The sequence below is a fragment of the Haematobia irritans genome, chromosome 2 (assembly GCF_050003625.1).
Source record: "Haematobia irritans isolate KBUSLIRL chromosome 2, ASM5000362v1, whole genome shotgun sequence".
NCBI lineage: Eukaryota > Metazoa > Arthropoda > Insecta > Diptera > Muscidae > Haematobia > Haematobia irritans.
Window position 1 is genome coordinate 117,445,848 of NC_134398.1, and position 144,179 is coordinate 117,590,026.

The 144,179-nt window shown below is 32.3% G+C and overlaps 1 protein-coding gene across 1 annotated transcript; it reads right to left on the reverse strand.

The window, feature by feature from the left end:
- Positions 1–13,754: 13,754 nt before the first annotated feature.
- tup (LIM1_Isl and LIM2_Isl domain-containing protein tup) lies at positions 13,755–88,863 on the reverse strand. Its single transcript, XM_075295944.1, has 9 exons — positions 87,855–88,863; positions 26,695–26,884; positions 23,484–23,614; positions 23,130–23,324; positions 17,792–17,912; positions 17,396–17,558; positions 16,007–16,222; positions 15,212–15,392; positions 13,755–15,139 (listed from the first exon to the last, which is right to left on the reverse strand). Exons 1-9 carry the CDS (start codon positions 87,985–87,987, stop codon positions 14,823–14,825), a joined length of 1,647 nt encoding a protein of 548 aa, XP_075152059.1. The 5' UTR covers positions 87,988–88,863; the 3' UTR covers positions 13,755–14,822.
- Positions 88,864–144,179: the final 55,316 nt, after the last annotated feature.

A 144,179-nucleotide genomic window follows, 5' to 3' on the forward strand; every position in this document is an offset into this window, starting at 1 on the left:
TAGAATATTTTGCAGAATTTTATTTACTACACAAAAATTTTTCTAATTTTTTTTTTTATTTATTTTGTTTGCTACACAATTTTTTTTAATTGTATTTCTATTGATAATTTTTTCAAACTTTTATTTCTATAAAAAATTTTGCCAAATTTTATTTCTATAAAAATTTTATTCAAAATTTTATTTCTATATATTTGGTCAAAATTTGATTGCTATCGAAAATTTTGTCAAAATTTTATTTCTATAGAAAATTTGGTCAAAATTTTGTTTCTGTAGAAAATTTTGCAAAATTTTATTTCTATATAAAATTTTGCAAAATTTTATTTATTAGACAAACATTTTTCCAAAATTGTATGCTCACTGATACTTACTGCTAAGTCGAAAACTTGTAGAAATTACTCAAATTTTCAAATTTTTCAATGAATGAATCATACACGCTCACAAAAAATCGCTTCTGTAACATATACTCCCAAACATATTTTGCTTCAAGCATATATATTTTTGGGTATTGCCCAAACATTTATATGTTTGATCTCTTCCAATATATAATATGTTTGAAAGCATATTGGTCTAAACAATATATGTTTGGGTAGTCTAAGTTCCAAACATTTTGTATTTTTGCATCCAAATTCAATAATGTTGTCTTCCAAAAAACAATATGTTATTATGTGACCATATAATATGTTTGGAAGCATTTTGCGCCCAAAAATATTATATGCTTAAAAAAAATTCTCCCAAACAATATTGTGCTCAAAATTTTATTTATTTATTTATATATTTACAATCATAATGAATTATGAAAATAAACAGGTAATATAGGTGCTAACAACATAGGTTTTCGACCTGAATGCTCAAAATTTTGTTTCTGCCCAATTGTATATTCCCCCACATCTTTCTCACTTCCACGAGATTTTTTAGTTCTTAGCACCTTTTTCTGTAATACAAACATTGTAGAAGAAATTATTCAATTGTATGATTTTGATTTTTAATTTTACCTTTTGCCGGACGGGGATTCGAACAGCGGACCAGACAGCCCAAGGAAAAATAAAATGTTAATTTTGTAATAACAAGCAACAACCACCAACTTAATTCAATATCGCTCCCTGTTAAATAGCGCTCCAAGCTACTAAACACATATATGTTTATAGGCTATTTCTAAATTAATATATGTTTGCATCCAAGCATATTATATTTACAAACATTTTATGTCCTAAACATAATATGTTCTAACATATTAACATATATGTCCCAAACATGTTATGCTAGTTTATGAACATTATATGCTTGCACTCAAAAATATTGTGTTTAAAAATTTGTGTTCCAAACATATAATGTTTATAGCCATATGAAAACATATGAAAAACAGTCTTTTTCATCCGTGTAAATGCATTTTTGCGATATTGTCTAAACAATTATAAATATTTCCCAAATATTGCTTGAGATTTTGTAGAAGTCTGATTTGAGATTTTATCAAAATGTAGATCTAAATACAAAGTATTGCAGAGTATATTATAATCGGCCCGCCTGACTTTAGACTTTCCTTGCATTTTTATTTATTGTTAAAATTGTGTTACGTCCCATAACGTTAGATTTAAATTTTAAGTACATAGATTTTGTAGAAGTATATACAATTTTGTCTAAATCGATTCAGATTCAAATTCATGCATATGGGAATATAAACCTTTATATAGCTCGCAACAAATTTAAAGGATTTGAGATAGTATCAATCATTTTGGTCCACAAATACATAACATATACTGTTGGTATCTTCTCATATTATGATGGGTATTTATATCATTATATTTATATCATTTATTAAACATTGCCCTAAATTTGAAATATAGAGTTCAATTGGCATCTAATGTGAAATTAAGACCTTTCTTTGCACACATAAATAAATACGATACTTTATATCGATCCACTTACGGTACCCCCACAATAGAACTACAAATTAGTGGTATTAAAATGAGATTTAGTTATATTACCCGGAGTCGACTCCGGTGTCGGAGTCGAGCTGATGAAAAATGCTGGAGTCGGAGTCGAGCAAAATTGGTTCGACTCCACAGCCCGGGTTCTAGGTATTGGGGTCGATACCGCCGCCGAATATATCGACACAAATTTAGTAGCCAGTTAATCAAAAATATCGATTTAATCAGAAATATGTATTAATAATTGTCGTATTTTTTAAAAATTTTGAACATTCCACGTACAATCAATCAATTTCAAGCTGCTATAATAATTTTCCAAAAAAAATAGCTCAGAAAATTTGAAGCCAATGTAAATTTGATTCTAAGATTGGTTGTACAACTAGTCTCATTACCATTCAAATAACATTAAATTGATTTTATAATGGATAATGGTCCGCCGCCGAATGACCAAATGTATACCAGCTTAGCTTCAAGCCGCCGCCACTGGAGGCAAAAAGAATGAAAAATTTCGATAAAAGTACGAAATTTGTCATTGAAACTTTTCATTAAAAGTACGAAATATTTCGTACTTTTTACGAAAAATTGTAAGAAAAAAATTCGTACTTTTTATGAAAAATCTTGGTACTCTTTATGAAACAATTTCGTTCTTTTTATGGAAATGTTTCGTACTTTTTATGAAAAACTTTCGTCGTTTTTATGGAAAATTTTCTTACTTTTCACGAAACAATTTCGTTCTTTTTATGAAAAATGTTCGTACTTTTTAAGAAAAATTTTTGTACTTTTGTTTCAAAAATGTTCGAACTTTAAAAAAAAAATTAAAGTCGAAAGTGCATTTGGTTGTAGTAACATGTGTGAAAAATGTCATCACTACTTTACATCTTAAGTTTTTGAATAATTTTTAGTTTTATTGATTCACTTTTATTCATAGCGCGCTATCACCTAAATGAGAAGTAGCATAGACATGCATAAAAAAAAATAAAATAAAGGAATACACTCAAGCACATTATCAGAGGCAACGGAAATTTTACAACTTCAATGAAACTTCTTCATTATTTTAAAGAACATACAATGGTGATCTAGATTGACCACACCAAAGGGCAGAGAACTACATCGTGCAGTCATGAATATGAACAATATAATGACACACCATTCCACAACTATGTGTCCAATCTAAGTCCCAACAAAAACTCCGACTATTCCCTCTGGAAGGCAGCAAAATTAAAAAACAAACCAATCGCAATACTAAAAGGCAACGGACAATGGACCAAAAGCAGTATCGAAAAAGCGACCGAATTTGCAAATAATCTCCACTTGATGGTCTCCTTCTAAAGACAGAACTGGCAAAAACTATATATATATATATATATATATATATATATATATATATATATATATATATATATATATATATATATATATATATATATATATATATATATATATATATATATATATATATATATATATATATATATATATATATATATATATATATATATATATATATATATATATCTATATATATATATATATCTATATATATATATATATATATATATATATATATATATATATATATATATATATATATATATATATATATATATATATATATATATATATATATATATATATATATATATATATATATATATATATATATATATATATATATATATATATTTATTTATATTTATTTATATTTATATAAATATAATCTGGACTATTTGGTAGGAAATACCATTTTAGAAATACGATTTGAAATTCCACGTCATAAACGGCGCTTTTTTGTCTACAATCACGAAATTATCTAATTGAATTAGTTCTTAATTTTAATTTCATCAATCACTGAAATGGTACTGCTAATTACAAACCAATGATACTGCTAATTACCAACCAAAATTAAATTATTGAATCAATTAAAATTTTAATTGATAATCTTTTTAAAAGAAAGTTTTAATTTAAATTGAAAAGTGCTAGCGATATTTTTTCTGCGTGCCCTCCAATGAACTAAACTATAGTAAAATTGACCTTACGATTTTTTTTTGCGTGTCTAGTTTATAATTCTTTTAAATTGTAGGTCATCTATAATATTGTATTTTAGTTCAATTTTACAACACCATAAGATTTATATACCCCTACCAAGTTAAAAAGACAGTATTATTTTGGTTTACTTGATTATTTTTTGGGAAACCCGATAATAAAAATTGGTTAACACTCTCTTTAAAATGTCGACGACTAAACTATTTGTAAATCAATCATTCCACAGTACAGAGAAATTAAATAATTAAAGGAACAACAAACCGTTTTACTATTATGAAAATTTTCATACATTAAAAGTAAACTTTAGTTATTTAAGCAAAAGTACTTTATTAAACAAACTTATGATGAAAGTTCTTAATACAATGTTTTTTGTGAATAAAATTATGACCATGTGGAACAATAAAGTAGTTCATTTGAATTCGCTGTAATAATAAAATAAATATTCTAGTTGAAAGAAAGCCAAAATGTTAATATAAAACTTACCAATTCTCTATTAAATTGTACGCTGAGGGGAAATATAAATTTAATTGGAGGTTACTCTGAAATTACATATTTATTTTTTACATTAAATAAAAACATTAAATTGGTTTCCAAAAAAAATCTAATTAATAATAATAATATGCATAAAAAACAAATATTCTGGTTAAGAGAAAGTTAAAGAAACCTTACTAATTCACTATTAAATTACAAGCAGAGGAGTAATAAAAATATTTCCAATTTTCTAAAGGGTTTTTCTGAAATTAAATATTTGTTTTTTGCATTAAAAATATTAAATTGGTTTCCAAAAAATTTGATTAAAGAAATACTAAAATAAGGTATTAGAAACATGTAATTTTGATGATAAAAAGCTCATAAAACGTAAATATTCTAGTGGAAAGAAAGCCATTTTTGAAAAGAAAACTCATCAATTCTCTATTAAAAATTTGTTCGAATCCATCTGAAGTTGCTTTGAAATTAAATAATTTTTTTTACAACAAAGAAAAACATTAAACTGGTTTCAAAAAAAAAAAAAATAACAATAATAAATAAATGACAAATAATAATATACGTAAAAATATTCTTTTTAAAAGAAAACCACATTAAAAAAATACTTACCAATTTATGACTAAACTATACGCTGAGATATAACAAAAAATTTTCCAAATGCATCTGCGGTTACTCTGAAATTGTATATTAATTTTTTACATGGAATAATAAAAATTAAATTAGATTTCTATAAAACAATTTCAATATACTTTGCATTTCAGCATTTGTTTTGCTAAATATTCTTAATAAATTTTTTTCTAAGCTACCGATCATCACTTCGCCATCGTACATCTCATCGCTAAAATATTAATAACTTTCATTTAAGAGGTCTAATAATATATGTCTCAAAAAAACCAAAATATTCCACACCTCATATTCCCTTGTTGCATACCTGCTAAAAAGATGCAACAGCCCACGACAACGCCAACTATACAACTGAAGCATGCCAAACAAAACCAAACAAAAAAAAACAGAACATTCCTACAACAACAAAAACACATGTGCCTTCATTGAAAACAACACCTCATCCAGACAAATAAACCATCCGCGAATAACAAACACTCGCACACAAACCACTGAAAGAACAAAAATAAAAACAACCCCTCGTTCAGATATGCACAACATACCCAGCACTCGGTACCATTTCTCATTGCTCTCAATGCATGCTCTCACTCTCAAACAAAATTCAAGTAACATCATCTTTCCATTAATCAGCAGTGTTGCCAATTTGGTGCTTTTAGCACCAAATTTACTGCTTTTTGATTTCTAAAAAGCACCAAATTGCCTTTTTGGTGCCTTTTCAAAAAAAGCACCAACTTGGTGCTTTCTGGCATTTTCATTTAGTGCTTTTGGTGCTTTTTTTATTTTGAACAGTATTAAGTTTAATTGATACAAAAATTTTGATTAGACTTTCAAGAGCCGAAGAAACTCAAATTTATTGCCAAATATAGAATTTGTTTGTTTTGAAGTTGGTATTGATTATTTTTTAATTAATATTGTTATTTAGGGTATTCTGTAGGAAAGTCGAGCGATGAGTGTCGAATTTTCGAATTTGGTAAAGATGTCATTAAAAACGTTTGTATCAAATTCACAAAAGCACGCACAACTGAAATAGGACTCCTTCCATATATTAATATAGACTCCTTCCATATATTAATATTTTGAAAGTTGAAAAACATCACTGATCAAAATGAATTGGACGAAAGCATTAAAACCAGTGTTGCCAATTTGGTGCTTTTAGCACCAAATTTAGTGCTTTTTGATTTCTAAAAAGCACCAAATTGCCTTTTTGGTGCCTTTTCACAAAAAGCACCAACTTGGTGCTTTCTGGCATTTTCATTTAGTGCTTTTGGTGCTTTTTTTATTTTGAACAGTATTAAGTTTAATTGATACAAAAATTTTGATTAGACTTTCAAGAGCCGAAGAAACTCAAATTTATTGCCAAATATAGAATTTGTTTGTTTTGAAGTTGGTATTGATTATTTTTTAATTAATATTGTTATTTAGGGTATTCTGTAGGAAAGTCGAGCGATGAGTGTCGAATTTTCGAATTTGGTAAAGATGTCATTAAAAACGTTTGTATTAAATTCACAAAAGCACGCACAACTGAAATAAGACTCCTTCCATATATTAATATAGACTCCTTCCATATATTAATATTTTGAAAGTTGAAAAACATCACTGATCAAAACGAATTGGACGAAAGCATTCAAACTGATCAAAGTGTATACTTGAATAGCGGTTCATAATGGTGAGTACTAAGTTCGAGTTTTGCCGCTAAAGTGAAAACTATATCTGTAAAAAAGGCATAAAATTATGTATATTTGCTGCAAATTTTATTATAACTTGATGGGGAATAGCCAAAAGCAAATTTTCACAAAGTTTATATTCCTTAAAATGAATTATTAAAGAAATTGTAATTGTAAAAAAATGACTATTTTAGCAGCTAAACTCGATCTTAATACCCACCTTAACTTCTTAAAATTCAATTCACAAAAGTTCTATAATAGGTACATCTTCGGAAGTTTTTTTTTTTTTTTTTTTTTTAGTAGAGCATTTAATTTTCGATGTTGTGGTGGAAGGTGGTATGTTAGAATTTATAATATATTTTTGGTGCTTTTTGGCCTTGGGGAGTTGGCAACACTGATTAATCACATTCCACTTTGCCGAGAAAGATCTCTGTACTACGCATTAGTTCATCACATCTGCTGACAATTTGCTCTATGAATAATATTCGTAGAGGAACACGATGAAACGTTTAACTTAAAATTTCTAAAAATTACATGAAATGTTATCCACCATTTTTGACGAAAATGTCTATAAATTTAATTACATGTGAACTAACAATATTTCATTGGGAAATTTTCTACCAACTTTTATTAACTATACGAATTGCCAGTAAGAAATTGCTATACGCTTTTATGTTAAATTTTCGAAAAAAAAAATATTTTCTCATACAAAAAAATCTTATAGTAAATTGCACTTATTTTTTAGAAAGAACTTTACATTTCCCTAGTAGTTTTATAGTATGACAAAAGAATTTTTAACTACCAGTTAAGTAATTTTTTAAAGAAATTTCCATCGTATTTTATAGGCCATGAACTAAACGATTGCTACTTAAAATTTGTAAAATTTCCTTTCGAGTTGTTAATTTTCGTTGAAGATACGAAGAATGAACTAAAATTCTCGAAAATTATTGTAAAAATCTTCTTAAATTTACGAGACATTTTTTGTGTGTGTGTATATATACCTAAAATGATGGTAAGAGATCTACATGAGCCACTTTAGTTCTATATATAACTATAAACCGATGGGGACCTTGGTAGGCAAGACCGTAGCCAGGATTTTAATTCGGGGGGGTTCAACATAAAAAAATATATTCATATAATCTCATGTGTAGAAAATTTTATTTATGCATAGGTATGTATACAATATTTTTACAATATTAAATTGAGCCGACGGGCTTTTTGGGCAGCAAATAAATCAATGACTTCTTCAGTCGGCACATTTATTCGGCGATGGACCGACATTAATGCCAATCCATTGAGTCTACTCTCGCTAGTCGAATTTGTAAGATACGTCTTTAATCTCTTCATTGTTGAAAATGAAAGTTCGGATGAGTACGTAGTAACTGCAGGGATGGAAAATGCAGTACTATAGTACTTTTTTCAATACTTTTTCACCCCGGTCAGTACCGATTTAGTAGTTTTGTGTAGACATTTTTGAGTCGATATCAGATTTATGGTACAATATCTTTGACAAAATATTTTAATATTTTGAGAAAGTCTTTATCAACCTTATTTGCTAATAGTCTTTTACAAATATGGCAAAACAGACATGTTCATGTGGGAAGAAAATCTCGATTTTGTAAAAGACATAGTCAAAAACAGGATTTTATTGATCTTCAAGAATGTTTTAGTCGAAAAAAGAATGCGATTCTATATTATCGATTTTTTATTTCGGTAGAAAATGTTGTCAAAATTTTATTTCAATTGAAAATTTTGTAAAAATTTTATTTCTATAGGAAATTTTTGCAAAATTTTATTTCTATAGAAAAATTTTTCAACATTTTTTTTCTACAGAATTTTTTTGCAAAAATTTTTTTTGATCCCCCTCATCCCCCCCCCCCTGAATACGGCCTTGTTGGTAGGGCATATAATTACAACCGTTTCGGATTAAATTTGTTCTTCCAAGAAGAGAAATCTAGGCATCAGTCAAATTGGTGCCTGGCACTTTTTTTTAATAACTACCAGTAATACCAACTCCTTCACCTTCCTGCACAATAAGCTCGCATAAAATTGAAAAAATACACGCTCACAAAAAATCGCTTCTGTAACATATACTCCCAAACATATTTTGCTTCAAGCATATACATTTTTGTAAAATTATTGTAAAAATCTTCTTAAATTTACGAGACATTTTTTGTGTGTGTGTATATATACCTAAAATGATGGTAAGAGATCTACATGAGCCACTTTAGTTCTATATATAACTATAAACCGATGGGGACCTTGGTAGGCAAGACCGTAGCCAGGATTTTAATTCGGGGGGGTTCAACATAAAAAAATATATTCATATAATCTCATGTGTAGAAAATTTTATTTATGCATAGGTATGTATACAATATTTTTACAATATTAAATTGAGCCGACGGGCTTTTTGGGCAGCAAATAAATCAATGACTTCTTCAGTCGGCACATTTATTCGGCGATGGACCGACATTAATGCCAATCCATTGAGTCTACTCTCGCTAGTCGAATTTGTAAGATACGTCTTTAATCTCTTCATTGTTGAAAATGAAAGTTCGGATGAGTACGTAGTAACTGCAGGGATGGAAAATGCAGTACTATAGTACTTTTTTCAATACTTTTTCACCCCGGTCAGTACCGATTTAGTAGTTTTGTGTAGACATTTTTGAGTCGATATCAGATTTATGGTACAATATCTTTGACAAAATATTTTAATATTTTGAGAAAGTCTTTATCAACCTTATTTGCTAATAGTCTTTTACAAATATGGCAAAACAGACATGTTCATGTGGGAAGAAAATCTCGATTTTGTAAAAGACATAGTCAAAAACAGGATTTTATTGATCTTCAAGAATGTTTTAGTCGAAAAAAGAATGCGATTCTATATTATCGATTTTTTATTTCGGTAGAAAATGTTGTCAAAATTTTATTTCAATTGAAAATTTTGTAAAAATTTTATTTCTATAGGAAATTTTTGCAAAATTTTATTTCTATAGAAAAATTTTTCAACATTTTTTTTCTACAGAATTTTTTTGCAAAAATTTTTTTTGATCCCCCTCATCCCCCCCCCCCCTGAATACGGCCTTGTTGGTAGGGCATATAATTACAACCGTTTCGGATTAAATTTGTTCTTCCAAGAAGAGAAATCTAGGCATCAGTCAAATTGGTGCCTGGCACTTTTTTTTAATAACTACCAGTAATACCAACTCCTTCACCTTCCTGCACAATAAGCTCGCATAAAATTGAAAAAATACACGCTCACAAAAAATCGCTTCTGTAACATATACTCCCAAACATATTTTGCTTCAAGCATATACATTTTTGGGTATTGCCCAAACATTTATATGTTTGATCCCTTCCAATATATAATATGTTTGAAAGCATATTGGTCTAAACAATATATGTTTGGGTAGTCAATTTCCAAACATTTTGTATTTTTGCATCCAAATTCAATAATGTTGTCTTCCAAAAAACAATATGTTATTATGTGAACATATAATATGTTTGGAAGCATTTTGCACCCAAAAATATTATATGCTTAAAAAATATCGCTCCCTGTTAAATAGCGCTCCAAGCTACTAAACACATATATATTTATAGGCTATTTCTAAATTAATATATGTTTGCATCCAAGCATATTATATTTACAAACATTTTATGTCCCAAACATAATATGTTCTAACATATTAACATATATGTCCCAAACATGTTATGCTAGTTTATGAACATTATATGCTTGCACTCAAAAATATTGTGTTTAAAAATTTGTGTTCCAAACATATAATGTTTATAGCCAAACATATGAAAAACAGTCTTTTTCATCCGTGTATGACTTGGACGTAACATGAGCCTGCGTTGACATTAAGCTAACATAAAAATATAAATTGTATAGTTTGCAATGTAAATTAATTGTAAACATGATACGGGACAGGTTCAAGTCTTCGGTTTTATATTTTGCTCAAAACCTATTGAACTCGAAAAAAAAACTAGTGAAAATGAGTTTTAAACACTCAGTTTATTGTAAAAAAAAACAACAAATTAATAATATTAATATATTTTAAAACAAACTAAGGATCAATTCATGCTATACTTCCAGTGCGATAGAAAAATTGAATGACGTTAATGCACTCAAAAAAAAGCGAACTCTCTATTTCACTAAAGCCAATTTAACTTTATTTTAGTTCATGGAATTATTATGTTTGGAGAAAAGTTTCCTTTACACTAATAATATTTTTCGTACGATAGTTAAATTAACTAAAACCGAGGGAAAAAATATACACAAATTAAGCATAAAGATTAACTAAATTCGGCTCGTCTACAAAATAGTTCATTATTTCTTTAAATTTGCAAATTTTACTACAAATGCGTTCATCATGAACTTCGTATGTCACTAAAGACATTCTTGCAATTTTTAACTCCAATTTTTTCCTTCAAACTAAAAACAAGTGAAAAAAAAACTTAATTACGTCTAATAAATTTTCTTGAATTTGTCGAAAAAATATTTACTTATTTTAATGACATCGGCGTGATGCCAGCGTTTTTAATACTGTTTAGTTAAAATTTTCTACAAATATTCAAAAGTTTCTAAAATTAACCGAATATTTTCTTCCTGGTGGGTCCACTGTTTTTTCAGTGTGTGTTCCCTTTTCAAACGATAACATATTTCCGTTTATTTTTATGCAGCGTGACGCTGAAAATACTCGTTTACTGATGGCGTATATACTGAAAGTAACGTTTTCTTTTTTGAAGAGCGAAATTTTCTTTTGATTGTAAAAATTTTCTTTAAACAATGGTCTTTAAGAACAAATAAAAGCAAATTGAGACAATTGTCACAAGGCTTCTAACAATGTGGAATTTAGGAAATCGTGTGACCAAAATTTCATCTGGAGGAAAATATTTTTTCTTTGGGTGCAATACACAGAACTATTTTTTGCTACTTAAGCCTAGTACTAAGATCACGTTTTCGCACGAAAAACTGTTATACTCCATATAAGAAAACGTTAGCGCGGAATAAATGCGAAATCTTTGTTTTGAGCATTTTCAGACACATATTTATACAACCCTGGATTTTTCGCACGAAAAAATAGGCAGGCATAAAAAACGTTAGCGCGGAATAAATGCGAAATCTTTGTTTTGAGCATTTTCAGACACATATTTATACAACCCTGGATTTTTCGCACGAAAAAATAGGCAGGCATATTATTTCGCATAAATAAGTTAACATTCCTGGGATTGAGACCCTATTTACGGAGATATATGAAGATATTCGTTTTTCGCAGAAACGAACTTAGTACTAAGCATTAGGAAGAAACATATGTAATTTGTCATAGACATTTCCTTGAAATACAGAAACCCGGTTAATCGATGGTAAAAGTCCGGTTTTCGTGATTAAGGTGAGTACTAAGTTCGAGTTTAGCCGCTAAAGTGAAAACTAAATCAGTAAAAAAAGACATAAAATTATACATATTTGTTGCAAATTTCATTTTAACTTGATGGGGAATAGCCCAAAGCATGTTTTCACAAAGTTTGTATTCCTTAAAATGGATTATTAGAGAAAAGTAATCGTGAAAAAATAAAGATTTTAGCGTCTAAATTCGAACTTAATGCCTACCTTTAACCAATAATACGAATGTTTTCATTATCCGGTTTCGGTTTGTGTAATTGAATCTGGTTAACCGGTGTTTGTTTTGGACACCCTGTTACCAGTGGTGTAGCTAAGGGTGGGTTCCCCAGAATATTTATCGATAAAAATTTTTTTAGTCGCTATCGAGCATTACTATTATTATCTTTATTTATATTATTATAATAACCTTTTGATTATTATAATTTTTGATTGTATAATTTGACATTATAAAAATAATATCACATTCAAAACATTATTTCCTTAAGTTCTTCTTGCATACATACAAAACAATTTACATTTACTTTTTTAGCTTGAGAATAATTTAATCACTTGAGAATATTATAATAACATAAGATCACACAATAAATTCACAAAAACGTGCATTTGGGGAAATCATTATTAATGTTTGTATTGAGCTTTGGAATATCTGGAAAACATTATTCTGGCTGCCAGGGTTAAAAACGCAGATTTGTCCATATTTGTAAAGCAAAAAGTCGAATATAAAAATTGGATATAAACCGCTAAAAGGTTCATGGAAAAAGTCAGAAAAAAGCTTAATGTTAAATGCATATTTTTCCCACTAAAAGGTGAGTATTAAGTTCGAGTTTAGCCGCTAAAATTGCGAAAGTGAAAACTAAATAAGTAAGAAAAATGCATGAAATTATACATATTTGTTGCAAATTTTATTATAACTTGATGGAGATGGGGAAAATGGATTATTAAAGAAAAGTAATCGTGAAAAAATCACGATTTTAGCGGCTAAACTCGAACTTAATACCCACCTTAAACGACTAAAAAAATCTAGTTCAAGCGGGGGAAAAGCCAAATTGGCAACACTTATGACAAGGGACCTCTTTTTTTATAGCCGAGTTCAAAAAGCGTTTCACATTGCAGTGAAACCACTTAGAGAAGCTTTGAAACACTCTGAAATGTTTTTGGTGTTCGGTCGAAGCAGGGATCCTGAAATGTATGATCAAAATGGTCATGATTTGGCTTTAATGATTTTTTTCTTTACTTTCAGTTCATTTTCTCTTCTATGAAATGGTAGTTTTTTGTAATTTGTAGTTAAAAAGTATACCGGGTCATTACATTTTCCTAGTTTTAACAACGCTTTGTCGAAATCCCGAAAATTGAGTACATTTTAGTTTATTTCTCACACGTCGTAGTTCATTTTTCCCATCAAACAATTTCCTTTTCGTGTCTGTAGTATGATTGGACCATACATTTGTTTGTATTTATTCCTAACGCATAGCTTGACTCGAAATAAATGCAAATTACTTCATGTTAATATAGTTTTTGTTTATTTTTGTTTAATTTTGAAACATTTTCTATGAATACTAAAATTATTAAGTTAAAAATACAGTTATTTTCTTATTTTGTTGTTGTTGTTGTGTTTTATACATAACTATTTATGTAAGTACGTATGTATGTATAAACAGTTTGTGTTAATATATAATTTCTTACAAATCTAATTATTAAATATATTTTTATATATAGCATATATATAATATTTATATGTTTACTATACGTAATACAAATCAAATAAATTGGAACTAAACTAAAACAGATGTTTAGGGAGGAGTTGGGGGGGGGGGGGGGGGCGGAGAAGAAGAAGGAAACAATTAATTGGTTTTTATTTATAATACTATTTTACAATTACTTTATTTGCAGTGTACTTTCATACAATGTAACGCATTTGTATATGTATATGATGTAATAGGCTAGTTCAGTTTCTTCTATGGGAAAATTTGCAAATTGCTATTATGATGACGAAATTATTACATACATTCGCTATGGTACATTATGAACTTTACTTTGGATGAGAAATATCGATCAGATAAAATTTAAACAATTGGTACAACAAAACATCAACAAAAAGGAATAACTAAAAAATATTTATTGTATTTTTTTTAATCTATGTACATCAGTTGTCTACTAGAGTTATAATAACAAATCCGAATTTAATTTACAAATGATTTTCTTTTGAATAAAACGAAATAACTTTTCAAGTGAGTGAGCATTTTGTATTTTTTCATAGTGTGTTTTGGATTCTTCTCGATTCGATACGATACGATTTGAAAATGTTAAATACTTCAGTTTTGAATAGTTGTGGGTGATGGATTAATCATGGATTGAATGGAGTGGAGTGAATTGCAGATGACAGTAGCTATTGTCTTGCCACAAAATTCTTTCCATGAAATGCATTTAAATACTTTTCGGTTAATAAAACAACAATATTCAAGTCTAATATCGAATGTCCCTAACAATAGTTTTGGATTTAACTAACGAACGAATGTCCTTAAAATTCCTTATGATTTCAATAGTTCAATTTGGGATCCCATTCATGGTGGTAGTAAATGGTGTGCCTTTTATGAGATTCTACTATGGTAAACATTCAAACGTCATCATCTCTGGGATTCGGGGAGCGGTCTCGTTGAATTTGATGCTTTCAAGATTTTACAAAACTCCCAATGTCCGTGGTGGCACTGACGGTTCTGTAGATGTAGATCCCGTCGATCCTGTGACCTTTTGCAGCATTTGCATAAGTTGCTCCGTGGCTGATGTCATCTGTAAACCTGTGGTGCTACATCCCATAGCCGAGGATGGGGGAGAAGAAATAGATGTGGTGGCCGATGATGACGCTGATGGTCCTGGGGTACCGCTATATCTTAGGGGTGCATTAGAGGGAATACCATTGTTGGTTGTGGCAGCAATTGAGTAGGATGCAGATGAACAGGAGGATGTTGTTGAGGATGGCGTCAACGTTAGTTTTTCTGTTTGTGAAGCAACAAAAGAAGCAAATTAGATACGTTTGCATTCGTTTATCTACGGACTGCCGGCCATACTGTCATCGCTTTCCAGATAGGTGACATAGGAATCTGTGCTATCCGGATGGTGATGTGAGGTAATTCCTGAGTCCATACTACCACCGGGTGGACCGTTCATTTGCTGGCCCGGTATTTGCGGATGTGGTCCTTGTTGGTGGGGTTGTAGCGGTGGCATTCCATTAAGATCATAGCCATGCATCTGAAATTAAAAGAAAGATCATAAGCAAATTTTACATAGAAAATTAAATTAAAATTTATTAATTGAAATGTGGGCAAATCTTATTATCCAGGAAACATTTTCAATTGTTTTTGCTAAGAATTTTGGGTGTAGTTTGATCTTAATAAAATGAATGAAATGTTCAACAATAAAGAGGACGCATGAAGGAGTGGTTATAAGGAACAACTTTCTTTTCCCAGGAAACATTTTCAATTGTTTTTGCTAAGAATTTTGGGTGTAGTTCGATCTTAATAAAATGAATGAAATGTTCAACAATAAAGAGGACGCATGAAGGAGTGGTTATAAGGAACAACTTTCTTTTCACCAAAATGTTTTTTTTTTTTTTTTTTTTTTTGAATTTAGGGCTATACGTTTCTCTTGTTTGCATGCAAAAACTTATTATTATTTCCTCCGAAACGAAGTTTTGGACCAAAGAAGATTTCGTTTGTCGTTTCTTTAAGGCTGGACAAACATCTCCGAGGATTCTCCTATAACTACTCTACTATCAATGTAAAACACAACATTCATGACAACTCTTTTCTTAAGATTTAGAATACCCCTTTGATTTATTATTACTCTAGCAAATTTAAACCTACCTGGTTGACTAGTTGTTGAAAAGCTGGCGTATGGGTATTAATGGCACCATTACTGTCAAGATCCGCATGGAGGGCAAAGTCGGATAAAGCTTTCCATGGTGGCTGATATGTTTGAACATCAATACCCTGCAGGTTGAGTGGTGAATCGTGTCTCACAGGCGAGCTGGCAATCATAGGAATACCCTGCATAGCACCGTAGCCCAATTTACGACCCTCCTGCAATAAAGGTATAAAGAGAAAGGTTAGGTTAGGTTAAAATATGTAGAAAATTTTGTATGTAAGTACCAAAGTATCCCTGCAAGTATTTTAAATAGTCTTACAAATGTTATATCATTTTGTTGTACTAATAATTCACAATACTATGAATTGAAGAATAATCCATAAAATCACTCCACAGATTGCAACAGAAATTTAGTTTTATTGCACCTATCATTCACAATAGTTCACAACTGTGAATTGAGGTTAAACTAATATGGTAAGTATACAGTCTATATTAATCACAATAATTTGGAAGTATAATTCGATGGATTACCAATAAGAAAATACTTAATTTTGGATTTTCCCTTTAAAGAAAATTCTTTAAAAACAGAAGGGAGCAGAGTATCTCCAAAAAATGTAGAAAAGTCGTTTTCTATAATACTCACTAAGTAAATATATTTTCCTCTGGAACTAAATTTTAGTCAAATGTTTTTTTTTTTTTTTTTGGTAAAAAGTTTTTTTTTTACGAGCGAATAAATCCTAATTTTTTATTTGCTTTCAAAGAAAATTGATTTGCGTCAAAAGAAAATTCCGTTTGTCTAAAATTTCATTCTCAGAAAATTAAACTCTTCGTTCAGTGCACATATGATGGAAATTTCAATTCGGTTGCAAGACAAAAAATATGAATGGCTTACAATCCGTTACCATAATTTTTATTATAAACTAATAGGAGTCCTTGCGTTTAATTTATTCTACTGTTAAGAGATATTTAAGCCTATATTAGGCTAGTTTTCCACTACTGGATAACACAGACGTTTATCAAACAAAAAAAAAGTACGAAATTGCACTCATCTGTTTAAATACGAAGACGGAAAATAAGTGAATTTCTTCAGTGTTAATACATAAAATTGTTTAAATAAATATTTGCTAGTGCGATTGCTTATGGCATTTTGTTGCTTTTAATTGAATTTATTAAAATTAATTTAATCACAATAAATAGCTCGGAATCTTCGAATCTTCGTTATCATTCTCACCCTGACTTTTTCGTAACCCTTTCGTTTTTTTTGTTAATATTGCTATTTCTTTAAGTGTATAATATGTAAAATATTTTAACCCATCTTCAAAAATTCATTTTACTTCAATTACTAATAGAAATTCAAATGCAGCTTGGATTTGAGTGTATGCTCTTACCTTTTCTTGCTGCATCTGCAATTTCATTTGTATGGTTTTCTTTTTATCTTTGCAGCGTTTATTTTGAAACCATACACGTATGACGCGCGGTGATAATCCAGTCATCTCAACAAGTTGCTCTTTCATGAGCGCATCAGGTCGCGGATTAGCATTATAGCAGGTTCTAAAAATAAACAAAAAAATATTTTATTAAAATATGAACAAAATATGGAAAAACAAAGGAATTCCATGGTCTTGTCTTTGTTGATAATGCAAATATCTCTTGTCGGATATTGTCTTATTTTCGTGTTTTGAATCAGTTATTTTAAAAAGCAATGAATGCATTGGATGTCCATTATTATATATAATTGTCCTTTTGTCATATTACCCATATTTACAAACATGTTTTTCACTTACCTTAACGTATGTAATTGCTTTTCATTGAGCACCGTTCTTACTCTTGTTGGTTTCCCATCCGATGGTCCCGAAGGTCGCTTTTCCCTAATACTTTTGTGTGAGCCGGATTCGCTGCCAGAATCTACAAAAAATCAAAAACCAAAAAATTCTACATTTTAATCATGCTGTTACTTGTAATCGAATACAATTCATTTAAATTTCAATAAGATGGAAAAATCATAGCCTTGATGGCTATGATTTTTCCCTTATCAATCCATATCAATCAATATCTAAAATTATAATTTTTTTAGTTTTGAAAATTTGCCAAAATAAAAAAAATAATACCCCTGAACCAACTTTAGGAGCAATGATTTTCTCGACAACTGAAAAATCCAAATTCTGCTGAAAAGTCCAAATTCAACACATGTTGATAAATTGATTGTATCCACAGACGCCAAGATAGAATTCCACGATACAACATCCACCGATGGATTGCTCCCTGTCCCATGTACATAACATCAAAGAAAAATCCCAATGCCTGGCATACACAAATGAACGATCGCAAAAGATCAATTGTTTGAGAACCAGAGTTTTTTTCATCAAGAGAAATATTTTCAAAAATTCCTTGAGTAGAAACTTTCTTTTAAAAATTTAAAGAAGACAAAAACTCAAGAGCCAAACTATTTTATTGTGTAGGGAAAAAAGGAGGAAATTTCATGAAAGATCTGTGTGTTTGGGGGACAATAGCAGAGAAGACAAGCAAATTGAATGCTCGTGTCAAAGGTTGCTTGTCGTAAACGCTGTTGGTATTCTCAAAGATACTCGCATACATATGTCTGTAAAGAACAATGTCCTTAAGAAGGCTGAGGTTTCATGTTAGCCAGCCAGTCAGCAGATGATTGAAGATATTGAAATATTATTGGCTTCATAATACACTCATTTTCCTTTATTTCTCGACACTTGGGCTCTGATATGCCATTCGTTTTTAAACGTAGACAATGGTGTGACAAGGATCGTAAAAATGTTGACTTTTATTTTAGATCCTTGTCACAACTCGTTTTGGTGTCTTGAATGATCTTTTTGTTCTTCATGCTCAACAATTATTTTATTGTTTCTCAATATTATTGGCCATATGTTAGTGACATGGTTTAGTTTATTCAATATAGGGAGGATTTCATTCATTGGATTTTTTTTTGGGAGAGTTGAAGAAAAAATTGAATATTTATAGAATTGCAAAATATGACATAAATTTTAATTAAAACTGAAATGAGGAGAGTTGAAGTTAATTTATTTATTTATTTATTTATTTATATAAGTCAATGGAAACACAAAGTTCCTTACAGACTAAGCAATTAATTTTACAAGGCATATTATTTATATAAACAAAAGTACTTCAAAGTTGACTATATCATTATAATATTTGTTTAAAAATATATAATATCTAACATAGTTACAAATTTATTTAAAGGTCCAAACAAGTCTATATTAGAATTAAAAATTCTATTAAATTCTTTTAAAGCCCTAGTAATTGGCTCAAAATTGGCATAATTTGATCTATGAAGAGATACATAAAATGGTGTATAATGTCGTAGGTGACGGCAAGGTGCATAAAATGGTAATAAGTTAAGTAAATCCGGACAATCAATAAAATCATTACATAGTTTGTAGAGAAATAATTGTGAAATAATTGTGAAGAGAAATAATTCTGAATTAAAATTTTGCTCAACAAAACTTTAGTGGGCCTAAAGATATTTGCTTTAATTGCAGATTTTTGTTTCTGTTCAATATTAAATATTCTTTTTAAAAACCTAAATTTTTCTGTGTTCACTTATTCATGATCAGTAATCATCAACACCTCAAAGTCGGCGAACGCAGGCTCGAATTCAACGAAATCAAAGAAGTGGTAGCAATTGAATCGCTTAAAAGCTCAAGGTAAAGCCTTAGAAATTCCAAGAAGACACACAATCTTACACAAAGCAAAAAATTTATTATTGAATGGGCAAAGAAATTATTAAGACTACATGAACGTGGGGTGTCTCCGCACATTGTGTTTACTGAAAAGAAAATTTTTCAATTGACCAATTCAAAAATTCTCAAACTGAACGAATTTCATCTGAAGTTACGAACGGCCACACCCTCAAAAAAAATCGCTTCTGTAACATATACCCCAAATATTATGCTTCACCTTGCACTTAAAACTATTGGGTTAAAAAAATTTGAGTTGCAAACATAAAATGTTTAACCCAAACATGAAAAACAGTCTTTTTCGTCCGTTCAACCTAGGTAATTTTCGATTTCAAATGATGGAAAGGTGACGAGTGTGTTCGCCGCCTTTGTTGTCATCGAGTCTCGTGTCAAAGTAAATTCTGAAATTACGTTCGCACATTTCTCTTTACATTTAATTAATAACAAATATAGATATTTGAATTGGTAAAACTGTATGTCATCTACCCTGTAATGAACAGTTGCTTAAATTTTATTTGTGTACAAAAGTTTCCGTGCCAATGTGCAACAATCGAAAATTGAAGATTCTTTATCTTCGACATTGTGACAATATTTTTTTCGGTGTACTTTGATTGTAATCTTTCAATGATACACTTACCAAACATAGATAATTAACCCTTGTTTCACAACGAAATTACATGTTGTTATCTAATTTGCGGTACGCTTTCATGAATCTTGTCTTTCGCTATGATCAAAAAAAGCTGGAAAATATCGATCTTGTGAAGGGAAACGGAAGTAAATCACATGCGGAGTAAGACATTGGTTGAAAACATGGCCAAAGAAAACATTTAAATTAGTTTGTTTCCCTTGAATATGAAGTTAGAGTTAATTGTGAATAATTGAGATGAGTGTTATGAGAAGGCCAAAAGTGACCAGTTGTTGCTAATTCTACTATGTCTGCATCGAAATCGTATCCCACAAAAAATGCATTCATAACAACTGTGCGTCTTCAACTTTCTAGTGAAAATTTATTATTACCACAAACGACACCATTTTCATTTATTTTTTTTAATTATGGAATTTTAATGTTTTTCGTATTGGTCTTTAGATTGTTTAAGTCAAATTTCCTAAGAAATTGTTCATTGAGAATATTTTCATGTTCTTTAGCAAATGACGCTTGAATGCAATAAACAAACATTTGATTTGTACTTGTGTGTGGTTATTGTTTGCCTTCAAACTCTTTTGTCATTGACGAGAGGATCGTTTGAAAACTTTGACTTCATTGTCATTGAAGCTATATTTATATATTAGACAATTACGGACAGTAACTGCAAGTCTAACTTCAATGGTGCTATTGTGCAACCATTAAAAAAAAATAATAATAATAAATATTTGCGGAAAATTCAAATTATAGTGTCTTAATGGGAACTTTATGAATTATGTGTGTGTGCATGTTCTATGTTTTGCTTCTTCTTCTTCTTCTCCAAACACCTTGGCTGTCACACGAAGTACTAGACGTTATGTTGTCATTGTTGTTATTCTTCTAGTCAAACAAATAGATTATATCGTCGATATGAAATGACATATGCAGCAATATGTCCCATAACAACACAACAACAACAACCAACCATAAGCTATAGGACCGAATGAGTGTTTGCTGTATGCCTGTGTTAGTTTTGTAGTATTATCGATTGTTGTTATTGCTGTTGGCTTTTATTTTTGTATCTTGTTTTTATCAATTTCTACCCGATACAAAAGTTCGGCTTGTTCTTTCTGTAGTTTTACAAACTATTCATTTTCTAAGAATTTTTGCATTACAATTATATTAGTATGACAGGAAATTTATGTTGAAGAGAGACTGCCAAGATTTTAAGTTGCTCGCCGACTGTAAGATTTACTGAGAGGGAGGGAATATTTTGATCAAATATTCACCGTTATTGGTGAAGAGAGCAATGTAAGGTGATATGCAGAAAAATATAGGCTAGCCATCGATATCGAATGCAGGAAAAATAATGTAGGCTAACTTTTGCCTGTTTTTAAAGGGAAGCCTATTCATCTTGGACACTGTGAAAAACGAACACTTCTCAAAAGTGGGTAATTGCCGTGAGACATTTTCTATATTAACACATTAAAATTACCCTCTCATAAGTGGACAGAATTACAAATGTATATTTCAAATGGCAATATGATAAAAATAAGCAAATATTTTTCGACAAATTACAAAAAAAATACTTTTTTAGCCATAATTAATTTTTTTCATAATTAATTTCTCTCTTATTTGGAAAGAAAAACGTCGAGTCTAAAAAATGCACAACCTTCTTTAGCACCAAGATGGACACGTTTTTGGGAAAATTTTGTGGAACATTCGAAATTAGTAAAATTTTATGCTTGGTTTATACATAACCGTTTTTATCTCTTTTAGTTCATTTAATTTAATTTTTAGTTCACTAAAGTATGTAATACAAATTTATTAAAGTGAAAGAAACTTTCACTAATTGAGGAAATTTTAATATATGCGTGATAATTTCCATGAACTAAAATAAAGTTAAATCGGCTTTGGTGAGTGCGTAGTACCAATTGACATCAATTTCACGTTCAAAGACTTTGACAAAAATCTTAAGATCTTTAAGAATTTGAGGAACTAAAAACAGGTCAGCTATCTTTTACTACTATTCTTTGTAAAAAGAATGAAATATCATTGTTTTGCAATCAAAGAAACTTTTCATTGAAAGTATGAAATGTTACGTTGTTTCTTTGGTTGTAAAATAATGATATATACATATTTCGTTATTTCTATGAAGAAAATCTTTCCAGTGTAGACACATATTTTTTATGTGCTATTGAGAACATCATTGCATCGGTAGTCTTACTAGAACTCTAAAATTTCATGTTCCAAATTTTAATGTTTCCACGAGTCGCAATAAACATCTATATTGTGAATATTTTCTAAAATAATGTTAAAATAAATATGGAAATAGATAAATGTGTGGTATGCTGCTTTTTAGGCATATATATAAACTATTCAGTCCATTGTAATACCACATGTGATGACATTCTCTCTTATCAATGAGTGCTGGTCGATTAAATGTTTAGTTCAATTATAGACGTGTCTAAACGGCATTATGAAATCCCATTGGAAACTTTGAAACTCTTAGAAATGTAACAAGCTTTACTGAAAGGTACACTGAAAAAATATTGTAAGCATTCTTGCGTAGCATTGAAGACGCATTTCTCTGATACAAAGATATTGTTCTAGATCAAAAATGCATAAACATTTTATTAAAGGCATTTTGTACTTAGAGTTAGGTGATTTGACAAAATTCAACTCAAAAGGAAAATTTGCTGAACAAATGGGCTGGGGCATTTAACATAAGAATATTTTAATGTAATTTTTTGTTTTCATATTAAAACTCACCTGACATTGAACCCAATTCGCTGGAATGATTATTATTATTGCTAAGACTCGAATGATTGTTATTATTACTACAGCTATTATTATTATTGCTCTCCAATGACGACGATGTCAAACTGCTTTGGGAGGATTTTTCTAGAACATCATGATCATCTTTACAATATAAGATACCACCATCTCGTAACGCAAATTCATCACCTGAGAATAGATGGAAAACACAATAACAAATCAAATAACTACAAAATAGACGAATATACATGAATAGTTATATTGATACTTCATTAATATACAAATGTTAATTTCATTTGGCAAATAAAAATAATCAGATATTTATGCAAATGTTTGTCAATATCTTACCAGGCAGTAATTGTCGCGCACAGGCAGAGCAACGAAAACATTCTATGTGAAATATTTTCGTTTTTGCACGCATCACAAAATCGCTTTTACTAAAGGAATTACCGCATTTATCACATTTGGTACCGAATAATCTGTAAATAATCAATAAAGAAAAAAGTAAATTTAAATATTGGATTACATGTTTTTTTCTTTCTTTCTTTTGTATACATAATTTTTATCCATAGCGTAGGCAGATTTGTGTATTTATATACATATATTTTTGTAAATATTTTCCCTATTTATTTTCAAGTTCAATTCCAACTTTTGTATGTGTATTATTTGTGGTATTGGCATTTTTTGCCATGATTTTATTTCGTTTCGTTTGATTGTGCCTTTACTGCTTCGGCATTTGTTTAAGCATCAATCATAAAGTAAAGTGCTAATTTATTACTTTTACGGTTGAGTTGTTAATAAATTGTTTAAACATTTACATAAATACATATTGTTTGTTTGATTTATTTTATGGCAGTAAGCATTCACACTATCCCATACGAATTGTCTAGCTGTGTAATGTCAACAGAAAAAAAACATAATCCAAAGATATGCATATCCAATTGTGGATCTCGATCGAAAATAAGGTGGCACTAGGTTTTCGAATAAAGTTTCTTCTTGGCAAACTAATGTGATAAATTTTGTTGGTCATAAACGGTAGTTCTTTTGATTTTATGAATTTATGTTTTTTGTAGAGTGCATAAATCTTTAAAATGTGCGCATATATATTTATTGTATCAAAACCGTATAACATTATGATTTTATTTATAATATAAAGTTATGGGGTTAAAAACCTGGAGAAAAATTAATTAACTATCTATATTTTGTATAGAATTGTTTAAATTATATATGAAGAAAAGAAGAGAATTCTATGCTTATAAGAATGAAACAACTTTGTGGAAAAAATTTATTTATACAATACGCCATCTATGAGAAAAATAATAGATTTATTATTACTACACGCAGAGAAGGAATATGATCACCTCAAACATGTTTCAAGAGCAAAATGTTATTTTTGTATGGTGACCATGTAACATGTTTGCCACTAAAATGTTATTTTCTCCTCAAATATAACCTGCTTGCCGAAATCAGATACATGATTTCCGAGAAAATAACATGGTTGCGAAAACCATGTTACATGGTCACCACCCAAAAATAACATTTTGCTCTTAAAACATGTTTGAGGTGATCATATTCCTTCTCGGGTGTACACCTAGAATTTTATTATTAAAATAACTGCGTGGTTAAAAAGTATATAATAATGTAATTGTAAATTTCTTTCTTGCTATGAAAATATATTTTTATCGTCTCATCTAAATATATTAAATGCCATTACGACGTCACGTCAAGTGGTAGTAGTTGACAAGAAACAGCAATTTAATTATCATAAAAATATGTTTTGCTTTCGCTATATTTTCTAAATTATATCGTTTTTGTTTTAAGTGCTGTGAGCCAAAATAAATTGTATTTCATTTTGAAATGACATGAAACATAAAACTTAAATTAAATAAAAAACTTTTTTAAATTCTTTTTTTGTTGACATTTTGACCACCGCAACCCGTTTCCATTTTCTTCAATTTTCTTCCAAAAAAAATCTGATTCAATCACAAAACTAATTGATGCAAATAATTTTTTAATCAACATTTCTTCAATCACGTAATTAAATTTAGTTTTTAAATTATTTCTTTGTTGACATTTTTATAAACGAAAAAAATCTTTTTATATCATACAGTTTTGCTCTTTTAATTGAGTAGAAACTCTTTCATTAAAAATACAATTAATTTTTTAATTCAAATTTAAGCACGTTCAAACATCAATTACAGAATTAATTAGAAATAAAAATTATACCTTATTAATATATTAGTGATATGATTTCATGGTACTTAAATTTTTTATTTTATTAATTTAAAAATTTAATTGGTTTTGGTTTCAAAGCTCAATTAATATAATACAATAAATTTTATATTCTATTATTATTTATTTATTTGCTTGTAATTTTTTAACAGTTTGTACTTTCTTTCTGATTATAATCATAGTTGGATTTTTCATTGGATTTGAGCCAAAATTTTATTCGATTAAAAAGCTTACTGTATAATTTATTTTCTTGTTGATTATTTTTTAAACTGCAATCAATTGAATTGAAAATATTTTGGTTAAATTTTGAGTATTTTGAGTTTTGTTTGATGTGATCACGACAATCATGTTTCATCTCTGCATGTATTCATTTAATTTAAAATTACAGATATGTGTGATGAATATATAACGTTCAATTGCTGATTTCAATTATTTTAGTTTAATTTAATATACTATAATTAAAATTTATTAACTTGAAATAAAATTAACTTAGATTACTTAGTTGAGTTAAGCTCAAAAAAGTCTTAAAGTAAACATGTTACCTTTGGTGGAGTTTTGAAAATATCTATCCAGTATGTGAAATTCAAATGTCAATATTTAAGGATTAAATAAAAATGTGAATACATATGTACATTTTATACTAAGACCTATGCTAATTTTGCGATAAAAGTTTGCTTGTCTAATCTTTTAGTAGAGGTGAACTAATTCTTCAAATAAATATGTATCAAATGTTGTAAGGTGAAAAATAGAAAATAGAGGGTTTTTATGCTTTAACAGAGTCACGACTGTTTTGTGATATTAAAATTTAATTAGAACGATTTGTGTGTAAGGGGTTGGTTTGCGTAGATACAAGAAACATCTGTAATCAACAGATAGTATTATCGGATATTTAACCCATTAAAAGCCAAGACCATTTAAAATAAAAAAAAAATCATTTATATATTTACACTTAAATTCAGTTAAAAAATATAAAAAACAAAAACATAAAAACACAAACACAAAAAGGGATGTTGCCTAATTTCATTTATAAGCAAAGTTCTGCGATATTAAATGTTGCCAATTTTCTGTACCCAAGCGAGTACAATGGAAGGAAATGGGTTAAATCTTCCGACTTTCCTATGCCATGTGTCATAGCCAGTTTTAAGGCAAAATATTTTTTAAATAATAATTAGGAACTGTTATCTATATATGCTAAAAGCATTTTGCACATTTGTGAATACAAAGATGCACTTTTATAAAGCTTTTATAAAATCAACGAAAAAAGCGCAATTTGGAGACCATGTTTTTTTTATTTTTCTAATTTATTGGGCCATATTTTGTAACTTACCGCACATAATCGCGTTTGCAATACGTTTTGCCATCACGCACAAAACATGTACAACTTTCGTCAAGGAATTGCCGACATTCCTGGCACTTTAGACACGCTGCATGCCATTCTAAATCGGGAGCCACTCGCAGGATATACTGATCATGAATTTGCCCACCACAACCCACGCATAACGAGAGCCTTTGTTTTTCTGTAAAGATAAATAGAAAAAATAAAAAATTAATAATTGTAAATTGATGATTGTAAAAACCAAATTTAAATAACAATACCCTTCTACCACATTGGAGGCCCAGATCGAAATGGAAGGAAAAGAAAACATTTAGAATTCTTTAGTTTTGCCTTGTAAGATTTAAACAACACCAACGAGAACTTGCAATCATGTTCTTGTTTGTGAACAACTTTTTCAAACAACAGTAAAAAAAGTACATCATTGAAAAAGTTTTGTATTCCAGTACTTTTTCTTTCCTCTCGATCTTTTCCCGTTTTCAAGTACATACATTCATTCTCCTGCAAATAGCAGACATCTCCATTTTGTGGGGTATAACAGGCAATAGATTAAAACGGGGTATGATGAAGTACAAAACAATGGTTAGAAGATAATCTTTGTAGTGCCGCGTCTATTCCTTCATACATTTTTCTCCACTTGAAATATTAACGTATTTAGCAATGCTTAAAAAACGTTCTGCCTTTTCTCTGGCAGATTTGTTTGCACACATATGACTTTTTGTGCTATTTTTTCCTACTGTTTGTTATAGCATTTTTTCGTCTGTTTAGAATGCCTTGGCCATCGTTAATGCAAGTGTAACGTGAAGTGAATTGTCGCTACAGAGAAAACCTGTGCGAATCTGTATACCAACCCGTAAACGATGCCATTCATGGCCCCTTTTCCGCGGACCCTACCCACTGTTTATTTGGGTATATCTTTGGCATCAACGTTTTTGGTGTAGATATCATGAATAATTTATAAAGGCGGAGCAGACAAGATTATACGATGCTTCCACTTTGAACGACCATGTTTGCGGGCAACAGTTAATGTACACTGAATGAAGAATGTTTGCTGGCATTAATGAATTGAATTGAAGTTTCAATTGAAATGCGTGAATTTTCAAGTGTGCTCTGTTACAAAAACAAGTACATACAGTTATTATTTGTCCAATTTGGTTACACTTTAAATTTTCTATGCTGGCAAGTCACAATAACCTGCTATTGTGAGTTGACGATATTCTATTGCCTGCATTCACGATATAATGTGTAAATCGGATGCCATCACCGAGATCGAGTTAATTATTAAAATTTTAATATTTAACACATTCATAAAAATTTGTGTTTGAAGTATGAGTACTAATAATTCACGATAATTTTATGTTTATATTGTACATAGAGGAAAATGCAACATAAAAAATTAATTTAGAGTTGTACACGTTGATACACTGAAAAAAGTATTGACCTAATATGAAAAATGATACAACCCAAATTTTCGGATAAACAATTTTAACAATCTTTAGGACGATTTTCATAGAATTGCATAATATTTCTGTTAAATTTGGGACACGGATCTGTATAAATAAGCGTAGTGAAAAATAGTTTTGATTTGAAGAAATAATTGTTAAATTAAATGAGATACTGAAATTTTGGATTAAAGATAAAAAAGTTTCAACTACACGCGGAGAAGGATTAGGATCAAGAGTAAAATGTTATTTTTGGACGATGAAAAAAAAAGTTATTTCAAACGTTGTGCTACACTCAAAAAAAGTGAACTCTCTATTTCACTAAAGCCAATTTAAATTTATTTTAGTTCTTGGAATTATTATGTTTGGAGAAAGTTTCCTTTGCTCTAAAAATTTTTTGTGTACGTTAGTTAAATTAACTAAAACCGAGGAGAAAAATATACTCAAATGAAGTATAAAGATAAACTAAATTCGTGTCTTCCTCAAAATAGTTCAGAATTTCTTTAAATTTGTAAATTTTACCAAAAATGCGTCCATCATGAACTTCGTATGTCACTAAAGACATTCTTGCAATTTTGAACTCCAAGTTTTTCCTTCAAACTACAAAATTTTCTTTAACAAGTGAAAAAACTTAGTTATGTCTAATAAATTTTCTTGAATTTGTCGAAAAATATTTACTTATTTTTACGACATCGGTGTGATGCCAACGTTTGTAATACTGTTTAGTTAAAATTTTCTACAAATATTAAAAATTTTCTAAAATTAATCGAAAGTTTTCTCCCTGGTGGGTTCACTGTGTTTTCAGTGTATCTGTTATATGGACTTGGATTTCTAAACTGCCATTTATGACTATTTAGATTTAAAGCTATATAGCGTCCTAAAAAATCTTTATTTTAAAGAAACCACATCTTTGTCTCGGAATAATTGCCAAGATTCTTGAGGGAAGCTCAAAATCTTTGGATCAAAGTTTTTGAGTGGACATCTGACAATATCATGCCAATTAATATTACTCATCTTATCGAGAAAATACCTATGTTTCGCAATTCGAAATTTTCTTACATCGAAAAAATCGAGTTACTCTCGAACTTAAATCAAATTTTAATTTGGATTTCTTTTTAAAGTGAACAATTTACTTAAATTTGATATTAGTTTTATTTAAATAAAATCACATATAGCAAATGTATGTATTAAAAAATCGTGTTATTGGTCTGCTTCAATTCCAGATTCCAAACTCTACATTATTTCGGGGCATTCATTCTTGAGAAACTTCTTTATGAGTGCGGCCTCATGCCCCCTCGCATACTTCGGAAAGTATTTAAACTCAAAAATTTTTTATAATGAACGAATTTTTCAAAAACTTCAGTGCATTATCTCTCTAACTACTGTTCAGAAGCTTTCGGAAATATCTTTTGATTCCAAGGGATATTCAATCAGACCACTAGCGAATAGGTCGAATAGATAAAATTAGCGTCATATATAATCGGTTTCCGTGTGCAAAGCTTAAACCAGCCCTCGGAATCAACGCTTTAAAACTTTTCCATCCATGATTTGACAAGATTTGATAAAAATATTTTAAAATTAAATTCGTAAATAAAATAAAATAAATAAAATTATTCGTAAATATTTTTCAACTTCTAATTTGGTGTATTGGTGAAAAAATCGAACATAGTTCCTGAAGGAGGAAAATATTGTTTTAATTGAATCCCCCATAGAGTCTCTATGTTATATATAAAACTTATAAATTACACATTAGAAATTCCATATTTCATTTTATGGCGAAAACTTTTCCAATACAGTGTATATAGAAAACAGGGTATTTACTACAACAATACTGAGATGATAACGCTGCTGTTGTTGTTGTCAATGAATATACATATAAACTGCTGTGGCTGACTGGCTGGTAGTCGTGGCTATTAAAACTGTTAAAGCTTTAAGCCTCCTGCTTTTTTATTCTCAGTCTATCTCTTCCCTCTTTACTCGCTCATGTTGTTGTTTACGATGAGGGGCCACCATGCTGCTGCTGCTAAAACACAAGAACGTGATGGCTACGTTAAAAAAAAATAAAGGGTGATTCTTTTGAGGTTAGGATTTTCATGCATTAGTATTTGACAGATCACGTGGGATTTCAGACATGGTGTCAAAGAGAAAGATGCTCAGTATGCTTTGACATTTCATCATGAATAGCCGAACGATCTGCCACAACGTCGAATTTTCAGTGAATGGGCCCTAGAAAAGTTGGCAGAAAATCCGCTTTTTTATCGACAAATTTTGTTCAGCGATGAGGCTCATTTCTGGTTGAATGGCTACGTAAATAAGCAAAATTGCCGCATTTGGAGTGAAGAGCAACCAGAAGCCGTTCAAGAACTGCCCATGCATCCCGAAAAATGCACTGTTTGGTGTGGTTTGTACGCTGGTGGAATCATTGGACCGTATTTTTTCAAAGATGCTGTTGGACGCAACGTTACGGTGAATGGCGATCGCTATCGTTCGATGCTAACAAACTTTTTGTTGCCAAAAATGGAAGAACTGAACTTGGTTGACATGTGGTTTCAACAAGATGGCGCTACATGCCACACAGCTCGCGATTCTATGGCCATTTTGAGGGAAAACTTCGGAGAACAATTCATCTCAAGAAATGGACCGGTAAGTTGGCCACCAAGATCATGCGATTTGACGCCTTTAGACTATTTTTTGTGGGGCTACGTCAAGTCTAAAGTCTACAGAAATAAGCCAGCAACTATTCCAGCTTTGGAAGACAACATTTCCGAAGAAATTCGGGCTATTCCGGCCGAAATGCTCGAAAAAGTTGCCCAAAATTGGACTTTCCGAATGGACCACCTAAGACGCAGCCGCGGTCAACATTTAAATGAAATTATCTTCAAAAAGTAAATGTCATGGACCAATCTAACGTTTCAAATAAAGAACCGATGAGATTTTGCAAATTTTATGCGTTTTTTTTTTTAAAAAAGTTATCAAGCTCTTAACAAATCACCCTTTACAAGGAGATTGTTAGAGCAACATACAGACAGACGGACACTATACGCATACACCCTATACTCTTTAGCCTTCTAAGAGTGCGTGTGTATTTGTGTGCCAAAAGAAGGTAAGAAAGAGTCGATGGGAATATGCTGGAGAGCGGTGGGGGGTGGGTCTGCAGATGTGATGGAAACTGGATACTCAGATACAGAAGTTAAATAGGTTTTTTGTTTACGTTTTGCTTACTTATTTGTCCATAATGAAGTTCTTTCAGTTAAGAAAAGTTGGGGTTGTGTTTAGTGTGCGGTGTTGTTGGTTATTTCATCTCTTCCTTTTGTTATTTGCGCGCACGCAATCTTAAATACTTTGGGGAGGCTGTGTTTGAATGTGTGTGTGTGTGTATGTATGTTCGTTTGTTTATTCCTCAACAAATATCAAGTATTTTATGGATACACACTTAGCTCCATACGCACGCACACACACACACAAACGCACCCATATACTCATATTAAAGAAATAAGGCTACAAACTCCATTTTGTTACGATTTTCTTTTACGATAGCCCCAGGTTTGGGAGGGGGGGGGGGTGGACCCACAAGCATAATTTCAAATTTCTTCCTTCCGTTTTATATTTGAAACTTTTATCCCTGCCATCCTGGCCATAATTTCTCTTATATGCGAGAATAATAACAAACCTTACTTGCAATGTTTCTATCCTCTGTAGTAATATCAATGAACCAAAGTACCGAGCCTTAGTAGAACCTGCGCATTGGGAACTTCCATTTGGGGTAAATCTTTAGCATGTACTGGATATATCCATGAGTGTGCCATTGCTATGAAATTTAATTTTTGCTTCATGTTTTATCCTCGCACATTCATGGTTATGCCATAATGGGAATATAAACCTTCAACTAAGCAGGGGGGTGTAAGGAAAGGGAGCCAAAATATATCTATTAAATGCTTTAAAGCAAGTTTTGATTTAAATAATTTGTAACAAGGGAAACGTAAGGAGATTCTGCAACAAATCTCTCCTGGACGATTGTGAAGGACCAGAGGGTGAGGTCATTCTCTGGGATTTTGACTTTAGTGTCTATGTCGATTGAGTAGATTCTGCAGTTAGTATGGTTTTTAGGATTTTGGGTTCGTTTTATACACCGATTTTACGGTGTGTCGAACTAGAATAATGGGAAAAATTGAATTTCTAATTTCATGAACCCGAGTCTTACCGGGCTACTTGAGATTGGATAGACCTTTAAGAGTGCAATAATATTTGGGTTACGAATGAGTCAAATCTGATGAGTTAAATACTTGGCTTATATTAATAGGCTCCGTAAGATTGAAGTAAAAATATAAATATGTTTTTATATATAAACCGCCAACCAATTAGCCTATTATTTGGAACGATTATTTCGGTATCCCATACATTAGTTTTTCCGATTAACAAGTTGAACTTCGTACTGAAGTTAGAATCTCAACAGTGTACATACAGAGGCCAGTCTCTCATTAAAGTTTAATGTTCGTAAAAAAATTAATTCAAAATGCAAATCTTTTCTGAAAAGAAAGCTCTGAAGGATTACAGAAATATCAATTATTGTTATAAAAACATGAAAATATTTCGATCAATAAAATTTATAAAAATCAATAATCAATAAAATTTATAATTGTATAGCTTTTTAAAATTTATTTAAAATTTACGTTGCTGTTTTAATTTCTTCTTAAAACCATAGAGTAGCTAAAACTTGGAAACTTAATCAACGGAGGAAAAATGTTTGTCAAATTGATTAGGCAAAATCATTGATCTATCAAACCCGATTTAATAAATACAACGAAAATTTTCCATATTGTAATGCAATTTCGATTTAATAACGAAATGTTTCAAACGTGTTTATAATTGGAAGGAAACATTATGCAAATGAAAAAGTTTCGTTGACCCATTTTTAATTAAATATTCTTTGTGTTTAGACTGCAAGACAATGGATGGACGCATGAGTGTTACAGAATTTCCACATTCCTCTTTAAAATTCTCTACATGCAATGAAGCTATCAAACAAGCATAAGAATAAATTCGATGAACCCAAAGAAAAGGTTCATATTCCATGAAATAATAGTAAACTGTAAAATAGCTGACTAGATCGTATTCTCTAATTAATTAGTTTGTATATTAAACATTGCCAAAAAAAAAAGCAGTGTAATGTAAATTTACGCATATCTTGTAATCATAATCAGTGCTTTCTAAAATCTAAAATATGTATTTTCGATCCATTCTAAATAAAAAAGTGTTCCAATTCAGGTTTGACGTACAACCATATTGTTTTTGCTGCTGTGAAACTTCCTCTTTTATACTATCACTGTGATGTAAACGTAAAGCAAATTTTTTCTAAAGGCAAGGGCAAAAGCTCTCATTACGTTAAAATATATGGTAACTGGCCTATTATCTTAGACACCTTCTGTAGTTCTGATATAGAGGCTTTCACTCTTCTCCCGTTTGTGGTCAAACCGTGTGTGTGTGTGTGTGCGTGAATAAATGAAAATATTAATGTACTACAGTTGCCATTTTGTTAAGCCATTCCAAGTATGAGTTATACTACGTGGTATATGTATGTGTAAACTGTCTGTGAACGAGTACAGTATACAGATACAGATGGATATATGAGAGGTTTCATATATATGGGATCACTAGATTTTCACTCCTGTATCTTGTTTGTCGGTTGTTGTCTCATGGGCTTCGTGCCATGTTGTGGTGTTGCTGGTTAACAACAACTCTTGGCAATTCATTTTATTTCGGAGGGATTTTCATTTTCAATTTTCATTCAGAGTTTTTTTTTGCTCTCATGTGTGAGGTTTTCCGTAATTCGGAAAATATGTATGTACGTGTACCCACCCATTATCACTTCCGTCGTTTGTGTGGGTGAATTAAAACCAGCAATCTGTTGGTATAGACTTGTGTACAGATTTTAAGGCCAGAACACCACATAGAGGCGGTGAAGTACCATTCTCAAGTGGTATTGCCAAAAAAAAAAACCGTTTGCCATGTTACTTTTGTGGCTTATTCACTTGGATGTCTGTTTGATACTGGAGGAGGGAAGACCACTGGAAGAGTATTTGCCAGTATTTGCTTTAAAATTCAACTCAATCCAATTCGATTGATTTTTCATTAAAACTCTCAAAGGCATTTAATAGAAAAGCAGCCTGGCCCGAGTGCTTAAAATGCTTGACCCTTGATTTCTTTGGATTCCCTATCGTTTATGTATTATTGTTCGTTTTCGTTTATGTGGCCATCAAGACCAAAGCGAATACTCAATAAGCTATACCTATGATAGCTTGGTCTATATAAGTTTTTGTGTTCTGCTTGGTTCTTCCTCTAATTGATGGTCTTAGAGAACCGAACACAAAAAACAACAGAACCAAAAACCTGATCATATCTCAGTGAGCTTAAATGTTCTTTATCTAATTACATGAGTTTCGTCTTGTTTTTCGCATTTATTTTCATGTCTTTGCTGTGCTATGGAATTGCGTAGTCCTTCTCTTTTCTAGCTCGTTTTTTGTCTGTGTTGATACCAGCCGCCGTCGCAGGTATGAGAATATTTGTAGCGTTTTGTTTGTATCAACATAGCATTGCCATCCATGTAATTGCCAGTTCACAAAACAGCCATATGGCGTCCATTGAGCGAGTATACGACATCATCCATCGTTCTATCGCTACAATGATGGATGTCATGACATATACAAAGTGGCCAAATACAAACAAAAAATATGCTATGCTATATTATGGAAATTATGTAAATTGTTGAAGCACTGTTCCCTTTTAACATGGCAAACATGTGAGTAAAGTGTGTGTCATTCGCTAAATGTCGCACCAATTCCAATAACACCTACATTGCATGGGATCTGAAAATTGAGTTGAGAGTGAAAAATACACTGAAAAAACAGTGAACCCATCAGAAAGAAACCTTTTGGTTAACTTTAGAAATGTTTAAATACTTTTAGAAATCTTTAACTAAAGAGTATTACAGATGCTGGCATCACGCCGATATCGCAAAAACAAGTAAATATTTTTCGACAAATTCAAGAAAATTTATTTGACATAAATAATTTTTTTTTTTGAAGGAAAAAATTGGAGTTCAAAATTGTAAGAATATCTTTAGTGACATACGAAGTTCATGGTTGACGCATTTGTAGTAAAATTTACAAATTTAAAGAAATAACGAACTATTTTGAGAGAAATACGAATTTAGTAAATCTGTATGCGAAATTTGTGTATAATTTTTCCCCGTTTTTTTTAGTTCATTTACCTAACATACGCAAAAAATTATTAGAGCAAAGGAAATTTTTTCTAAACACAATAACTCTATTAACTAATATAAAGTTAAATTGGCTTTAGTGAAATAGAGAGTTCACTTTTTTCTGCGTGTAGGTTAGGTTAGGTTATGTGGCAGCCCGATGTATCAGGCTCACTTAGACTATTCAGTCCATTGTGATACCACATTGGTGAACTTCTCTCTTATCACTGAGTGCTGCCCGATTCCATGTTAAGCTCAATGATAAGGGACCTCCTTTTTATAGCCGAGTCCGAACGGCGTTCCACATTGCAGTGAAACCACTTAGAGAAGCTTTGAAACCCTCAGAAATGTCACCAGCATTACTGAGGTGGGATAATCCACCGCTGAAAAACTTTTTGGTGTTCGGTCGAAGCAGGAATCGATCCCACGACCTTGTGTATGCAAGGCGGGCATGCTAACCATTGCACCACGGTGGAAAATTTTTTCTAAACACAATAACTCTATTAACTAATATAAAGTTAAATTGGCTTTAGTGAAATAGAGAGTTCACTTTTTTCTGCGTGTAAGAAGAGTCCAAGAACATTTGAAGATGTAACATGTATAATGAAAGAGAATGTATCTATTGTAAAGAAGAGTTCTGAAATATTCTATTTTTAGCCGAATAATTGGAGCCAAGCCTCTTCTGTAGGTAGAGTTAATACAGGGAATTATGTTATTCCGTGAACTAAATAATACTTCTGTAGAATAGATACAATTCTGTTGTGAAATAATATACATAGTTTTCACAATCAGCAAATATGTTTTTTTTTAGTTAAAATGGGTATTTTGTTCGACTTTAAATGCATAAATCGAAAATGAATCAATAAAAGCAGAATTACTATTTTAACTTGACAATGCGAAATAATACCGGCCTTTATGAAGTTAACTGCCCAATTCTTTATAACTGAAAATTATTCAATAAAAATGCGAAATAAATCAACAGATTGGTAGTCCAAATTTGTCTGTAATGTCAGACATCCTCTCTACATAACAAATCCAGTAAATGAAATTATTTGATTGGCCTTCATCAGTTTGTGTGATTGAGCCATATGCGATATTGGTTCTAGCGCTCGAACTCTGTAATCCCAATTGTTTAAAGCTCCAACTAAGAACAGTTATTTGCATGACCCCGACTCTTAGAGTCACTTGCTCTAAATATAAATTAACCTAACCTCACTTAATCCAGCAAATGCAATTATAAGCTGGTGTGATTGAGTCAGGTCTTGCCAACGACCTCGAAATTCGTTTTTATGAAATCTTAGTTCCTTTAAAGCTCGAACTAGGATCGATTATAGTGAGAATTTATCTCAACATTATATTATTAAAATTGTTCGCCGCAAAAAAGAAATATTGTTGTAGACTTTTTATTGAACCTGATAATTCACTTGTTAATGTCACATTTTGGAGTTCAAACCAAACACTTCAAAATTTGACTAATTGTAATCTTTGAATTTGTCATCCACATACATTAGTCACCATAACTAATTAATTTTAAACTGATTTTTTTTATGTTTTAAGTATTATGGCGCCAAAAATCTATTAAATCCATTGAACGATTTCAACGATCAAATTTGTTTATAGTTTTCTGTAGAGAACTTTTTATCTAGACCATAAATAAAGACAATGCTGACCAAACGACCACACCTAAAATACTCAATTTTTATTGCACTGCCTTTGTTTCCCCCCTTCCAAAGAGAAACATACGGAGGGAGAATATTCATTCACTCTTTCTTTTTGGCGATCATTGATGTTGGCACTGACTCCTTAAACGGCCAACACCATCACTGTCACAAAATCGAAATTCACACATTTTAGGCCCTTGGTGTATAGAATGGGCAAAAGGCAAACATCATCAAGATCAGAGAAAAGAAAACATTATCGGTGTTGTCATCTGGGTTGCAATGACAACTTCTTAGGTTGGCGGCCCGTTGCGTGCAAAGCCAATATGCAAAGAAGCGAAAGCGGGCGATTTGTCTTTGATTTAAAGACAAACAGAATGAAAACTTCCCGGCTGTCTGATGTTCGGTGAATTGCAGGAGTTGAAGATTTACACGCTGAATCATGGACCGAAGAGGCTTTGCCAAGATGACTGACACTCATGATGCTGATGATGATGACGATGATGGTTTCCGCCGCTGTCTAAATATTATTGACCAAGACCGTTTGTATGGTGTTGGTGTTCAAGCTGACTTATGTAGCCGCCAATGAATACCACTTGTTTTATTACGCGCGGATTCCTCATCCTCGGCCCTATGTTTCAAACAGGGACTAAGGTAGATTGCATTTTGGAAATTTGTCTTGAGACTTTGTGTGAGGTATGGAAGGACTTCATTTGTAGCCGCAGCAGCATGGAAGAGTACGATTGTCGGCTTTGGTGTTTAGCTTAGCTAAAAACATAAATTGCTGCGCTGCAAGTCCGTGTTCAGCAGGAGTGCAGTAGCTTCAAAAGTTAAAGCGACCATCCAAATTACTCCAATCTTCAAGCGCTTTTGTTTGTTTTGTCCACATCCACCATGCGAGATTTGTTGGTCTTCGATGCGATGGCCTGCATCTCCATAAGATGCTTGTTTTATTCAAATGGACCCAATAAACACTTGAGAGCGGCTTCTTTATGGTTCTTGGTTGTTTGTAATGTGGTGACGACAAGCGACAACGATGGCCGGACTGTTGCTGACGGTCATCTTCTGAGGGACCAAATGTAGTTATTGATTTTGTCGACATTGTCGGTTCGGCGGCCTCCAAAACAAAGGTTAATTAATTAATGAACTTTATTAAGGATTCCCATAAACAAAGGAGTGTTGTGGCCATATTTACTTTTCTGGATCATATCAACAGGAATGTCAGGTATTTCCGTTAGATTGGGATTTGAAACCTATAATATCTCCTCCTAACCAAACAATACTATGGTCTTTCCAATCCACCATAATCCCCACCAAAACAATCCTTTTTGTGAATACCCACCAAGAGACAATCTGAAAAATTGTCATCTTTCACCCCCAACACACACTCTCACTCATTTGCTTTGGGTAGCGGTTATGTGTGAAACTATATCAGAAGCGTCCCAATGAATGCCTCACCTGGGCTTAGCGCACATAAACTCTGCGATTGACAGGCAAAAGTGTCTCCGGTTTTATCTACAAAATTGATGAGTCTCCACCAAGCATAGGAGTACAGACAAAGTCGCATCGTCTGGCGGCACTAGGGTTGTATGAATGTGTGCCTGAGTGGTGCGGGTATGGATTTAGGCACGTGTTCGGTCATCGTTACTCTTGGCTGTTTTTATTCACATTCGACGATTTTATTCAATTTTCGGTCCATACGTTTATCCATTGGACGAGTAAATGCCTTTGGAGTAACGTCACTCGATTGTTATGGCCCATTTTAGGTTTTGGGTTGTGGAGTATCTTAAAGCACTCAGGTAGAAATAAAGGCAAAACTATTAATGTTGTCATCATCAGTGTTATATTTTGTTCTGCATTCACCATGCCATCCATGGCCTGGTTGAGATGGTGCTGGGCAACATGTTCTGGGAAAATTCAATAATTTTCTTGGAACTCTGTATGTTTTCTTTTTTTTTTTGGAGGATTTAGGGAAGCCCAGAATATTTTTAGTAAAATATTTTTTTATTTTTTTGTTATTTGAAAATAATTGAAAGTAATTGATTTCAAGGTCCATAACAGCTTTTTAATTGTATCGTATGTGTTTGAAATAATGTGTTTTCATTTCATTGTTGATTTTATTTTTCTGACATTTGTGACTCTTGTTAAAAAAAAAATGCCGGTTTGAATCACCGTTTCGCAGTTTTATGATTATGTGAAATTCCATTAGCCACTGTAAATTTAAACGTATAGGGGATTCAGTCAGTGGATTTATGAACACAATATTACCCGCCTATTAAGATCACAATATCCATTTTTCGATATTTCAAATCCAGACAGAAAACATTTGTAAATAGTTGTTAAATATTTCACTTGTTAACGGCTACATTTCTGAGCCTATCCGGTAAAAAAAAATGATTTACACTCCAAAAGAAGTATTTCACATAAGGATTTCACTTTAAACTAAAGATATTTGTAAGAGACGGAATATGATCAATCATGTTTCCAAAGTAAACTGTTATTTTTGGACATGGTTGCGACAATTTCTCAGAGATAATGTATCAGATATCGGCAACCATGTACATTGGCGAGAAAACAACTTTTTTGGGACAAACATGTTCCATGTTCTCCGTATAAAAATAAAATTTTGCTCTTGCAATATGTTTGGGATGATCATATTTTTTCTTTGCGTGAAACCAAGATAAAATCAATGCTCTATAAAATTCCAATTATAGTACCAATTTCCATAAGCGATGTAAACTTATAGTCGGATGTTTTTTTATTTAAAAGAGGTTTAAATAGTAATTGAGAAGATAACTGAACTTATTACATTTTTGCCTTTGAAGTATGGTTACAATAATAATCCATTTGTAGTCGGTGCATAATTGTAGCCTTGGTGCTCCAGATTGAGGTCTAATATGCCCCGTTGAACTGTGAAGTGAAAAGCTAAAAAAGTGTAAAGTTATTCCCCGTCAGAAACTCTAGAATACACGACGATTGCAAAAAGCAGCATGTACGAACACACAGAGAAGGAATATGATCACCTCAAACATGTTTCAAGAGCAAAATGTTATTTTTGTATGGTGACCATGTAACATGTTTGTCACTAAAATGCTATTTTCTCGTCAAATATAACCTGCTTGCCGAAATCAGATACATGATTTCTGAGAAAATAACATGGTTGCGAAAACCATGTTACATGGTCACCACCCAAAAATAACATTTTGCTCTTAAAACATGTTTGAGGTGATCATATTCCTTCTCTGGGTGAACAGGAACAACATAAGTCAAATTATACAAAATTTTTTTAATTTTTTTTTTTTAATTTTTCTAATCAGAATTCGTACTAGCGACATATACCATATACAAGGAACCACGCCAAAAGAAATTTCGGAAGGGATATATTCAATGACGTTGGATACATTTTGTAACGACGTCATGGTGCTGCTCATTTGCTAGGATAAAAGGGGAATTGAACTTAGAGAACACAAAGCCCATGAGGGTTGGAATTAACCTGCACTCATTGATATGAAATATTCGAAATTATGCGAAACCTCAAGAGTTATGTAGAACCGATTATAAACCAATATACAGACGGAAAATTCCCTATGAATGAATTATCTAACTTCAATTCACCACAATCATTTGTTTTGTCATATACCAATGGATACAAGCAAGACGTTGAATGAAATCTCCTCTCATTTGGACAATGATAAAAAGTATCGATGTAAAGATTAAAAAATGCTCTTGTATCTTTTGCTGATGCTGTTCCTTTGGGGGGGAGCGTATACTGAAATCATGTTACTATCTCTTAATAACCGGTAGTGGTTCTAACTTAAATTAACGTGCACAATGTGGAAGCTTCCATGAGTTTCATTTGAACATATTTTGGTTTTCGTACTGATAGCGTTATTTGTTGGTCGTTCATCATTGGCATGTCCATGGCCAATGGGGGAAATATTTTGCCAGTGAGGAATGATGAGAAGAGACCTGATGACCTAACAAAATATGATGGGGCCGCCGGCAGCATAGGTTTTGTTTTTGTTTTTGCTCTTGCAAATCTTATCGATTTCGTTTTTGCTTTGCAGCAACTTCTTTTTGTGGCAATCGAAGCCAAAGGCAACTGCATCATGTTGCAACATGGTCAATAGTAATGTCTCGGCTGTTATGTCTGGGAGGGAATATTTGTTCAATGTTTTGTAGATTTGTCCGTCCTACATTTAAGCATCTTCAACACAAGCATCCACTCCATTTTCAATATTAGATGGAGAACTATTGGTTTCTTTCTGTTGTTGTCGTTGTTCCATTGAAATTTATTCCGTTTTCCAATGTTCGACTTTTATACATACACACAGAGATTTTTTTGTAATTTTTCCTTTGATAGATTTCCGACTCGATAAAGGTATTCCGTACATAGCCATCAACGACATCAACCATACCCGTAGTCAGACGGCTGAGCATCAGACGGACAAGCGAACGAGAATGAATGCATCCAACCAACCGAACGAATCATCTCTCCTTTAGATTGTTTGAGGTTTGAGTATGTAAATTCCCTACCATATAGCAGGGGCATACAGGCAACCAACATGGTTCGAGTACGTTCAGACAAACCAAGGAGCTGTGATAGAATTATCACAAAACATGAAACTCTATGGGAGGTTTATTGGACTTTGAATGACTAGACAACAAGGAGAATGAGAAGAAAATATTAGCTCTTTCTCTCTCTTTCTCTTCCTCTGCCTCTTTGTGTGTAATCCCAATTAGATGCAAATTAACATTGAGGAACATTTGTTTGTAGCTTTTGCTTCCCAAAAACTTGAGGTTTCCTTTGATTTGATAATTGCCAAATTATACAAAAAGTTTTCTTCTTAGTTTGTGTGTGTCGGTTCCATAGTTTACCAAGTGCGGTAGCAATTCTATTCTGCTTTTATATACACTTCCAAGTGTAATAATAATATGTAAAACCACAAAATCTGGAATTTTACGATTTTACTAATTTGTAGGAAATCCAGTTTTGTTGTTTCTGGTTGTGTTAAAGTTTGTTTTTTTTTTCATTTGGGCTAATATAAATATTGAAGATATTATGAGGCCGAATTATCTCCACTAAATATTATACATGATACCTAATCAACGGACCCCATGTCAGTTGATTTAATTGGTCGATTATGTTTTTTCAGCAAAGTGTTTTATTACAAATGTTAATTCCAAACTAAGGGCTGATAGGCCAAAAACTGTTACTACATGGTAACATTTATGAGTTAGCATTTCAATAAACGCTTCTTTATGACTTGGATAAGTTAAACCCTGCAAAGATTACTGTGAAAACGGTCATTTAAATATTAAGCTAATTTTGGCTTTAAAACTCTCGTAATTCGCCACACATAAACTTTAGAAAAAGTTTCTTAAAGTTTCATAAACATGTTTCAAATACGTCTTTTTTTAATTATTGAAAAGTCAATATTTAAAATAGGTTAGGATAGGTATGGTGGCAGCCCGTTTCTTTGAGCCGACTTATACCGCAGTTGGTGAACTCCTTTGCCCGTACCTGATTTATATAGCCGAACGACGTTTCACATTACGGTGAAAACACTTAGAGAAGCTTTGAAACACTTAGAAATGTCACCAGCATTACCGAGAGGGTTTATCCACTGTTGAAAAACTTTTTGGTGTTTGGTCGAAATTGATATTGAACCCATGAACCTTATGTATGTTAATTTACGACTAATAAACTTTTTGAAAATTATTATAAATTAGATTTTTTATAAATTAATGTCATCATGAATTTGATCCAAATGACAGATAACCTCAATTCACAATAGAAAGTTATTGTGAATTACTAGATCAGTAATATTAGTATACAAGTAAATAAAATGGTCTCAAATACGAATAAATATTTCGAATTTATGAAATTGTAAATATTTAGGAAATGGTATAATTCTTAAAATTTTTAAAGAATGGGGAAATAACACTACACATATTTTCAGACCAACCTAAATAAAAGCGTTTATGTGGTTTAAATTTATAGCTCGATGTTATTCAAAGCAAGTGCCATTACCTTTTACAGTTCGATATGGAAAAACACCAACTACCGATGTGAAAGGAGAGTAGTCTAAGAGCTGGTTTCTTAATGTCTTCTTATTATTTATTGAGTTGACAGAACAGTGCATAAGAACTAATCAGAGGACCGAAGAGAAACCGTCCATAAATGTACTCTATTTTGTAATCAACTAAAATGACAATCGCTAGCATCATAGATTTTAAATTGGTCGTTATATAAATCACCTGGATCTGTGCTTAACTCTTTCATACTAAATAAGGAGTGAATGGTCTTATTTTGTCTTGATATTGCCACTTATTCGTAAACCTTTGAGTGGGTTCAATGTCTGCGAAAGACGACACATTTTTCTGTATTTATTTTTGGTCCAAAACATTTCAGAGATTTTCAATCATTTGTCAATATTTTATGAAATGTACAATACAATCTTTTTTTTTTCAAAAAAACCAGAACAAATTTCATATTGGTCATCGACTTCTTTTTGGCAAAATACACATATTTATACATAGCAAAACATAAAACCAAAATACGTAATACTGTCAGAATCATTTGACTATGAAACGAAAACGGAACAGCTGATATTTGACAGCTTTTTAGATAATTATACAAATACAGAGACCAGAGTCAGAAATTCTTGTTTACCTGCACCTGACCAAAAAAGCATAAGATCCGATTAATTTCGTGCAAATATTTAAACGTTTTGTTAACTGTAGGTGGGTTGACTTTGGTGGATTTAAATTTTATCTTCGTTTTGGTTCATTTCTCACATGGTGTTAAAGTAAATATGTGTGAGCGTTGTTGCATGTTGATATTGACGATATTTTGTTTAGTTTTTGTTTTTTATTTCGCACTAAATATGAACACAAAACAAAAAAAAAACATACTCGTTTAGTGGCTTAAACTGATGAAAGGTTTTGCGATTATGGACGTTTAGTTTTGTTCCAAACCAAGTTAAGCAACTATTCGGAGTGTAAGTGAGATTATAAACATTGAGAATATGAAGAGAATTAGTAAGATTAAAAATCCTGATTACAATGCCATTTTTTATTATTTTAAAAGTAAGAAATATTGACCAAAAATATTCTATCGACCATGGTTATTTATATTTTATTAGGAGCGAATATAGGTTTGTTGTACTAGTTCGGAGCCAGTTCCAAGTTTTTTGAAGGATGACAATCCATTGTTATAATCAATAAAGCCTTACTTTATGTTAATAATAAAAAGAAAAAAAAAGACTTCCACAATTTCTTCCACCGTTGCCAAATAAATTCCTTCAAGTGTAAATTTCCTTAACTAAAAGTTCAATAAATACCGCTTCTTGTTAGAATATCTGTTACATATGAAAGGCAACAACAAAATATTCTTACAAAAATTCCGACAAGAAATGTTTGGTTCGCTGTCCGTTATCCCCAAACTCTGCCCACTTCCCAAAAACATTGGTGGCTAAATATGCTATGACCAACAAGGTAATGTCGCCCGCCACATCAACACCAGATGTGAAGACCCTCCTGTTAGTCGTGGCATACAACTTTGTCCGTCTGTTGCAATACGCAAGAAAAAAAAGTACAATTCCAAAAATTGTATGCCTCACAGGGACGGTGGTGTTTTGCAAAATTTTGCATCATTTTTCTTGAAGGCCTAAACTTTTTCATCTTGCCAGTCTTGATGTCTGCCTTCGATGTTTTTTTTTGCAGTCTCTGTGGGTTGTTGTCTGTCTGTGTTTGTAATCCGCTCTCTACATTTCAACAAAACGACAAAAAAAAAAAAACAAAAACTGTGAAAACAAGGTGCGATATTTTTGATGTTGCAAGTTGCGAATGAGGTGAACAGAAAAAAGAGCAAAAAGTGCATACTATGAAGTTTCATTGCTTGGACCTACATATTCAAGTGTTACATCATTGAAGGTTTTCATGTTCCTTCTATGTGAATATTTATACATTTTGCCCCAAGTTTAGTAAATGCCTTTGTTGGTAAAAAAAGTGACTTGCAGGCGATGATCTGTACATGTGTGAGACAAACATTTTTCAAATTGGAACAGTTTTCATTGTGTGATATGGCAGATGTTTTAGGGTTCCAATTCTGGGATAGTTTTGTTTTCTCAATTTTTTTACTTATTATTTGAACAAAATATTCTGTTTTCATAAACGAAATTAATCAGACAAACGAAATCAGACAATAGTAAAGGTGGGTTTTAAGATCGCATTATCGCGTTAAAACAGCCAATTTTTCAGGGTCACTTTTAAGTAATAATTTATTTTAATGGAAATAAACTTCTTCAATTGTTACCTTAGATCATTCGCCAACAAGATATAATAAAATGTATTTCTTATTTTTGCGGCTAAACTCGAACTTAATACCCACCTTAAGGTGAGTACTATGATCGCTTTTCGCAGTGAAATTTTCGCAGTTACTTTATTAAAACGGTTCAATACAAAGCAGATAATTAAACACAATTGGTGCGCAAGTGGTTTCTTGTTCCTGATATTTCGGGAAGACGGGGATATGTTTGTTTTCATTTTGGATTTGGATTTTTTCAGTAAAAGTAATCGCGAAAATATAGCGATTTTCAACTCGAAACTCCACCTTTAAAGGAAATAGCTTAATGAGCCGTTCAGACTATATGTTTATCCAGATGAAATGCCTGTACGTTTTGAAGAATCTTATAGAGGGCCAAACTCTAAAAATTGTCGGCACTAACAAAATAATCGATAAATGTATTATCGATCACATTAACAAGCTGGAGTATCGATTATGCCATCGAACATTACTTAAAGTGTGGCCAACATCTGAGATATGTATCGAAATGTTGAACTCGGCTATTTTCGTCTGGATAAACGTATGATCTGAACGACACATAATGGACTGAATAGTCTAAGTGAGTCTGAAACTTAATCGGGCTACCACTTTAACTTAACCTAACCTATGGTCTGAACGACGCATAAGGCAATCATATAATATTTTGAAACTAATATTTTCCGATATTGAAAACGATTAAATGGGTATTATTTTAGTCATTTCATCATATTAACTAAATCGAAAAGTGGGTTACTTCATGGTATATACAACCATAATCTCTTGATTTACCGATTATAGCGAACTTGAACTTGAAATAGTTAATCGTAGTTATTAAAATGTAATTATTTATACGAAATGTTATTTCACAATTCATTGAATGGTAATTAAGGAAAATGTCAACAGAAGCTTTCGAAATTGAAACGCTACATTAAGCTTGGTATAACTATCAGTAGATGGTAGCTCTACTTCTATTCAGATTACTAACACTTAGAGAAAAACTTGATAGCACTGTATTCATACGATACCATGTAGTAAAAAAGATATTTTATTAAATTAAATTTAAATTTAAAATTATGAATACAAATTATGAATTGATACCTGGGATCCACTGCCGCATCGTATTTAGATTTTAAAGTACAGTGAAACCTCTCAAACTTGAACACTCTTTTCGACACCTCCCCAATGTGGAAAAAAATTAGGCGGCCGGAGGTGTCCAATTCTGAGAGGTTTCGTTGTATTTAAAAATTATAACATATGAGGGGTTTTAGACGATGCAATTGGTTGCGTGCAATTTTTTGTATTCTCTTTTAAAGTTGCTTCTTAAAAATATCAGCATTTATAAGGTGCAATTTTGCATGCAATATGCTTGAATTTTTTTGACGTTTATTTGCTCAATCTTGTTTAATTGGTAATTCGTAACAATAAAATACATAGTGAAAAAATTGTTTAAGCAATTGCAAAAAATAAAAATGGAAGATAATAACGAAAAAATCATAGAATCACCACAACACGTATGTTTTCATATTTTTAAAACACCTCAACACGTTGAAAGCAGAATACAAATAAAGCAAATGAACAAGAGTACAAACGAAAGTGAAGAAAAATGTCAAAAAATTGCAAGAGGAACGGAAAACGTGAAATTTTTTCTACCCCCTTTGCTTCTCTACACCATTTGCCTACAAACAAGAGTTGCATGCAATTATTGCACGAAGAAATTGCATCGTGTAAAAGGCCTCTATGTGATACGTGCGATATGTGAGGTTTTTGAGGTTAACTAGTAGCAGAAAATATATCAGCAAATGATATAAATAACTTTTAAATCAAACTAAATAAAAAGTCAGTTAAGAAAATAATTGAAATTTTTAAATTTTTAATTAAAATTTGTATTATTTTAATTAAATAAAAATATTTAATTTTGGTAATTGGATCAAGACAAAAAACGTAATTAAATGTAAACTGTAATTAAATGTTAAATTGAATTAATTGCCTAATAAATAAATAAAAATGTTTCTTTAAAAAATTGTGTTTTTTATCAAAATTATTTACATTACTAATTAAATAACCTCAAAATTGTAATTAAATTTTACAATGAAACTATATATAGCCACACTGAAAAAAATATTGTCGTGAGGTCAATGATTTCATGTCTTTAAAATACGAATACAAATTTTGCTTAGCATAAAAGACGCATTTCTCTAAAATAAAGTTATTTTCCTTGCCCAAAAGTCAATAAACTTTTCTATGAAGTCGTATTGTCCTTATAATTAAGTGATTTGACTTAAAAATGGGTATCTTAACATGAAAGAAAAAATTTATAGGCTAAGGTCAACTTGACTTTAATAATTCAGAAAAATTCTTTAAATTTAATGAAATTGTCTTTAAATTTGTTGTCTTTTTGCATCTTGACTACAAAGCAAAAAATCGTTCAAATATAGGACATGTTTTTCAAAACTTTATTTTAAAGAAGTTTTTTACTTCAAACATAGCATAATTACTACTGGAAGTCGAGTCCTAATTTGGAAAATAAAGTTGCCGTTAACTCGTTTTTAAAGGACTTTGATAGCATATGAAGAAAAAAAGCTGAGAAAGCAAAAATTAAAATTTGCTTCCTAGAAGCAAGTACACAAAACCTAAATTTAAAAGAGAATTGTGTCTTAAAAGTATCCTTACTTGTATTCTCCGCTTCTTTGGCTCGGAATCAATACCAATTTTTTTAAAGTAAAGACAAAATCTTTGGAACCGAGTATGCTTTTTTTTCAGTGCAGTTAAGAAAATAATTGAAAATGTTTAATTACTCAATTATCCTTGGAAATAAATAAAATATTCAAATTGGTAATTGAATTAAAATAGAAACCCTATGAAATAGAAAACAACTATAATAGAGTAAAATTCAAATCCAATTAAATTGAAATAATTGCTTAATAAAGAAATAAAATTTTTCTTAAAAACAAAAAAATAAACTATTGTATCAAACTCATTTACTCAGTCACATTTTTAAACGAGTCGGTGTTTGGGTTATCATATTCGTCAAGTGAAGTAATTTTTAATAAACATTAAAAAAGAAACAAATTGTTTCTGGCCGTATAAGATTTTTTGCCAATGTTTTGAATATTTTGAACTGTATTATGATTTAAGTCTATTCAATGCAAGCCAACAGAATTGTGGAATTTTTTACATTATTATAGCAACTTTTTAGTCAAGTTGTTCAAAATTTTATATAATTTCATTTATTCTGTAATTGTTTTGCAAAATATATTAAAATCCACATTCAGCTTAGTATAAGACCTGACTAAAGTTTGTTAGATTTTATTTGTATGTATTGCGATGTTATTGTGGAAAATATAAAATTTTGAAATGTGAAAAATCAGTAGGTATTCAGTACATTGTCAATGTGACCCCTGCAATGAAGGTATCTTCCAGGATTTGTTAGAATTTCAAAGTGAAAACATTTCAGGTTACAAAAACATCATTCATTTGACCTGTGATGTCAATATCATAAAGAATTTTTTCAATTAAAATATCATATAATTTTATAGACTTAGGTTAGCCTTCATCATGGATCCATCACATCCTTTGCAGGCCGATGAATGTATTTCTCCATCCATTTGGAAAAGTTCAACTTTATAAAATACGAATGCGAAAAATGTATCTGTGTTAGTAAAGTTCCTGGTGGCGATTGCCAACACGCACGCATCCATGAACGAATCCAATGCAAATGTTTACGATGCTAATGATTCTTGAACCTCAATATGGTTCTAAGAGGCCCACGGACATTTGGCTTGTTGGTGGTGTTGCCACTCATCATACCTATATTTAGTCCTTGACACGCAAAGCCGCTTCAAAACAAAGAAATGCAAATTTTTACGATTGCACACCTCTTCAGTGGAGCAAAGAGAACCATACAAGTTCTCATGGTTGGTGTGATGACCAATGTGACGTTTCGTTTTCGGGGTTTTGTTTCAAAATTCCCCCGTTTCTGGTTAATTAATTTATATTATTTTATTGAAGCGACAACGTTTGCCCACACTCCTTATGGCAGAATATAAAACATGCAAAGGATGCACTTGCCGCTGGATCCTAAGGTTATGCATTCCTACATACCCACACTCGGCTCAAATCGAATGCATGTGCAATAGCATGCCAGCTCCATCCAGCTATCCAACCAACCAACATACGCTTGTAATAAACGACAAATTTATATTTAATGAGCTTCCATAAAATTTGAATTTCAAGAGGAAAATACCGCCACGCACCGACAAAAAGAAGTTCGCATAGAGTGGTGTAGTACCAGCAACATGGATCTCACTGTTTTGCCACCGCCACCGCCAACTTCGCATTTCTCTGTCATGGGTAGACACACATCATGGCTGAAACTATGCGAGATTTTCGTTGCAGTTTTCGGCGGAGGACACAATGAATGCGATGATCAAATAAAATCTTTGTTTTATGGCAATTTAAGTATGCTAAAGTTTATAACATTGATATCTCTTTAAAAATGGTGTGCTAAGAAGAAATTTATGACTGCATAGGTTAGCACAAGATCTTTTCTTTGCTCCAATATAAAGGTTATGACTGGTAAGCCAAGCAAAAATTTATTTTAATTTTTGTTAGATAAAAAAAATATTATTGACTTTTAATGGAAACCACCACACGCATGCCTATTAGAAATTCTTTATGTCATTATAGTTATGATCACTGGGATTTTCTAACATTTTAAGCTATGGAAAAGCAGAGCATTATCGTTAATTTTAAACTTAGCAATTTTTATTATATAATAATTTATTGATCGGCTTAATATATATATAAAGGTGTAATGTTGCCAAGACAGTAAGAGGTAAAATGGTTAGCAAATTCAATCTATGCTAAAAACCAAAAGGGGTTACACGCAGAGAAGGAATATGATCACCTCAAACATGTTTCAAGAGCAAAATGTTATTTTTGTATGGTGACCATTTAACATGTTTGTAGCAAAAATGTTGTTTTCTCGTCAAGCATTAGATGCTTACATCGTATACATACTTTCAGAGAAAATAACATGATTGCGACAAAGAAGTTACATGGTCACCATCCAAAAATAACATTTTGCACTTGAAACATGTTTGAGGTGATCACATTCCTTCTCTTGGTGTAGAGTGGTGAATTATTTCCTCTCAGCATCGGTGGTTACATATCTTAGGGGTTTTTCTCCTCTTGTATTTCTTTTTTCTCTTGTATTTCAAAACATTTTTCGCAATCAAAAGGAATCGAACTCATGGGCGAATGCTATAAGCATAAATTACTGCTGGAGGTAATGAGACACGTAATTTTAGTAAAGAGTTAGTGATTACCCAGTTTATTTGTTCAGTTCAGTTCCACGAGGAATGAGGACTAACCCTCTAAGGCACAATCCCGCCTTTAGGCGGGCTTCATTTAATAAGGAAGCTTTTAGTAAAACACACCTTAAGACAACAAAAATGGGTAAAATAAAATGAAAATTTAGTTTAAACTGTTCAAGAGGCTTTGCAGCATACGAGTATATGGAATTTTAAATTTATAAATTTTTCTTATTTAGTTTTCTTGCTTTTGTGTCGTTAAAATTGAGATGGCCCAGTTTTTTGGTGTCTTCGCCTGTATTTTTTAGTTCTTTAATATGGTATTAAGAGCATCCCAGCAAAAAATTGCAACACACTGCCTTTAAAGTATATTCGGAAATGGTCTTCTAGTGATGGACTTAATTATCACTTTACAAGAAATTCTTTTGAGAATATGTAAAAAAAGTTTTCGTAATTCCAGTGTGTAAGTTCACATTTGCCCATATTGACAAGGTTTTAGGATTGTCATATGATTTAAATTAAATCAATAATTCTCACTTCTCTGCACTAATTTCTCTTTTTTATATAGAAAAAAAAAAACTAAGTTGCTATCCAATCATTTGTAAATAGTCGTAGACGTAACGTAATTTATAACAAGATTTTAATCATTAGGTTACGTTTCTATCTATCAGTAGAGCACAATGCCACGTGTACAAGAGATAGAATTAACTACAATTTCAAATTACTACAAAACGTTTCAATTTACTGCTGCTGATGGTTCTTGGAGCTCTGCAAGCTTTTCGTTGGGAGATGGCCCTGGCCGAATCTACTACCACGACCACCACCACCACACCAAAGCTTGTTGCATTGCCATCGCTGTCTTTTGTTTTGCGGCATTCTGTCTTCCATTTATTTACGGCAACATTTCAATTTGTGACATAATGAGTTACATTTCTCTACATAAAATGTAAAACACTCCACATACTCTACATATGGAAGAGCCGGTCGGTCACTACTTCCACTAGCCATGGGTCTTTTGAAGTTCTCGTTGGTATTAATTACCCACAGAAAATGAAATAAAGTAAAAAATAAACAAATAAATAAATAAAACGGACAAACAAAACTCATGCCAAAACCAAAGGCAAGTTGGTTAACTGCAGAAAAAAAGGGGAAGAACAAGAGCTTTTGTTGGTTGGTCGCAGGACTGGTTGGTTGGTGGTGATGGTAAATGCAACACTGTTGTTAGCTGGCTGTGATGACTGTGTCTGGTCATCCTCTGGCAAAGACTATTTCGTGAAATATTACGAAGCGGGGGGATTTGTTGTAATGGCGGCGGCCGCTTTTATTTTCTTCTTGTCTATTTGCATTGCGCAGCATCACACAAGTTCGTACGAACACACAACTTGGCTTGATTTGCCCTATCCGTGATGAGCGTGTTTCGTATTTATTTCCTTTAGCTTTGCTGGTGTCTTCTGTTTTTTTTTTTTTCTCTCTATTCGCCAGCCAGTACGGTAGGTATGCAAAATTTTATCTCTGAAGCATGTTTTGTTCTAGAGATGCTGTTGTGGTTGTTATTCGTACTGATAGTAGCTGCCATCAGCCGCCTAGTAGTCAGGGCACCCAGATGGTTTGTCTAGTGGTGGTGGTTGCCAGAGATTGCTGAATTTCTTGCAAAGAATTTGTATCCACTCATATTTGTAGGAGGTGAAAAAATTGGAAAATAGGTTTATGGATTTTTTGGGTCTAAGGTCTTCCTTCAATTGCACATTCCATAAAATGGAAATATAAATACAACGAACCTGAATGGCACGTATGTTATGGTTATTGAGTGAGTTGGATGGGAACGGTTTAAGGTACTCTCTCCACATATGAATATCAATAATTATGAGATTTCAAAAATATCCATTTGAATTGGTTTTATTATTATTGGGAGTAGTCTTCCGTAGGTTGCTTATATTCGTAGTTCATATATTTCATAAGAGAAACTTCTTTCTCTCTCTCTCTCTCTTGCTTTCTCTTTATTATAAAGGATGAACGGCGTTACCTACAGTGTTTGGTAGCGTTTATAGAGACATTTTTACCAAGCTGAAATAATAAATTATGATCTTTTCGGATGGGATTATTTAATGCAATATTTTGTTGCATTGTTTGTGTACGCGTACAAAAACAACACACACACATTTTCTGATCCAATTGATTTTTTAATAGATAAGTCCTCGCACGGACGAAAAAGACTGTTTTTCATATGTTTGGGTGTAAAAATTATATGTTTGGAACTCAAATTTTTTAACACAATATTTTTAAGTGCAAGCATATAATGTTCATAAACTAGCATAACATGTTTGGGACATATATGTTAGAACATATTATGTTTGGGACATAAAATGTTTGTAAATATAATATGCTTAGATGCAAACATATATTAATTTGGAAATAGCCTATAAACATATATGTGTTTAGAAAGAGAGGCCTAGAGTGTATGCTGTGAGTAAAACAAGTGAGTAAAGTAGAAAGTCGGGCGGGGCCGACTATATCATACCCTAAACCACCCCTACTGAATTAGTAAACATTGTTTGTGAGATAACCCGCATTTCCATATGTAAGAACATTAAAGGATACATAGTTATGGGAGTTTTATCACAATCTGAACAGAAATGTCTGATATTAGGAGCTATAGTTGATTCTGAACCTACAGAGTTTGTATGCCACTAATACTGCTTCCCTTACTAAAAAAAAGAGCAAAACGCTCCATTAGTTTGGGTAATAAATTCAAATTTGTGCAAATCGGCCAATATATTTGTGTACAAGCTACATGTTGGCTAAAAAGATCGTCTAATACATAAAAATTTGAAATTTAAGTAACGTTGGTTAATATGACAAACTTTGGGAAAATCGAGCGATGCATATATATGAGAGTTATATCTAAATCTGAACCAATTTGCATAATATTTGGCAAGTTTGATTGATACCACATAAGGTTACCTTGTGCTAAATTTGAGTAGGTTAGTTAGGTTAGGTTAGCTATACCTAAATCTGAACCGGTTTTGAAAATACTTGTCAGTTTAGAATGGTGCAATAGAAGGTTATCTTGTGCTAAATTTTAGTAAGATCGGGTAATAAATAAGGCTATTTTGGTAAAAAAAGGGTTATTAGGGCAAATTTTTGAAAATTGGGCCATTCGTATATATGGAAGCTATATCTAAATCTAAACCGATTTAGATGATATTTGGCAGGTTTGATTGATACTATGGAAGGTTACCTTCTGCTAAATTTGAGTAAGATCGGGTAATAAATAATGGGTTTATGGCCAGATTTGTGAAAATCGGGCGATACATATATATGGGAGCTATATCTAAATCTGAACCGATTTGGATGATATTTGGCAGATTTGGTTGATACTATGGGAGGTTACCTTCTGCTAAATTTGAGTAAGACCGGGTAATAAATAAGAGTTTTGTGGCCAAATTTGAAAAATTCGGGCGATACATATGTATGGGAGCTATATTTAAATCTGAACCGATTTCAATGAAATTTTGATGAAAAAGATTACCTTATGCCAAATTTGATTGGTTCAACAAATTTTTTAATTGAAACAAAAATCAATCACAAAAATTAATTGAACCAATTAATTTTTAAAATGGAACAATTAATTTTGACGATAATCGGTTGCTAAAAGAGCGTAACGTAACCCCATTTGTCGAAATCGGGCGATACATATATATAGGAGCTCTATCTAAATTTGATCCGATTTCTTCCAAATTCAATAGCGTTCATCCTTGTACCCAAAAAATACCCTGTACCAAATTTCATCAAAATTGGTTAATAATTGTGACCAGAATCCTGCGAACAACAAATACATGGACAGACGGACACCAAGCGCTAGATCGACTCAGGAGGTGATTCTGAGTCGATCGGTATATATTTTATGGGGTCTAAAATCAATATTTCTGGTAGGCACATTTTTTGGCCGATCAAAGTTATTATACCCTGACCACTATGTGGTTTGAGGTATAATAATGGAAGTAACCAATTGGCGCCTTAAAAATATATCCACACAAAGAAAATTTCATTAAAATTTTTTACTACCAGTTATATGCCCTAAGGTGAAACATAATATGTTTGAACAATACAAACAATATTTTGTTTGGACCAATCCTGAAAATATATATGCTTGAAGCAAAATGTGTTTGGGGGTTACAGAAGCGATTTTTTTGAGGGTGCAGTCACGAAGATGATTGTATCAATTACAAAACAAATTATAAATAACATATATGTTATAACTGATTACAAAATTTACTGATTTCTTCGTTGCTTAATTGATTAATTCTTCAATTGACTCAATTTAAAATTTAATCATTATTTATTAATTTATAAATATTTAATCATTAGATTAACATATTAACATTCTTCAAATGAAATATGATTTAGCACTCACAGAAAATAATATTACCAATATTTTTCCTATTAACATAATTTAATTGGTTCAACAAAGTTTTTAATTGAAAAAAAAAATCAATCACAAAAATTACTTGGAACAATTATTTTTTAATTTTCTTTGGTGATTGATACTATCATTTCTGTGATTGAAGAAAGATCAATTGGATCGATAAATTTCGTGATTAAACTTATTTTTTGTGGGTAACAAAAATTTAACAATACTTTTTAATCCTTTCTTATCTCACAATATGCAAAATCTTACGTTCTTGAATTATTATTGATAAATTTAAAAATTTAATTATTGATTTCTAACAGTTTTGAATAGCTTACAAACAACTTCAATCAATATACATAAATAAAATATTTTGCAAATTTATAATTCTTAATATTCTATCATACTAAGCGTGAATAAAAATGAAAAAAACACTCGCATATACATTCCAAATGCTATTGTGTTTGTTTTTTTTTTTTTTGCCACCACAGTTGTCAGTCAGCCAGGTGCAATCAGACAGTCAGATGATTACGTTACTTATAATTTGAATTACTTTTTTTTGTTGTTGTTGCTACATCTTACAAAATACTGTGAGAAAATAAATTTACATGAATTGATTGGATTTAAGATTTTGTTGTAGATTTTTTATCGTTATTGTTGTTGTTGTATTGTGGGCCACAAGGCACACCACAACAAAACTGACTGGCTGAATAATTTTTTCTGACGTCCGAACAATATAAACTATTGCTTTTTATGTTGTTGTTTTTTTTTGTCCAACTCTTGAAAACGACAAATTTAAATATGACAGACACATGATTGGTCTATACATGACGTAAATTTGACACATTGAGTAGTTGCTGTTGTGCTTAAACAATACCCAAGGCCGTTGCTTGTTTTGTGATGTGCATAGAGAGGAGGAATTAAATGAAAGTGAGACAGCCGTGAAGAAAGATTTCTTTTGACACAGACGACACATTCCAATGGATTCCAATAGGCGAAGAAATTAAATAATAATTAAAGTGAACAAATTGCAAGAATTGTGTGACATAGAAAAATCTGATTTAAATTTTCTAACATTAACTATAAATACAAACAAAAAAAAAATATTCTAAAATAAATTTCACTAACTCGGGTAGGTGTCCAAAATGAATGAATTAAAATATAACCCACAACGTGGAGAAGCTCCTTCCGATTTTCACTTTTGGACAAAATACTCTATTACACAGAAAAAATATCACCAACATTTTTCCAATTAACATTTTGATTGATTGAAAGAAAAAATCATTTAAAAATTTGATTGGTTCAACAAATTTTTTAATTGAAACAAAAATCAATCACAAAAATTTATTGTACCAATTAATTGTTAAAATGGAACAATTAACTTTTTAATTGACTTTGATGATTAATACTATCATTTCTGTGATTGAATGTGATTCCAATTAAAAATTAATTGGAACAATTAATTTCGTGATTGAAGACAAAAATATTTTTTCTGTGTAGACTTTTGTCACATGCAATTTGCAATTAATGAGATCGAGCTTCAAAACCCCAACATGTTTAATTAAAAAAAAAATTAACTTTATCGATTGAAATTATGATTTAATAAATTTAATTGGGAGCCACCGTGGTGCAATGGTTAGCATGCCCGCCTTGCATACACAAGGTCGTGGGTTCGATTCCTGCTTCGACCGAACACCAGAAAGTTTTTCAGCGGTGGATTATCCCACATCAGTAATGCTGGTGCCATTTCTGAGGGTTTCAAAGCTTCTCTAAGTGGTTTCACTGCAATGTGGAACGCCGTTCGGACTCGGCTATAAAAAGGAGGTCCCTTGTCATTGAGCTTAACATGGAATCGGGCAGCACTCAGTGATAAGAGAGAAGTTCACCAATGTGGTATCACAATGGATTGAATAGTCTAAGTGAGCCTGAAATATCGGGCTGCCACATAACCTAACCTAACCTAACCTAAAGGTGGGATTAAAAAAAAATTGAACAAACTCTTATTTAAAATCATAATAACTTAGACTATTTGTCTAAGCCATTAGATTTAAGAAAAAGTTAAGAAATTAATTAATATAGAAATTATACTTAAACGAAACCTAATGTATTACTTAAGTAAAACCTATGGATGATTTTTTACATTTTTTTTGGTAAAAGTATAAGTTATAAGTATATTTTTATAAGTAAAGTTTGTACAACTTTTTTTCGTCACCCAAGCTGACTATAAAATTCTAACTTAGCAACCCAAAAATTAATTTAAATTGAAAAAAAAAACAAGACATATCTCATCTGTTGATGCTGAAATGATTTTTGTTTTGTCTAAAATAAAAGTGTAGAGAACCTCACCTCGCATTGGGTTAAGTATGCCAAAAGATATTGTTTTTAATGATTAAGACAATAACCCAGAAATAAATTGTTATAGTCACAACAGCGATTTATTATGGCTAATTAGGCGGTGATTTTCTCCACAAATGACGGTTAAAAAGTTAAGGAATTTTTGTGTGATTTTTATGACACCTTAAAGGCCAGCGAAGACAATTCCCAGTCTGTTTTATGAGATTTTTGTGGCTGGTTTTTATTATTCTATATATTTTTTTTTCTTTCAAAATAAAAACAAATATTGCAACTGCCCTGTCGTAAGTTGTTGACAAAACCACTGAGCTTGTAGACGCTTAAAATCTGAACAAAACAAAAAAAAAAAAAACAACAACAAAAATAAACAAATAAAAATTAAGCGAACAAAGCAAATGTTTCAATAAAATCTTTATGAAGAGTTCAGGTGACGACACATTAAGAACTGTATGGAGGAAATCTTTAAAGCCGTCGGCTTAAGTGGTTTTTCACTGAGACCAAGTATGAAATTGTTAAGAAGGTTGATGATGAGTAAGTAGCCCAGTAGATTGCTAGCTGGTGGTCACCCCATGAGTTTACACTAGCTAAACTCATCAAGTGGTTTGGGTAAGTTCATCTAAACTCTCGAGCGGTGCATCAAATGAAGATTCAACAACGTTGTTGGGTTATAAAAAAACCCCAACACTTGAATTAAATGCCTCTTTCCAAACGAGTGTGTATCTTAGGATGACAAAGCTGTTGATGACAGTTTTCTTACATCCAGCAGACTTGAGATACTCGGAAACGGCAAAGTATACAGACAATTACAGGCAACTATAGTAGTGGATAACCACAAAGATAGAAGAAAGGATGAGGTCAACTTTTGAGTTTTTTCTTTCTATGAGGTACACAATATGTCGCCATTCGTTTGTGATTATCCGCTTAGAGGCGTCAAGAAAAGGTCACTTCTCTGGTCATATTGAAGAAATTAAAATCTAAATCTGGCGCTTTTCGGGAGATAAGTGTGATTTTTTATAGTTTTGGAGGTAGGGGGATTTATATGTCCCCCATAACTTTATCACTGTCGGCTCTTTACAGATTTATTACCGACATCAATTCAAATTTGACTAAATAGTCTGTAGAAAAATGACCACAAAGCAAACTCACAAAATGTCATGTTCCGTGGGGTTTTAAAGGTTATGGCTTCTAACTGCTCTTTGATAAGGTTTTATATGTGAGGCTCGTTGGGTTTATTACCTTCTTGGGGAGATTTGTAGTTCACCTCTCATCAGTGGAAAAGTTCGTTCATTATGTAGCAATGTTGTAATTATTACGCTTCCAATTAGTGAATATGAAACTCTGAGCTAGCCTTCAAATTATTTTAAAATATGCCTATGAGAGATTTGTCAATACCGGGAGATATCATACAAAAACTGTTGAATAATAATTAAATCGCTCAACAAAAATTTGAAATAACAGGCAATCAAATAACTCTCCGAACGGCACCAAAAATTTCCATAAAGGAGATCATAGATTTATATGAAAAATATCATCTTTTGAACATGGAACAAATTCGGATTTAGTTATATCTGATCCTATAATATTGGCTATGAAATATCAATTATGCAAACTAATAACTAAAATCTAAAATTTAATATTTGCAGAAACACACAAAGTTCTGAAATATTCATTAAAAATAAATTACAAAATATTTAGACGGTCGTTTTTTACTCCCCACTCCAATGGCTTTGGTAATAAATCATTATGGGAAAATAATGTAAATTTAATATATTTCAAAATATTTGCCAACTGGGTCTCGTGCTCAATGGGTCAGGTACTACGCCCACTAACAAAATCTACATTGTGAAAAGGACCAAAATAAAAAATCCCTTACTCCCTTAAAACCAAAGTAATTAGAAACTCATACGCCCTGCACATAAAACAGTTGAACATAATTCTTCTGTTTACTGACTCTGTTGACTCACAAATAAATAAGAAGGACGACAAAGACGAAAAAGGATATACTCAAATATCTTTGTAGTGTATAACGATATCCATGACAAAATCAATGGCTAGACAGCACCCATACACTTGGGATGTAATCAAGTTCAATGGCTGGCGTTTTGCGATAAAGTAGCTGAATAAGTGTAAGGATATGTCTGCAAAGTCTTATAGAGCAAACAAATAAATGTATATACGCACACATACCCACACAAATTGTAAACACTCAACATATACTTATGTTGTGACGCTAAGCCGTAATTATCCGGCTCGAGCTAAATTGTTTTAATTCCGTCTGGCTGATGAATAGGTAGTGAGTCTGAAGTCAGTGTTTGAGACCTGCTTTCATGAATGAAAACCCCCGCTGTGTGTGTGTGAAATAGAGATTTTTTGTAAGGCTCTACGGGATACCGTGTTTAAGATTTACAGGAGCCCTGTGATCATGCTGAGAAATGAGGATCAATTGTTTGAGATTTGTGGCTACAGACAACCTGTTGACAATCCAAGGGCTAATGTAGACAAAGTTTCGCTTATCATAAAATTTCCTTTTTTGGTTCGTATTGGCTCCATTGGTGTATGAGAGAAGAGAAATCAAATTGGCTTTATTTCCTCTTTGTCAAAGAATGTTAAGTAGTTTTTGAGAGTGGATCGAGAGTGTATGTATGGATTGCCATCATGTTAATCATGTTGACATATTCAAGAGCATACAGTCTCGTTTGTATGGCGCGTCTGAGTGCAACACTTTGAATGTTTCAGATTACCTAATAGACTTAATTTTGGAATGGGGAGCAATTAAGGGCAACATACAAAATATAAGAATGAATTAGTTTTCGAATATTTCAGTTATTCCAAGTCTTGGAATCATTGTAAAACATAGGATAATTTATAATATTGAAATTTAAGCATAATTCCAATATAAATAAGTCAGTCTAACCTATTTATATTGGGGATTGGAATGAGAACTAACAAGTGGATTTTTCGATTTTCAAAATTTTAGAAATTTCCACTTTTTGATTTTACGACCTTTTCGAAATTTGTAAAGTTCCACTTTTTAACTTTTCCAAATTGGAAAAGGTTAAATTTTGCCTTTAGCAAAAGTCGACAGTTTGATTTTGTTTTAAAACTTTAAAGAAATTGGACTCTCGTTTTGTGTAGATTTTAACATTTGATTTTTAAATGTTTGAAAAAGTCGACTTTTGGCTTTTGCGATTATTGAAACTTTAGGGCTGTTTTCTTTTAGCACTGGATGCAACATTTGTATGGGCTATCCAGAACATCGTTGCACTGGTGTTCTATCCAGAACATCTCATCAGTGCAAGTCGCGCCGATATTGCCAGATTGTATTTTGATAAAGTGACGCTTCTTCGATCCACAATAGCAATTTATTGTGACTAATTTATCGAAAAACATGAAATTCAAAGTGGTACAGTGTCATAAACAATCCCAGCAGTAAATATTTATTACTATTTGGGCACTTGATACATTAAAAATGCAAAATTTCACTTCTTTTCTGTGATTGTTTTTAAACAGCTGATGACAGTGTTGCATATTTTTGGAGATGTCCTGGATAAACGAGTACTCTGTTTTCTTTTAGTCCTTCACGGCTTAGGGTATCTAGTGCTAAAAGAAAACAGCCTTTTTGACTTTTTGCGTTTGCTACATCACAATCCCATTTCACTTCAAGTTCGACTTTAAAATTTTTTCGATAAAGTTTGATTTTGATCACTCCATTAATCGATTTTGATCAACATCAAAAGCATATTTAATTCGATTTTCGAAACTAATTAAAAGTCGATTTGGAAGAATAAAAAAGTCAACTTCGACGTTTTATTGACAAAATAAAAACTCTTGATCATTTCGAGAACTTTTTTAGAAGATAATTAATTTAAATTAATATTCTTTTGCTCGACCCCTTTATTGGTTATAATTAAATCTAGCGATTTCTAATTATTATCACTACAAAACCAACCAAATCATTTTAAAATAATAAGGTATTGGTGAATTCCCACCAAAATCCTATCAGAGCTATCCAAAGGATTCCTTAAACAGTGATATTGATTTTTCTACCTGTTTGGTTAGTATGGCAATAAGATTGTACCAACCAATCAAATTATTATCTAATTTAATCAAAGAATTCAAATTCCCTGGACATGTTTAGGAATCTCACATTTGTGGTTTTATAGTTTTTGAGTGTCAGTGTTGTTGGTTGGTCCCCTTTAAAGGTGCAAAATCTGATAAAAAAGGTAAAACAGCTAGAATTTATGATGTGCGCTTGAATATCTTTATTGTGGAATTTGGTTGCAGATTGAAAAAAAAAAAAAACTAAGGAATGACAAGAACTTTGTTTGTCTTCCTTTTTCATGCTTGGGAACCTTGTTTTTTGTGACCACACCGGATGTCACAAATAAACTATGCGAAATGTTTTATAGACAGGTTCATAAATTCATTGCAAAAAAGGCTGACACCAAGGGATTGAGGTTAACTGGTTATCCCAAATGTTAGCCTATATTTGTTTTGGAATTTTAGCGGAGAATAGTAAATAAATTAAGTATTGAAATGTAAGGGGTTTATGTTATTCTTCAAATATATAATAGGCAGTTTTAGGACTAAAAATATCACAGATTGATGCAAGGAAGTAAAGAAAGAGGAATGGTTTATCCTTGATTGGAAATGATGCTGTGGGATCATCATTTCAAGAAGTGTGATTTATTTATAATTGGCGTTGTGGCAAATTTTAATATGGGATATTGGAATTGCACCACTGGCAGTACAACTATTAAAATGCCGGTCTAATATTTCTCAAAATGAGTCAACGTTTTGTATCTATTGCAAACTCAGCGACGATAAAAACATTGTAACATGTTTTTAGTACTCGATGGGTATTCTTCCTTGTTATAAGTATGTCACCAAAGAATAAATGCAGTAAAGTGAAATATGTGCTTCAAAATCCGGATCTTGGCGTATGATAACTTCTGCAATCCATGAAGAGAGCTCTGTCTTACACAATTATTCAAAATGAGACTAGAATTGCGTATTATATGAACCATTTTGAAAAACTCGTTATCAAAAAATCTTAAAAAATCGACTCACTGATCTTGATTGTTAGTTCATCTTTAACAACATCGGAGACTTACCTGAAAAGAAAGAAATATTTTGTAATTAGTAATAATTAATTGTTGTAATATAAAAATTATTGATTAATTGACTTTTTTATCTTTATGAGAGCCCGGAAACGAAAATTCCCATTGCTTGACGAATGCAATGTTTAATTTTGTCAATGTAAAAATTCGTTGGGGCAATTTTAAAGAAATTCATACTAAAAAAAATAAGTAAATATCGACATAATTTATATGTCCAAAGTTAGGGTTTCCATATGGATAATTTTCAAAAGAGAACTTTCGCTTTAAAAAAAGAGAACATTTTAACTAAAAATTACAATAAAAAATTCTTTATTAAATAATTAATAATTTTATCGATGGTAAAATTAAAATAATAATAGTTTCTAATGATAGAAAAAACGAAATAAATATATAATAAAACAACAAAAAAACAAAAAGAATCACATTTTCTTAAAAAATAAATAAAATAAATTGACGGCGACAACGTATTGGCGCATTTACGTCGTACGTTCAATTACATCTATTTCCAATTTTTACGCCGTACGTCGAAACGTGTCCCGGCCTTTAATTTGTCAACAGATTTAACCCAGTAAACAACTAGTGGCGAACAATTGTGGTGAATTCCTACTAAATAAAAAATAAAATAAATAAAATTCCATCAATCTAGGATTTTTTTTGAAATAGAAGAGCACTGTTGGACATAAAAATACGGCACCAAAAAAAGGGAGTGAACAAAAAGATACGAACACAAAAAGAGAACGTGTTCTCTTTAAAAGAGATGTAATGGACAGCCTATCCAAAGTTAGATTAAAGTTTACTTTAACATTTTTTGCATGCATGTGTTTTTTGTCATTCTATGCTTTTTTACAAGTTCAATTGGTTTTAGCATGTCTTTGAGTTAATTAAGACAAATTAACTCTAGAACATGTAAAATCATCTGAGGATATTATGGAATATTTGTGATTATATTCGCTTTTAATCATTGATTAAGGTTTGAGGCTTCTATTTTTTAATTGTTGAATTGTCGATTTATTTCAAAACTATGAATATTTTTCATTAGAGTCAAAATTTTAGATTAAAAATAAAATTTTGAATAAATTTGTTTTTGCAAATTCTAAATTCACGAGAATTGCGATGAAATTCACATTCGGACATAATGCCTTCGGTGGCACAAATCCTTGTTTCATGCATTCTTAAATTTGTGTGGTTTTATTGTCTCGAGCAACAAGGACATGAATATTCCTATTTGCATTATTCAAATACGACACAATGTCTTATAAATTAAATTTTGACACTAAATTACCTGACATGACCACATACATAAATGTTACTGCATTCACACCATTCCATGCCATACTATGTATATTCTGTATAGATCTATGATAGTTTTCTTATTCGTTGTCTTGTGGTTGTTGCTTGTTAGAATGTATGAACATCTAATAGAACTCAAATAGGACTCATGTTATACACAGCCGAAAGCCTTACAAGGTAGATTTCATATCGGTATAGTTTCTAAGTAAAACCTCTTTTTCATTTTCTTTTGAAGAAATCGAACGGGTGTATGTGTGTTTGTGTGCGATGGCGGTTGAACAATGTGAATAGTAAATGCCCGTATCAGTGATATAGTGATGGCATTGCAGTAGAAATGATTTATTCACTTGGGAATATCTCTTGAAACATCTAACAATTGGTTGGCTTCTTTGTCTGACACCGAGTTGAGATCTGCTAGGAAGGCATTTGGGAAATTTGGTTTTTGCACGTTCCTTCTATAGACAATGCTCTCCTCGGTGAGTGAGTGCTAGTGCTCCCTCATTTGAGAGTAGGCGTTTTTCTTGCCAAGAGAATGTGGGTGGATGTAAAGCAAAATCCATACAAATGATTAGTACTCACTACAACTATTCACCTCAAACAATTCATCACACTTACTCACGCACTCACATATACACTTGGAATTCAATGAGTACTCGTATTAGGTATGTATTCGGTTCATTGTTGCAATCAAACCACATGTTTTATGCAAACAACCGTGGCAGTGATGTTATGTACTCATCTTACGTAGCAGTAACTGGTATCTAGTTAGCTTGTCACCTTTTCCGACTCCCCGTTTGTCTCCTCATTGATGTTCGTCTTCTGCTGTATGACTATGTTGGACTGGATAAAGTCGCATGTTGTATTGTACATTGAATACATGAGTGCTGACATAAATATCTTGAGGCATGATTTACGATCGCCATAAACCAGACCAAAAATGCAACCGCAAAACGTACGAATTGTTTGTTGCCGCAATCCCTGCACTGCCTGTAGCTGAGGCCACATTTTAAAATGGAAATTTTGCGAAAATTGAAATTGATATGGTATCGTAGTCTATGCCAACCAAATGTGGTTTTTGGTAATTTTTCTATAAAGAGTTGAAATCTGTTGTTTCCAGAGAATTTAATATTCGCTTTATTACTATTTCAATAGTAGGAAAAAAAAAAAACAAAAGTAAATAAGCTGTGTGTGTCCTAAATGAAAACAAATGCATTAGGGGAAGATTGTGGAGGGTGTTAGTGCTTGTTTTGCGGCCCCTCCAATATTTGACACGAGCAGTGACTTTAAATCCCTTTGGCGCTTTCACTCGTACCAAATAGCAATCAGTTGGCGAACGAGCGTCAGTAGTTGCTTGCTCAACTGGCGGCATTTGCTCCATACAATCCATTCGGTTGAAGCCCTCTACTGGGATTATGTATTTAATGAGCGCTTTGGTGCTTATGAAAAAGCCAGTCGGCCACAATGTTGTTTGTTATCATCATCATAGTTTTGTGATGTTACTGCTAGTGTCTTTTTTCCGGCTGGAATACATTTTCGGCCCGTTGAATGTTTGTTGCTGGCGCTTATAAATGATGTTGCACGCGATATGCGGGCGTGGCATAGCATGGCATTAAATTACACAGTCACAAAAGGCATCAAAAGTGAATAAAATCACATAAGGTTTATAACTCATACAGTCGCTTCTACTGCAGAAGTTTTTATATAAACAAGTCCTTTATATGTATATAAATCTTGTATGTATAAAGGTATATATATAAATTCAACCAAATGCATGTTAGTGGATACACCTAAATAAAATAAAAGCAAGAATAATAGGCTGAATTTTATTTATTTTTGTTTCGTATTACACAGAAACAAAGTAAACTGTGGAAAAAATGAAGTACCCTTTGTGGAAATTGAACTAAATTGTAATGTCCGTTTTGATATTTCCTACAATTTACGAAATTACACCCTCTCGTAGAAGGAAAAACAGCTGGAAATAAAGAAAATAATCATTGGCGCCAAATAGTGGCCATTTAACCATACTTTACTTCAAATTGAATTTTTGTGTACGGTAATTGAACTTTATATCCACGTTTAGTTTATAAAATTTTTGGTATTAGGAAAATTTAATTGGGCTTTGAAAAGAATAACAAAATTCAACAAAAATTTTTTTAGCAATAAAAATAAGTTAGTTCTGTTCTGTGTAAAATTATTTTGAATGGATTTGGACATTTAGTACATTTCGGTATTTATTATATCGATACTAATAATTGATTAATTCCTAATGATTAGGAAGGAAAAATATTGATCTGAGATTTTTATATCATTTATACAAAAATAACGAATCGAAATAGAGATAAATTCACAGTGTTTATTATGAAATATAAACAATAGTAAAAAATTAATCGTTAAACCGATGCTAAATCTAAACATCTTCTTATGAAAAAAATTATTTGGTTTTAGTTCAAAATCAGTGCAGTTTTCCTTATACCAATATGTCTCATAACTTATTAATGAACTATGATAATGACCATACAAATCAATTTAAACTAAGGCAGCGAAAACATTATGTAACCGCAAAGAAAAAAAAAAAACGTTTGAAAAACGTGTACCGAAAACGTTTTTCTTTTGTTAGAATTTTTTGAATTGCTTCGAAAATTTTAAACTTTTATCACAAAAATTAATTTGTTACAAATTTCTTATTTTTTCAATACAAAAAATATTTTTGAACCAACAACACAGTCCATTTCGTTTATATCAAGCACAGTTATTTCCTGACTTTAAGTCTTTAATAAGACACATTTTAAAATTTCATAGAAAAAAATTAATATACAGTGCACTCGCGGTAAGGTGAACTAATTAAAACCAAGAGAGTTCACGTCAACGAAAATGTTCACGGTAGCGAATATCAGCGAATTTCACAACACAGCATAGCCAAATTCGGGAGGTTTACACGTTCTAGCGTGATAGTCTTTTATTTTTGTTATTAGTAATATTAAAAACTTAATTTAATTTCAAGAAAAACTTAAAAAAAGAGATCGGAAAAATATCAGTGGGTATGGAATTATAAAGCAATTTAAATTAAAATTCACAATTCACAAAAAAAAAAACAAACTAGATCACTAAAAAATTCCGTATATGTATTTGAAATTGTATTTGGCATTGTGAATCTGCCTTTAACGTCCAATTTCATGTTTTTCAGCGTTACGAAGTAGTTAGTGTATGAAAAAGCGAGTTCACGCTATGCGGTGTTCACGTTACCGCGAGTGCAATGTAGTAGTATGTAATGTTGAACATCTTTTCCGAACATATCTGGAATATAGGTAAAAAAAAAACAACAAAACAAAAAACTTTTTCGTGTTCGGTCGAAGCAGGGATCGAACCCACGACCCTTGGCATGCAAAGTGGACGTAGCAACCACTGATCCACGGTGCCCAATTAAATGTACGTTTCTGTTAAATAAAGTTTGTTTAATCGGCTCGTGGGTGCCGCAAGCTATGCTACATAAATATAACTTATATGGATAATTTTCTATTGATGACAATTACAGCAACATATCTCAGTGGATTGTGTGTTGGCTTAAAAGATTGTTTTTTTTTTCAGTTAGTCTTTATGAAATTGTTTTTACATCCTGGAAAAGTCACAAAAAGTATATATTTTTCCTCCAAATAAACTTCCTTACAGCGAAAAGCAAATGAGAAACGAACTTTGTTTGTCTAAAATTTCGTTTGGGAGGAAAGAATTACTTTTTTGCATGTACGTTTCCTAAAAATAATGCTAAGGATGTTTTGTCTACTGCTAAGGATGTTTTGTCTACTTTGTATTTCCTTTGAAAAGGTGTATTTTCGTCTATAGTATATAAAAATCGTAGCAAGTCTTTACATTTTCCTTTCAAAAAGTGAAATATAAATTAGTTCAGTTTTCGCACGAGGTTAATTTTTCCCATAAAACAATTTACTTTTATTGACCTTAATTGATATACATTTTCTCTATGTGTATCATGTGGAAGTTTGCGTGTGCACTTTTTCATTTCCCATATGCCTGATTCTCTTTAGTTCCTTTTTCCTCTGAATTTCCCACTGAGTATGTATGGGTGTGTATGTGTGTGTTTTTTTTAGCGATTTGGTGTTGCCATTTTTCATTTAATGGCTTCGTAAGTATGGGTGTGAGACTTTCGGAGAAACACTGTTGGCGGTTTATGTTATTTTGGTTGCGGTCGATTTTGTCCATGCATGTGTAGTATTCTGCTGTATATTTTGCCTTTTGTCAGTTTTCTGTTTTTGATCTGGGTTTTTTTTTTTAATTGAAATTTAATATTTTTTGGTTTATTCATGTGTGGTTGGTTTGTTGGCCCCTTGTGATGTTTAATATACACCATGTATCTGTTGGTTAATATATTATTATCACTGTTACTGTTGTTGCTGTTTATGGAAAGGTATATTTGTGTGTTGGGTGTTTTTTGTTGTTGTTTTATGTGTGATTATTGTATTGTAAATTAATGCCAATGAATGAACATTAAGTCGCAAACGGTAGCATAACATGTGGCAACTGCTGACACTTTAATTTGCCACTCAAATTCTGGGTTGAAGTCATTTGGAACTATGACCATGCAACGATTGATACCAAGAGATTAACGAGAGAAGATATATACTAATGGAAGTCAGCTACTTTAATTTAAGTACTAATGGATTAAAATTTTCATGGAACAAACTGCATAAATAAACTTTAAAGATCGAGTAGGCAGCTTTTTCTATTCCCAAAATATTATCGCTAAAATACAATTCCAAGAGATGTTTGGATGGACGAGCTAGTGTGGAATTTAAAATAATTCCACACTTGCCCGGAAGGGAATTTAAAATATGTAATGTGGAATTTAAATACATTAAATAGCATTACACGAGCAGTGCTATGTGATGCCAAAGGTGTACTCGTACAATGACTTAAAATTGTCTTTGTTCTAAATTGATGCAATGCATAATAATGACAATGAATGAAAAACATTGAATAGTACCATATTTCATAATTTCTATTTAACTAAATTTATATGGTTTTGTTGTTAAATTTTAACAGTTTGTTTATAAAATCTTCAAGTAAAAATGTATTTAAAATTTAATTTGATATGTTAGAGATTTGAACAAAAGTTTCGCCAATTCCTTATTAGTTACTATTTTGATTTGTTTTTGTTTACGTCTCTTCTTCGTTATTGTGACAAGCATACGCAGTGCAAAGAATACGACAGCAAGAAACCATGAAAAAAAAACTTTATTTTTGTGTGTTTGTATGTATGTCCGTAAACACTTTTTTAATGTATTTTTCATGTAAAATGTTTTCGCAACAAAATGCTGGCTATAATCAAACTCTCTCGAACTCACAAAAACACACACACGCATACACATCGATACAAATAACAGTAAAGTTTATAAGCCAAAAGAGTTGACCATCTATGAATCTCACTCTCTTCGTGCCACTCACATAGATTGCCAAGTGCCAAGGGGAAGGGGGGGTTACGTTCAGTTACACTTAACAACTTTTAAAGAGATTTTGTTCAAATGAACATAGAGAAGTTACGACTGAAGCTCATGTGCTGCTTGAAATAACTTTCCAAGTAGTTATTGTTGCTCATTAATTAATTAAATATATATTTCGCAAAACGTGAACAAATTATTATGCAGTTTTGTTGCAATTTTATCAAGATAAATGGATGAATGGTAACCAACTCCAAATTAGGAATACACAATTAGCTGCTGTTTTTTCGAAAATAATTACAATAGTTCTGTTTTGTACAACGTTGGTATCAAAAATAACTCACCACCCCATACATTTTTATAATGTGGCGTATCTCTGAATATTTTATATAATAAAATTGGGTACACACAAAGAAAAAACAAGTAAAGATTTCTTAATTCAAGCCGTAGCGATGTCAAAAGTATAGTAAGTGCAGATTTTCGAAGACCAGATTTTTAAGTAGGGCTTGCTTATATTTAATATTCAAATTTACCATACATTCAGAATCCGTCTCGAAAACTAGCAGATTTGCACAGTTACTTTTTTCATTTAATTACTTTCAAAAGACAAAATGTTGAGCAATAAATTCGTTGGAATTTTTCCATTCAAGTTTTGAGAAAATTTTATAAATTTTTATGAATAGTTTCGCATATATTTGTAAAATTTTTATTTGAAGTTTTGGTTGAAAAACCAAACATAGTATCCAAATTAAAAACAAAATAATTTATGAAACTAAAAAAAAAAATAACTGAAAGCTATTAAAGAAAAGTAAAAGATTACTTTTCTACGCCAAAATAATTCCAGCCATAAGGCCGGTACTCTGTTCGGTTTTCGCGTTGAAACTCCATACAAAAAAATGCGAAAAACTAGCGAATTTTTTTTCATTTGTGATACTTTGTTTTTTTTCGAGTTGAAAAACTGACATAAATCGATCAGTCAGTATTTTCATAACATGGCGCCATTTGCAATGTGAATTAAGAAATAATTTATTTATTAAACTGATTATTAATTAAAAATGTAATCTGATCGATTGATAAAACAAAGTATAACATGGAGTTGTATTTCCGTAATAAACTAGCAACCAACATTTAGCCGCTCGCTACTATATTGTAGAACATAAATAATGTATAAAACATGAAATTTAAACACAAATGTTAACAAAATAATAGCTTTATTTGGTGAAATATATTTTACAATCGTTTCATTTGTACTGGGCATCGGGATAATAAACACAAAACAATATAATTAAAATGGCTGTTGTTTTTCCTACAAAATATATTATCAACACTATCATTTTTCAACGCGAAGCAATGATTGAGGGGAACTTTTTTTCGCACCAACAAACAGAGTACCGGCCTTTAAGGTGAAATTGATAAAAGTAAGGTGGAATGATCAGATTTATTTAGGCAAAAATTAGTAATACCTGCACCAACACCCGGAGATGTTATATGATCACCTCAAACATGTTTTATGAGCAAAATTTTATTTTTCGACGGTGTATCTGATTTAACATTTCACTTTTACTGACAACAAAAATATTTTTAAATACCAAATACGCACAAAGAAAAATACTTTCCCCCGGAACGTAATTTTAGACAAATTATCCTTTTCTATAAAAAAAAATCTTTAAAAGAGAATGAAGCCGTATTTAAAACAACCGGTTAAAGGATTGTCTTTAATCTGTAACTAAAATTTCTTAAGGACAAATGAAAGCGTTGTTTAACTGAAATTTCGTCCCTAAAAAATCTCTTTCTCGAAGTCTGTAAATATGCCTTATACTTTTGAATGCTTTGTACTTAAGCTAAATAAAACACAATCTTTCAATATAAGGACGATTTCAATCATGTTAAAAAATTAAATTTAGTTAAGAAGAATTTTCTTGGAGAAGTTTCTCCTGTAGCTATTTCAAAGACAAATCACCTTAATCTAGGAGGTTAGCATGCCCGCCTTGCATACACAAGGTCGTGGGTTCGATTCCTGCTTCGACCAAACACAAAAAAGTTTTTCAGCGGTGGATTATCCCACCTCAGTAATGCTGGTGACATTTCTGAGGGTTTCAAAGCTTCTCTAAGTGGTTTCACTGCAATGTGGAACGCCGTTCGGACTCGGCTAAAAAAAGGAGGACTCTTGTCATTGAGCTTAACATGGAATCGGGCAGCACTCAGTGATAAGAGAGAAGTTCACCAATGTGGTATCACAATGGACTGACTAGTCTAAGTGAGCCTGATACATCGGGCTGCTACCTAACCTAACCTAGGAGTAAAACCAAGAAAGTTTTTATGAACTTTTGGTCAAAAACAAGAAATCAAAGAACAAACCGCATCAGCCATACAAAAAAAAATAATTTACTTTGACTCAAGATCATATTCTTTATATCCTTTATACACTTAATAATAGGTATGTTTATATTGAACTCTCTATTTGTCTTAAGGGTATATGGATAATCACTTTGATTATCTCGCCAAAAATCCCATTGCTAAATAATCTTGGAGGTAACTATTTTTGTTTGTCATAAAGAAAAATAATTGTCTACATTAATATTAGAACTAGAAAAAAAACTGTATGTAGAACCTAAAAGTAATGAAAACCTGGTATACGATAACCGTATCATTCGTTGATGGTATGGCATTACTTTCAAGCTTTACTGCTTATTATATCATACCTTGCACTGAGACGCGGTATGATAACACATTAGTAAAAATTTGAATCAATGAAGATACAATAATATTATTTACATAAACATAGTACAATTATATGCCATTATAAAAAAAATACATATTTTCAAAGAAGAATTGTCATCTTCTAAGGCAATTAGAAACATCTTTACAGTTGAATTCCCCAAGTATTTGCATTTCTTATTTTCTATTGAGTATTGGGATTTTTGCCAAATTCAAAATAACGATAGTAGAGCTTATTATACATTGCGATGACGTGTATATCGGAATAATGCAGACAACTGCAATATCAACATTTGTTCTATAATTGCTGTTATATGTTGATATGATTAAAATAAAATTTGAATTTATAATAAATTTTAATTAAGTTTCAAATAAATAATGATAATGCATTTTTCGATAATAGGAAAATCGTTATAAATTATGTACATACATTATGTATGTGAACATATATAAATACAATATGAGTTCATTGTGTGTGTGTGTGTGTGTTGGTATAAAAATGTTGAAAATTGCATATTTATTTGTCTAGTCTTTTCGGTAATGGAGAAGGCCAATGCAGATATTTAATTTGTGGGTAAATATTTATCATATAATTGGAAATGAGTTTTGCAAATAAATACAAATGATTGTGAAAATCTTTAAAGCAATTGCAAAGAAAACTAATTGGAGCTTATAATTGTGGCAAGGAAAATGAGGATTATGGCAAATTTATTCCATTGAATAGAGAGTGATTGTTCATTTATAATATTGGGGTTTATCTATTGTTTGTTATATATTTCAATCACTCATTATGGAGTTAAATAATTTGTTTAATAATTTTATGGATTACAAAGTTGAAAATAACATTGGACATGAATAAATTCAAAATTAAGCTAATCTCTAATATTGCAAATGATATTGGTTTGTTTTTGGTTTTTATTACTGGATAGCCAAGTCGTGAGGGACTAAAAAACACAGTAACCGTTTATCGAGGTAATGAACGAGCAACACTGGCATCAGCTACGAATAATACGAAGACGGAAAATAAGTTAATTCCTACATTTTTATTGCATAAATTGTTATAAATATTACACTGAAAAACAGTGAACCCACCAGGAAGAAAATTTCGGATAGTTTATCCGATTCCCAGCAAAAAAAAGCGTCGCCAAAAAAGTAGTGAAAGTGTTCTTTTTGGATCCGGAAGTGGTGCAAAATTGGCGCAGAAGCAATGAATTTAACATGGGCTTGTCATAGAACGGATGTCCACCATTTTAACCGCCGTTGCACTGAATCTGCATCACTTCTTAAGGTGTGATGTGAATTCAGTGTTTTGGGTGTGAATTAAGAAATTTTGTGATATTTTCACATATAAATAATTTTTAGATTTTTTATGAGTTTTATGCTTGTTTGGAACGTTTGACATCAAATATTTTCAAAAACTCGCAATTTTTCTAGAATGGATTTGGAATTTTTTTCGGCAAAATTTAAATAATTTTTACCATTTTATTAATTCTCAATCTATTTTTAACCTATTTAAAAAAAATTTAATTTTTCCATTAAAAATATGAAAAAAGCGAGTTATAAAAAATTGACTCAAATAAACTTCCTGTGCAGCTAAAATAAAGAACTGCTTTGGGAGGACATTTTTGGAAGTGCTTTTAAAGTTGTGCCTTTGGAAGAACTTCCAAAATTTTTTGCTGGGTTATTACAAAAATAAGTAAATATTTTTCGACAAATTTACAAATTTAGAGATCCTTTGTGTATAATATTTCCCCCGCTTTTTTGGTTCATTTAATTAACGTACGCAAAACATTTTGGCTTTAGTGAAATAAAGTGTCCACTTTTTTTGAGTGTTGTTAATGCAGTTTTTTGTGAAAATTTATTGCTTTATATTTCATCTTATTGGATAAATTAAGCACAATAAATACTCTTGTAAAAATAAAGCAATGTCGTTTTAGGTAACTTCAAACTGGCAAAATTAGCGATGGCCATTGTACTGAAGAGATGTTCTTGAATTTGGATTTAAATTCAAGTGTATTAATTTTAACTTATAAAAAAATATAAAAAAATGCATGATTTAAAAGAAAAAAACGACGTGTAGATTTAAAAACTTATTTTCAGAAGGAGATATATTTTACGAAATTCTGGTATTGCCAGGCTGGTGTCTCTCGAGTGTCAATAACAATTCATTGTGAATAGTTTTATGATAAAGAATTATTTAGAAAAAATTATTCTAATTGTGAAAAAATTATAAACAGATTTCAAATTTATTTTTAGAGTGGGATATATTTTACGAAACCCGAGTAGAAAATGAAGTCTGTGGAAATATAACTGCCAAGCAAAAAAGCGTCCCCAAAAAAGTAATGAAAATGTTCTTTTTGGATCCGGAAGTGGTGCAAAATTGACGCAGAAGCGATGAATTTAACATGCACTGTTAGAAAAATATGTTTTTCATATGTTCCGATATAATCAAAATGTGTTTCGGGCACAATTTTTAAACACAATATATTTAAGTGCAAACATGTAATGTTCCTAAACTGACACTAAATGTTTGGGACACATATGTTAATATGTTAGAATATATTATGTTTGGGGCATGAATGTTTTATAAAAATAATGTGTGTGAATGTAAACATATACATTTACAAATTTCGAGTAAACATATATATGTTGTGATATTTTAATCAGAGAGCGACAGGGAGAGAGAGTATAGAGAAAGAAATAGAGATGGAAACCGGGAGGGTTGACGAAAGATGTCAACATAACACAGTGAGAGAATGAAAAGAGAGCAATTTGTGTGAAACCGCTTGTATGTTGTTTCGAAAAACTGTTTTATGATAAGTCCAAAAATTTTATATGCTTAAGTCTAAAAATTATTTAATTTAAATATTAGAATGAGTATTCGGAGTAAAGAGTAATTCGGAACCAAGAGAATAGACATTTGAAAAAAACAGCATGTGTTTTCGCCTTGAGAGCAGCATTTTATGTATGTGTGGACATGTGTTTTGTTTATCATTTTGGCATTATGGGCAAAATTTTTTTCTTGGTTCGTTAAAAGAAATCGGAACGTATGCTAACCACAACTCCACGTGGCCAACAAATGTATGTTTCTGTTAAATAATGTTATGTTTGCATGGGCTCATGGGCGTTGCAAGCTATGCTATATAAATGTAACATATAACGATAATTGTCTATTGGTGGCTATAACAGCTACGTAGCCCAGTGGTAGTTTGTTGGCTTACAAATTGCATGGTTCCCGGTTCAATTCTCTGTCCAGGCGAAAGGTAAAATTTAACAACAACATTATTTCAACATTATTTGTATTACAGAAAAATGTGCCGAGAACTAAAAATTTCGTGGAAGTGAAAATTATGTGAGGGAATCAGCACAATCTTCTTGGGGAGAAAATTCTTCCAAGCATATAATATTTTTGGGCTCAAAATGCTTCCAAACATATAATATGTTCACATAAAACAAATATAATAATGTTTCGGCAATATCCAATAATATATGTGCTTCCTGCAAAATATGTTTGGAACATATGTTAGAGAAGCGATTTTTGTTGAGGGTGTGGGCTTGTCATAGAACGGTAGTCCTCCATTTCAACTGCCGTTGCGCTGAATTTGCATCACTTCTTTAGGTGTGATCCAATATTTGATATTTTGTCAAATAAATAATTTTTATAATTTTTTTATAATTTTTAATGGATTCTAACGCTTGTCGGAAACGTGTGACCTCAAATATTTTCAAAAATTCACAATTTCTTCAGATTGGATTTAGCATTTTTTTAGACAAAATTTAAATATGAAAATTTTTAAATATTAAAATATGAAAAAACCAAGTTATAAAAAATTGAATTAAAAGAACTAGTTAAAATAAAGAACATCATTGGGAGTGCATCTTCTGGAAGTGCTTTTAAAGTTGTGCCTTTGGAAGAACTTCCAAATTTTTTTGCTGGGTGGTATTGCCAGGCTAACTGGATTTTCGTATCTTTTCCAGTCACAATAACACTTAGTTGTAAATAGTTTTATAGAGTAAAAAATAAAGACTATGTACAAATTATTGTTATTGCCAGGCTGAATGTATTTTTGTGTTTTTTTTTTTCGAGTCACAATAATAATTCTTTGTGAATAGTTCAATAGTAAAATAAAAATTAACGTAAGTGAAATTACATAGTTTCAATGACATAAATAAAATAGCATAGACAGCAAAATACATTTTAAGTAAGACCAAATTTTTTAATCGGTTTATACGATTGACGTCAGGGATGCATATATTTGTTAATGCACTGAATAAAACTGTGTTTTAGTGTAATCCAGCGCTTTACAAACAAACAACATAATTATATAATACAATGTTTTTTTGTGGCTAAATTTAAGTTAATTTAAGTTAATAATTTAAGTTAATTACGGAGCAATAAATTGCATAAAATTTAAAACAAAATAAAATATAAAATTTAAATGTCATAACAAAGCATTTACTCATTCTAAATGGACTTTGTGATATTTGCGTATTTAATAATAATGACAAAAAATTGTATGTGCGTTTTGTTTTATGTATAATCTAATTCAACCGCGTAATCATTAAAAATCAACCGATGAAAAATAGACACAGAGACAGAGACTGACATACAGTCTGGAAAAGATCCAAAGCAGACGATTAAATGGGAAAGCCTGGCTATGAGGTTGTTTGGGGTACACAAAGTCAAATTGGACTAATTAAAACTAATTTTCAAACCTATATTTATTTATTTTGTTGTTGTTGTTCTATTTACGCATAACCACGTATGTATGTACTATGTTACATCTATCCACACACACACATATATGTACGTACAATCTCTCATTTGACCAGTTAGTAAACAATTTATTAATTAGCTTTTAAATGATAACCAATGTGTTTTGTTCGATATTGGTTTAGAACGTTACAAATTCAAATAATGAAAATCAACTCTAACTCCCATTAATGTTCGATTAAGCATTGTCATTAAATTTATATTAAATTCTGTTGACTGTCCGTCCTTTCTGGGCTACCAACACCACTACACCTGTGTGTGTGTGTTTCTGTGAAATAATCAGCAGAATTGGCGTTTAAGCCATGCAAAATGTTTGCGCTAAAATATGTATTTTATTTAAATATTTAAAAACAAATCAAATGTCTATAAAATATTTAGTAGATTTTCAAACGCGTGTAATCGTTAAATATTTATGACAACGTTGGTGTTTAGGTTAGGTTAGGATTGTTTGTATGATTTTTTGCTTTTTTTAATGGTCTGACTTTGAATTTTAATTATAAATATGTTTGTATTTATTATGCATATAATGAAAATGAACAAAATCCCAATATAAATACTAGATAACATGGGAGAGTAAAAGCAAAAAAACAAGTGAATATAACGAGTTTTCATACTAATTATAAATTTATGCCAATCAACATTTATTACAGATTAGAATATGGTTTCTTATTTACGTAGTTGGTCCTCAATAAAATGAATGTTGCGTAAAAATTACTTACATTTAAAAATAAATTTAATAAAAAAAGTAAAGTTCGAATATGTTTAGAAATAACTACAGCAAATAAAAATTGAAATTTGGCTTTTTAGTAAAATTCATCCTTTTTCAAAGGAATAAATTAAATTTTGAATTGCGTTGTCATAGTAAAAAAATAATTCTAACCAAATCTTACATAAAAAAATCGTATCAAATAATATTGGGAAAAACACTTGGTAATAATATTTTTCGGAAGGTTCAAATAATCGATCATTCTTCCCAAATTTAGTGTCATGCGGAAGCTTCGTTCTATTATCTTCTTTTTATATCTTCAGAAAACAATTCAAAGGAATTTAAATTGCCAATTTAACTTCATATTCATGAAAGTTTTTTGATTTTAATTGCCATAGTGAGAAAATTTTTCATATTTTCATTATATTTTGCTTGCTTTAATGAAATGAACTAAAAATGAGTAAAAAATGTTTTATACAAATGGATAGATGCAATTTTACTAAATTCAAAATTCGCACAAAATACACTGAAAAAACAGTGAACCCATCAGGAAGAAAACTTTCTGTTAATTTTGAATATTTGTAGAAAAATTTAACTAAACAATATTACAAACATTGGCATCACGCCGATGTCATAAAAATAAGTAAATATTTTTCGACAAATTCAAGAAAATTTATTAGACATAACTAAGTTTTTTCACTTGTTAAAGAAAATTGTGTAGTTTGAAGAAAAAACTTGGAGTTCAAAATTGCAAGAATGTCTTTAGTGACATACGAAGTTCATGATGGATGCATTTTTGGTAAAATTTACAAATTTAAAGAAATTCTGAACTATTTTGTGGAAGACACGAATTTTGTTAATCTTTATGCTTCATTTGAGTATATTTTTTTTCCTCGGTTTTAGTTAATTTAAAGTTAGTTAAACATAATAATTCCATGGACTAAAATAAATTTAAATTGGCTTTAGTGAAATAGAGAGTTCACTTTTTTTTGAGTGTAGTTTATATATTTCTAAAAATTATTACATTTTATTTAAATTGTGTTAACAGTGTTTTTGTATCTCCAGAATTTAGTATAATGCAAAAAATTTCAACAATTCACGATGAAAAATGGGTATTAGGTCGTATTTTTCATCACCGAATTTCTTACTTTTGGATTATAATTAAAAGTTCTTACTACTCAGCATGAATTCAGCATATGTTACCAATTAATGCACTGAGTGATAGAAATTGCTAATTATATTCGAACAGTAAGATATGCGGTTTTGAAAAATACGATATGGATCATCAAATGACCCCAACGTAGTATAAGGGTTAAATAACAGGAAATTATCTTAACTTATTTATGATACAAATAAGATTTTTCTGTTATTTAAGAAAAATTTTCAAAAATAAACCAAAATTTTCATTCATGGTGGATTCAGTTTTCTTCATCATCTCATTTCACCTCTAAAAGGTAAATACTACTGAAAAACTGTGGCTGGTAATTTGCCATTTTTCAAAAATTAATGGAAATTTCGCAATTTTTTTTATGTTAAGAAAACTTATTTTGCTTTGAAGTACTTTAAAAAAAGCGGCATCTTTGACTCGGAATCAATACCAAAATCTTTAAGATAAGGCCAAAATCTTTGAATTCAAGTAAACTTTGTTATTATTTCTGCATATATTCTCGATTCCAAAACCATCTTGGCTGTCTTCACTCAAACAAAAAATGAACCCACCACACCCAGAAAAAAGGGGCTCTAATGCCAACTGAACTTTATTTTAGTTCATGAAGTTTAGTTGATTTTAGTTAAACTTTGCACAATATGAGTAAATGTTCCTTATTTGAATAATTTTTTGCTAACTTTAATGACGTGAACTAAAAATAAGAAAAAAAGTTTTACACAAATATAGTGCACAATTTTACTAAAAAATAAAATAGTTCATATTTTCCTAAAATGACAGAAGTTTGCTTAAATTCAGTTCATAAGTCTCTCAAATGAGTAAATTTTACTAAAATTGTACCTGTCATGAACTTCGTATAGCGCTAAAGACATTTTAACAATTTTTAAATCCAATTTTTTCTTTCAACATATGAAATTTTCTTAAGCAAGAAAAAAAAATTAATTATTTTTAATAAATTTTCTTCAATTTGACAAAAAGTATTAACTTATTTGTAACATGTTGCAATTAGAAAACTATTTTAGTTAAAATTTTCTAAAATAAACCTACATTTTCTTCAACGGTGGATTCACTTTTTTTTGGGTGCAGGAAAGAAAATGTAGGTTAATTTTAAATTTTTTTAAATAAACTTTATTATAAACGCCAATATCATACACCCAGAAAAAAGTGCCTTCGAAACTAAAGGAAAAAATTTTCATCAATATAGTTTATCCATTTTATTTCCATTAAGGTAAATTTTTGTGAAAAATAATAAAATTTACTCGTTTCAGTAAAAAAATCCTAACCTGTAAGCAGTTAGGAATAGTTCATTAACTAGAATAAGGCATGGAATTTTACTCATACTATTTTCTTCGCTGGGTATAAGAATTTACTACTGAAAAAGAAAATTTTATTCACCGATAACAAAGCATTCGTAAAAATAAATAAAAACCGAACTAAAACCAAGTTTCCTCAAAATTAGTAAAATTTATTATAAAATGATAATTGCGACTTCCTTTATAATAGAAAGTTTTTCATACATACGAACAACACTTGGCATAGAAAAATATTTTAGTTCATTCGTACTAAGAAGTATGTAATCCTTTCAAAACTTAAGGAAACACACTTGTTAGAATATAGGAAATTTTCCTAAATTTCTATTGTCTACCTGTAATCGATACCTGTCATCGTAATCGATGTGTTTGCGCGTGGGTGTAATCGATATATTTGCGCGTCGGTTGTTTTTTAGTTGGAATCGCGTTGTTTCGGAGAGATTGTTAAAAAAATAATATGGTAAAATAATATAATAAATAACAAATAAAATATATAAAATATTTATTTTAAATTAGTGAGAAAAATTTTCGTTTTTTAAATAAATCTATCAATGTTCGTGATAGTGTATAAAGAAAGAAAACACCAGCAGAATAACAACCCTTTCATTTGTCTTCATTTTGGAATCTTCAATTATCAGGTAATATTCAGTGACGCTAACCTTTTGCAACAAAAATGTTTTATGATTTTTTATATTTGTAGGTATTGAAATTGTAAAAGGAGGACAAAATCGTTAGGCAGCAACTTATTAAAAGTGAAAAGTACAAGAAGAAGAAAAAGTGCGTTTTGCAGTTGATAATATCACACGGAAATTGGAAATAGTGGATTAATAAACTAATATTTCAAAGAGATTCGATGCTGTTGATTCTTAATAAATATATTCAATATATTAATAAAACATGTCTTTTATTGAAGATAAAATTGCTTATAGAAATAAATAAAATTGTATTTAAAAACGAAGGTAAGCAGTTCTAATTATGAAGTAAAAGTTTTACCACAAATGTGTAAGATTTGTCGAAATGAATGAAAAAATTCCAATAAAATCATTCCATATATGAATTCAAATTAGTTAAATTTTTTCATTCTGTAGTATAGTGGTATATAAATATAGGAAAATGTTAACTAATATATGGAATGCATTATTCCTAATTTCTACGAAAATCACATCGTTCAAACAAATAAAAATGTCTTTGGCGCTATACGAAGTTCAACTTTCTTCACAATGAGTTCATTTTAACTTAAAGAAGGGGTCACTTTTTTCTGGGTGTATATGTAAATATATTTCGAAAAATTCAAGAAAGATGAGAGATAATTTCATTTGTTATAAAAAACTTCGTAGTCTGAGGGGGAAAAATAGTGTTCGAAATTTCGATAAAGTCTTTAGCGCCATGCGAAGTTCAAGATGGTTGTATTTGTGGTAAAATTTACTCTTTTATGGGAAATACGAATTTAGTCTGTATTCATTTGTTTCATTTGTGTATAATTCTTTTTGCCACATTACATCGTTTAGTATAAATCTATCGTATTGATATTAGATTCATTTTGAAAATATTTTTCGCATGCATAATAAGTTCGAAAATGGACATTAAGTCCAATTTTTCAATTCAATTCGATTCGATTTGTTTTCTTTGGGATCCCAAGATGGTCTATTTAATTTTGTGATATAGGCATTTCTAGATAATTAAGGAAATGGGGTTGAATTAAGAAATCGTATATTAACAAAAATATTCTTTTTGAGATTTTTGTTTTCGTGATGGAATAAAAATATTGCCATACAATTAAAATTTTACATTAAAACGTTTTTAAGATGTACGATTTAAATCTCGACACTGCTGTAATTCATGTGTGAAATACGATATATGACAAGTGTCGAGTTCTTTTTAATGCACGTGTCAAAACCTTTCATCACTAGAAATCTGCCGGTATTACTTTGGTTTTTGTTATCTTATAATTACTAACTAATTAGTAAAACAGTAAAATCAAATATATATTAAAATGTCATTGAACCTTAAAAAAAAAAAAAAAAAACAAAGCGAAAATTCAGAATCGCACGATTCTGTTACTGATATGGTCACATACACTAAATTTCACCAGCATATAAGACCCGTGCCATCGTTGAATCATTTTTTAATGTCACCAAATCAAGCGTGTATATTAAATGAGCCCCCCTTCCAATAAAAAAAACTTGTAAACTTTGGATTTTGCCAAAAATCGCATAAAGCTAACATTGAATGGTTGTGGACTGTTTATCTTTGCTCATTTCATTGCAATTAACTGCGAAATTAATCGTTGTCTCTCGTGAGTCATTAATGGAGTATGAGAAAGGAAGAGAGGAGGCACAGAGGAAGATTATGGCTACTATACACATTAAAAATATTCTGCATATTTTTTTATATAATTTTGATATTTGTACACCAGAATTCCCCTTTAATTTCCAGCAATCAAGTGACTGAAAGGAACAGCAGATCAATATATTTATTTATGCATTTGTTTTTAAGTTTTAAATTATATTTTTAGAAGAGTGGAAACTACATTGTCGTTAATATTCTTCAAATCGTTGGAATGAACCAGAAATTGGTTACTTCCATTATAAACACATATATGTTTATAGGCTATTTCGAAATTAATATATGTTTGCATCCGAGCATGTTATATTTACAAACATTTTATGTCCCAAACATAATACACTCAAAATAAAATGAACTCTCTATTTCACTAAAGCCAATTTAACATTATTTTAGTTCATGGAATTATTATGTTTGGAGAAAGTTTCCTTTGCTCTAATAATTTTTTGTGTACGTTAGTTAAATTAACTAAAACCGAGAAAAAAAATATACTCAAATGAAGTATAAAGATAAACTAAATTCGTGTCTTCCTCAAAATAGTTCAGAATTTCTTTAAATTTGTAAATTTTACCAAAAATGCGTTCATCATGAACTTCGTATGTCACTAAAGACATTCTTGCAATTTTGAACTCCAGGTTTTTCCTTCAAACTAGAACATTTTCTTTAACAAGTGAAAAAACTTAGTTATGTCTAATAAATTTTCTTGAATTTGTCGGAAAATATTTACTTTTTTTTGATGAAATCGGCGCGATGCCAACGTTTGTAATACTGTTTAGTTAAAATTTTCTACAAATATTCAAAATTTTCTAAAATTAACGCAAAGTTTTCTTCCTGGTGGGTTCACTGTTTTTTCAGTGTATGTTTTAACATATTAACATATATATATTACGCTAGTTTATGAACATTATATGCTTGCACTTAAAAATATTGTGTTAAAAAAATTTAGTTGCAAACATATTATTTTTACACCCAAACATATTAAAAAACAGTACTTTTCGTCCGTGCATATATTACTTTAGTTCGGTATAATTAATAAACCAAAAGAACGATAAGAATGTTAACCTAATATTAAAGATTATGAATCTTTGGATTAAAGATTATAATATAGACTGAGACTTATATTCCTGTCTGCATTTTTAAACCTATAAACATACAGTCATCGGCATAAGTATTTTGACAAACCTGTTACTAATGTTTTGCTTTATGTTTAACAGGGTTGTTTCAAAGTAACGATACTTTCGTGTATGCATACAGAGTAAGAGTGCATTTGGAAAAAAACATGTAAACTATTTTTTCAATTGCTTTCTCCGTCTCTTCATGATACCGTTTCTTTTTGGTAGTGACCTGATTTTAGATGGACAAAAGTACTTTGACATCACTTCCACGTGGTTCTCGGTGCCGTATAGGTTGACGGAAATTTTGCTAAATGCTGTGGATTGCCCAAATAAGTTCATGTACGTGGATTACAAAGAGTTTTTTTTAATTTCAACGAAAGTACATCATGGGGAAAATTGGTGAAATAAGTGATAGCGTCAGAATTGACATGGTGGCGAAGTATAACGCAGGAATTTGGTTAAAAATATAAGCAAAATGTACAAAACTTCGCGCCAAACAGTATATTATCAAATAAACAAATTTAAAAAGTCTTATACTACAAAAATTCTTCCAAGATCTGGAAGGCCACGCAAAACAAGTGGGCACGATGATCGCCTTATACTGCGACAATTTCAAAATGACCCGCTGAAGACTCCAAAATTAGTCGCAAATGAATTCCGTGAAAATTCATGCATTCAAGTCAGCGAAAGGACAATCCGGAGACGACTAAAGGAAGGTGGTTTCGGCACTTACATTGCTAGAAAAATTCCCCAAATTTCCGTTAAAAATAAGGCTAAACGTTTGGATTTTGCAAAAATGCAGATGCCTCAATCATATTGGAACAATGTTTTATGGACGGACGAAAGTACTTTCCAATATCACGCATCAAAAAATAAAGTTTACGTAAGACTTCAAAAAATTTTACGAAAAACGAAAGCTCCAGTTTGTGAGAGAACAAGTCATGGTGGCGGCTCTGTAATGTTCTGGGGATGTATTGCATACAACGGGGTCGGAGATATAGTTCCTGTTGATGGAACAATGGATAAGGAAAAATATTCACAAGTTCTGAACGAAAATGCATACCCATCAGGCGACAAACTTATCGGAGAGTCCTTTATTTTTCAGCAGGATAACGCTCCATGTCACAAAGCCAAAGTAATTACCAAGTTCCTTGACGATATTAGGGTAAATACTTTGGATTGGCCACCCCAAAGTCCTGATTTAAATATTATAGAAAATGTCTGGTCCTATATGAAGCAAAAACGAAACACATCATTGACAAGGACTCGCGAGGATACGATTTCTGAAATTGAGGATATTTGGAGAGATTTCGTTCAAACATTGGTGAATTCGGTTCCAAGAAGATTGCAAAAATCATTGACGCGCGAGGAGGTTATATATTTTATTAATTTTTATGTATCACTCAGTATATCTTAACTTTCAAATTCTTTCTAGTGTTTCGGGGAATTTGTCAAGATACTTTTGTCACCCAACATTTTGACTATTCCCTTTGTATTATCCACATAAATAAAGGATGAATAAAATAACCCTCGTCTTTTTAAATTACTACAACCATAGAAACTTTAGAAGGTATTACGAATTTTTTATATAATTATAGAACCAATCGATGTTCAATATTTCATAAAAAAAAATTGTCAAAATACTTTTGCCGATGACTGTATGTACGTGAAAAACTTTGTCTATATATTACAAAAATATGAGGGTTCTATAAAGTACCTTCACTCAAAAAAAAAAGCGAATTCTACGGGAAGTGAAATGTAGGTTAATTTTGGAAAATTTTAACTAAACGTCCATATCACAAAAATAATTAAATATTTTTCTGCAAATTCAAGATAATTTATTAGATATAATTAATTTTTGTTATCACTTTTTTAAGGAAAATTTCGTAGTTTGAAAAAACAAATTGGAATTCAAAATTGTGTGCAAAAATCGGTTTAGCGCCAAACGAAGTTAAATTTTTTAAAAAATTATGAAATATGAATTTAGTAAATCTTTATTCTTCGTGTATAATTTGTTTTTCTCTTTTTAGTTCATTTATCTAACGTACAAAAAAAAATGTTCAAATCAATGAAACTTTCTCCTTTTGGAGAAATTTGAACTAAAACATAATAACTTCTTTGAACTAAAAATAGGTTTCTATAGAGCCTAATTTGGCTCGGAATCAATACCATAGATCCGTAAGTGAAACATGGTTTTTATAAAAATTTTGAAACCAGTTTCTAACAGTTTCGCACATATTTTATATTTATATGAAGATCTAAATTATCCGGTAGCTTGATGAAAAATTCTTTAAAGAGCTAATGTTTCTTTTTATATTAATAATAATTGCTCTTTAAAACATTACCCTACACTGAAAAAACAGTGAACCCACCAGGAAGAAAACTTTCGGTTAATTTTAGAAAATTTTGAATATTTGTAGAAAATTTTAACTAAACAGTATTACAAACGTTGGCATCACGCCGATGTCATAAAAATAAGTACATATTTTTCGACAAATTCAAGAAAATTTATTAGACATAAATAAGTTTTTTCACCTGTTAAAGAAAATTTTGTAGTTTGAAGGAAAAACTTGGTGTTCAAAATTGCAAGAATATCTTTAGTGACATACGAAGTTCATGATGGACGCATTTTTGGTAAAATTTACAAATTTAAAGAAATTCTGAACTATTTTGTGGAAGACACGAATTTAGTTCATCTTTATGCTTCAATGCAGTATATTTTTTTTCTCGGGTTTAGTTAATTTAACTAACGTACATAAAAAATTATTAGAGTAAAGAAAACTTTCTCTAAACATAATAATTGCATGAACTAAAATAAAGTTAAATTGGCTTTAGTGAAATAGAGAGTTCACTTTTTTTTGAGTGTATATCAGAAGGAAGTAATTTAAAATTAATATTTACATAGACATACATATTGCACAACAGGTATAACAACTTTTTGTAATAAAACTTATCAGAAGGAAAAGTCTGCATATTTAATTGTAAAGGGTGATTCTTTTGAGGTTAGGATTTTCATGCATTAGTATTTGACAGATCACGTGGGATTTCAGACATGGTGTCAAAGAGAAAGATGCTCAGTATGCTTTGACATTTCATCATGAATAGACTTACTAACGAGCCACAACGTCGAATTTTCAGTGAATGGGCCCTAGAAAAGTTGGCAGAAAATCCGCTTTTTTATCGACAAATTTTGTTCAGCGATGAGGCTCATTTCTGGTTGAATGGCTACGTAAATAAGCCAAATTGCCGCATTTGGAGTGAAGAGCAACCAGAAGCCGTTCAAGAACTGCCCATGCATCCCGAAAAATGCACTGTTTGGTGTGGTTTGTACGCTGGTGGAATCATTGGACCGTATTTTTTCAAAGATGCTGTTGGACGCAACGTTACGGTGAATGGCGATCGCTATCGTTCGATGCTAACAAACTTTTTGTTGCCAAAAATGGAAGAACTGAACTTGGTTGACATGTGGTTTCAACAAGATGGCGCTACATGCCACACAGCTCGCGATTCTATGGCCATTTTGAGGGAAAACTTCGGAGAACAATTCATCTCAAGAAATGGACCGGTAAGTTGGCCACCAAGATCATGCGATTTGACGCCTTTAGACTATTTTTTGTGGGGCTACGTCAAGTCTAAAGTCTACAGAAATAAGCCAGCAACTATTCCAGCTTTGGAAGACAACATTTCCGAAGAAATTCGGGCTATTCCGGCCGAAATGCTCGAAAAAGTTGCCCAAAATTGGACTTTCCGAATGGACCACCTAAGACGCAGCCGCGGTCAACATTTAAATGAAATTATCTTCAAAAAGTAAATGTCATGGACCAATCTAACGTTTCAAATAAAGAACCGATGAGATTTTGCAAATTTTATGCGTTTTTTTTAAAAAAAAAGTTATCAAGCTCTTAACAAATCACCCTTTACTATGCGATTTTTTAATTCTTCACTCAGCATTATTCCATAATAATACCAACTGAATAATCGAATAAATTGATTTTAATATGTTTCTAACTATTCAAACATTGGCTTAAATTCGAACTGTGTCTTAAAAGTGACTTTCGCGATGAATCGCGTCGTTAGCTCGGAGTCAATACCTAATTCAATAAACTACAAAATTTATTTGTTTTCCAATTTCCTTTGTGTCATATTCCGTTCTGCCAAAACATTTAGTTTTTCATTAAGCCAATTGTGTTTCACTTAATAACCATACTTTTTGGGGGGAACCATATGGATTATATGTTGCAACTATGGACATGTTTCCATAAACAAAATTGTTTCTGTCCCAGTTCCCCTCTATTGAATTAATCACAAAGACATTACACAATTTCCTATAAGAGATTTACATTAATGCCGTCGGCAAAACTGCTTTACCCCTCGGTGGGATTTGAAGGTATTTGCTCAATATCTACTTACTTATGACATCGTGTCCATGACAATCCAAATCCAGGTGATGGTTCATCACCAGCGACGGTTGTAATCCAGTTTGATTGTGATTGTGCAAGGGAAGCTGGTGAGCCAAATGGCCACCAATCTCTGCCATTACCATATATTATGTTTAAGACAGGCGTTTTGCGAAATGAAAATCAGGAATATTTCCAGAGACTTGTATAGGAGGCTGTGGCTATGATGTTTTCCTGTTTTTCGGTAAAGAAAATCTCACAATGTCCAGGAAATTTTCTTCGTATTTTTTCTACATACACTATGGCTTTTTGTTTTGATGAATTTGATGAATTTGTTAATTTTAATTTGAGCAATTGGTTGGTTGTTGTAGTTGTGTTATTCAAATTCAATGTAACTAACGGTGATTTCTCGTTTATTTAAGGCACTCACAAGTTTGTTGGTTTTTATCTGTATTGAGGGGTGATGGGTGGAGTTGGGTGTATGTATGCGTATGGGTGTGTGTGTAATATTTACTATGATCTCTTTTGGGGAATTATTTAAATTCTTGTTTATTTATTTTTCTTTTAATTATTTCAACACGTTGTTATTTTCATTATTTTGTTTGCATTAATTTTTCACCAAAAACTTTTGACAGCTGTCACTTTACATCATACCTAGCACGATTTAACCAAACAACCACATCAACGTAACATAACAATAAATGAAAAATTCTTAAATTTGTTGCTGGTGTTTTTTTTTCTTTTTGTTATTTTCTATAAATCCACAAGAGAATTGTTAAGGGGTAGGAGTGATGGTGTTGGCGGCGACGGCGATATGGTTGATTGTGAAATGGAACGCGCGTTTTGCGGTAACTTTTACGGATTTTGATACTTTAATACAGGGTTGCATTTAGTACGAGTATGTGTGTGTCACACTGACGAATTATTTCGGAATATTTAACGGTCGATCTGCAGACCAGCACACAGGGTAACGTTAGCGCGCAGCAAAGTTTCACGTACAACTAAACCGGCCTAGCACGATGTACGGTGTGTATCCATCCATCCGTTGACACAGCATATCGACGACACTAAAGGTGATGGTGGTGGTGTTGTTCGCACCAACCAGTTTTAACATCCCAAAATAAAAGAGCGCGCTGTTGCTGTTGCAGTTGTCTTTTTCTTCTTTTGCTGTTTCCTCTTACCCTTGGTGAGATGATTGAAACTAAAATTTCCGTTTGTGTTTAACTCAACGAGATAGAACGAGATAGCAAGAGAGTAGTGAGTAAAGACTTTGGTTTAATGGTGGGTTACCACCTTTTTCGAAGATAGATAAGGCCTACTTTATCACTCTGGGTATTTTAATTTATATAGGCATCTCATTCTTTTCCATAAATATCGTATTGTCTACCAATTTTTACAAAGGGGAAGTGGCAAGGGAAGGAGAAAATATATATTTTATTCGAAATTATTTTTGTTGTCTATTGTTGTTGTTTCACACAGTTAATACTTTCCTCTTCTTACACTTGCATTTGCTTTTGTGTGGTTTGTGGGGGATTTCATTATGCACCTGCCACAAAATTAAATATGTTCTCTTCCTCTTTATCTCTCTTTGAGACAGATTTCATATATACGGTGAGAATCAGAGAAGTTTGGAAAAACTTTCAGAGAGCTAAGCTATCCGTATGTTTTGCAAAGTGTATTGTTTGCTTTTTGAAGTTTTTGTAAATGGCGGTTGGACCGTCGAATTTTTTGGCCAATTGGGGCATGCGCTTTGTATGTTGCATGGTGCTCTCCATTTGCCTGAACTTACTCTGGCCTCAAGTGATCCCTCTCTTACAATGGAGTGCCCCACCTACTTTCAATTGGATGATTGTGTGATGGTATCATTGGATTTGTTGCTCATCTTGTGGCCAATATTTGAATTCATAGCAGTTTCTTTCTTCAATCCTGTTCGGTGTATGTTCGATCCCAACCGTTTAGGTGGCATTCGATTGCAGTTGGTTTTATTGTAGCGCCGCTTCGGGGATTTTTAAATTTACTGATTTGAAGTAGCTGTTGCTTGATTAAAGTTTTGCTTTAAACGCTTATGAACATGCTACTTGGAAAAAGAGAGAGGCGAAAGATAATAAGGACCAAAGAAAACCAATATACCAAAAGTGCTTTAACTAGGGCCCATACTTTCTATGGCAAAGGAGAGGAAAAGAAAATTTGTGGCTGTTCCAGTAATTGTCGTACAAGACTGGTTTTTCCCTTGGCTCTCTCTCTCTCTTCTCTTCCCCATCGACGACTCTTGTCTCCATACATGAGTGCAATTTGTTCGCTCTTCTTCGGAGAAGACTTTAAAGACGGGGACAAAAGTGGCGATGGCGGCATTAGCAGAAAAAACAACAAAGCGACTTACAAGTTTTGCCATTTTCTGCAACAACGAAAAAAAAAACGGTGGATGTTTTATACAAAATGGTTGTTGCACTTGTTTTTGGATCTTGGTGCCTGAAACACGCAGGAACAACGACATTCTTGTTGTTGGTGTATATTTTCTACTGCCTTGATTTCTTATCAATGGCTTTTGTTTTTGTTATTCACTATTGTTAGTGTTTTATTTTGCATATTGTGCCACTAAATTGTGGGTTATTCTATTTTGTGCGACATGCAACAGTCATTCTACGTTTTTAGGTACACTAAAAGTCAAAAATTGTGATAATCAAATATTCCAATGTAAAAATATCCAATTTAAATTCTATGGATTTTAGCGAAGAAAATTCAATATCCTTTGAATTCAAATCGCAATCGAAAAAAGTTCAAGTTTATAGTTTTTTGATTAGCGATTGTATGGGGTAGAAACAGGTGGTTGAATGGTAGTCTGTTAACCATTTGTCTACCAATGTCCTCTACAGAGTACATAAATCACCACTACAGAACTCCAGTTCAACATTACACCAATAATATTTAGACTCCCTGTTTAATTTAACGTTACAAATGGACCAAGCGATACTAGATGAAATAAAACAAAAGCCCCGAACGATCTAGTTATCAAGGTATCTGGAAAAAAAACTACACAAAATTGGTATTGACTAAATTTCATAGATCTAATGGTTACTCCTGGTGTTGATTGGAGTACCTGCCTTTAAACCCTCCCATCCATTGGATCTTATGGCACAAAATTTGTAGAACCCCTAAACTGAAAGCTCAGAAACCAACTAATTTGCGCTCATCGTTTTTGTAGGAAAACTTCGCATACAATTTACCACTTCATAATATTTATTTAAATAATTCATACTTTAGAAGATTACAATGTTTATCCATGTAAAGGAATTTTAGAAAAATATAATATCCAAATTCATAAACAAAATATATAGATTCATTATTCGAAATATTAATATAAATTTTCCTTAATTGAACAATTCTAGAATTACAAGATTTTTAGGTTTAAGAAACAAAAAACATCGGTTTAAACCAGGGATCCGGAGCGGTCCATTTTTTTCGCTCCGCTCCGCACCCGCTCCGAAGAAAAAAAAACCGCTCCGCTCCGAGAAAAAAAATCGCTCCGCTCCTCTTCGAGAAAATTATAGTACAAACATTGTATTATTTGTTCAATTGAGTTTTATTTTATTTAGAAAAATCGGGCGGTACATATATGGGAGCTATAGCTAAATCTGAACCGATTTCGATGATTTTTTGCACATATAGTTAGTGCTATAGAAGATTACATTTCGCCAACTTTGAGTAAGATCGGTTGATAAATAAGGGTTTTATGACCTAATTTGGAAAAATCGGGCGATACATATATATGGGACCTATATCTAAATCTTAACCGATTTCGATGAAATTTTCAGACTTAAAGGGTGATACAGAAGATTATTTTGTGCTAAATTTGACGACGATCGGTTAGTAAAAAAGTGCAACGTGACCCCATTTGTCGAAATCGGGCAATACATATATATGGGAGCTATATCTAAATTTTATTCGATTTCTTCCAAATTCAATAACGTTCGTCCTTGTGCCCAAAAAAACTCCCTGTACCAAATTTCATCAAAATCGGTTAATAATTGCAACCGAAATCCTGTGAACAACAAATACATGGACAGACGGACGGATGGACAGACGGACACCAAGCGCTAGATCGACTCAGGAGGTGATTCTTAGTCGATCGGTATATATTTTATGGGGTCTAAAATCAATATTTCTTGTAGGCACATTTTTTGGCAGATCAAACTTATTATACCCTAACCACTATGTGGTTTAGGGTATAATGACTTTAAAACAATGGGTTGAAACATTTTATTAATTTTGAAGATTTTTTCAGAAATATTAAATCCATTTTGACTTCATTAAAACGAAATTTGCATTCATGTTAGGATACACATTTTTATGTCGAATCATTTAGCTATAAGGATAAACAGACTTCATTGAAAAGTTTAGAGACTTTTAGACAAGGAAAAACTTTTTTTCAGAGAAATACGTCTTCTATTCTAAGCAAAATTCGTATTTGAAGCATGTGAAGTATTTGGCCTCCCGACAATATTCTTTGCGGTGCACCATCTACTATTTAATATGTGATAGAAACCAAATTTATGAAAATGGACCAAAATGGACCAAATTCTGTTTGGTCTGACCATCGGACCAATTTTAAAAATTAGAAATCTTTTGGACCAATTTTGGTCCGATCGGACCAAAACGGCAACGCTGATTGGAATTGAAAGTCTATACACAGAGTAGAAGTAACTACTCTCCGAAAGTTTTTTTTGTTTTGCAACAGACGTAGAGAAGAGGTTTTGTTATATTTGTAATGTGTGTGTGTATGTTTATGTTTGCAACAACCTCCATCGACATCAGTCCGTGATATACCTACGAATATTCTTACTCAGATCTAGGGTTACCTAATTTCGCTTTTTTCCCCTTTATTGTATAATAAATGTATATGCGCACATTTTTCAACCAAAATTGAAACTATCCATAATTTTAATTAAATTTTCGAGAACTAATAAGAAATAAGAGAATGCTAGGATATAGTACAATAGTAAAGCAAATATGAATGTCCTTACACTGAAAAAAAGCATGCCCGGTTCCAAAGATTTTGTCTTTACTTTAACAGTTTGGGTATTAATTCCGAGCCAAAGAAGCGGAGAATACAAGTAAGGATACTTTAAAGACGTAATTCTCTTTTAAATTTGGGGGTTATGTACTTGCTTCTAGGAAGCAAAAGTTAATTTTTCATTTTTTTTAGATTTTTTTCGTCAGTTGTTATCAAAATCCTTTAAAAACGAGTTAACGAGTTGTTTTTTTTCCATATTAAGACTCGACTTCCAGTAGAAATTATGCTATGTTTCAAGTAAAAAGCGTCTTTAAAATAAAGTGTTGAAAAACATGTCTTATTTTTTAACGATTTTTTGAGATGCAAAAAGGAAACAAATTTAAAGACAATTTTATTAATTTTAAAGAATTTTTCTTAATTATTAAAGTCACGTTGACCTTACCTCAAAAATTTTATCTTTCATGTTATGATACACATTTTTAAGTAAAATCACTTAATTATAAGGACAGTACAACTTCATTCAAAAGTTTATTGCCTTTTGGACAAGAAAAAAAAACTTTATTTTAGAGAAATGCGTCTTACATGTTAAGCAAAATTTGCATTCTTATTCTAAGGACATGGAATCTTTGACTACACGACAATATTTTTTTCAGTGTAGAAAACTAAAAAATTAAATATAAATAAGATCGTTTAATTGCATTTATTTGACGTTCATTACAACCATCTTTGTAGTAATACGGGATGAAATTGATCGAAAGTACTGTTGTTACTTTTACAACACATACTAGAGATATATTTTGACATTTGCCGTTTTTGAAAACAATTACTAAAAAAAACACGTTGTGTTTTCCCCAATGTACGTACGTACAAAAATACATATCGTACATTTTAAACGTTTGCTCACACTACGCTAAGTACTAGCTAAATTTGAAATTAACTACACAGAAAAAAATATCACCAGAATATTTCCAATTAAAAAGTTAATTGAAGTTGAATGTTTTTTCAATTAATAAATTAATTGATACAATTAACTTTTTAATCAAGGTAGAAACATTAGGTTAATTAAGTCAATGATTGAAAATTTTAAAATTTTTAATTAAAAAATTAATTGATAGAATTAACTTTTTAATCAAATTCAGAAGACTAAGTCAGTTAAAAAAAGTGATGAACATTTCTTAATCAAAATAAAAACTCTAAGCCAATTCAGAAAGTAGTTGAAAATAGTTACCTTTTTAAATAAAAAATTAATTGGGGTTTGCATTCAAAATCAATTAAATTTTTAATTGAATCAATTAAAAAATTAATTGAAAATTGCTAATGACATCAATTAATTTTTTAATCAAGGATTTTTTCTATGCCCAATTAAAACTGTGATTGATACTATCATTTTCGTGATTGAAGACATTTCAATTAAAAAATTAATTGGATCAATTAATTTCGTGATTGAATCAGAAAAATATTTTTTTGTGTGTACACAGTGTAATTTCAAAGTTACACATTTCATTCAAGTAATATTGTATTCGGAGCGGTTTTTCATTTGGAAACCGCTCCGCTCCGGATTTTAGAAATGCCGCTCCCGCTCCGGCTAAAAAAGGGCTTGCTCCGCTCCGCTCCGGATCCCTGGTTTAAACTAAGCTAAACCGAAATAAATATAAATGTCCTAACTAGAGGCATATGCCTACTTTCATTCAAATGAAAAAGTAAAAAAATCAAAATAGAAAGGCTAACAATAGAAGAAAAAACACCGTAGCAAAACAAAATCATTAATTATCATCTATAAGTGCTTTCATAGTGATCAAAATGGAATCAATAAAATTCTCAGTATGATGCAATTACAAAACCAGAAAGGAGTACATCATATATATACTACTAGAATTACACTTCTCGACTTCATTCACAAACTCAATGCTTAGAGAGAACCGTATAACAGTCTCTGTGACTATGTTAAGTATAACACTTTAAGTTATGTTTTAAATCTTACTACGCATTAAAATTTTTTTTCAATGTATAGCTGGGTAGCTTAGCACTCCGCAGAAAGGTTTTTAACATTTTCTCTCGCCTTACGTCGATTGACTAAAAAATGTGGTTGCTGCCTAGCTTTGTGGATGCTTCTTTTTGACTTTTCGATGGTAGTTTTCGATGGACTTCTTCTCACAGAGAAATTTGAATTGCGTAACCCAGCAAACTTCAACACGTGTCTTGGTGGATTATTCCCTTATTAATTTTTTTCTATCCTAAAGGGCCGTAAGCTGACGAATTTTTTCTTGCACAGAATTCAAATAAAAAATTAGAATGAAAAATCTTCTGAAATAAAACGTTCATTACAAGACAAAAAACAAACATTCCAAAATAGGAGAGTCTTTAAATTCGTTTTTTTATTTGAAATGTGACATTACTTCTGTTTGAATTTGAGTTAGAATTTAGTATTATAAGTTTATGAAGGTCCTTGATAGTGTAATACATACACTCAAAAAAAAAGTTTACTTTAATCCAAAGATTTTGATCTCCCCTTAAGGATTTTGGTATTGATTCCGAGCCAAAGATGCGGCTTCTTTAGAATAAGAAAAATTTTTAGCGACCTATCTGGCTTTAAATCTAGGACCAATAAAATTAAAATTAGAATACAGATCTCATTTATCAAATTTTCATTCTCTTTTCGCGGTTTATTAATAAAGATACTCATGTACAAACAAATGCCAGTATAAAAATCCAAATTATAACGGATACTTCAAAGTAAAAAAGGTTTTCTTAATTCCAAAAAAAAAAAAAAAAACTTTAAACCAAAGAGGTTAAATCCTCAAAATAAGTCTTATCCTATATTTGAAGCGTTTTTATCTTAAATCTAAAGTTTCAATATTTCAGTTAATTTAAGGACAATTTCTTTAAATCAAAAATGTGTATCAAGGACAATGGACTTTAACGCAGTGACGCAAATTTACAAAATTTGTATCCTAAAACTAATGAAAAAAAATTTGAAGCAAAGATTATAAACATTATTTTAATTAAAATTTCATTATGTTAAAGAAATTTGTCCTTAATATTTTGTAAATTTCGCATCCTAAAATTTAGGTTGCGTTATCTTTAATATCACGTAAATATTTTTTTTCAGTGTATATTAACCCGAAAAACCAATATTAAACCCGAAAAACCACCATCTTGAGGATCTACTCTGAAAGGAGAGTTTTCTTTTCTGAGGAACGAAATTTTAGACAAAGTTTTCTTTTGACTGTATTTTTTTGCTTAAAAAAAAATTTTGCTTAAAAGCAAATAACAAAGTTTAGAGATAATCTTTGAATCGGTTATCTTAAATTCGGGTTTATTTGCTTTAAAAGAAAGTACTTTTTAAGAAATTTCGTTTCGGTGGAAAGTATGTTTTGTTTGGTTGTAGCCATTTTCAAAAGACTTCCCTGAAAATTGGTAAATTGGAAGTACCAAAAAAATGTCTAATAATTTTTTTCTTGAATTTGTCGAAAAATAATTACTTGTTTTTGTTTATTTATTTATTAATTACATTTACAATACAATTATAAATATAATTGTAAGCTTTGACTGCTAGGGTCTTAAGCTTGTTCGAAATTACAGATTTTTTTACTTAACATAGACCCCATATGTACAAACTTTAGAAGACAATGTTAAAAATGTATCTATACCTTCTCTGAAAGTACTTCCAAAGGCATAACTTTAACAGAAATTTCAAGATGCTCTTTATTTTAAGTACTAAGGATGTTCTTTTAATACAAATATTTTAACTCGATTTTTTATAACTCGCTTTTTCACATTTTTATACCCTCCACCATAGGATGGGGGGTATATTAGCTTTGTCATTCCGTTTGTAACACATCGAAATATTGATCTAAGGCCCCATAAAGTATATAAAGGGTGATTCTTTTGAGGTTAGGATTTTCATGCATTAGTATTTGACAGATCACGTGGGATTTCAGACATGGTGTCAAAGAGAAAGATGCTCAGTATGCTTTGACATTTCATCATGAATAGACTTACTAACGAGCAACGCTTGCAAATCATTGAATGGGCCCTAGAAAAGTTGGCAGAAAATCCGCTTTTTTATCGACAAATTTTGTTCAGCGATGAGGCTCATTTCTGGTTGAATGGCTACGTAAATAAGCAAAATTGCCGCATTTGGAGTGAAGAGCAACCAGAAGCCGTTCAAGAACTGCCCATGCATCCCGAAAAATGCACTGTTTGGTGTGGTTTGTACGCTGGTGGAATCATTGGACCGTATTTTTTCAAAGATGCTGTTGGACGCAACGTTACGGTGAATGGCGATCGCTATCGTTCGATGCTAACAAACTTTTTGTTGCCAAAAATGGAAGAACTGAACTTGGTTGACATGTGGTTTCAACAAGATGGCGCTACATGCCACACAGCTCGCGATTCTATGGCCATTTTGAGGGAAAACTTCGGAGAACAATTCATCTCAAGAAATGGACCGGTAAGTTGGCCACCAAGATCATGCGATTTGACGCCTTTAGACTATTTTTTGTGGGGCTACGTCAAGTCTAAAGTCTACAGAAATAAGCCAGCAACTATTCCAGCTTTGGAAGACAACATTTCCGAAGAAATTCGGGCTATTCCGGCCGAAATGCTCGAAAAAGTTGCCCAAAATTGGACTTTCCGAATGGACCACCTAAGACGCAGCCGCGGTCAACATTTAAATGAAATTATCTTCAAAAAGTAAATGTCATGGACCAATCTAACGTTTCAAATAAAGAACCGATGAGATTTTGCAAATTTTATGCGTTTTTTTTTTTTAAAAAGTTATCAAGCTCTTAACAAATCACCCTTTATATTCTGGGTCGTGGTGAAATTCTGAGTCGATCTGAGCATGTCCGTCCGCCTGTTGAAATCACGCTAACTTCCGAACGAAACAAGCTATCGACTTGAAACTTGGCACAAGTAGTTGTTATTGATGTAGGTCGGATGGTATTGCAAATGGGCCATATCGGTCCACTTTTACGTATAGCCCCCATATAAACGGACCTCCAAATTTGGCTTGCGAGGCCTCTAAGAGAAGCAAATTGCATCCGATCCGGCTGAAATTTGGTACATGGTGTTAGTATGTGGTTTCTAACAACCATGCAAAAATTGGTCCACATCGGTCCATAATTGGCTAGCGAGGCTTCTAAGAGAAGCAAATTTCATCCGATCCGGTTGAAATTTGGTACATGATGTTAGTATATGGTTTCTAATGACCATTCGGTCCATATCGGTCGGTCCATATTGGTCCATATCGGTCCATAATTACATATAGAGCCCCCATATAAACCGATCACCAGATTTGACCTCCGGAGCCTCTTGGAAGACCAAAATTCATCTGATTCAGTAGAAATTTGGTACGCGATGTTAATATATGGCCTCAAACACCCATTCGGTCGATATCGGTCCATAATTATATATAGGCCCCATAGAAACCGATCCCCAGATTTGACCTCCGGAGCACCTTGGAAGAGCAAAATTCTTTCCATTCAGTTGAAATTTGGTACGTGATGTTAGTATATGGTATCCAACAACCATGCAGGAATTGGTTCCTATCAGTCCATAATTATATATAGCTCCCATATAAACCGATCGCCAGATTTGACCTCCGGTGCCTTTTGGAGAAGCAAAATTCATCCGATCTGGTTGAAATTTGGTACGTGGTGGTAGTATATGATATTTAACAACCATGCCAAAAGTGGTCCATATCAGTCTATAATCATTTATAGCCCCCATATAAACCGATCCCGAGATTTGGTTTTGGAGACTCTTGGAGGAGCAAATTTCATTCGAGTGAGTTGAAATTTGTGGATGACCGTCTTTCGTAGAAGTTTCTACGCAATCCATGTTGGAGGGTACATAAGATTCGGCCCGGCCGAACTTACGGCCGTATATACTTGTTAAAAGGTAATTTAAAATGTTGCTGTTTCAAATAGGTTAAAAACAGAGTAAGGATTAATAAAATGGTACAAATTATTTAAATTTTGTCGAAAAAAAACGCTAAATCCATTTTAGAAAAATTGCGAATTTTTGAAAATATTTGAAGTCAGGCGTTTAAGACAAGCGTTAGAATTCATTTTTTAATTCACATCCAAAACCTTGAATGTGGATCACACCTAAGGAAATGATGCATATTCAGAGCAACGGCTGTTGAAGTGTTGGACATCAGTCCTTTGACAAGCCTATGTTAAATTCATCGCTTCTGCGCCAATTTTGCACCACTTCCGGATCCAAAAAGAATATTTTCACTTATGTTTTGGCGACGCCTTTTTTTTGCTGGGTTACCAACTGGTTGAGGTAACACCCAAGTATTTCGATTGTGGTTGACAGTTTTTAGTAGAACTTTGTACGCAATCCATGATGGAGGGTACATAAGATTCGGCTTGACTGAACTTTTGGCCGTATATACTTGTTTTAATTTTACTAAATTTTACTTTATTTATTTTTTCATAATTACTTTTAATTTTTGTTTAGTATTTTTATAAGCTACACTATGCCTTTCGTTTCAAAATACCTCATTGCCAGTCTTCTCAATTTTCTGTTATTCCTGCTACGATTTTCGGTTGCTGTTCAAGGTCATTAAAATATTATGCTTTAAATTTCACTTAGCTTTTTCATTTCCCCATGGACTGTCAACAGTGAGTTGTGTAAATGTTGCCTGTTTAAATGTGTTTTCCCATTCACTTCCGCTTTCTTCCAAACATTTATAGTGATGATGATGATAATGATGCTTACTCTCTGGTCGTTAGCACGTTGAGTGTCTATGACCATTTAGTAAACCTTCAAACGAGCAGACAGAATGACATTCATCTTCATAGTCTTGCATAGGTATCTTCCACACGCTGACTTCGCAGTGTAGCCAGCTATCTGGAGGATTTTCTGCAGAATTTCAAATATTTCACAAATCAGCTGTTCAGGAGCTTTAACAACAAAAAATTTAATTAGCCTTCTTTTTGGCTGTAGCTTCACCATTGGCTTTGTCCTTTTGATCATTATTTTTTTGTTTTGCCTGTGGTTGGCTGTAGTTGAACGTCCAGGGCGCCCTGTATCTTGCAATGTTTCCTTTTCATTCGTTTCATTCATAGTTACTCATTAATTGGGTTAATTGAGTCCTGGCGCTGGTCGGTCGTTGTAACAGATGTCGGTCGGTGGGTTGTTCATAGGTTTGCTCCTGTTCTAATTTCAGTTGCGGCATGTGTAATACGTCTATGATGAATGTATACAGCAGTATGCGTTGTGTTATGTACTTTGGTATATAAGTAAGTATATATGCATGGGTGTGTGTATGTGTGACCATGTTGCACGAAACATAGGTGTGCTTTCTGTCTACCATTAAAATATTATCAATGGTTGATGCATTTCAATCACTTATTTCAATGAAAAAGAAAAAAAACATGTTTCCTATTGTCCAGGTCATGCTACTCGTATGAGTTTTATGGGAAAGAGTATTTCGAAATTTGTGAACGCAGTACATATACAAAATTTGGATATTTCTTTGCATGAATGTAACAACATTAACAAGGAATTCGATATAACTTAACATGAAGGTTGATGTAGACTTGATTAAAATTTTTCCTATACTGACGATTGAAAATATCTGTCATGAATAGTATTTAAAGTATATATACACACACTAAATAAATAAAATACGTATTTGTATATATTTTATAAATTTATGGACTTTTACAAAATATATTGTTTTTGTAAATACTTGTGTTTTTTAACAATGTCTATGCACAGACGAAAAAGACTTTCTGTCATAATATGGATTTGATGGCATTTTCAATTTTTAGAGGGTGATCACGAATAAACGTCCTTTTGGCTCTAGGATTCATATATAAGGAGATATGGTCAAAAGAAATTTTTCATATAAAAATTTTAATTTTTTTGGGATTTGGATGGAATTTTCAATTTTTTTAGGGTGATCACGAATTAACGTCCTTTTGGCTCTAGGACACTTAGTTTAGGAGATATGGCCAAAAGAAGTTTTTCATATAAAAATTTTAATTTTTTTTTTGGGATTTGGATGGAATTTTCAATTTTTTGAGGGTGATCACGAATTAACGTCCTTTTGGCTGTAGGACGCTTAGTTTAGGAGATATGGCCAAAATATGTTTTTCATGTAAAAATTTTAATTTTTGTTTGGAATGGATGGAACACGCAGAGAAGAAACATGATTGTCACAATCATATTCGAAGAGCAAAATAATATGATAGGAGCTATTTTTGCGGCGACCATGTAACATTTTCACCTGCAACCATGTTGGCTCAGTGAACATGGTTCTAAGAAAAATATAATTGTTCTCATCTAAAATGTTATTATATTGATAAAAAGAATTTTGTTTGAATGAAAAGACAATGGTCACGATTTAAAATGTTATGGTATTCATTAAAAATGTTTTTCTTCTAGTTAAAAGAACATGGTCACAACCTAAAATGTTTCGATTTTTATGAAAAAACTTTTTTCATCGCCGAGAAAAGGACGCCACTTGAGAAAAGAAAACACAAAATTAACTTTATTTGTTTGTTTTTATTTATTTATAAACTAATTCATTGTTTATTTGTATTTATAATGCCGTTCAAGCAAACATCATATATTTTTACACACTCTATTTTATTTCAATTTCAACAATAAGTAATTATTCCATATTTACATCGTGCGCATCAAATGTACAAACGCAGACATCATGTAACTGCAAATAAAAATTAATGATACCATATAGCAAAATGCAGAACAAAAAACAGGTACATTTTTTCAATTACACTTTCCTTTTTTGTGTTCACATAAAACCACGTGCCACTTCTGAATAAATAAATTAACACAAAACACAGTAAATCCGTATTCTCCGTCCATTCCAAGAAACAATCAACACACGACTGACGCGCAAAATGGAAATCGTGTGTACGTGCTCAATGTTTTTATAAAATTCTTTTCGCTGCAAACAAGTTAAAAAATTAAATGCTCACGAAAAAATGTAAATAGCTTTTATGACCATGTAATGGTTCTAGACATGTTTATACTTAACTTATAAAAATACCTTTTTCCCTGTAAAAAAGTAAAAAAATTGAATGGTCAGGTACATGATTTTCCCGACCATTTAATGGTCTCAAATTCTATCATTTAAATGATAGAACATGTTTGCGGTATTTGAGAATTGCTTATTTTTCTCCGCTCGAAACCTATTTTTACAAAGGCAAAATACATGGTTTTCGTGGCAATTACATGATCTAGATAAGCATTAAATGGATGCGGCAACCATGTCCAAACATGGTTATTCTGTGCGTGAATTTTCAATTTTTGAGGGTGATCACGAATTAACGTCCTTTTAGTTCTAGGACGCATATTTAATGAGATATGGCCAAAAGAAGTTTTTCATATTATGTTTCGGTGTAAAAATTATATATTTGAAACTCAAATTTTTAGCACATTATTTTTATGTGCAAACATATAATGTTCATAAACTAACATAACATGTTTGCGGCATACACAGTCTCACACAAGTTTACATACGGTTTAAGAAATTGTATTTTCTTTAATTAATAAAATATAATAAAATATGCATATATATGCTTTAGATTTTGTAAATTAATTTGAAAAACAAAGTATTTGTCAATTTTCAAGAAGATTTTTGTAGTCTGGATTATAAACAACAACAAGAAACATGTTTAGTTATAAGGTAAAAACCTCAAGGGTATGTAAACTTATGTGAGACTGTGTATATATCAATATCTTAGAATATATAATGTTTGGAACATTTTGTTTTAAATATAATATGTGTGGATGCAAACATATTTCAATTTATTTATTACCTATAAATATATATGTGTTTGGAAAGAGAGACCGAGAGAGTATAAGGAAAAAATAAAGATTGCGAATGAGAGAGATAACGAAAGACATCAAAACAACACAGTGAGGCTAAAAGTCCATCATTAAGGAATATTTAAATGTAAATGTTCGTGATTGCTTGTTGATTTTTATATTTTGTTTATACACAGAAAAAAGTGAATACTTGAATCAAATACAAAAATTGTGATTTCAAATATTTTTGTATTTGATTTTCAGCTTATTACGAAAATCATAAATCCAGTTACCCAAATTGTAAGGTTGTCATAAAATTATTTTTAATGAAGGAATATTTGCGTTGAGTATAACGGTAATTGGAATTTGTCAAAATATCCAAATGGTATAGTACTCACTCCAAATACATTAATTTTTGAAGTATACAATGGTTTTAATTACAGTAGTAATTGAGCTGAGTACAATGTTTATTAAATTTTGTAACCTACACGGATAAAAAAGACTGTTTTTCATATGTTTGGCTATAAACATTATATGTTTGGAACACAAATATTTAAACACAATATTTTTGAGTGCAAGCATATAATGTTCATAAACTAGCATAACATGTTTGGGACATATATGTTAACATGTTAGAACATATTATGTTTGGGACATAAAATGTTTGTAAACATAATATGCTTGGATGCAAACATATATTAATTTAGAAATAGCCTATAAACATATATGTGTTTAGTAGCTTGGAGTGCTATTTAACAGGGAGCGATATTGAATTAAGTTGGTGGTTGTTGCTTGTTATTACAAAATTAACATTTTATTTTCCTTTGGGCAATTGATCAGCTACTTCTTTGATCCTTACAAACTGTGTGGTCCGCTGTTCGAATCCCCGTCCGGCAAAAGGTAAAATTAAAATAAAAAAAATCATAAAATTGAATAATTTCTTCTACAATGTTTGTATTACAGAAAAAGGTGCTAAGAACTAAAAAATCTCGTGGAAGTGAGAAAGATGTGAGGGAATATACAATTAGGCAGAAACAAAATTTTGAGCATTCAGGTCGAAAACCTATGTTGTTAGCACCTATATTACCTGTTTATTTTCATAATTCATTATGATTGTAAATATATAAATAAAATTTTGAGCACAATATTGTTTGGGAGAATTTTTTTAAGCATATAATATTTTTGGGTGCAAAATGCTTCCAAACATATTATATGTTCACATAATAACATATAGTTTTTTGGAAGACAACATTATTGAATTTGGATGCAAAAATACAAAATGTTTGGAAATTGACTACCCAAACATATATCGTTTAGACCAATATGCTTTTAAACATATTATATATTGGAAGAGATCAAACATATAAATGTTTGGGCAATAGCCAAAAATGTATATGCTTGAAGCAAAATATGTTTGGGAGTATATGTTACAGAAGCGATTTTTTGTGAGCGTGTATACAATTGCTATCGAAATTGTGTTTATTACGATTATAATTACGACTAGAATTAATATAATCTATATACTATAATATAAAAATACACTCTTAAAATACACTCTTAAACATGGCTTCATGTATTTTATTATAAAAAAGAAATTGCAAAAAAATATAGAATATTCATAATTAACGACATATTTAACAGGAAAGAAGGCAATCTCACTCACAAAGAAAAAAACAGTTTTTTTAATTATCTTCACCACGTGCTGAAATTGGACTTCCTATATCTTCCTCATTTCTACATAATTTGTTTTGTCATCTTGTTATTCTTTAATACAAACCTCTTATAGATTTCATAATATCATATTATGAAATCTGTTTTGGGGAAGAATTGAAGCAGGAACTCTCAGTTTCCGGAGCAAACACACTTTCTTCTGGTCCACATATGTTACACCCTCAAAAAATAATCGCTTCTCTAACATATGTTCCAAACATATTTTGCAGGAAGCACTTATATTATTGTATACTGCCGAAACGTTAATATGTTTGTTTTATGTGAACATATTATATGTTTGGAAGCATTTTGAGCCCAAAAATGTTATATGCTTGGAAGAATTTTCCCCAAAGAAGATTGTGCTCATTCCCTAACATAATTTCCGCTTCTACGAAATTTTTAGTTCTTGGCACCTTTTCCTGTAATACAAATAATGTTGAAGAAATTATTCAATTTTATAAATTTTTTTCATTTGTACCTTTTACCTGAACGGAGAATCGAACCGAGGACCATACAGTTTGTAAGCCAACACACTATCCACTGGGCTACGTAGCTGTTATAGTCACCAGTAGACAATTATCGTTATAAGTTACATTTATATAGCATAGTTTGCAGCGCCCACGAGCTGATGGAAACAAAACATTATTTAACAGAAACATACATTTGTTTGCCATGTGGAGCAGTGGTTAGCATGTCTGCTTTGCATGCAAAGGGTCGTGGGTTCAATCCCTCCTCCGACCGAACCATTTTTTTTCTTTTTTTTTAATTTAGACATTTATACTATTTTAAATTTTTATAATGAAATTTCGAAATGTGCGTTATTAAAGATTTACAGTCAGAAACAGTGCTTGATAAAAACGAAATGGCTTTTGGATAAAATGTTATTATACCCTTCACCACTACTGTGGTACAGGGTATAATAAGTTTGTGCATTTGTATATAACGCCAAGAAATAATTGTCATAGACGCATCTTTTAGTATACAGATCGGCTTAGAATTAAATTCTGAGTCGATTTAGCGATGTCCGTCTGTACGTCCGTCTGTCTGTATATGTAATTTTGTGCACAAAGTACAGGTCGCAGTTTAAGTCCGATCGTCCTCAAATTTGACATAACGTCTTTCTTCGGGTAGAAGACAATCGCTATTGATTTTGGAAAAAATCGGTTCAGAATTAGATATAGCTGCCATATATAGTTATCACCGATTTGATCATAATTCACGTATTTATGAATCGACGTTCTTCAAATTTTGTACATCTGAATGTTTTGTCAGTCCCGTAAAAACTGCCAAATATCAGCTAAATCGGTTCAGATTTATATATAGCTCCCATATATATCTTTCGTCCGATTTTGACTTATATGGCTTCAAAAGCCAGAGTTTTGCCCTGAATTGATTAAAATTTTGTACAAAGAGTACGTTTAATAGTATCGTTAATTGTGCAATTTAGTTGAAGTCGGTTCAGATGTAGATATATCTCCCATATATATCATTCGCCCGATTTGGACTAATATGCCCACAGAGGCAAAAGTGCTACTCTGATTTACGTGAAATTTTGCAGAGGGAGTAGAATTGAACTTTAAACTTTGCACAGGCAGTAGAATTAAAGTTTCGCATATGCGTGTTTATTTTGGTTGAAATCGGTTCAGATTTTGATGTAGCTCCCATATATATTTTTCGCACGATTTTCCGTCATATGACCACAGAGGTCAAAGTTGTTATCCGATTTACGTGAAATTTTGCACAGGGAGTAGATTCAACATAGTAACTATGCATGTGAAATTTGATTGCAATCGGTTCAGATTCCGATATAGATTCCATATATATGTTTTTCCTATTTAGGCAAAACTGGCCGAAATACCTACATTTTCTTTATCAAATCGCCACTGCCAAGTCGAAAACTTATCAAAATGACTCAAATTTTCCTATTACTCTATTACACATCTATCGACCGATAAATCATAAATACACTTTTGCGAAGTTGCCTCAAAATTGGTTCATATTTAAATGTTTCCTATATTTATTTTTTACTAACACTGTGTTCCACCTCAGCGCATTAGTCGACTTAATAGTAAGATCTATAAGTATTTCAGAACTCTGTACAGATCTGCTCAGATATACAGAATATATGTGTATGGATTCATATAGCATCCAACACATTGGACGAATTTGATATGGTATCGAAAATGTGGACTTACAAAGTGGTGAAGGGTATAATATAGTCGGCCCCGCCCGACTTTAGACTTTCCTTACTTGTTTTTTATTTCATTCGTTTTGTTTTGTTATTGTTGGTTTTGTTCTTTAATCATTGTTGTTGTTTTTTTTTTTTGATTTCAGCTTAAAACCATACATTGACTAAACTACAAGTGTAGCTTAACCAACAGAGGAAAAGAATGTTTGTCAAATTTATTTGGGCGAAGCCCTATAAACTGCAAGATGGTTGGATGGGCTCACGTTTCGGAATTATCACATTCCTCATCAGCATCCTCTACTTGCAGCAAAACTATCAACCAATTATCAGAATAAATTCAGGCAGTTCATTAAACCCAACAATGAACCACCAGCCGGCTATCAATGTAAACCCTTTTTTCGGAAGGTTCAAATGTTGTTCATTGTTGGGTAGATATACTCGTATATCTACCCAACATAACATAATATGTTTGAACACTAGAAACACTATTTTGTTTGGACGAATCCTGGAAATAAATATGCTTGAAGCAGAATGTGTTTGGGAGTATATGTTAGAGAAGCGATTTTTTTTTGAGGATGTAGTCTATTTTGCAAAAATACATAAAACAGTGTTGCCGGTATTTTTCTCTGGTCCCCAAATCAGAACAATTTCGTCTCCAAACATGCCCATTTCGAAGCGAAAGACAAAGATGCCTTTGCGTAAAGTTTTATAATTTACAACACCATGTCAAAATTATGCGACAATTTTTGCAGGTGGCTAATGTATTGCAAGCAATTTTACGTTGATATCATTTCTAAACCAGACGAGTGGACAGATTTATTCCATTTTATTGCTTACAAACTTGCAAAAGCATTCTAATATATTGCATTCTGAGATAAATTTATTCGTGATGGAATTTAAGCTTGATTCTGTGATTGCTTTGTATTTGGCTGGAAAATCATATGTGGCTGTCGTTAGAGCCCTCCAGCCTTTAAATGGGAATAAATCTTTTGTTTCCCGTACTATTGCTCGATTGGTCGGTCATCAGAACTCAAGAGCCGCCACCGATGGCAATGATATGGAGTGGAGTCGAAATAAATACCGAATATTATCGGGAAAATGTCCTAATGATTGTATTGGAAAACATTTCGGCCGAAGACCAAGGACTTTCCAACAGGACTCAGCACCGGTCAAACAAGAGTGGCTTTTTCATTTCTACACTAAAACGTTTCACAACCTGAACGGACGGTGACCAAATGAATCGAAAACGTTCAAAAAAAAAAAAATCAAAACGGTATGGCTGTTCTGCGTTTGACGCCACATGTGTGTTGAAAGGTTCGTTTTGAAATGAGCACGCCGTTCATGATTTTATCTCCCAATCTCAAGCCAAGGTCATACAAATACTGAAATGTCATCTCAACACGGCGCTTCGCTGGGAAAGGGTTAAAATAACGCTGAGCCAAATTCATGCATCATGTGATGGCTTTGTCGATCGTTTGTAGGCCATAATTCGTGCCAATCGTAGCCAATTTGAAAAAATCTAAACTAATTCTAATATTTGATGTTATTTCCGACATTTTTGCTTTTGAACAATAAACTAAAAAAATTTATATAGCGTTTTATTTTATTGCATTACATATCAGACTTCCGGTATACCGGGATTATATATAATCTAAAGCTTTCAATTTACCCATATAACCAGTAAAAAAGCGTCGCCAAAAAAGTAGTGAAATGTTCTTTTTGGATCCGAAGGTGGGTTTTGGATGTGAATTAATATATTTTGTGATATTCTGACAAATAATTTTTTTTGATTTTAAATGCGTTCTTACACAGAAAAAAATATCACCAAAATATTTCCAATTAAAAAGTTAATTGAAGTTGAAAATTTTTTCAATTAATAAATTAATTGATACAATTAACGTTTTAATCATGATAGAAACATTAAGTTAATTAAGTCAATGATTGAACATTTTAAAATTTTTAATTAAAAAATTAATTGATACAATTAATTTTTTAATCAAATTCGGAAGACTAATTCAGTTAAAAAAAGTGCTGATTTTTTTTTTATTTTTAATTAAAAATGTATTTCAAACAATCATTTGTTAATCCAAATAAAAACTCTAAGCCAATTCAGAAAGTAATTAAAAATAGTTACCTTTTTTAATGAATAAATTAATTGAGTTTTGCAATTAACATCAATTAAATTTTTAATTGAATCAATTAAAAAATTAATTGAAATTTGCTGAAAAAATCAATTAATTTTTTAATCAAGAATTTTTTCTATGCCCAATTAAAACTGTGATTGATACTATCATTTTCGTGATTGAAGACATTTCAATTAAAAAATTAATTGGATCAATTAATTTGGTGATTGAATCAGAAATTTTTTTTTGTGTGTATGCTTGTCTGAATGGTTAGACATCAAATATTTTCAAAAACTCGGAATTTTTCTAGAAAGGATATAGCAATTTTTTCAGCAAAATTTAAATAATTTGTACCATTTTATTAATTCTTAATCTACACCGAAAAAAAGTGAACTTATTTATAGGAAGAATGAACTACTACGCACGAAAATTGAACTAAATTTTACTCCACATTTTGAGATTTCCACAAATCGTTGTTAAAACCAGAAATTTTAATGCCCTGTTGTAGTTTTTAACTAGAGCTCACGAAATTACATTATCTCATAGAAGAAAAAGTAGTTCATTCTTACTATTTTTGGGAATCGTACGAAAATTTTCATTTGTTTTAGTTCATATTGAACTTATGTGTACGGTCATTGAACTTTATACTCACGTTTAGTTCATACAATTTTTGAGACATAACATACTTAAAAAAGTAAGATTTCATTAAGCTGTGGAAAATTTCGATAAAAATAATAAAATTTAACTACAAGCAAATAATTTTTTTTCCAATAAAAATAAGTTAAGTTTAGCGTTAGTTTAACCACGGAAATTTTTTCTGTGTATTTTTTTAACTTTTTCAAACAAAAAAAATTAAATTTCCCATTAAAAAATTAAAAAAAATCGAGTTGTAGAAAAATGAATGAACTTCCCGTGCAGTTAAATTAGAGAACATCTTTGGGAGCACATTTTAGGAAGTTCTTTTGAAGATGTGCCTTTAGAAGAACTTCCAAATGTTTTTGCTGGGTAATTATATGAATTCCATGTTTGAAAGAGTCTGTCAACAAATGGATAATTCTTTTTTTGTGAAAATAAATTCCTTGGCCTCTAAAAACTTCGATAGCATCAATTGTTGTTTTAATTCCATTTGAAGGAATAAATCCATCCATCCAGTGCATTCTTCCAAATGATGGATAGCCAAAGGAACATTGCAATCATTCGATTCATTGACTAGGATGACATATTACATGGCTAAACAATGGCATTTTTATGGAAATCGTTAGCCATCTAAGCGTAAAGGGGGTAAACCAATGCTATTCAACGAAGCCAATGTGTAATCAATAGATCCAGCCTTGATAAAAAAATTTTTAACGCAAAAAATTTTCAGTAAAGATGGAAAATGAAGTGGAGTTGATAGACTAGACTTAAATGATAGATCAAGTTGACGGCAGTTTAACACAGCGCCAGATACGCGAGAAAACAACAACAATGATAAAGTGATTTAAATTTATAAGGTAGAACAACAACAACAACAACGATTCCAAGTAACTTCGAATAATACCAATGGGGAAATCACACAGCAATATTAACAAGACACAGAGAGCGACTGTAACAGTCAAAACAGCCTGCAAAGAAAAAAACCACATGAATGACAACAACAACAGCAAATTAATATAAAATCAACACAAATACAAATATACTAAGCAAATATACAACAACAATACACAACCACACACACACATACATATATACACAAAGTCCTAGATGAGAATTGAATGCAACCATGCTTCACAAAGCCCTCTTATATGCATGCATATGAAATCAGTGTTGTCAACTCGGTTGTATGATTTTCTATACCCAAATATAAAATATTTTTCTCCAGAACGAAACCTAATATCTCATTCACATTACACTTCCAAAATCCACTTTGACTAGATTTCAACTGTCATTTGCCTTATAAAAAGTAGATTTAAAATCTCAAAAATGTGGATTTTGAGTGTAATGTGTAGAGCCTATAATATAATAGGTTGTGAAACCTACACGCAATTTATAAAATATAAAGGGCACATTTCTTCAAATTATTAAAAGAATGTTTATTATCTTTGTATCAGGAATTGTAGGAATTTTGTGTCCCTCCGTTAAAGTCGTATGTTGTTGACTAAAGAAAGTTTTCCTTAAAGTAAAGTATATATTGAATATATTGAATCTTTAGATTTAAGATAAGAACTCTGGGTACAAAGTTCGAGCCGCTAAAATCAAAAATGAATCAATAAAAGCAGAATAAAATTATATATTTTGGCGCATTTCATTCATATGACACGAAAACAGTGAACCAACCAGGAAGGAGTTTTTATTAATGTTAGAAAATTAAGTTTAATTTCTGAAAATATGTTATTAACTAAACAGTATTACAAACGTCGATATTATGTGGACTTCACAAAAATAAGTAAATATTTTTCGAGAAATTCAAGAAATTTTATTAGACATAATTAATTTTTTTGTTACTTGTTAATGAAATTTTCGTAGTTTTGAGAAATAACATAGAGTTCAAGATTGCAAAAATGTGTTTAGTGTCATACAAAGTTCAAGATGGTCGCATTTTTGGTAAAATTTACAAATTGTAAGAAATGCTGTACTATTTTGAAGGAGACACAATTTTAGTAAGTCTTTATTATCCCCTTTAGTAAGTGTGGAGTTTTTGTTATGTAACTTTTTTTTATACCCTCCATCATAGGATGGGGGTATATTAACTTTGTCATTCCGTTTGTAACACATCGAAATATTGCTCTAAGACCCCATAAAGTATATATATTCTGGGTCGTGGTGGAATTCTGAGTCGATCTAAGCATGTCCGTCCGTCCGTCTGTTGAAATCACGCTAACTTCCGAACGAAACAAGCTATCGACTTGAAACTTGGCACAAGTAGTTGTTATCGATGTAGGTCGGATGGTATTGAAAATGGGCCATATCGGTCCACTTTTACGTATAGCCCCCATATAAAGGGACCCTCAGATTTGGCTTGTGGAGCCTCTAACAGAAGCATATTTCCGATCCGGCTGAAATTTGGTACATGGTGTTGGTATATGGTCTCTAACAACCGTGCAAAAATTGGTTCACATCGGTCCATAATTATATATAGCCCCCATATAAACCGATCCCCAGATTTGGCTTGTGGAGCCTCTAAGAGAAGCATATTTCATCCGATCCGGCTGAAATTTGGTACATGGTGTTGGTATATGGTCTCTAACAATCATGCAAAAATTGGTCCACATCGGTCCATAATTATATATAGCACCCATATAAACCGATCCCCAGATTTGGCTTGCGGAGCCTCAAAGAGAAGCAAATTTCATCCGATCCGGCTGAAATTTGGTACATGATGTTAGTATATGATCTTTAACAATCGTGGCAGAATTGGTCCATATCGGTCCATAATTATTATAAATTAGGAACGTGGTGTTAGTATATGGTCGCTAACAACCATACCAAAATTGGTCCAATCACACACAAATTGGTCCATATCGGTTCATAATCATGGTTACCACTAGAGCCAAAAATAATCTACCAAAATTTTATTTCTATAGAAAATTTTGTCAAAATTTTATTTCTAGAGAAAATTTTGTTAAAATTTTATTCGGTTCATAATAAAATTTTCGTCATTGTCAGAATTTTATTTCTATAGAAAATTTTGTCAAAATTTTATTTCTATAGAAAATTTTGTTCAAATTTTATTCGGTTCATAATCATGGTTGCCACTCGAGCCAAAAATAATCTACCAAGATTTTATTTCTATAGAAAATTTTGTCAAAAGTTTATTTCTATAGAAAATTTTGTTAAAATTTTATTTCTGTAGAAATTTTTGTCAAAATTTTCTTCTATAGAAAATTTTGTCAACATTTTTATTTCTATAGAAAATTTTGTGAAAATTTCATTTCTATAGAAAATTTTGTTAAAATTTTATTTCTGTAGAAAATTTTGTAAAAATTTTATGTCTACTTTGTCAAACTGAATTATATACGTATTGGATCGATCTTTTTTGATTTAATATATACCACGTATGGACTTACATACAATTTAGAAGATGGTGTTAGGAGGTTTTAAGATACCTTGCCATCGGCAAGCGTTACCGCAACTTAAGTAATTCGATTGTGGGTGGCAGTGTTTAGAAGAAGTTTCTACGCAATCCATGATGGAGGGTACATAAGCTTCGGCCTGGCCGAACTTACGGCCGTATATACTTGTTAATTCTTAAAATCATGAAGAACTAAATTATTACATACAAACTCTTACACATTAGAAAATGTTATTTTTGTATGGAAATCGCGATTTATATCAATTCAGTAAAACGTGAATAAAATCAAAAGTTGTGTACCGATTGTAATGAAATAAAGCTTATTTTATTCGAAATATATTTAACAAATAGTGATTTTTGTCTCATTTTTATGTTTTAGGAACTTTTATAGAACAACAAAAAAATTTTGTTTTGTTAAATTTTTTTTTTTCAAAACTTGAACGATATCTCTAAATCTACTTGGAAAACTGAAAAACAATATAAGCACGGCTTAAAGAAAATATTGTTTGGGAGTTTCGGATTTTTTTTTTAAATATAATATGGTGAACCGTTTTCAAGTTATTCTAATATATGTAGCGGAAGTGCCTTAATTTTGAACATAACGGTATATCTCGAAAATTCGAGCTGATAGATAAATTCATGCAGATTTAGATTCAGTGTCCCAAATAATCTTAAAAACAATATTCAGTTCTTAATCAACAATTTCAATTTCAAGCTGCTATAATAGTTTTGCAAACATTTAGCTCAGAAAATGTTAACGAAATGTACATTTGATTGTATGATTGGTTGTACAACTAATCTCACTACCATTCGAATAACTTCAAACTGATTTTATAATGTCCGCCGCCGAATTTACAAAAGTCTAGCCGCCACCGCCGGAGTCAAAAATTTAGTGTCAGCTGCCGCCGACAAAAAAGGGTCGGCTTCATTCTCTGGTTTCGCGCACACAGTTTGGTCTTCAAAACAATGTGAAATGTGGATTACTCTGTGGCGAAACCACTTTTCGAAAAGTTTGAAACTGTACCATAATTCCCAATAGTACAACGTGGTGCACAAACATCCCGGGGAATAAACGATATATACACAGAGAATACAGATTGGTTGTGACAATCGAATTTATTGCCAACCTCCTTTTGGCAGTTGTAGCAACTACAAGTTGGCAGTTGTGTCACCCGACTGATTCGGTCGACACAACTAATATCTCATATGGCTTCAAATTGAATGGACAAGTGGATTTCGGAGTATATTGTAAAGACGTCGAACTTAGCGAAACGATCACCTAATCACTGCAGTGTTTTTCAGGCTGAAATATAGCAATAAAAGTGGTGGAAAATTGGCTGAGAAGTAATGTTCCAACAAAGATTGGCATTAATATATACGAAGACAGGCAATCTGAAATAAAGTCCATGGACTCTGTGTTCCTTAACTCGGAAACGGCCATCAATTGCCGCAAATCTTTCAATGAGATGGCTGACAGTACAATATTCATCTAATATGGGTGCCTGGTCACAGGAACATATCAGGGAACAGCGAAGCGAATAAGTTAGCAATGCTAGGAACTACTTTACATGTTCCAGGGGAACTATAAATCTGGTATATCTCTGGCTACCTGCTAAAGGGTGATACGGTCAAAATTTGGTCAATATAAACTTGACGTATTTCTTTCAATTTTGCATTTAAAAAACCTGAACACCCCTCATTTTGAAGGTGTGTGTAGAATGTTGCTCCTATTTTGATTTTGGAATTCACTCTTCAGTTGTCAAAATGCCGTCCAAGCAAGAAGAGCAGCGTATCAAAAGTGTTTGGGGAACGTTTGTCGACAGCCAGGAAGTCTGGATCGGGGGGAAATCGAAAACCGGAAGCCGCTGAGACGACAAAGAGAGTTGCCGGTAGTTTCAAGCGAAACCCTAACCTCTCTCTCCGAGATGCCGCAAATAAGCCCGGTGTATCGTCTACAACCGTGCTCGAGCCAAAAAACGAGCCGGACTGTCGACTTTCAAGAAGGTAGTGACTCCGAATCGCGATGATAAACAAAATACGACGGCCAAAGCGCGATCCCGGAGGCTGTACACGACGATGCTGACGAAGTTTGACTGCGTGGTAATGGACGACGAAACCTACGTCAAAGCTGACTACAAGCAGCTTCCGGGACAGGAGTTTTATGCGGAAAAAGGAAGGGGAAAGGTAGCAGATATTTTCAAGCACACAAAACTGTCAAAGTTCGCAAAGAAATGCCTGGTTTGGCAAGCCATCTGTACTTGTGGCTTGAAAAGCATTTCATAGCATTTTCATAGCTTCCGGGACTGTCAACCAAGAAATTTACGTGAAAGAGTGTTTGAATAAACGTCTGCTGTCTTTCCTGAAGAAACACGGTTGTTCCGTACTGTTTTGGCCGGATTTGGCATCTTGCCATTACGGTAAAAAGGCCATGGAGTGGTACGCCGCCAACAACGTGCAGGTGGTTCCCAAGGACAAGAACCCTCTCAAGGACAAGAACCCTCTCAACCTCTCAACCCTCTCAAGCGGAACCTAAAGAAAACCAAAAAAACTGCTAAGGACGAGCAGCAGTTCAAGGCAAACTGGCTTTCTGCGACGAAGAAGGTGGACAAGGTGGCTGTACAAAATCTGATGGCAGGTGTCAAGCGTGAGGCCCGGCAATTCGGATTTGGAAAAGCGAAAGCCTAACTGAATATTTTTTCCTGAATTTTATACTAATTGAACTTGAACAAGTATATACGGCCGTAAGTTCGGCCAGGCCGAATCTTATGTACCCTCCACCATGGATTGCGTAGGAACTTCTACTAAAGGCTGTCATCCACAATCGAATTACTTGGGTTGCGATAACACTTGCCAATGGCAAGGTATCGTAAAACTTTTTAACACTGTCTTCTAAATTGTAAGTTAGCCCATACGGGGTATATATTAAACAAAAAAAGGCCGATTAAATACGTATATAATCTAGTTTGACAAAATTTTCTATAGAAATAAAATTTTGACAAAATTTTCTATAGAAATGAAACCTTGACAAAATTTTCTATAGAAATAAAATTTTGACAAAATTTTCTATAGAAATAAAATTTTGACAAAATTTTCTATAGAAATAAAAATTTGACAAAATTTTCTATAGAAATAAAAACTTGACAAAATTTTCTATAGAAATAAAATGTTGACAAAATTTTCTATGGAAGTAAAATGTTGACAAAATTTTCTATAGCAATACAATTTTGACAAAAATTTCTATAGAAATAAAATGTTGACGAAATTTTGTATAGAAATAAAATTTTGACAAAATTTTGTATAGAAATAAAATGTTGACAAAATTTTCTACAGAAATAAATTTTTTACAAAATTTTCTATAGAAATAAACTTTTGACAAACATTTCTATAGAAATAAACTTTTGACAAAACTTTCTATAGAAATGAAATTTTAACAAAACTTTCTATAGTAATAAAATTTGACAAAATTTTCTATGGAAATAAAGTTTTGGTAGATTATTTTTGGCGATATGGACCAATTTTTGTGTAATAAGTCATCGGCTATATATAACTAAAGACCGATATGGACCAATTTTTACATGGCTGTTAGAGGCCATATATTGACAAAATGTACCAAATTTCAGCCGTATCGGATGAATTTTGCTCTTCCAAGAGCCTCCGGAGGTCAAATCTGGGGACCGGTTTATATGGGGGCTATATATAATTATGGACCGATATGGACCAATTTTTGCATGGTTATTAGAAGCCGTAAACTAACATCAGGTACCAAATTTCAACCGGATCGGATGAATTTTGCCCCTCCAAGAGGCTCCGGAGGTCAAATCTGGGGATCGGTTTATATGGGGGCTATATATAATTATGGACCGATATGGACCAATTTTTGCATGGTTGTTAAAAACCGTATACTAAGACCACGTACTAAATTTCAACCGGATCGGATGAATTTTGCTCCTCCAAGAGGCTCCGGTGGTCAAATCTGGGGATCGGTTTATATGGGAGCTATATATAATTATGGACCGATATGGACCAATTTTTGCATGGTTGTTAGAGGCCGTATCCTAACATCAGGTACCAAATTTCAACCGGATCGGATGAATTTTGCCCCTCCAAAAGTCTCCGAAGGTCAAATCTGGGGATCGGTTTATATGGGGGCTATATATAATTATGGACCGATATGGACCAATTTTTGCAGGGTTATTAGAGACCATATACTAACATCAGGTACCAAATTTCAATCGGATCGGATGAATTTTGCCCCTCCAAGAGGCTCCGGAGGTCAAATCTGGGGATCGGTTTATATGGGGGCTATATATAATTATGGACCGATATGGACCAATTTTTGCATGGTTGTTAGAGACCGTATACTAAGACCACGTACCAAATTTCAACAGGATCGGATTAATTTTGCTGCTCCGGGAGGCTCCCCAAGCCAAATTTGGGGATCGGTTTATATGGGGGCTATACGTAAACGTGGTCCGATATGGCCCATTTTCAATACCGTCCGACCTACATCAATAACAACTACTTGTGCCAAGTTTCAAGTCGATAGCTTGTTTCCTTCGGAAGTTAGCGTGATTTCCACAGACGGACGGACAGCCGGACAGACGGACGGACGGACAGACGGACGGACGGACGGACGGACGGACATGCTTAGATCGACTCAGAATTTCACCACGACCCAGAATATATATACTTTATGGGGTCTTAGAGCAATATTTCGATGTGTTACAAACGGAATGACAAAGTTAATATACCCCCATCCTATGGTGGAGGGTATAAAAAGAAATTTAATTTGATTTTTTAAATAAACGATTTCACCGATTTACACGCGTTTTCCCTTGACCAAATTTTGACCGTATTACCCTTTATGATGGAGAATGTTCGATGGGAGAATTTTAAGGGATGCAACGACACTAAGTAAATATGGCCCCATCTATACTTAAACCGCGCACTAGATATGTTAGTGTTTTGAAGACGTCAGATATCATCCTGATATTTGCTATAACGGATCGCAGCCTGATATGCGAGTGTGCAAAAACTATGGCCCGAAGTATAATGACTACTATATGAGCTGTCGTGATGCGGAGGAAATGGAATCAAATAAAGACATCTTGTGTGTCTTGCATTTTGTATAAAGTGTACGCGAATTTTAGGAGCATACATCTTTAAATTACTGGATGACCTGGAAAATGTTAACTTAAGCAGTCTGCTAATGTTTTTGGAACAATATGGTTGGTTCAGCAGAAGAAAATAATCGACTAGGTTCAGCGGTTAAAATTAGAAGTGTCCATATATAATACCCCAGCAAAAAAAGAGCTTCCAAAAAAGTAGTTTGGATCCCCAATCTGTGATCCGGAAGTAGTGCAAACCTGGATCATCTCCAATGAATTTTACATGGGCTTGTCATAGGACGGAAGTACTCCCTTTTTGGATCCTTTGCTTTGCTTTAGAAGTTGTGCCCAGGAAGTTAATTTGAATGAAGAAATTTAAATGCGAAAAAAAAATTTTTTCAACCAATTTCACTTTTTTCATCCATATGTTTTATTACACAATTATTTTCCTATTATCTAATTCTTACAATTTGAAAAACTTTTTCGCTCCGACAGGGGTTGAACCTGGGTTTGCTGGCACTTTAACAGAACGCCTTAGCACACTCAGCCACAAAAGCCATTGAACATAAAGCGTCGAAAGGTCAATTCAAATGTTTGTAATATGGTCGTAATACGACACCAAGGAATAACATTTTAATTCCTTCTCGAGATGTTCTTTATTAGTATGAACGAAAAAATAAGATACGCAGGTTCAAATCTCACCAGCGGCAATTTTTTTATCAACTATTTTTCTATTTTTTTATGTCATGCATCGTTTTTTATTTTTTATTTTCGGCATATATTTTCGTATAAATATATTTTTTCCATTAAAAATCAACAAAAAATTTAAAAATTCTCGTAATTTGCAAAACCTTCTCAAAAGAACTTCCATGGAAGCGAAAAAGTCAAACAGCACAGGTTCAAATCCCATTTTTTTTTTATTAGTATTTTTTTTACTTTTTTATTAATTTCTATTTTTTTAATTTTTTTTTTTTATTAGTTTTCTATTTTTTTGTAAAATTTAAAATAGCCTGATTGCGTTCTTTCTAATACTTGCCCACAAGGACTGCATCGGAAGTAGAAAAAAATCATTGGGGGATCCCAAGACGCGCATTAGAAGAAATGTTTGTGCACTTGTCCAAAAGGACTACATCGGAAGTGGAAAAAATTATTGGGGGATCCCACGATGCGCTTTAGAAGAAATGTTTGTGGACTTGTCCAAAATGACTGCATCGGAAGTTGAAAAAACTCGATGGGGGATTCTGGGATGGGCTTTAAAAGAAATTTTTGTGGAACAACTTCCAATTTTTTTTGCTGGGACACTGAAAAAACAGTAAACCCACCAGGAATGAAAATTTTGGTTAATTATAAAAAATTTTGATTATTTTTAGAAAATTTTTACTAAACAGTATTACAAACGCTGACATTACGCCGATATCACAAAAAATAAGTAAATGTTTTTCGACAAATTCAAAAAAAAATTATTAGGCACAATTAAGTAGTTTGAAGGAAAGCAATTGGAGTTCAAAATTGCAAGAAAGTCTTTAGTACCATACTTATTTCAAGATTGGCCCATTTGTAGAAAAATTTGTAAATTTAAAGAAATAATGAACTATTTATGGTTTACAACTGTAATTGCATCTTCATTTGAGGTAAAACGCTTGCCAGCCAGGATTTTTTGGATTTGGGAACAAGTAAAAGTCACTGGGAGCTAAATCAGGAGAATATGGTGGGTGGTCAAGCAACTCGTACTTTAATTCGTTGATTTTAGCCATTGTTAAAACACTCTTGTGCGCTGGTGCGTTGTCTTGATGAAAAATTATTTTTTTGTGTTGTTTTTCTCGAATTTGTACATTTAATTGAACCTTTGAAGTCCCAAAAACCGTTGCCATAGCCTTACCAGCCGATTGAATAGTTTTTGCCTTCTTTGGGGGCACTTCCTCCAGCTTCAGTCCATTGTTTGGATTGTTCTTTTGTCTCTGGAGTATAGTGGTGGATCCATGTCTCATCGACAGTTATGAAACGACGCTTAAAATTCATTTTATTTCGCTTAAAACGATCCAAACATGCTTAAGAAATGTTCATTCTTATACGTTTTTGATGGACTGTTAAGAAATGTGGCACCCATCTTGCAGAAAGTTTTTTCATCTGTAGTTCTTCATGCAAAATTAAATGGACTCGATCATTTGAGATGCCCATGATATTAGCAATTTCACGCACTTTTATTCGTCGATCATTTAATACAATATCATGCACTTTGGCTACTATTTCTTTTGTTGTTTTTGCTGTTTTTGGACGTCCACTACGTGGTGCATCTTCAATGCTTGTACGACCACGTTTAAATTCAGCAACCCGATTTTTTACTGTTGCATATGAAGGAGCACATTATGAATTTCTTGTCCCGGTAAACCTTTTTTATGTAAATATTTAATGACAGCACGCATTTATAATTTTTCCATTGTAAAAAAATTGCGGATGCGTCTTTTTTGAACATCTGTTTCTATATGAAAGAGTTGCCAGATCGAAACATAATTTAACATGTGTTCATAAAACAACATTTAACATGTGTTCTGGTTATACCGCGCTTTTTGTGCTAGGCTAAGAAGTTTCCGAACTGCCCTCGTAGTAAATCTTTATTATTTTTTTCCTGTTTTTAGGTCATTTAACTAATGTACGCAAAAAAAAACTATTAGAGTAAAGGAAACTTTCTCCAAACATAAAAATTCCATGAACTAATATAAAGTTAAATTGGCTTTAGTGAAATAAAGGGTTCACTTTTTTTGAGTGTAGGTACTTTTAGTTAGCGTGGTGTCACAAAGGACGGAATAGTCTAAGTCAGCCTGAAAATAAATCGGACTGTCACTTTAACCTAACCTAACCTTTATGATTCATTTGTGTATGATGTTTTTTTATTAAGTTCATTTAGCTAACATACGCAAGGACACTTTCTCAAAAAATAATAAATAAATTAAATAAAGGTAAGTTGCCCTTGGTTTGTGAGTATATGTTACAGAGGCAATTTTTGGCGAGGGTACACCCTTGAGAAGTGTATCTGGAGGCAAGTAGCTTTGGTCCTTTGTTAACGTTAATTCCGCAGATTTACACGATTTTAGATATAAAATTTAGAAGTTGGCCAAAATAGTGGTATGGAAGTTGTAGCCGTTATTCTTAAGGAAAAAATTGAGCTTGTGCTTTGTCAACTAGGCCTCGAAAGTTAAAAAAATCGCTAAGTTAGCATCCTATGAGTACACTTGTTCGCATTTGACAAAACGTAAACTCTGAGCAGGGTCTATATGATGGGGTGAATACGCACGTTTGATTCTCATTTTTTTTTGTGTCATTCAATGTTGCGCCTTCGTCTTCGTTCTATGGTTTGGATAAATTGTTTTGTTGCCGTGTTCCCACTTTGCTATTCATTCCTTTATTGACGATTCGTCGTCTGGTTTGTTTTGTTTTGTTGTGTTTTTTTAATACGCGTTTGAATGTGTATGTGGGCGTTCATGTATTCGTGCGACCGAGCAATACAATGGCGGACGTTTCCGTTTTACGTTCATTGCCTCTGCCACAATTTTAATTTTCCTAATGGATATCGATCCTTCCGAAAAAAGTAAAGGGAACCAAATATACATGACACACTCACTCAAACACACACACACAATACCACATAAGCATATACAAACAAAACTTACACACACACATACACACATTTAAAAGCTACAATGGAAACGGAAAACAACGAATGCGGCGGCATTGGTATCTACGTACATATGACAACAAACACAACAACATAAAAAAGAAGTCCATGCAAACATAAACTCACAACAGAAAATTGTACTAACGACAACAATAACAACAAATGTACGATGATAATGCAAAAGAATGGATAATAGACTCCTTTTTATTGTGATTGCGACTCTATAAAAGTCAACGTGGCTGAACGGTCGGACAAACGGACACAACTGCACATACGAGTTCTGGTGGGTGTCGGAATAACTACATGCCTTTAGCTTGCAGGTTAGAACTTGACAAGGCCAATTGCTAATAGGGCGAGATATGTATGTTGTCGGAAAATGCTCAAAGTACCCCTTTCTTGGGCATTGTCAAAACCAATATACACAATTAAATTTGTCTTCACTCAAAAAAAAAAGTGAACTCTATATTTCACTAAAGCAAACTTAACTTTATTTGAGTTCATAGAATTATTATGCTCGGAAAAAGTTGCATTTAATCTAATAATTTTTTACGTACGTTAGTTAAATGAACTAAGAAATGAAAAAAAAAACTATACAAAAATTAAGCATAAGGATTAACTAAACTCGTATTTCACACAAAATAATTCATTATTTCTTTAAAATTGTACATTTTATTACAAATGCGTCCATCATGAACTTCGTATGTTATGTCACTAAAGACATTCTTGCAATTTTGAACTCCATTTTTTCCTTCAAACTACAAAATTTTCTTTAACAAGTGAAAAAAATTAATTATGTCTAATAAATTTTCTTCAATTTGCCGAAAAATATTTACATTCGTTTTGTTTGTTATTGTTGGTTTCTCTTCAATCATTATTGTTGTTTTTGATCTCAGCTTAACACCATGCATTGACTAAACTACAAGTGTACACTGAAAAAACAGTGAACCCACCAGGAAGAAAACTTTTGATTAATTTTAGAAAATTTTGAATATTTTTAGAAATTTTTAACTAAACTGTATTACAAGCGCTGGCATCGCGCCGATATCAAAAAAATAAGTAAATATTTTTCGACAAATTCAAGAAAATTTGTTAGACATAGATAATTTTTCCCCTTTTTAAAGAAAATTTTGTAGTTTGAAGGAAAAAATTGGAGTTCAAAATTGCAAGAATGTCTTTAGTGACATACGAAGTTCATGATGGACGATTTTGTAATAAAATGTACAAATTTGAAGAAATAATGAACTATTTTATGACAAATACGAATTTAGTAAATCTCTATCCTTAACTTGAGTATAATTTTTTCCCGTCTTTTAGTTCATTTAACTAACGTACGCAAAAAATTATTAGAGTAAATGAAACTTTCACCAAATAAAATAAGTTCATGAACTAAACTATAGTTAAATTGGCTTTAGTGAAATAGTGAGTTCACTTTTTTTTTTGAGTGTAGGTTAGGTTAGGTTAGGTGGCAGCCCGACGTATCAGGCTCACTTAGACTATTCAGTCCATTGTGATACCACATTGGTGAACTTCTCTCTTATCACTGAGTGCTGCCCGATTCCATGTTAAGCTCAATGACAAGGGACCTCCTTTTTACAGCCGAGTCCGAATGGCGTTCCACATTGCAGTGAAACCACTTAGAGAAGCTTTGAAAACCTCAGAAATGTTACCAGCATTACTGAGGTAACATTGTGTATGCAAGGCGGGCATGCTAACCATTGCACCACGGTGGCTCCCCAAAACTACAAGTGTAGCTTAAGCAACAGAGAAAAATTATGCTTGTCAAATTTATTTGGGCAAAGCCCGTTAGACTGCAAGATCGCTGGATGTACAGCTGTTTCGGAATTACCACATTCCTCATCAGCATCCTCTATTTGCAGCAAAACTCTCAACCAATTATCAGAATAAATTCGGGTAATTCACTCAACCCAAAGTGAACTTCACTTGAACCTTCCGAAAAAAGGTTTGATAGTCGGCTACTGCCTAAACAAATTTGCAAGCATATATCTTTTCCTTTGCCAAATTCAAATCATCGATTTGAGTGTAGTTGGCTGGGTTTGTTTTTGAGCGTGCTTCCTAGGCAGTAGCCGACTATCAAGTGATGTGAAATCGTTCAAATATGAGCCACTCACCCACACAAAAATGCATTTCTCTGTGGCCGAGAGAAATTTTTGTGCGGGTGATTGGCTCATATTTGCATGATTTGCCATCGGATTTGTTCACTCAATTGATTATAACTTTGTCATTTTTCGGTCGTTTTCTTCTAGTTGGTCTTATTACTTACGTTAGAGTATAGCCTATACGACCATGAAGAGATTTTTTTAAATGGTTTATACTTTTCTGGCGGAAAAGGTCCATTGTAAAATACGATTTTTTTTGCAAATTTTTACTTTTCTCATTGATATTTTTTGAACCACTTAACTTATCACAGATACACACGATTATTCGTCATCTTATTACCTTTCATTTAAGTACCAACAACCTTATAATCGGACATTTCTAACTCGAGATATATTGTGTTTAGTGAAAAAAGGGCGAAAATTTAAAAATAACGGGATATCTCAAAAACTGTTCCATAAAAAACTTTTAAGCATTTTCAGCAGCTCAGCAGCTCAAAATACATAAGAAAAGTTGATTTTCATCAAATGTACATTTTGAGTGTAAACATTATTTGTATTACAAGAAAAGGTGCCAAGAACAAAAAAAATTCGTGGAAGTGAAAATTATATGAGGGAATGAGCACAATCTTCTTTGGGAAAATTCTTCCAAGCATATAATATGTTCACATAAAACAAACATAATAATGTTTCGGCAATATTCAATAATATATGTGCTTCCTGCAAAATATGTTTGCAACATATGTTAGAGAAGCGATTTTTTTGTTGAGGGTGTGGTTTCAGGCACATTGAATGAAACAAATTTTGGGGTGATCATATTACTTATCAGGGTGTTCTAACCGGTAGTTCGTTATAAACGTGTTCGTCTGTATTATAAACGGAATGACAATGATGTATGCTCCAAAATTTGCCTCTGGGAGGGATTTATGCAATGGGCCCGTTTCCAAGGCCTTTTGGAATGTTCTCCTATACAAACACCGCTATTTGCATTGCATGTGGATCTGTTTGGCTAACGTGAATTTACATGTCCATAGGAGGATTCTTGTGTATGGGTTACCTTCAGGTTTTGTTTCGGATTGAAGCATCCAAGGGATATCAACATGGACGACTGACATACAAATACTTGAGTATACCAAAACCCTCCAATAATATCACAACCGTGGATAAGCCGACCAACACAGATATGTGCCAGCCCCAACGCTCATGTCACATGAAATGGCAGACATGGAAGGATGTAACATCGCATTGCACAATAATGATTCGCATTTGTCGTCTTGGTCGTTGTTTTCCTCGCTGGGTCTGGGGATAATCATCATTAACATTTTTGCCATAATGATCAGCGTTGTCATTGTCGTTGGCTCAACAGTGACGACGTTGGTGGTATTAAATGGTGTGACGTTGTTGAAGGGTTAAAATGTTACAAAACTCAAAAATGAGGATATCGACCGAGTAACTTTCAAAAGGATACCACTAGCTCGTGTGTATTACACAAAGAGGCATAGCATACATCTACCCACACCCACATAGCAGTGTAGGTAGGTGGTAGCGTATACCTTTGACACAACTCGGATTGTTTATTGTCCTGCAGCAATTTGTGTTTATTTTTGTCCCGACGTTGGTTTTAATCCATTTTTAAGCACCTTAGTTCACAGGTGTTGTCTCCATGCCAATAATTCCGAACAGAGTCACTTCTGCATGATGTTGTATCTGTTTGGGTACATTTGTATTTATGTCCTGTTTTAATCACAAGGATGTTAGAAAAACGATGTAATGACAAAAGTCGTTAAACATTGAAGGGGTTATTTGTGGTTGTGTTGTTTTATTTGAACAAGAAAATTTTTGTTTTTTTTTGTGAAAAGGCAATAATTATGGTTATAACAGAAAAAATGTAGTTTCGTTTAAACTTAGTTTAGAACAAGAGCAAAAGCATAATTGAATCCATTTGCTATGTATACAGAAGAAAAATAGCAGCAAACTATTGCCAAGTAAAAAGTCGATTGACACCGAAAACAAAGAAAAACAACCTGTTAAACATTTTTTATATATATAATTAAAATATTAGAATTACTAATAATATCTTGTTCAAATAAAAAATAGGTACAATTAAAAACATAAATTAGATCTACGGGGTTTTTAAATAAAAATTGTTTAATTGATTGAATTCAATTTGTTAATTAAAATTTAAATAATTTTAGTTAAAACTTATATTGATTTTCTATTGTTGTACTAATAAAACTTTTCGTAATAAATGAAAATATATAATTAAAAACATTCAGATATTTTTTTCTTTTAAGTGGTTAAATGAATTTTTAATCAAAACCAAAAATGGTACCAATTAGAAATTTTGGTCGGAAATAATTTATTCCTAGAAGCAATATTCATTGCTTGTTTCAATCAAATTCGAAGAATTCCAAATACAATTATAATCGAAACAAGTATATCTTAAATACCCACCACCATGAGATACATTGGCTTAGCCAGTGTTACCGTTGTGCGCATTTTGCAACCTTTCTGACGTCATCCAGCAAAAAAAATTCTTCAGCAGTAAGAGTTTAGTTGCGCTTTTTGGTATACAAAAAATTAGGCAGTGCATCCACACTGCATGCATCGGTGGCAATAACGTAAACGAGTAATCAGACTAGTTTATGATCATTCGTTTACATTATTGCAACCAATTCATGCAGTATAGGTGCTGCTTTCCTTCACGCCAACAATGCTATACTCAAGATTATATATTACTTCTGAGCAATATTTCTATTAAAATTAACAATTATATCAGCGCTATATAAAAGCTGCTCTAAATCGGGACATCGCCCACAAAAATCAGCACTGATTCGGTTGCTTTGTAAGCAGTTGGTACGGCCTCTCTCCTTCACAATCCTGCTGAAATAGTGCTCCATTTTTTGCTGGGCATGCGACTTTTTTAAAAATGCAACAAGTATATACAGAAGTAAGTTCGGCCGGGCCGAAGATAAATTTAAAGAGTTCACCTATGAGAACTACATCAGATTCTGGATTTATAAGAACCATTTTTGTTTGAGTTTTAGAGGAATTATTAACATCTCTTGTAAGTGTGCAAGAAAATTATAAAATAACGTCTTGATTTGAAATCTTAAATCTGTAGAAGTAAAATCTGGAAATTTTACATTGAGTTTCAAGCAATTTTCATGATCAGTGCGCCTTCTACACCCTCAAGAAGTGAAGTCGGTCTATATGGAGGCATTACCAAATAGACCGATAAAGACTTAATCCGATACATGTTTTTGTGAGCCTAAAATACCAGAATATTTACAATTTCAGGCAAATCAGATAAAAACTACGGTTTCTAGAAACCCAAGGAGTTAAATCGGGAGATCGGTCTTATGGGGGCTATACTAAAATATGGACCGATATTCACCGTTTTCGGCACACCTCTTTATGACCCGAAAATACCTCTAGATTTCCAATTTCAGGCAAATAGGATAAAAACTTCGGATTCTAGAAGCCCAAGAAGTAAAATCGGGAAATCGGTCTATATGGGGGCTATACCAAAACATGGACCGATACTCACCATTTTCGGCACGCCTATTTATACCTCTAGATTTCCAATTTCAGACAAATTGGATAAAAACTACGGTTTCTATAAGCCCAAGACCCCAAATCGGGAGGTCGTTTTATATGGGGACCATACCAAAACATGGACCGATACTCACAATTTTTGGCACACGTATTTGTGGTCCTACAATACCTCTAGATTTCCAATTTCAGGTAAATTGAATAAAAACTGCGGTTTCTATAAGCCCAAGAAGTAAAATCGGGAGATCGGTCTATATGGGGGCTATACCAAAACATGGACCGATACTCACCATTTTTGACACACGTCTTTATGGTCATCAAATACCTCTAGATTTCAAATTTCAGGCAAATTGGATAAAAACTACGATTTCTATAAGCCCAAGACCCCAAATCGGGAGGTCGGTTTATATGGGGACTATATCAAAACCTGGACCGATATAGCCCATCTTCGAACTTGACCTGCCTGCAGACAAAAGACGAGTTTGTGCAAAATTTCAGCACGATTGCTCCATTATTGAAGACTGTAGCGTGATTACAACAGACAGACAGACAGACAGACAGACAGACGGACAGACGGACATCGTTATATCGTCTTAGAATTTCTCCCTGATCAAGAATATATATACTTTATATAGTCGGAAATCGATATTTCGATGTGTTACAAACGGAATGACAAACTTATTATACCCCCGTCACCATTCTATGGTGGTGGGTATAAAAAAGGGAAGTGCTTCCATTTGAAGCAATTTTTATAAATTGGTATCGCCGTGCGCCTTACGTGGATTCAAGCACAGTTTCGATCAAACAGCAAAATGTGTTTCAGCGGTGGATACTGAGTGTTTCAAAGCTTCCCTAAGTACTTCACTGCCTTGTGAAACGCCGCACAGTGGGGCAAAATGGTAAAAAATGAAGATTAATTAAACTACTTATCCGATTTTAAAAATTCTTTCACTATTATAATGCTACGTTATCACTAAGTGACATAGGCTACACATATTTTCGGAAAGTTGGCGGTGCCACTCCCACTATTAAAAATAGCTCTAGCGGCCTTAGTAATGGACCGATTGTCATGAAACTTCCCAATGTTGTACTCTAAATCTGGTAATAGTTCTTGGCTGTACTTGGTTATGATTGGGCGTGGCACCTCCCAATCATAACCACTGTTGTCCTGCTAATAGTCCTTGCCTATACTTGGTTATGATTGGGCGTGGCACAGCCAATTCAAACTTTGAACTAATATATCTAATGAATTATCAGAGGTATTAATATGAGATTTGGTATATATGTTGATCGTACAGTATGAATTACATCCAATGTGGAATAGCGCGGTGCCCTTTTAAAAAATGTTCTGGCTCAGTCGGATTTTTTTTTAGAAAAAAATTAATACAAATTTCACATAGTTATCAATTTATTTTTATTATAACAACGTTGACGAAAGATGGATTGTTTCATCATATATGTAACTAAATTCGGGATCCGAAGCAGATATTAAAATTGTTATAAAAATAGCTTGTTCCTTCATATCTACAAAGTAGGAAACAAAGTTTATACATAAGTTTTTATATCTAGAGTTTTATATTATATGACATGTGTTTCTGACTATTTCTGCTATTTCAAAATATATACCCAAAGTCATCAAACTCCAATGCATTGTCCTCCATATAATAATCGTCGTCATCAGTTTCATGATTTGTGCCTTCTGGTGCCAAAATTCGTTATATGAAAACATATGTGTAGTCTATCCTACTATATGGCGTGGAAACGTGGACCTTGAAGTCTGTAGATATGAAAAAACTTGAAGCCTTCGAGATGTGGACATACCGACGCATCCTTAAAATATCAGGGACACATTTCATATCAAATAATGAAGTTCTAAGGCGATTACACAAAGATAAAGAACTACTGAATACCATAAAGAGACGAAAAACATCATATATGGGCCACATTATGAGAAATCAGAAATACAAATTGTTACAAAATATTATCCGTGTGAATATTGAAGGAAAGCCTACTAGAGGGAGGAAAAAACTTCTGTGGATCAACAACATTCAACAGTGGACCGGCATACGCGACATCGCAAATCTGCTAAGCGAAGCCAGAAACAGAGAGACTTTTGCCAATATTATAAACAATATTTGATTATGTATATATATTCAAATATAAGCTAAGTAATAATATTATTGTATTTGCATTTTGGTCGCCAACATTCGAAAATCTAATAGGCAAATAAAGAAGAAGAAGGTGCAATTCGTCAAAACTGAGGGCGAAACAAGTAGATCTACCACTGATTTTGGAAGTTGGTGGAATTTTTTTTTTTTGGCAATTTTGATTTACCAGATAGGATTGGATCTGAACTAAGTAGGAACCTATTTAATATGTCTCGATTGCAATCCTCCCGACTACATTCGCGAGAATAATGTTCTCTGTAGTTCTTAAAATCTTTGTTTTTGGGCTTCCTGGGTTACCCAATTACAAGTTTTACATCACTTTCAACACGTTTTACGTTCTCTCATTTCCCCTACGGGAAATTGGTGCAAATTACTACTGACGGACATATCACAGGACTGGTACCGGTACTCCGCAATTTGTCGCAATTTTTAAATAGTCATAATTTATTGATTTCCATGCTCGCTTGAAATTAAAATATTATTGGATATACACATTTAGTGAAATACGATTTTCAGAATAATCTATTGTTCAACGTAATTCGAAAGTTTTTCACTTCTGATGCGATTCGTGCCAAAAAGAAAACAGATACTCAATAGTTTGTCCGAGACTGGTTCATGAGTACCGGTCTATGGGGTGATAAATTGTCAAAAGACGTGCCCTTTGGAATGAGTCCAAGACGTGTCCTAAGGTGTAATTTTACCCCGTCAATGACAAACCCAAGGTGACCGGGAAGGGATTCCATACGTTTTGACCAGAACTGGGATTGGTCCATACACACACGCAAAGAAAAAAAACGTTTGGAAAACGTGTACCGAAAACGTTTTTCTTTTGTTAGAGTTTTTTGAATTGCTTCGAAAATTTTAAACTTTTATCACCAAAAAAATTCGTTTGTTACAAAATTTTTATTTTTTCAATAAAAAAAGTTATTTTTGAAATAACAACACAGTCCATTTCGTTTATATCAAACACTGTTCTTTTCTGACTTTAGGTCTTTAATAAGACACATTTTACAGTTCAAAATTTAATATAGTACAATGTAATGTTGAACATTTTTTCGGAATCTTCCGAATATATCTGGAATATATGTAAAAAAAAACAAAAGCAAAAAAAAAAAAAACTTTGGCCGAAGCAGGGATCGAACCCACGACCCTTGGCATGAGAGTCGGACGTAGCTACCACTGCTCCACGGTGCCAAACTAAATGTTTGTTTCTGTTAAATAAACTTTGTTTATTCGGTTCGTGGGCGCCGCAAGCTATGCTATAAAATATAACTTATATGGATATTTATCTATTGATGACCATAACAGGTACATAGCTCAGTGGTTAGTGTGTTGGCTTACAATGTGCATGGTCCGCGGTTCGATTCTCCGTCCAGGCGAAAGGTAAAAAAAATTTTAAAAATTTATAAAATCGTATAATTTCTTCTACATTGTTGGTATTACAGGAAAAGGTGTTAAGAACTAAAAATCCTCGTGGATGTGAGAAAGATGTGAGGGACAATGCAATTAGCAAGAAAATAATGTTTTTTTTTTTTGTGAGCTAGTCTTTATGAAATTGTTTTTACATCCTGGAAAAGAATAAACGTTTATCACAAAAAGTATATACTTTTCTTCCAAATACACTTCCTTACAGCGAAAAGCAAATGAGAAACGAACTTTGTTTGTCTAAAATTTCGTTTGGGAGGAAAGAATTTTTTTTTTTTGCGTGCACCAAGTGAGACATTGATATTTAAATATCCAAGAATATTTTGAAAATAGCCAAACAAATTTTTACTAGAAGTCCTTCATTTACTCCAAAAAGCCAGCAAAAGTGAGCCAGAGAGTGATCAAATGTGACATTTGAGAAATAGAAATTGCAAGATTTTGTCATAAACAAATCTTACGTGCAATAAACTTCACAGAGTGAATTAGAAGAGTAGTATAAAAAATAAATATTTTTATACCCTCCACCATAGGATGGGGGGTATATTAACTTTGTCATTCCGTTTGTAACACATCGAAATATTGCTCTAAGACCCCATAAAGTATATATATTCTGGATCGTGGTGAAATTCTGAGTCGATCTGAGCATGTCCGTCCGTCCGTCCGTCTGTTGAAATCACGCTAACTTCCGAACGAAACAAGCTATCGTCTTGAAACTTGGCACAAGTAGTTGTTATTGATGTAGATCGGATGGTATTGCAAATGGGCCATATCGGTCCACTTTTACGTATAGCCCCCATATAAACAGATCCCCAAATTTGGTTTGCGAAGCCTCTAAGAGAAGCAAATTTCATCCGATTCGGCTGAAATTTGGTACATGGTGTTAGTATATGGTCTCTAACAACCACGCAAAAATTGGTCTACATCGGTCCATAATTATATATAGCCCCCATATAAACCGATCCCCCGATTTGGCTTGCGAGGCCTCTAAGAGAAGCAAATTTCATCCGATCCGGCTCAAATTTGGTACATGGTGTTAGTATATGGTCTCTAATAACCAGGCAAAAATTGGTCTACATCGGTCCATAATTATATATAGCCCCCATATAAACCGATCCCCCGATTTGCCTTGCGAGGCCTCTAAGAGAAGCAAATTTCATCCGATCCGGCTGAAATTGGGTGCATGGTTTTAGTATATGGTCTCTAACAACCATACAAAAATTGGTCCACATCGGTCCATAATTGTATATAGCCCTCATATAAACCGTTCACCAGATTTGACCTCCGGAGCCTCTTGGAAGACCAAAATTCATCTGATTCAGTTGAAATTTGGTACGTTGTGTTAATATATGGCCTCAAACTCCCATGCAAAAATTGTTCGAAATCGGTCCATAATTATATATATGCTCTATATAAACCGATCCCCAGATTTGACCTCCAGAGCCCCTTGGAGGAGCAAAATTCTTTCCATTCGGTTGAAATTTGGTACGTGATGTTAGTATATGGCATTCAACAACCATGCAGGAATTGGTTCCATTCAGCCCATAATTATATATAGCTCCCATATAAACCGATCCCCAGATTTGACCTCCGGTGCCTTTTGGAGAAGCAAAATGCATCCGATCTGCTTGAAATTTGGCACGTGGTGATCGTATATGATATTTAACAACCATGCCAAAAGTGGTCCATATCAGTCCCTAATCATATATAGCCCCATATAAACCGATCCCGAGATTTGGTTTTGGAGCCTCTTGGAGGAGCAAATTTCATCCGAGTGAGTTGAAATTTGGTACATTGTGCTAGTATATGGTCGTTAACAACCATGCCTAACTAGGTCCATATCGGTCTATAGTTATATATATCCCTCAGATAAATCGATTTCCATCACACAAAAATTGGTCCATATCAAGTTCATAATTGTATATAGCCCCCATATAAGTGACCCCCATATTTCAATTCTGGCTCTCTACGTACCGTGCAAAAAGTCCATATCAATTCGTAATTATTTGTAGACTTAACTATACATAACTTTTTTGTCTAATATATACCACGTATGGACTAACTCACAATTTAGAAAACGATGTTAAGAAGTTTTAAGATACCACAACCCAAGTATTTCGATTGTGGATGACAGTCTTTCGTAGAAGTTTCTACGCAATCCATGGTGGAGGGTACATAAGATTCGGCCTGGCCGAACTTACGGCCGTATATACTTGTTATTATTTTAATCGATTTAAAAGCTTTAAATTGGCAAGTGGCCAATTGGTGTTGGATGGCGTTCGCATATATTTCTTCTAATTTTAGCAAAGAGTTTGCAAGTTTACGTTTTACTGGATTTTATGTTACATATGTTCGTAAAATATATCTTTATGTTAAAGGGACTGTTCCTTTATTGTTTTGGGGTTGTTTTATAGAACATTTTTTGTAATCAAAAGACTCACAAATGCAAGCGACCTTTTTTTATCATTACGCGACTTTTTTGTGTGACCTTTTTTTGAATATGCGACTGTTTTTGCGAATTTTTCAAAATTTCCAACGGTAACACTGGGCGTAGCAAGATGCAGGGGGTGCTAAGCGTCCCACCCCCGGAAAAACTTTAGCCCTTCTCCAGAATATTTATCGCTAATTATTTTTAGTCCTCATCATTCGAACATTACTATCATGTATAGAACTTTATACATACACAGAAAAAAATTTCCGTTGTTAAACTAACGCTAAATTTAACTTATTTTTATAGGAAAACATTTTTGTGCTTGTAGTTAAATTTTATTATTTTTATTGAAATTTTCCTTACCTTAATGAAATCTTACTTTTTATACCCACCACCATAGAATGGTGACGGGGGTATAATAAGTTTGTCATTCCGTTTGTAACACATCGAAATATCGATTTCCGACTATATAAAGTATATATATTCTTGATCAGGGAGAAATTCTAAGACGATATAACGATGTCCGTCTGTCCGTCTGTCTGTCTGTTGTAATCACGCTACAGTCTTCAATAATGGAGCAATCGTGCTGAAATTTTGCACAAACTCGTCTTTTGTCTGCAGGCAGGTCAAGTTCGAAGATGGGCTATATCGGTCCAGGTTTTGATATAGTCCCCATATAAACCGACCTCCCGATTTGGGGTCTTGGGCTTATAGAAATCGTAGTTTTTATCCAATTTGCCTGAAATTTGAAATCTAGAGGTATTTTATGACCATAAAGAGGTGCGTCAAAAATGGTGAGTATCGGTCCATGTTTTGGTATAGCCCCCATATAGACCGATCTCCCGATTTTACTTCTTGGGCTTATAGAAACCGCAGTTTTTATTCAATTTACCAGAAATTGGAAATCTAGAGGTATTGTAGGACCACAAATACGTGTGCCAAAAATTGTGAGTATCGGTCCATGTTTTGGTATGGTCCCCATATAAAACGACCTCCCGATTTGGGGTCTTGGGCTTATAGAAACCGTAGTTTTTATCCAATTTGTCTGAAATTGGAAATCTAGATGTATTTTAGGACCATAAATAGGCGTGCCGAAAATGGTGAGTATCGGTCCATGTTTTGGTATAGCCCCCATATAGACCGATTTCCCGATTTTACTTCTTGGGCTTCTAGAATCCGAAGTTTTTATCCTATTTGTCTGAAATTGGAAATCTAGAGGTATTTTCGGGTCATAAAGAGGTGTGCCGAAAACGGTGAATATCGGTCCATATTTTAGTATAGCCCCCATAAGACCGATCTCCCGATTTAACTCCTTGGGTTTCTAGAAACCGTAGTTTTTATCTGATTTGCCTGAAATTGTAAATATTCTGTTATTTTAGGCTCACAAAAACATGTATCGGATTAAGTCTTTATCGGTCCATTTGGTAATGCCTCCATATAGACCGACTTCACTTCTTGAGGGTGTAGAAGGCGCACTGATCATGAGAATTGCTTGAAACTCAATGTAACATTTCCAGATTTTACTTCTACAGATTTAAGATTTCAAATCAATACGTTATTTAATAATTTTCTTGCACACTTACAAGAGATGTTAATGATTCCTCTAAAACTCAAACAAAAATGGTTCTTATAAATCCAGAATCTGATATAGTCCTCATAGGTGAAATCGTTAAATTTTTCTTCGTGAAGTGTCCTCAAGTCCTCAAGCCGTCCTGAAATTTTAAAGGAAACCCTAATATTTGGTTCATGGTGGTGGGTATTTAAGATTCGGCCCGGCCGTACTTAGTGCTGTATATACTTGTTTTTACGAATTTATGAATATGTTACGGAACATTCTGAGCGTTGAAACGATAAAAATTTTGAATATTTTCTTTGGTCGTAAAACAATGAATTTTCCTACTTTTCCCAATATGAAAAAAATTCCTCCACTTTAAGAATTTCTGGTTTAATTTTGTTACGGAAAAAACTTATACACAAATGAAGCATATACATTCGAATGTAGTTCAGAGTTTCTTAAAATTTGTAAATTTCACTAAAAGTGTGCCCATCTTGAATTTTGTATTGAGTTAAAGACACTTTTACAATTTGTTTTCTTTAGAATATGAAATTTTCCTATACCAAAGAACAAAACAATCTATTGAATTTTCTTGAATGTGTCGAAAAAAAATTATTAAAATTTATCATATCGGCGATTACAATATAGTTTAGTTAAATGAGTCTAAAATTAACTTACGTTTTTTCGGTGTGGGTTCCCTTTTTTTGAGTGAATGCATACGACCATAGACATTATAATACATAGATGAGCCATGGGTGTCAAACTATGTTTGACAGTTCCGAAGATTACGAATAAACGAGAAAAATAAGAGCACGCTTACAATCTCTTTCGTTTTCCTTTTTGTAGTTTGCCAATTTTACACAAAATTAGAACGTTTATGATGCAACAGAGGATTTATAAATAAATTAATATATTAAAAGTTCATATTTGAACAAAAAATTGTGACCAAAACCGCGAAAATACGAAATTTAATTTCGCAAAAATAATGTTTGGGACTGACTCTTTACGAAAAAATCAAAACGAAATGTCAGAAAATTAATTTTTGGATCTGACACATTTTTTTAAAAGAGAATAGTGGATCATCTATGTATTATAATGTCTATGCATGCGACCACTTAATAACATGGTTTTTCAAACTTAGTTTCTCTTCACGTATACCAAAGGTAGTGGTGTAAATTAGTTTACCAGGCCTCACATTTTCTCTTGAACAACAAACATAATGCCAAAGAGAACTTCTTGGTCATTCGTCCTGATGGAGGAAAATCGAATTTATTAGTTCCTTTATCAATTGTTTCATTTTCCTCTCACCAATAACGGTGTAATTCAATTTCATCAAAATTCAATTTTGAAAGAAACATCTCGCGCTTCCTCTTTGAACATTTCGTACAAACCAATGAAAACTTCAAACTTTAAATTTACGATTGTGCCAGCATTTCATTCGATTGCAGTGACTTGGGATGTTTGAAGCAATCGGTGCACAAAGAAAGTCGATTTAAATACAAAATCTTTGGAAAGGGGGAAAGTCTCTTGCCACCATTATCGGTGACTTTAGAGTTGGAGTGATAAACTCGGAGCCCCAAAGGATATGAATTGAAAGGTTAGTTGGGATTGGGGGGTAAAACAAAATCTCCTTGACAAATATGTACAAGAGCAGGCCGTATTTCCACAGATGTGTGTGTGTATGTGTTTGGGTATCTGTGTGAATGTGTGTCTGTTTAAAAAACAGTGGGAGTTGAATATTTGTTGGACCACCAAAACCAACCACATGGCATCCTTTTTTATTGAATCCTTTTTGAGTCCGCCATGTTTTACATGGCAACCCTTTGTTGTTATCATAAAACCCATTTTTCGTTGTTTTTGTTGCCTTCTCAAAGGAGAATTCTTTCGAGAGTATATTTACGTTTGTGTGGGTGGGTGTGTATGTGTGTCGTTGTGCCAGTGAGCGTAGAGTACAACTTGTTCGCTTGTTCTAGGTATTAAAGGCATAAAATGCAAAATAGCAAAGAGAATTGAAAAAAAAAATGTACGAAATGTATCCTTGCCATCCTCTTTATTGTTGGCTTGCCTTCATTGCTACTGTTAATGTCGTTGTTGGCATTTCCTTTCTTTAGCATTTTTGTTTATGCAAAACGTTACTGTTATTGTTCGAGTTGGGGTCATCAGGAACGAGGATTGGCTGCTAATGATTTGGAAAAAAATCAGCAAAAAATGAGTTAGTTAAAACGCCGCCGTATTTGTTCGTTCTTTCACGATAACTTCCGATAGAGATTTCTGTAAAGCTGGTCAAAAGATGTGAACCTTCGGTAGCACTAAAGCCTATTTAACTCTTTTTTAGTTCATGAAAGTACCACCACTATATCGGACCAATTTTATGTATAGCCCCATATAAACCGACCCCAGATTTTAGAGAAGCAAATGATATCCGATTCGGTTGAAATTTGGTTCGTGGTGTTAGTATATGGTCTCAAACATTCAAGCAAAAATTGATCCATATATGAATCAGTCCATAATTATATATAGCCCCCATAAAAGCCGATCCCCAGATGACCTCCGAAGTTTCTTCATACGATCTGGTTGAAATTTGGTATGTAGCGTTAGTATATAGCCTGTAATAACCATACAAAAATTGTTCCATATCGGCCCTCATATAAACCGATCGCCAGATTTAGATTTCTGAGCCTCCTGGAGAAGCTATATCGGTCCATAATACATATAGCCCCCGTATAAACAACATCGCAGAATTTGACTTCCAGGGCCTCATGGAGCAACATATTTCGTCCGATCTGAATGAAATATGGCTCTCTAATTAACGTGCAAAAATTACTTCATATTGGGTCATAATTATTTATATACTCCTTTGTATAATCCGATCAAGAACTGAGTTGCTTTATATAGGTATTTAATCTGCCTTTTATCTCTAACATAGACTCCATGTGGACTAACTCTGTCCCCACGGTCGACCATCGGTCGTTACGGGGGCGCTTGAGTTCTGGGTCCAATTGAAAGTGTAAATTTTCAGCTGACCTTTATAGTATATAATCCCGATCGTTTTGTTTGTTCACAAACTGCTCAATTTGGAATGGCTTCTGATCGGAAAAACTTGTATCTTCACATTTTAACTTATGTTTTGTGTATGGTGAACTCTTTCTCGTCTTATAACTTCAATGGAAACCCTGTATGTAAGGTGAGGCTTAGGGGTAAGTTTACCCGATGTACTGGTTTTTGGCAATTGACAAATGTACTGGAAAATGTAAGCAAATGTAACCAGTACATTAGCTTTTTTTATTTTTTCTTCAACATTAGATTAAGTAGCATTTTTACCAAAAGAATCGTACAATTTTGATCATCATCAATTAATTAAAATCTGTCAATCCTACTTAGGGGACACATTTTGACGTATATAGATCTTATTACACCGTTACACATAGTGAAAAAAAAATAAAAATATTTTAAACTATTTCTTCACATTGTATATATAATGCGCTTCAATGTTTTTCCGTTTTAGTTTACATCACAGCATTATTGCATGTACCTCGTATCGAGAGTTGTTGACTATTATTCGAAGTCCTTTTGTGTATTTCAACCCGAACTTTTGTGTTGTGAAGCCGCCGTTGTGAGTGGTTTTTTTCTTTGCTTTCCACACCATGCACCTTATGTGCGCATTTGCATAAAATTTTAAAATACATGAGTGCACTTGTTAGTATGTTTGTTTGTGTATGTAGAGCCTAGCCTCCCATAACACCATTCGTACATGCATACATACATATGTACATACATAGATATTCATTTACATTTTTTACAGTTATAAAAACACACTTTACCCACTGACAAATGGCTTTGCCTTTTGCCCAAACGCTTCGAAGTCATAACAAACAGACACACACGCACATGCACATAACTTTATATTCTTCCATAGAAACACGCATAAAGAAGCAAGATTGGGAGAACAACTGGAGTATTTACATTCATATACGGAACAACTCTAGAGGAGTATTCGTATGTACAGAAACGAACAACCACACTTTTATATATAATCTCACACACACACACAACAGGGTTATATTTGGTGTTGCCACATTTGTTTTGAGATTGGTTTGAGGTTTATTCTGATGTGAAGTTAAGTGGTAGATCCCCAGATTTCCACCTGACAAAAAAATTGGAAGTTGTTCCAAAAGCACAACTTTAAAAGCACTTCCAAAAATGTCCTCCCAAAGATGTTCTTTATTTTAACTACACAGGAAGTTTTTTTAATTAAATTTTTTATAACCCGCCCATTGACGGAGCTACACCCTCAAAAAAAATCGCTTCTTTAACATATGTTCCAAACATATTTTGCAGGAAGCACATATATTATTGGATACTGCCGAAATATTAATATGTTTGTTTTATGTGAACATATTATATGTTTGGAAGCATTTTGAGCCCAAAAAATTATATGCTTGGAAGAATTTTCCCCAAAGAAGATTGTGATCATTCCCTCAAATAATTTTCACTTCCACGAAATTTTTAGTTCTTGGCACCTTTTTCTGTAATACAAATAATGTTGAAGAAATTATTCAATTTTATAATTTTTTTTTTAATTTTACCTTTCGCCTGGACGGAGAATCGAACCGAGGCCCATACGTTTGTAAGCCAACACACTATCCACTGGGCTATGTAGTAGTTATAGTCACCAGTAGACAATTATCGTTACAAGTTACATTTATATAGCATACTTTGCAGCGCCCACGAGCCCATGCAAACATAACATTATTTAAAAGAAACATACATTTGTTGGCCACGTGGAGCAGTGGTTAGCATGTCTGCCTTGCATGCAAAGGGTCGTGGGTTTAATTCCTGCTCCGAACCAATTTTTTTTTTGCAATTTGAAACTTCGAAATGTGGGTTATTAAAAATTTACAGTCCCCACATACATAAAATTCTCCTCTCAAGGTGAAAACACATGCTGTTTTTTTTTCAAATCTCTATGCTCTTGGTTCCGAATGTCTATTCTCTTTACTCCGAATACTTATTCTAATATTCAAATTAAATAATATTTAGACTTAAGCATATAAAATTTTTGGCCTTATCATAAATCAGTTTTTCGAAACAACATACAACCGTTTCACAGAAATTGTAAACATATATATGTTTGCTCGAAATTTGTAAATTTATATATGTTTACATTCACACATATTATTTTTATGAAACATTCATACCCCAAACATAATATATTTTAACATATTAACATATGTGTCCCAAACATTTAGTGTTAGTTTAGGAACATTACATGTTGGCACTTAAATATATTGTGTTTAAAAATTGTGTCCGAAACACATTTTGTTTATATCGGAACATATGAAAAACATATTTTTCTAACAGTGTAGGAAGTTTCTCTGGGGGGAGAAACAATTTTGATATTTTCGACTCAAAAATTCAAAATGAAAAACATTGACGTGACAAGTAAAATTATACACGCAAAGACAAAAAAAAAAACGTTTGGAAAACGTGTACCGAAAACGTTTTTCTTTTATTAGAGTTTTTTGAATTGCTTCGAAAATTTTAAACTTTTATCACCAAAAAAATTCGTTTATTACAAAATGTTTATTTTTTTAATAAAAAAAGTTATTTTTGAACCAACAACACAGTCCATTTCGTTTATATCAAAGACTGTTCTTTTCTGACTTTAGGTTTTTAATAAGACATATTTTACAGTTCCTAGTAAAAATTTAATATAGTAGAATGTAATGTTGGACATTTTTTTGGAATCTTTCGAACATATCTGGAATATATGTAAAAACAAAAACTTTGGTCGAAGAAGGGATCGAACCCACGACCCTTGGCATGCAAGTCGGACGTAGCAACCACTGCTCCACGGTGCCCAACTAAATGTATTTTTATTTTAAATAAACTTTGTTTAATCGGCTCGTGGGCGCCGCAAGCTATGCTATATAAATATAACTTATATGTATAGTTAGCTATTGATGACAATAACGGCTACATAGCTCAGTGGATAGTGTGTTGGCTTACAAATTGCATGGTCCGCGGTTCGATTCTCCGTCCAGGCGAAAGGTAAAAAAAAATTAAATTTATAAAATCGTATAATTTCTTCTACATTGTTTGTATTACAGAAAAAGGTGCTAAGAACTAAAAAACTTCGTGGAAGTGAGAAAGATATGAGGGAAAATGCAATTAGCCAGAAAAAAAATTTTTTTTGGAGTTAGTCTTTATGAAATTGTTTTTACATCCTGGAAAAGAATAAACGTTTATCACAAAAAGTATATACTTTTCTTCCAAATACACTTGCGTTCAACGAAAAGCAAATGAGAAACGAACTTTGTCTAAAATTTCGTTTGGGAGGAAAGAATTTTTTTTTTTTGCGTGTATGTACTTAATTTTTACACATTATGTGAAATTTTGAAATGTGAACCCACTACGAAGGAAAATATGAAAAAATTTAAATAATCTTTATTAAAAACAGCCCGCTATTACGCCGATATGTAAATAATTATAATATTTAACTTGTCCACCTTTTTTAATTAATATTCATAACCTACACAATAAATGAAGGAAACCTTCTCATATTGGAGAAATTCTTCCTAAAACATAATAATTGCCTCGACCGAAAATAGAGTTAAATTGGTTTTAGTGCCCTGGAAGGATCACTGTTTTGAGTGTTGTAGTTTTCCCTAAAGAAGAGTATTAAGTTCGAGGTTAGCAGTTAAACTAAAAAATGAATCAGTAATAAGTATATACTCCAGTAAGTTAGGCCAGGCCGAATCTTATGTACCCTCCACCATGGATTGCGTAGAAATTTCTACGAAAGTCTGGGGATATATATAATTATGGACTGATATGGACCAATACCTGCATGGTTGTTAGAGACCATATACTAACACCTAAATTTCAATCAGATCGGATGCTTCTCCAAAAGGCACCGGAGGTCAAATCTGGGGGCTATATATAATTATAGACCGATATGGACCAATTCCTGCATGGTTGTTAGAGACCATAACATATACTAACATCACGTACCAAATTTCAACCCAATCGTATGAATTTTGCTCTTCCAAGAGGCTCCGGAGGTTAAATCTGGGGATCGGTTTATATGGGGGCTATATATAATTATGGACCGATTTCGACCAATTCCGGTATGGTAGTTAGAGACAATATACTAACACCACGTTCAGAATTTCAACCGAATCGGATGAATGTTGCTCTTCCACGAGGCTCCGGCTATATATAATTATGGACCGATGTGGACAAATTTTTACACAGTTGTTAGAGACTATATACTTATACCATGTACCAAATTTCAGCCGGATCGGATGAAATTTGCTTCTCTTAGAGGCTCCGCAAGCCAAATCTGGGGATCGGTTTATATGGTGGCTATACGTAAAAGTGGACCGATATGGCCCATTTGCAATACCATTCGACCTACATCAATAACAACTACTTGTGCCAAGTTTCAAGTCGATAGCTTGTTTCGTTCGGAAGTTAGCGTGATTTCAAAAGACGGACGGCGGACGGACGGACGGACATGCTTAGATCGACTTAGAATTTCACCATGCTTGCACTTAAAAATATTGTGTTAAAAATTTGAGTTCCAAACATAAAATTTGTACACCCAAACTTATGAAAAACACTATTTTTCGTCCGTGTACGAGCACTGCAAAAAACAAATATAAGAAAATTGCAAAAAAGTGCTCCTAATCGGCCTAATTGGCAAAAAAAACACTATAGAGGAAACATTTTCACTACTTTTTAGGCGACGCTTTTTTTGATGAACTTTTAGCCTCACCTTTATTCGCCATCTTTATTTTTTTCAATCTGACTCTCTCTAAACATATTTTTTTCGAAGCTTCTCGTATCTCAAAAAATTTGTATAGCACCAAAAACAATTTTGTTGGAACAACGAAATCGTTTTGTTATGGCGAACATAGGGTTTAATTCCACTTTCGACCAAACACCAAAAAGTTTTTCAGCGGTGGATTATCCCCTCTCAGTAATGCTTGTGACATTTCTGAGTGTTTCAAACTCTCTCAAAGTGGTTTAACCGAAATGTGGAACGCTGCACAGTGGTTCCAAATCGTTTTTTTTTTGGAAACAATTCTGCAATTTTTGAAGCAGAGGTGTTTTCCTCTAAGCTTGCAAATTTGTCCCTAGTGGGTCCACGGGCTGACCTGTAGGCGTTGAAAGTTGGTCACCTCGGAGATGGGAAATTTTGTTTTAACTCCACAATTTTGAACCGATATCGATGATTTTTTCTTTGCTGGGTAGAATTTGTAAAGCTCTGCGTGTGCAATTGTCTTCTACCGTTCGCAAGACATGGGCCCCACAATTTATTTTTTTGCAAAGTTTTGATAAAGTGGGGTCAGTATTTTGAACCTAGAAGTTCCGTTTTTGGGTGGATTCGTAATTTTTAACTGCATTCCCTACAAAATTCTATGAATCCTAAAAGAAAAATGTGTACCCATGTGCTTTAGATGTTGTAAAGTCCTCAAATAAGAATTAAAAAAAATATCGAATTTTGACCAGTTTTTTGGAAGAAGGTAGATTTCTCCCAATCTTTGTTTACTTGTTTCTTATAGAAAACCAAATAAGGATACGTTTTAAGCTTTTGTCGGTCATTTTGAGTTCTTCTCTTCCCAAAATCGGCAATTCTCAAAAAGAAAACATTTTGTTTTCAAAAATTCTCATTTGGCAAAGCACCGATTGCTAAGCCGATCTATTTTCCGAAAAGCCCTATGTGTCCACTAACTAACTGTAAAAGGTTTCAACATCCTACCAATAAACAGCTGAGAAATATGCAAATTACCAAAAAGTAACATATGTCCCTACTTTGGGGATTTTTGATACCAATTTTGGGAATAGTATATTCAGCAATATTTCTTAAAACAATTTTCCCTGCAAATATCACAATTAGTTCAAAAGTTATTAAGGTTTCAATTCATATTTTTAATTTCCAAAAAATCGTAATTTTTGAAAAAAATTGTTCCGTGCCCCAAAGATTTCAAAGTTTCGAATTTTTTGTTCTTTTCAATTGCATAAAAATAAGGCTCTCTCAAATACCTTTCCAACGATGCATTATATTTAGTCCCGTGCTTAGCTAAATGCGCCAAAAACTTGCACTAAAATTTTGCACGAGGACTCTAATTAGTAATACAGTCAAGTGTGCAAAATTTGGTGGAAATCGGTTCAGATTTAAATAGCTTGGTAGAGTTTTACAAGTTCTACCCAGCAAAGAAAAAATCATCGAAATCGGTTGAAAATTGCGGAGTTGAGTGAAAATTTCATACCCCCTAAGTGACCAACTTTCAACGCCAACGACCCAGATTTGGGGTCTTGGGCTTATAGAAACCGTAGTTTTTATCCAATTTGTCTGAAATTGGAAATCTAGAGATATTTTAGGACCATAAAGAGGTGTGCCGAAAACGGTGAGTATCGGTCCATAT

Coding starts and splice junctions, on each gene's coding strand:
- tup (XM_075295944.1), bottom strand. CDS start 87,987: ATGGTAATGGCAGAGATTGGTGGCCATTTGGCTCACCAGCTTCCCTTG. Junction 23,615..26,694: donor TGCAAACGCGATTATGTGCG/GTAAGTTACAAA, acceptor GATTATTTACAG/ATTATTCGGTACCAAATGTG. Junction 17,559..17,791: donor AAGCAATTACATACGTTAAG/GTAAGTGAAAAA, acceptor GTTTATTTTTAG/AACCTGCTATAATGCTAATC.